We start from the raw sequence: 128424 nt of genomic DNA, 5'->3' as shown, positions 1-128424 counted from the left end.
AGAGAGAGAGAGAGAGAGAGAGAGAGAGAGAGAGAGAGAGAGAGAGAGAGAGAGAGAGAGAGAGAGAATGTAAGGGTTAATTGAAGTTAGAGAGAGAGAGAGAATGTAAGGGTTAATTGAAGTTAGAGAGAGAGAGAGACGCTATATTGTTTCCTGTTACATTACAGAGCAGATATTAAGTGAGTTTCGACTCTGCAACGTGGCTACCAGTCCATCTAATTCTGTGGCTCCATGCATAGCTGACTTAAATGCTGTATGCCGGAGACAATCAGTTGATTTTCTTAAATTAACTATAGAATTAACTAGTTGAAACAAGGTACAGTGGACGGTGGTTTCTAAAAAAAGTGCTGGAGTAACTCAGCAGGCCAGGGAGCTTCTCTGGAGAACATTGCAGGTGATAGTTTGGGTCAGAACCCCACTTCAGAATGATTGTGGGTAAGGGGGGGGGGGGGGAGCAACAAGCTAGGAGAGAGGAGGGGCAGGACAAAGCCAGGCAGGTAATAAGTAGATACAGGTGGGGGGGGGGGGGGGAGTTGATAGGCAGATTGTTGGACAAAGGTCAGAGATGAAAAGACAGATGTGAGGGAAAACAATTGAAGAATTGTGAAGCTAGAGGAAGGAATCTACATGGAGGGGAGGAAGACTGAAGAAATAGGTGTGAGTCCAGGTTTGGGGGAGGGGAGGAAGAATTTTGTAGTTAGCAAAAGTTGCAGAATTTGTTGTTCCTACCGCGGTGTTGTAAGTTGCCCCAGTTAAATATCAGGTGGTGTTCCTCCAGTTCATGTGTGGCTTCACTGGCAATGGAGGAGACTCAGGACAGAAAGGATATTATGGGAAGGGAAGAAGAGTTAAAGTGGCTAGCAACCGAGAGATCCAGTAGATTTGGCAGACTGGGTGCAAGTGTTCGGGGTAACGGTCGGCAAGTCTATGCTTGGTCTCGCCGATGTACAGGAGGGCATATTGGGAACGCCGGATGCAATCGATGAGATGCGATGAGGTGCATGTTAATCGGTGTCTTACCTGGAAACGCTGCTGAGTCCCTGCATGTAGGTAAGGGAGGAGGTTTCAGGACATGTGCTGCATCTCCTGCGGTTGCAGGGGACAGTACCTGGGAAGGGATGGTTTGGGTGAGGAGGGAACTAAGGAGATGCATAGGGAGTGGTCTGTGCAGAAGATGAAAAGGGGTGGGCATGGAAGATGTGACTGGTGGTGGAATCGTGTTAGGGGTGACTGAAATATCCTACGATGATGTGTTGGATGCAGAGACGAATGTGAGGACCAGGGAAACTCTATCCTTGTTCCGTCTAGGGGAGGGGGAAGAAAGCCGAACTATGCAGGGTGAGGAATCCATCGATGACAGCAGGGTGGAAACCACATTTACGAAAGAAACAGGACTTCTCAGATGTCCTAGAATGGAAAGCCTCGATTGCAGATTTGGTGGAAATGGAAAAATTCAGCATCTTTGCATGAGGCAGCATGGGAGGAAGTGTAGTCCAGATAACCGGGAGTCGGTAGGTTTGTGGTAGACAGTCGATATTCTGTTCCCTGTGATGGAGACAGAGAGATTAAGAAGGGTGAGACATGTCAGAGATAGACCCACTGAGTTACTCCAGCACTTTTTGTTTAAAAGTATTTGGGAGGACTGGCATGCTATACTACTTGCTATGTGTTTTGAAATTGTTTGAGGAAAATCTGATACAGCATTAAAAGCATGCTGCTCTTGGTGGTTTAGATGTAAACAGTTGCAATCTTCCAACGCTTAAAACAAGAAGGCACAAATTTATTTAAGACTTGTCAGCTGCCATTGGTATCTATACAGATATTTTTTTTGAGGTAGGACAGCAGCTTTTAAACTAGTAGCAGAACCACCTGATGAATTCTGGATAAAAGATCTTAATTCCATTTGAACATTTTGGCTGGTTTGAATAATTAATTTCTCACTGCACAAGTACAACTTAGTTTAATTTATTGTCACGTGAACCGAGGCACAGTGAATAGCTTTTCTTGAGCCACAAACATGAATGGTATTCTGAGGTAATTGGCAGAGTTTTATTTGTACAATCCGCTTCATTTAAGTCTGGGCAGAGCAACTAAAAATAGGTGTAAAGATGCTAGCCTGGGTCTTGCTGCTTAAAATGCAGGCGATTCCCCAGATGACACACCACAGGTTCAGAACTTCATGTGCAAATTTCAATGTAAAAGTCGATAACTTGCTGACAGGTTCCTCAGGCAAATATGTCCCTACGAGCATGAGCTTGCTGGAACTCCCCAGCATTTAAGTTGGGGAATCTATTTGCAGATTCTTCGCTGGTCAATATTGGCACTTAATCTGCAAGCCAGTTTGTTTAAATGGAAATCTTGCAGCTGCTGGAAAGAAAGGTAAGAGCAAGTTATGTTTTGTATTTGCAGTGTTAGTTCTAATGATGAGGCCTTTTCTGATTCTCTTTCATTAATTAGTTTTGAAAGTATATGAATACAAGTGTTAAGAACTTTGATTGATGGAAAAGTCGTGGCATGACTTTGTAAGTCAAAGGTTTTATTCAGCAGTGTTAAGGGAAGATATACATGCCCTAATTACATAATGTGGTGGGCCTAGAGCCTTATCCGAGAGCATGACCTTATCAATAAGGGTCAAAAGCCTATCATCCATCAGGTTTTCTTCACATATACAAGGTAAATGTGGGACTTCTGCTTAACTAGGTAGCAAGCCACAGGCATCACATTTTGTGCCATGGTCTGTTAAGTGGTGAATGGGACAAAATTGTTTAGTATTTCCAAAAGATCTTGGGGACCAGAATTTAAATCCAACTGAGACTGATGTGATGTAAATGTTCATCAGCAATTGGAAACATCTATTTTTTTCCTAGGATTGATTATGTCTTTGTTTTCCAACTGCAGTTGCGCCTAGTTCTAGAGCTCTCTCAGCTGGGATGTGATTTGGGTCAATTTTCTTTGGGATTTTTAGTTGATTGTAATCTTTTGGTCATGTAAAAGATATTTTTATTTTTTTGATCTATTTGAAGTTGTCCCAAGGATACGAACACTCAATTCATGTACAGCCCAACAGGGTGGATTTGCCAGCTGCTGTACGGCTACGGGCATCTTCTGTCCTGTGGGTTGCCAGGCCGCCACTATATCCGAACTGTTGAGCCTGTTTTAACTTGATGTTGCCCTTGCCTGGCCTATGCTTCTATTTAAATATATTGCCAGGCAGCCAAATTTCCAAGTTGCGGACTGTTCAGGTTTAACAGAACCCCTTTGTAACCTGGGGAGCACCTTTACTTTGCCTCCACTGGAACAAGGTGCCTTGCATATCCCATCTAACAACACGGAGAGTACAGTTTATGTTTAATGATTCCTTCCTAATTGCAGCTCTGGATGTTCTACATTGGCGGTGGTTGAATAGGGTGGTTCTCATCAGCCAAAGCTGATTATAAGATTGATGCACTATCTAAAATTTACCTCCAACTATGATAGATATAGGGAACTGCGTGAGCTTATTCCAAAAATATTTTATTTTGTGGATATTAGATTGAGATCTCTAACGTTAAAAGTTATACATACTCCCAGTGGGTAAACTGGTTGAGATGGTCAACATCTGGAGCAAATAGGTGACATGTCCAATGAGGATGGGTTTATTGCAGATGTTTGAAGGAAAATTGACTTTGCTACGTGTGGCCAAATTTCGATGGATGTGGGGAAAAAGGGATAGAAACAGAAAATGCAGGAATAGGCCATTCGGCCCTTTGAGCCAGCAACGCCATTCAACATGATCATGGCTGATCATCCAAAATCAGTATCCCATTCCTGCCTTCTCCTTATATTCCTTGATTCCCTTAGTCCTAAGAGCTAAATCTAACTCTCTCTTGAAAACATCCAGTGAATTGTCCCCCACTGCCTTCTGTGACAGAGAATTCCACAGATTCACAGATGATCTAATTAATATATTACCATGGAACCTATTTAATCACCCTTTGAACTAGTGGAATTTTTATAAAATTCTCTCCACAAATTGATAGAGAGCATTTCCTTTATATTTGCGAAAGAGGTAGCAGGACCAGTTGAGAAGCCATGTTATTAGCTGACATAGAGATATTAGAGATATTGATATTTTGTTGTAGATGGTTGAAGATGGTTTCTTTTGTTGTTGTTTTAGTTAATATAAAATGGATGCTTATTTTCAGTAGAAAGCAGTAAGATGGATGCTTGTGGTAGAAATGTTATCATTGGGAATGGAATGTGTTTGTCCCTTTAGGAGTGATAGGGAGTAGACAGAGAAGTATAGGGATCATTTGCTCCCTTGACGCTGTCCCCACTGCCCTTCTGAAGGATGTCATTGCAATAGCCGGTCCCAGCACCCTCTCTATCATCAACAGTTCTCTGGCCACTGGCACTGTTCCAACCTGTTTCAAGCACGCGGTGGTCCAGCCCCTCCTGAAAAAACCTAATCTAGACCCCACCCTGCCTAGCAACTACAGACCCATTTCCTGTCAAAAGTCCTTGAAAAGGTAATTCTAAATCAATTACTGCCTTACCTACACCAAAATGCCACCCTGGAAAGTTTCCAGTCAGGTTTCAGGGCCCACCACAGCACAGAGTCTGCCTTGTTGAAGGTACACAACAACCTGCTTCTCGCCATCGACACCGGCGACTGTGCAATCTTGCTCCTTCTCGACCTCAGCGCAGCGTTCGATACAGTGGACCACACCATCCTTATTGACCATCTCCGGTACGGGGTTGGCATTGATGGCACTGCCCTGAGCTGGTTCGTTTCCTACCTCAAAAATAGGAGTTTCTCCATCAACATAGGCAATTATTCCTGTTCCCCAGCTAACCTCTCCTGCGGGGTTCCACAAGGCTCCATCCTAGGCCCCATTCTCTTCTCTCTATAGATGCTCCCCCTCGGCCAAATCATTCAAAGGCACAGCATTTCTTTCCGCTGCTATGCGGATGACACACAGCTTTATCTCCCCCTGAAACTGAACAACCAGTCAAATTTAATCAGCCTCATGCACTGCCTTGCGGACAAAAAATGTTGGATGGCACAGAACTTCCTTCAACTAAACGAGAGCAAGTCTGAGGTCATCCTATTCGGGCCCCCCCCCCCCCCTGACTCCATCAAAACTATAACAGGCAGCCTTAGAGGCCTATCCTCCCTAGTCAAACCGCATGTCAAAAACCTTGGCGTGATATTTTACTCTGCATTAAAGTTTGACAAGCATGTCAACGCTGTGGTAAAAGCCAGCTTCTTCCAGCTTTGTACCATAGCTAAAATCAAACCATTCCTCCAATTTGACGACATTGAAAAAATCATTCACGTATTAATTTCCTCCCGCCTTGACTACTGCAACTCCCTATACACTGGGATCAGCCGATCATCCCTGTCCCGCCTGCAATTGCCCCCCCCCCCCCCCCCCCATATCAAAAATCTTCTAACCCACCACTCTATCTCCAAGTCCCTCGGGTCGGCCGATTTGGGGCTACTCACTATCCCGCGGTCTAGGCTTAAGCTCAGGGGTGACCGTGCTTTTGCGGTTGCAGCTTCTAGACCGTGGAACAGCATCCCTCTCCCCACCAGAACTGCCCCCTCCATCGACTCCTTTATGTCCAGGCTCAAAACCTATTTCTACTCCCTAGCGTTTGAGGCCCTCTGAGGGGGGGCTGTGAACTGTTTATGTATATGTTGTTATGCTTGTGTGCCATTGTATGTTCTTTTTTCTTAGTACCTGAACTGATGTACAGCACTTTGGTCAACGTGGGTTGTTTTTAAATGTGCTATACAAATAAAATTGACTTGACTTGACTTTGTTCTTAAATGACTCCCTTCGCCTAATAGTGTGAGCCTGTGTCCTAAACAGTAGAGCAAGATCGTGCAGCTGCAAGATTGCTCGTGTATAAGAGATATGTTTCTTCCTCAATAACAACTCCTTATATGGGTGCATGTGAAAGTAGGAAAAGTTTTGAATCCACTCTAGGTAGATTGATGCGTTTCCCCGAAAGCATGTGACTTATATTAATGGTTTGGTTTCTGAGCATGTGACCTGTATTAATGATTTTGGTTTCTCTGTAACCATGGGAATTGTATTAGAATTACAATTGGTCCTTGATTTATTTTTTCTGTCACATCCCTTTTTCCTTTCTGTATAAAAAGTAAACAATCGTGGAAAAGTTGTTCTTTCCCTCTCCCTAGTTGAGATCTTTTCAGACACTGGCATTGTATCTGGAGATCCTCAAGGGAAGAAACCCTCTGTGAAATAAATCTGATGTGCTCATCCAGTATTAAGTGTGTTGTTATCCTTGAAGGTAAAGAACTCGGATTATCACAGTGAAAGGATTTGGGAGGATATGCAGACATTATGCCATAACTTTACAAGGATGAATCAAACAACTACAAGCCCTGCGTTTAGTTTTAATATCATTGTATGTGTGATGGGAATTAAATCTCCTTTTTTAGACCTGACTGCAGAAGTAAAACAGATATTACTGAGGATCAAGGAAGTTACTCGAGTATTTCATCGGGATTTCATTACTCATTCAACAGGTGAGAAGCTGCGTGTCCTGTGCTATAACCAGAATGGTGAATGGTGTGAGGTGCGCTCAAAGAATGGCCAAGGATGGGTCCCCAGCAATTATATTACGCCTGTTAATAGTCTGGAAAAGCATTCCTGGTACCACGGTCCTGTCTCACGTAGTGCTGCTGAGTACCTGCTGAGTAGCCTTATCAATGGAAGCTTTCTTGTTCGAGAAAGCGAAAGCAGTCCAGGACAACTATCAATATCCCTCCGCTACGAGGGTCGAGTTTACCACTACAGAATCAACACTACGCATGATGCCAAGGTCAGTTGTAAATCTGTCCGCATGTCCTTTCTCTTTCCTTACTTTGTTTGCTTTCAGTTATACATTTGCCTGCCTTTTCCCCTATTACCAGAAATTGACATATGTTTAAACTTAAGTGGATATGAGGTCATAAACTATGGGGAATCAACCCTGATCCTGTTAGCATGTGCACTATTTTGGGGTCACTTAATACTCAAGAGTGGAAACATAATCATTGTTCTAAATGGAAGCAATTATTTTCATAAAGGTAGCAGATGAATCCATGACGTTAAGGTTCCTGGAGTTCAGTTAAGTATGGGATTTTGAAGTTCCCATTTCTCAATTATTTTGCTCTGTAAACATATAATTTCCATCCTTGCCACTGGGATTAAGCCATGCAGTCTGCTGTTTAACCCTTGGAGTTAATTTAAGGTTGGAGAGAGTGACTGGCTGACCAATACAAATGCACCACTGATTTTCCAGTGCCCTCGGTTTCGGAGCCTTGCTGGATTATCCATTTACCTGACCAACAGAGGTCACGTAATAATAATTCACAATAATATTATTGGTTATTGTCCCTGCTCGGCATTTTGATTTATCCAAAGAAGGGAGACGAAGGGATACATGAGGGCACAACTTCAAGTAAAAGTGCACAGCAAACCAAGCTCGGCTGCTGTTCAGGGACTGCATTGCTGCACTCTCTTTGCCCCTGAGCCGAGCCCACTCGCTTCATGTCAAATTTAGCAACTCGCAGCTGTGAGGCTCGTACACGCTACCAATCAGGTTTTTAAAACAAGCATGCAAAAAAGGATTCCTGTGGTCACAACGGATAGATCCTCTTCCTTGATCCTCAGCCTTGTGCCGCCATGACAGCGTCATTCCCTCAGCTCGAGCTTCCAACCATGCACTGGTCGAGCTACCACGCGCTGGGTCACAGGCACAGCTGCATAAGGGAACAATGCAAAAATTGGCTTGCGTGCTGTTCAGGTGTTCCAACAGGTAACGGTAGAGGTGGGTGTTGCGGGTAGGGTGCTGGAGGTGGATGTTGAAGGACTGCAAGGACAGAGGGAATGTGAGAGCACAACTCGACAAGTGAGTGGAAAAGTAAAGACAGGGGAACATGGGCACTCCTGTATACTGCAGCTACAAAGAATCGTTTCTATATCGTAATTTTCGTCCAGAGGGTGGTGAATCTCTGGAGTCCATTGCTGCAGAAGGCTGTGGAGGCCAAGTCAATGGATATTTTTACGGCAAAGATAGATAGAATCTTGATTAGTGCAGGTGTCTGGGATTATGGGGAGAAGAGAGGAGAATGGGGTTAAGAGGGGAAGATGGATCAGCCATGGATGGTGGAGTAGACGATGGGCCGAGTGGCCCAATTCTGCTCCTATCACTTATGAACTTATTAAAGGAGGTGCCTTACAATCTGTTCCTGGAAAATCGGTGGTATATCCGTACTTGTTTTTCTTTTGCCTTCTGAATTTGTTTAATTTTGAAATATTTAATCGAATTTTACATCATGGGGGGGAAAAAAGAGCATCCTGACATATATTTGTGGATATTCCACCATTTGTGGAATATCAGAATTGATGCACTGGATTACATAGAATTCTGAAGGAATTCATGATATACTTTCAGAGAATAGATACAATGACATGACCAGTTTTTATTTGTAGCAGCTGTAACATTTCAGTATTGTTGTAAAAGCAAATCATTCAATGTTCTGCCTTTGGGCGCTGAAAGTATTTTCTGTGCGTCAATTACTTTGTAAATCATGCCTATCCCAAAAGAGGATTAGGTGAAAGGTATGCAGTATTGTTCGAATGTTACAAAATGCAGGCACTCCCAAGTGACATGCGAACCGTTTCAAAAAGTGAAGTAACATGTTGCTGTTGGTAGTGAGTACAGCATTAAGTAATACATTCCTTCCCTGGCAGCTCTATTTGCTGTGAAGAACATCTCATTTATGCGACAGGCAGGTTGTTTGCAGCAAACAGGCAATGTAAAAAAGCAGACTGCTGCTTTGATGATTCAAAGTGACTTGTTTTTCACCATTTAGATTTCCATCTGTAGAGTTGTAGGAAAATAACTGCAGAAGCTGGTACAAATCGAAGGTATCACAAAATGCTGGAGTAACTCAGCAGGTCAGGCAGCGTCTCAGGAGAGAAGGAATGGGTGACGTTTCGGGTCGAGACCCTTCTTCAGACTGATGTCAGGGGGGCAGGACAAAGAAAGGATATAGGTGGAGACAGGAAGATAGAGGGAGAACTGGGAAGGGGGTGGGGAAGAGAGGGAGGGGGTGGTTTGGGTAGGAAGGGACAAGTGGACCAGGGAGTTACATCTCCCTACCGTTTCTGGATCTCACCATCTCCATCACAGGAGACAGACTAGTGACTGACATCTACTACAAACCCACTGACTCCCACAACTATCTGGAGTACACTTCTTCCCACCCTGTCTCCTGCAAAAAGTCTATCCCCTACTCCCAATTCCTCCGTCTACGCCGCATCTGCGCCCAGGATGAGGTATTTCACACTGGGGCATCAGAGATGTCCTCAATCTTCAGTAAACGGGGCTTCCCCTCTTCCATTATAGATGAGGCTCTCACTAGGGCCTCCTCTATATCCCGAAGCTCCGCTCTTGCTCCCCCTCCCCCCATTCATAACAAGGACAGAATCCCCCTCGTTCTCACCTTCCACCCCATCAGCCAGTGTATCCAACAAATCATCCTCCAACATTTCCGTCGCCTCCAACGGGACCCCACTACTGGCCATATCTTCCCATCCCCTCCCCTTTCTGCAATTCACAGAGACCTTTCCCTCCGTAACTCCCTGGTCCACTCATCCCTTCCTACCCAAACCACCCCATCCCCGGGCACTTTCCCCTGCAACTGCAGGAGATGCAACACCTATCCCTTTACCTCCCCCGTCAACTCCATCCAAGGACCCAACCAGTCTTTCCAGGTGAGACAGAGGTTCACCTGCACCTCCTCCAACCTCATCTATTGTATCCGCTGCTCTAGATGTCAACTTCTCTACATCAGCGAGACCAAACGCAGGCTCGGCGATCGTTTCACTCAACACCTTCGCTCAGTCTGCCTTAACCAACCTGATCTCCCGGGGGCTGAGCACTTCAACTCCCCCTCCCACTTCCAGTCTGACCTTTCTGTCATGGACCTCCTCCAGTGCCATAGTGAGGCCCACCGGAAATTGGAGGAACAGCACCTCGTATTTCGCTTGGGCAGCTTGCAGCCCAGCAGTATGAACATTGACTTCTCTAACTTTAGATAGTTCCTCCGTCCCTCTCTTCCCCTCCCCCTTCCCAAATCTCCCTCTATCATCCTGTCTCCACCTGTATCCTATCTTTGTCCCGCCCCCCTGTCATCAGTCTAATGAAGGATCTCGACCTGAAACGTCACCCATTCCTTCTCTCCTGAGATGCTGCCTGACCTGCTGTTACTCCAGCATTTTGTGATACCTTCCATCTGTAGAGTTGATAGTTTTATTTAGCGTGGCAAATAAGTTGAAAGAAGTGGTTATGATAAGCTGGCAGCATTAGTGAAGCTGTCGTCGTATACTTGGAGTCATTTTAATTAACATAGTCATGAGCTGCTTACGCAATCATTGGCACAAGAATGAGTCATGCACTTGGGGCTATTTTCAGAAAGTTCTAAGACTTTACGAACACAAGGTATCATTGTGTGCACTCGTCCCACCCAGAAACTGTTGCTAAATGGGCAGCCACTGCTGAAATTCTCATGACTATTGACATCATTTGGAGATTTTAGACTTTTAATCTCCATGAAGGCAACATCCACTGCCCTACCCTAATCGATCACCTTCATCACCTCCTCAAAAAACTTTGAAAATTAGTTAGACATGGCCTGCCATGTACGAAGCCATGATGGCTGCCCGTAATTAACCCATTACCTTCTAACCTGAGTGGGTGGCGCCAGCAATGGTTGCCTCACCAACAGTCTGTCTGTCCCTTCCTTTTTGTTGGTTAAATAATATGTGTTAAACGTATGTTCTTAGTATTGTTTAGTTAATTTTATGTGGGGGGTTGGGGGAAACCTTTTTTAAATCTCTTACCTCGACAGAGATGCGATTTTTCCCCCTTTTTTTTTCTCCCCCTGTATCGTATCTCTGTCTGCACTGCGGCCTAACATCGTGGAGTTGGCGGCCTTTGCCTGAGATCGACCGGGAGCTCCAACTGTGGGGCCAGCGGACTTTAGCATTGCGAAGCCTGCGGTCTCTGGTTAGAGACCGACTTCAGAGAACTCCAATCCGCAGGAGCTTCGACCGCCCCGACACGGGGGCTTCCACCTCCGGCTGCGGGAGCTTCAAAAGCCCCAACCGCGGGAGAATAAAGAGGAAGCAGATTGAACTTTTTTGCCTTCCGTCACAGTGAGGAATGTGGGGAATCCGCTGTGGTGGATGTTTATGTTAACTTTCACGTAGTTGTGTTCTTGTTGCTTTCACGTAGTTGTGTTCTTGAAACCTTTGAAGTAATTCCTATCCCAAAGTATCCTCTGCAATAGCTTCCCAACCGCTGACGTGCGGCTCACCGGCTTCTCTCTGGATACTCTCTATTACTTACATAAAGGAACAATATGAACTTATCTCCAGTCCAGCAGGACCTCACCTGTGGCTAGCGAAGACCATATGCCAATATTGAACTCTTTCACCTTTAACCTGCATATAGAATATTAAGAAGAATTTATTTTTCTGAAAGGTTGGGAAATTATTGTAAAGAATGACATCTGTTATTAGGAGGGGTGATTGACTGCCGTGCTTTGATTTATTTACTCCAGTAAGATCGACATTGTTTCACTTTGCCAGTTTGCTCTATACCTGGTCTGCATTATTCAGGGATTCACTGAGCTGCCCAGATAAGGAACAGATCGTAGTGAAGTCAGTCGTCACAATTTTGCAGAAAGGGCCGACTTTCAAATTGTATAATAGAATTAAATCATACAAATTGATATCTCTAACCTCCGTGCCATTTCATCCATATACGCAGTGTAGGTCTTCATACAGTGCCCTGAAATTTTGGGAAACTCACTGTATTTCAAAAATGCTGTATCTTGTTTAACAACTTAGATCTTTGCAGAAAAAGCAACCCCATACGTGACTGCTTTATTCTTTTCAGGTGTATGTAACAGCGGAGAGTCGTTTTAACACATTGGCGGAGCTTGTTCATCACCATTCCACTGTGGCCGATGGGCTGGTCACAACCCTGCACTATCCTGCTCCAAAATGCAACAAGCCCACTGTTTACGGAGTTTCTCCCATACATGATAAGTGGGAGATGGAACGCACTGACATCACCATGAAACATAAACTAGGTGGCGGGCAGTACGGAGAGGTGTACGTTGGAGTTTGGAAGAAGTATAGTCTTACCGTAGCAGTTAAAACACTGAAGGTATTTATGAGCTGTTCTTTTAAAGGGTCAAATAATAGTCTGCTGAGATCCCGATTCAATACTATTTTTTACAAGATGTTTCTGCCTATGCTTCAACTTAAATAAAAGAGAACACTTATTTAATCTTCCTTGCTTAGCAGTGTCATCTGCAGTGTAAAGATAATTAAAAATGTGCCTTTAAAAAAAAAATGTGCCTGCTTTCAGAATGTGTTCAACATAGTCTCAAACATTGCAGTGTCACTTTGCAAAGGCGAGAATACATCCAGAGGCCACTTGTGTTTTCAAGAGCAGAGCACCATTTATACCGACCGGTTTCAAGTGCCTTCCTGAGTTCACCGGGTCAGGTTAGCAAAATGGGCATCAATGTTTTCAGGAGACGCAAGGAACTGTAGATGCTGGAATCTTGAGCGAAAGGATAAGTGCTGGAGGAACAGCAGGTCAGACAGCATCTGACCTGGGTTGGGATCCTTCCTCAGACTGATTAATGTTTTAACTGGAATGTGTTCCTCTTGATCAAATGCAGCAAAATTCTATCTAATGTTAAATCCTCATTCCAAAGTCAGATGATCCATTTTAATTTAAATAGATAAATTATTGGCACCCCAGCACAACAGGGCTTAGTTTATTAAAGGTGTTTACCAAAGTTTCGGCAAAAAGATCGGCTGAGGCAACTAACCTCGTTGTCTGCTAGAAAGGATGTCCAATGGCCACTCACAGATGTAAGCAAAATATTGCTGACTTCATGATGTGAGACAAGAAAAATCAGAAAGATCGGCAAACAATTTTATCGATTTGGCCAGACTTTGATTCCAGCGGCCATAAACTGATTCTTAAGACTTTAGGCAGGATGGTTGATGTTAATCTTGTTTCAGGCTGGTAAGGTGTGAAAACGAGACATCATAAGGCACGATGATCAAGGGAAATCAAGGAAGATCAAGGAATAGATCATTGTTAGCTAGGGGAATGTGACAACGAAGCATACAAAGATAACATTAAATCTAGGGGACAGTCAGTCTGGTCGGAGAACTAGAGTGGGGGAGGATGGAGAGATAGGGAAAGCAAGGGTTACTTGAAGTTAGAGAAGTGGATATTCATGCTGCTGATTTGTAAACTGCCCAAGTGAAATATGAGGTGCTGTTCCTCCAATTGGCATTGGGCCTCACTCTGACAGTGGAGGAGGCCCAGGACAGAAAGGTCAGTATGGGAGGGGGAGTTATAGTGTTTAGCAACTGGGGAGAGCATGTAGGTTTAGGCTGGCTGATCGGTGGTGTTCAGCGAAACGATTGCCGAGCCTGTGCTTGGTCTCACCGATATATAGGAGTCCACACTTGGAACAGCGGAAAAGAGCAGCCACATGAGAGATCAGAGTAGATGGAAAAAGTAAGGCTTAAGGAATAAAGAGAAAGAGCCAGAACATTTTGAGAGTGATTTCCAGTACTTTGGGCATTGATAATTTGCCTTTGGCAGCGAGTAATGGCATAACCAAATGCAGGGATGAACAATAACCAATCAGAACAAAAACAGCATTGTTTTGGGTGACAGGTTTATGGAAAGGTGTGTTGCCCAGGAATGTGTAGAATGGTCAGGTCTAGAGGTAATATTGACATGGATGTGTATTACGGCAACAAACGAGCTTATCAAGGTTGGTTTAGGTGATGTTCGTAAGAAACAAATATAAATCTTGGAGGGGGCATGAATCTGAGCTCAAATTGAGCATCGAAGTTCAAACAGTTTCTTGGAACAGCGATGGAAATGGTGGTTAGGGAATTGAATTATGACCCAGGGTAGGATGATGGCATTGATTGATTAAATAGAGGAAACTTCTCTTCTTCCATGAAATCCTCATACTTGTTCTTTGTGGTAAGAATGGAGGTGAAAGGAGAATAGCTTAACACGATCACTGTCAGTAGAAAAGAGAAGCAGCGAGTCATCTTCTAGGATGATCTTGGAAGACAAAGCACTTTTAGCTGTTGAAAGCATAGGCCAGTAGTGCTTGATAAAGTCCAGCCAAATCTGACAAGTGCAAAACCAGTTCAAGTTCATATATATTCAGCTAGTGATCTTACAAGCTTTAATAAATAACACGCATGTGGATGCAGCCCAGTTCATCGCACAAACTAGCCGTAACATAATCAAAGACCACTCTCTTTTCCTGACCATTCATAACCTGACCAATCTCTTTTCTTCCCTCACCCATTGGGCAGAAGATACAAAGGCTTGAAAACACATATCATCAGATTCAAGCAAGATTATCAGGCTCCAATTGTATTCCCAATCGACCTCATTGCAACCCTTGAACATTTTATTATCTGCACCTTCTCTGCAGTTTTTCTTTTCTCTTTTTGCATTACCTGTTACACTGATATGGTGTGATTGCACTCGTGTATGGTATGATCTGCGTGGATAGCAAGCAAAACAATGTGTTTCATTGTATGAGAATAATGAACTAACATGAATATCAATGTATCTGCCTCACATTCTAGTTACTGCATGGTATATGGTAGACCAAGAGAACAACAAGAATGTAAATCGGTGCAACAAAATGATGTACAGCAGAAAAGATTGTGATAATATTTGTGGTATATTATTAATGTGTGTGTATTTCCAATTATGTTCAGTGTCTTATGCTAACAATACTTTCTTTTTTGTGGAAGGAGGACACGATGGAGGTGGAGGAATTTCTGAAAGAAGCTGCTGTAATGAAAGAAATTAAACACCCAAACTTAGTACAATTGTTGGGTAAGGGTTTTTTAAGTCTTTTCTCTTCCAGTGGGAAGCAGCCCTGTATTAATAACAGTGCATTTTGCCACTTTTTTTGAGCACTTATTAAGTTCTACCTGCTTTCCTTTTGCCAAATGAATAAAAAACATGAACTTGCAAATGATGAATAATTTCTCCAGTGATTATAATCAAGGGATTTCTTAACATGTATATTCTGCTCATGGTGCATCGTGGAAACATTTCAGGCTGTGGTTTAATTTCTGTAATTAGCAATGTGACTTAATTGAGTTGTTGATGTGGGGCAGAATATGAATGCTATAACTATTTTCTCCACAAGAATATTGATACCACTGAGTCAGAAGATTATGGATTTAAGTTCCATTCCTAAAACTAGAGACATAGATTTAGGAAAATGGATAAAATGTTTAGAGATGATCTGAGGATGAATTGTTCGTCCGGACACTGATTGTAATCTGGAATGCATGGCCTAAGTGTTGGAGTCAGGCTTTCTCACAATGTTTAACAAGTATCTTGTTCAACAAGTGCTAGATGGTCAGCACAGACATGGAGAGCTGAGCTGTTTCTGTGTTATATGAATCTGCAATTTTCTGATCTGAATGTTGAGCCTTGCTGGCATTTTGGCATGGAACTGATGGCATATTACCCTGTCAGAAATGCCTCCCTCTCAAACCTGCAATGTACAACTGGGATCTTGTATGGAGGTAAAAGATCCCATGATTCTACTTAAAACTGCCGGGAAAGGTTCCCGTTGATATTTTCTTTTGTTTTTTAAATCTCTCTGCATATTCATGCAAAATCTGTTCAATATCCTACTACTGTTTGTGCCCACTGTTGAAGTGCAAATCGGCTGTGGGATTCCCTATAATAATGTCTACAAATCAACTAGTTCTTTCGTTTCTGTGAGATACTTTGGGACAATCTAGATTATAAAAGGCATTACATAAATAGTTTGTCTTAATGAGTTTTGGCACTTAAATACAGGTGCTCCCCGGCTTACGATGCTTCGACTTGCGATATGTTGACTTTGCGATGGTGCAAACGGCAACGACCTGTGGCGAGCCGCAGCTCGCTTCCGGCCACGTGATCGCGTGTATTAAATGTATTTTGGCTGACAATATTTTCGGTTTCCGATAGGTTTCTCGGAACGGAACCCCATCGTAAGCTGAGGAGCATCTGTATGTGTACTGTAATATCAAAATATTTGGAGATTTTTGTATCAGTGGAAATTATGTGCCTTTCTGTATCTTTAGGTGTTTGTACTTTGGAACCCCCATTTTACATTGTTACTGAGTACATGCCTCATGGGAATTTACTGGACTATCTACGCGAGTGTAACCGGGAGGAGGTGAATGCTGTGGTGCTCTTGTACATGGCCACACAGATCTCCTCTGCCATGGAGTACCTGGAGAAAAAGAACTTCATTCACAGGTCAGGCGTTCTAAAGAATACAAAGCACACTTTCAGAATCATGGTCAGATAATTAACCGTGTTAGAGATGAAATCTATTAGTCACCTATATGGATATTTTGACAAATTGATTTTGTCTCTTCATTTCAGAGACCTTGCTGCTCGCAATTGCCTGGTTGGTGAAAATCATGTGGTAAAAGTTGCAGACTTTGGTCTGAGCAGATTAATGACTGGTGATACATACACTGCTCATGCTGGAGCTAAATTCCCAATTAAATGGACTGCACCGGAAAGCCTTGCCTACAACACCTTCTCAATAAAATCGGATGTATGGGGTATGTATTGCATTGTGTTTTATAAGCATTACATTGGAAGACAGAATTGCTTCATTGAGCAGATGAATTGGGCTGATCTTAACTTTATTCCTCACCTTTAAAACCGATTAAAATCCAAACCAATTATTATTTTGAATCATTGGAGATAAAAAGCAGTTTATTCTTAATATTCCATTTCAACAACCTCTGCCATATTCTATCCCTATTGGCAAAACTTATTATCACGGTTTATTTTTTTGATTACAAGATGTGATCCTGGTAGAAATAATTAAGAATAATATCCAATAAATGTGCTTTTTGCAAAGGTTCTCCCAGCAGTGGTTACATTTTAGGTATTTATGACAACAATATGAAAATAAAGACAACATTTGAGGTTTTAAAGTATTAATTGTATTCCATTAGTTATTTGGTTAAATTATTAGTTTAGCTTAATCTGTAGAATATGATGTGTAATGTCACAAGTGGTTAGTTGGGATTTAATATCCTGATCTGACTAAGTAAACATTGGTCCAGAATTTAGTTGGGAGTGCTGGAAATACAAGCAATTCTCAACTTTCGGGCTACCAAGGATTGGGTTCTAGATGTAAAGTGATTTATGTTTTGTTTTCCATTGAGTTAGCTTAAATTTTAATTTTTTTAAATTTGATTCTTTCATGAATTTGTAATACATTTTTTTTAATGCTTTTTTTGACTGTCAAGCACATGCAGAATTATTTAAAGACCTTGGCAGGCTTGATCGTTGGCTAAGCCTGAAATGGTCTTAGAGCAAACTGCTTTTATTTTGGCCCGCCCAACTGACAGCATGATGCTGCAAGAGGGCTTGCCACAGTGCAAGGTCTTTCCAGTTTTGGATCAAGTTGATCTTAAACACCAAGTCAACACCAGTAAATCTGAAAAAGTTTAGTTTGTACTTAACAACACATGGGATAGCAGCAAGTCAAGTCAAGTCACTTCTATTTGTATAGCACATTTAAAAACAATCCACGTTGACCAAAGTGCTGTACATCAGTTTAGGTACTAAGAAACGAACATACAATGGCACACAAACATAACAGCACATACATAAACAGTTCACAGTGCCCCCTCAGAGGGCCTCAAACGCTAGGGAGTAGAAATAGGTTTTGAGCCTGGACTTAAAGGAGTCGATGGAGGGGGCAGTTCTGATGGGGAGAGGGATGCTGTTCCACAGTCGAGGAGCTGCAACCGCAAAAGCGCGGTCACCCCTGAGCTTAAGCCTAGACCGCGGGATAGTGAGTAGCCCCAAATCGGCCGACCTGAGGGACCTGGAGATAGAGTGGTGGGTTAGAAGATTTTTGATATAGAGGGGGGGGGGGGGCAAGCAAGTACAGGCAATGTGATGCTGACAATATGCTTATCGAATTGATTTTGGAAGACACCAAATACCTCATGATACTGCATTAACAATGGATGCAGGTAATTGTTACATGTGTTGACTTAGAATAATTATTGAATTGTCCACCTTTCCATTTTTCACAGCATTTGGAGTGCTACTGTGGGAAATTGCTACGTATGGGATGTCTCCATACCCAGGAATTGATCTGTCGCAGGTCTATGACTTACTTGAGAAGGGATACAGAATGGAGCAACCCGAAGGCTGTCCCCCCAAAGTCTATGAATTGATGAGATCGTGTAAGTAACATGTTTTGACTATAGTTAAGGTAGATGTTTCGATTGTTTCTGTAAGCTATTGATAATGCAAATGTATTTTGAATAAGCAGGAATCACATTTTATTCCCGTACCACCATGACCCTTAGTGTATTCACATGAAATGTTACAAACCAATGATCCTTAATATTTGATGAAATCAAGTTACCAAGTTGTTATGAAAATGTAAATTCTATCGCAATATTGTGAGATAAGTATTCTGGTCATACCTCTGATATTCAGAGTTTAAATGAATGGTTATTGTGACATATTGAACACTGTCATCATAACCTTTCTCATAAGACACGTGCGGTTCCATTTAGATTAGACTTCTTAAAATTCTGTGGAGTAATTTCCTCAAAGGCAATCAATAGAAGATAAAAATGTGCTTATATGAATTTGGCAAACTCACCACCCTAACTTGGAACCATTTGTCATGAATTTAATTTAGAAATAGGCAGTGACATCTTGTATTTGACCTTCAAATTTGGTGGTTCGTGGTGTCATAAGAGTGCCACTGCTACTCGAAAAGCAAGAACTAATTTCTAATGTGTGCTGAAGGTGCATATTAAGTTAAATGTGACTGCTTTAATTTGTTAGGTTGGCAGTGGAATCCCATGGAAAGGCCATTGTTTGCCGAGATCCATCAAGCATTTGAGACCATGTTCCACGACTCCAGCATTTCAGAAGGTAAGATATTGCATCTTGCTAATGTTTTCAGCAGAACACTAATACAAATATCCTCATTAGCCTTCCTGGAACAAATAAACTTAATGTCAACTAATATCAAACTTTAAGCAGGACAGGAGTTACCGGTGTAAATAGCAGGCCATCATCCCCTTGCACTCAGTGGCTCCATGTAGATAGTTGTTGATGCACTTGTATAATCAGCAGCAAAAATTACTTTCAAGTAAATCTGAGATTTATAGCAAAATAAGAACAGATAGTTGAGATATCTGCACAGGTCGAATATGAAGAGTTATATAGGCTTATCAGCCATAAAGACTAATACCAGAAATTCAAATGTTCGTGCTTCTTTTCCTCTTGGCAGAAGTTGCAGAAGAACTTGGAAAAACTGCCTCTTCAACTGGAATCGCGCAGCACTTTCAGTTACCCCTGCTCCCAACGAAAACTCGAACACTCAAGAAAAATGCAGAAAATAAGGAAAACATGGACATGGATCATCCGACTATAGCTCATACTGTTATGCCAGGTACTTGGTGCATTTTAAATACCCCTCTTTGCATGCGCTCCTAAATGCAGTACTTTAATAATAAGCAATCTGAAGAAGGGTCTTGACCTGAAATGTCACCCAAACCTTCTATCCAGAGTTGCTACTTTCCCGCTGAGTTACTCCAACATTTTGTGTCTATCTTCCCTGATAGATCCTTTTGTGGAGAAGTTAGGTGAACATGTCGCAAACTTGGTAGCCTCTATTTTTGATTGCATATTCCGCATGCTTTTATTTAAACAATGAGCTTCTTTAGTTCAAATGACAATCCCCTCATTCCTCTCCAAAATTATATATTTTTTACACGTCTAGCTCCTGGCTCAAAATTATCAAGTGCAATTAGACACAAGATAACTTGTAATGTGGATCAAATCAGTGCTTGGTAGTCTATTTAATGATTGATTTTTTGATGCAGTAGCAAATCAATAAATCTGGATGGGCTTAACTTTCTTTTTAACGCAAGAGTTTTTTGGACAGAATGTAAGTCAGACATAACCAGCAGATTCTGTGTTCACAACCAGAGAAACCTTGTGCTAAATCACTTTCTCTGCTACGGTTTTATTAGCGTTGGAAACAAGTTGAAGATGTCATGTTGAAGAAAATTGTACAATTTTGTCAAGTGAGTGGTTGTGCTGGGAAAATTTAGAAACTAGAAACTGAACATAACATTTGCAACATGCAGAAAAAGAAAAAAATAAAGAGAGGAAAATGAGAACATGGTGGAGGCTGGAGACAGGAAAACATTAAGAGTACAGTTTAAATACCCTTTCAATGTTTGGATTACATCTACTATCTTTTGCTTTTCCCAATAGGGATGGGTACAAGTACAGCCCCATGTAGCATCTCGCCAGCATTGCCTCGTAAACAAAGAGACAAATCTCCTGGTGGTCTCCTGGATGATAGCAAAGAGAACCTGTTTACTCGAGATAGAAAAGCTGGCTTCTTTAGTTCCTTCATGAAGAAGAAGACTGTTCCTATGCCACCTAAGCGTAGCAGTTCCTTCCGCGAAATGGAGAACCATCCACACAAAAAATATGAGATAACGGGTAACTTTGCTTCTTTCTCATCTTTTCAGCACTCTGATGGGCTTGCTTTTGTTCATTCACACGCAGAAGGGAACCTCACACAGGCTAGGTGTTGTGGACGAGGTTCTGTGCAAAGAAATGGTGGTGTAACTAGTGGAGGGTGGGCAGGATTTGCTGGATTTTTCACGCCTCGCTTAATAAAAAGGACTCTTGGCTTAAAACCAGGGAAGCCTACGAGTAATGATGATTCAAGCTTGGACACCACAAAACCTTTTCCCCGGTCAAATTCTACTTCTTCCATGTCTTCAGGACTTCAAGAACTGGATCGTCTAGCCTTGACTCTACCTAGAAATTGTCACCGCAACAGAATTCAAGTCGAGCATCCAGTGCCCTACATTGCCAAAGAGGAAGGACCGGGGCGATTGACAGATCCACTGCATAGAAAAGCAGACGATGGACTTGCTTCTTTGAGAGACAAGTCAAAAACAAAACTTTTGGCAAGGTGTGCCGCAACACCATCCCTCAGGGCCCAGACTGGGAATGGAGATGGTGATCTTTCTCAAAACCTCAATGCAGGCTCGGTTGGGCGTGGAGAAACTAATAGTAATCATTCTGGCCCATTAGGAATGAAAGAGGATATGGAGAAGATAGGTTGGTCCTCACCAGTGAAGGCTTCTGCCACACTTCCAGCAACCCACAACCATAAAGTACCTGTTTTGATCTCACCAACGTTGAAGCATGCTCCTGCTGAAGTTCAGTTGATTGGAACAGATTCATTAGGAAACAAATTCAAACTTCTGTCAGAGCATCAGGTTACATCTGAAAGAGAGAGGCCAAAGCTTGTGAAACCAAAATGTGCACCACCCCCACCCCCACCTTCCCTAAAACTATTGCAACCTCCTCCTAGCACTAATTTCAACAGCACAGAAACACCGGAGGACCTGGAGAGTATTTCAGCAGCACAACAAGAGGTTGAGATAAATGGTGAAGGTGGCAAACGACCAACAATAGCAGTGTTTGTAAAGATTTCTAGGCCATCTGTACCACCTCCTCAAGTGCCTCCAGGTTCATCCATTCCCACCGCAACAACTTCTAAACTTGCAAACGGTACCTCTGTAACCTCGGGTGCTAGAATCTCCTTGAGGAAAACCAAGCTTCCACCTGAGAAAGTGCCAACAGAAAAAATCAGTAAAGAGGCATTATTGGAGTGTGCGGAGCTTCTCTCCAACGTTATTGACAGTGGTTCAGAGTCCACTTCCAACAGCCATTTGGTTGAAGCAGGACATCGGTTGCTCGATCATTGCTCTGGTTACGTGGACTGCATTACTCAGATGAGAAACAAGTTTGCTTTCCGTGAAGCTGTAAGCAAATTAGAACATGGCTTGCATGAACTCCAGGTGTCCTCCACAGCTTCGACCGGTCCTCCTGCAAACTCTGTGCTCTGTAACTTACTGACATGTGTTCGAGAGCTAAGTGAAATTGTGCAGAGGTAGCTGAGAAGGCGTTGCTGTTTGTGAGAGGTTTACTGACTTGTTTATTATCTGAAGTACCTCAGCAAATGTTCAGCTCTTTAATGTTTACAAATTCATCTCTCTCTGTCAGTTGAGTCCTGGTTGGAGCTGTCTATGCATAATCAGACTTTTGGAGGGGATGGCAAACACCATCTCCAACAAGTGCTGGGTGGAAAACTACTCCTGGTATTACATTTGTGGAAAAAGTCCCAAAACAACTTTTGTTTGGGCCAGGTAAGTTATTTTTGTCCTCCTGGGCAGTCCTCAGGGATTCTTCCACTTTAAAGAGGAAGGCACCCTTAAAGTCTAAGATATGTGATCACACTTGCATTGAATCACAACATCTAATCATGAGATTTAATTTGAGAATTTCTATTAATACACCACAGTAAAAAAATGTACTTAAGCCAGTTTGTTTGACAGACATGGATAAACCATTGTTCTTCTGCAACTTGACTTTACTGGTTATTCCCTTCACAATAAGAATCAAACTTCACTCATCCACCTATCATTCATCTGTTGCATGCTGAAGGTGCACCAAACTTTAGAAACATAAATTCCCTATACAGTAAAATATATTTTGCTGCAATTCACATATCCACTAAATGAGCAAACATGCAGCCATTATTGATCTTTGTTGAAAATCTATTGAAAGGACTTTAAATTAAAAACATGACTTCCCCCTCATATCTGGTAACTGTGTTACTGAGAACAGTTTTTTTCTGGAAGACACTGCTCAGAACATCATCTATACTAAAAACAAAACTCAATTTATCTAAATTTAATTTGGGTTACTAATTTCTTTTGGGTGCTACTTCCAAAGTCCCTCAGAACTGTCTTGGAGCTTAAGACTTGCCTCTATTGTTGCCTGTCAAAACAAATTTTGTGTTTATATTTTTGGTGAATGGAGAAAAATGTTATTTGGCAGAGTCTGCTACAACTTGAGAATGACAATGTGAATTGTATTACTTTTGAATTGTTAAGTGAATCTACTGTGCTTGCTGTGGACATGGATAAATAGGAGTTATACTACAATTAATGTATATAACAAAAAACTTTTACCCATAGCTCCACTCCTTCTACCTTGGTGCTGGAATATCCTGAAGGTCCCATAGGAAATATTGGTTCTGTTTTCTCTCTGTTCGCGGCAATGGATTGCACAAGAAAACACATATATTGGAAACACTTCTAACCCATGTATCTTGTTGAGATGCTCTAATTGTTCTCAAATAAATTTATTCAGTGACATGAAGTTCACGTGTATAGCAGTTGTAATAGTAACTGCTGAAAGAAAAAATAATTTTAATCCATAAATTAAAAATGGTAGGTCTGGGAAAATAACTGGATTCTCGTTCAATTTTTGAGAAGAATTTCATGCAGATATTTTGGAAGTATTTATTTACTTTTTAATATAAGCACAATGAAAGGCCAATAAATCGATACTAGGTATCATGTGTCTTTCTTGCCCGTGTTGAGTTACTGCTTCTGAAGATATAATTGTCCCGTTGAGGCTTTTCAATTATTCTCATGTCACTGGGGAGTCAGTCCTTCCTCATGCATTTCACCCATATGCCATGTGATTTGGTCCAAAACAAGACTATTTCTGCTAAGGCTTTTATTTTTTAAAGGAGAAAATTTGAAGAAAATGTTGATCTTAAGCAATGTCTGGTCTGAGGAATAGTTGCTGCAAAATGTGCATTTTGAAGCCGACCATAAGCATTAGCACTCGTTTCACTTTCCCTCACAGCAGCTATCATTTCTCATGGGACTATGATTTTTTTTTTCTCTGAAAACAGAATAACTGGTGTGTTCAGTGAAATGCAAAATCCTAATTTTTCTCTTTTGAATGTTGTGACCATCTGATGGTATTGGCAGTATTATTGTGGGCTGCCATTTCAGGCTATTTGCTGCTGATTATTTGCAGAAATATTCTGTTGGTACGTTTATACCAAAGGCCACTTGGTGTAGTAATTTGTTTTCTGTACAATTTAGGCTGGGTCAAACTCATTTCTGATTTCATAGGAAGGTCTAAAATTAAAATTTATATTTATAGTAATGATTATTTGATGTACATTAACAACCAACCCAGTAGTATGGGAGGCCATTTCAATCACATGATTTTGAATGGTATGGTGAAGTCACACGGTCTTGCAACAAGACATTTGGACGTTTTGGTCTTCAGATGTCCATTTATAAACTTTCTGCAAAGTTTATAATTAACTGACTTGTCACAAGATTAATCTACTAACCTGGAGGAGAGGTCTCCACTGATGCTCTTTTTCTTACATGCCCATTTAATTTCATTCTAAATTCCCATAGAAAGTCATGCAAAAATATTTAGCATTTGCATTGTTCCATTACTCAATGAGCATTCACATTCTTCAAATCAAGTGAATACCAGAGTAAATCAGGTTCTGGCATTAGCCACAAGAACATTAATCTTTCTTTGCCTAGATTGCAGAAGTGGCATTTGAATGATAATTCAAGCTGGTTGCTTTTCTTCTTAAGGGAATAAAGTGTCACGACCCTTGGCTGAGGCTTGAATAAATACTGGACTTCAAGGCACAGCAGTGAGCCTGGATTCCAGGAAGAGTATTCCTTGCATGAGAATAATGCACTCAGTATACACATGAGGCAGCAAATCAGCTATTTTCCACAACATTGATACTCCAGATTGAGGTTAGTAAGAAGATGGTACTTTCAGACCTGAACAGCAAAGGCTTGGGAAACAGTTATTATTTCAGGTCGATGATCTGACAGTTTTCAACCCAAAATGAGAACTATTTCTTCCTGCCGCTGCTGCCTGATCTGCTGAGTATTTCAAGCATTTTCTGCTTTGATTTCAGGTTTCCATCAAATACATTTTTTTTTTGCATTCAAACCTAAATGTTGCTGAACTTTTGGGGTTTTTTCATGTCCCTAACTGAAATCACATTATGTTTAAAGTTATTTCCAGTGTAGGCACCTCCTTAGAAAAATCAACATCGGGCAGGGAGAAATCCTTCGGCATTTTGAATGATTTTTCCAGAGCAGTTTCTGGAATGCTTTGTTTGGTTAGCAACAGTTTGTGCAATTTAGAATCCAAAATCTCATTCCTACAGTGACCTAAACAAAAATTGACCTCATTGCATTACAACATTCGATCGCAGAGATACCATGGCATTGCCGATTAGAAATTCACATTATTAAAAATAAAATTACAACCTGATTCTGCAATGCACATAGCCAGTGCTGTTATAATTTAAAAAACATTCTGATAGTAGATTAATTTCACACCACATTTCTAAATTGCTGTGAAATGCAAGTATTTTATGGTGAAGAAATGAGAATTGACTTTAGCAATGTTGGTTTTTACTGTTCACAAGCAAATTTTATTCCTTGTATAATACAAATGAAAAGCAGTCATTTTAAATGTATGTGTGCAAAATTTGTGGCTTTTTAATTGCAGAACAAAGGCACAAAGGTATAATTTACCCGGTCAACTATAGTTGAAAATGTGCTGAAAAACATAATCTTCTATTCTCATATGGGATTAAAACTACGAGTTTAGGTGTGGATGGGTTGGAAAACTGCCGAGATTTGAAAGTGAAGAGCAGCATTGCAGAAGTGACTGTGACTATGAATGTTGGGAGTTACTACTGAAAATTTTCTGTTTATTGTTAAGCGGTGTCACTGAATGACTTTAGCATTGCAGTTACTGTATCTTTGTACACCCTGTCCATGATTTACTTTGATGCAAATGTAATCTTCCGTGTTCAAGGAATGGGTTAATCTTTAAATCTGAACTGCGGACGTCACTGTGAGTGAACCCAAGAGCTTGTTTTTCGTGGATTGACAAAATACCTCTTTGTGTGTATGTTTTGTGGGGAAGAATGATGAAATGGGAGGGTTGGGGTGGAAAAATGTTTTGTCACATACAAATATGTACGATTTTGCTTGGAAGCAGAAATGAATTTATCCCAGCCTTGTAAACACTAAAATGTGTAAATATGTGAATTAACAGGGGTTTAAGGGATGACAGAGTTACCCCTTTATGAACACACTAAATGACATAAGCAGTATTTCGGGTTTTTTTGTACTATAAATATGTTTGAGTTTGTAATTAAATTATCACAGAATTATGGTTCAACTGAGTCCTGGCTTGCTGCAAGTACTTGATGTGTCCACATGGACAAAATCTATCAGTAACACATTCTGTTACACATTTAAAAGAAGGAAAAAAAACATATAATTTTTTTAATTTCAGTTCATTCTTTTCCAAATAGTGGAGAATTTTGATGGGTACCTGTTTCACTTCATTGTTTCATTGATGATAAGATTTTAAAAATGCACCGAAAAAGTCAGATATTTTAAATGTATGTGGAGTTTCAAGTGCTAACAATTAATTTATTTTCATTATGGCTGCAATGATCCGATCCCCTCCCACATGTGAAAGCACTTTATTCTAATATATTATCTCTGCAGTGCAGCTGTCTGAATTGTATTTTTCCCTGGAGAAAACAAATTATTGTTATTTTAATTTTATGCTTTTTAAAAATCTGATTCACTTTTAAAATACATTGTTTAAATCTACAAAATCTGCTGAAACTGCATCTTGTTTAAGAATGTCAGTGAAATTGGTTACAAGAATCATGTCACTACTGTTGAATCCGACAATGAAATATCGTAACTTTCCCCTTTCTCAGAGTACAAGTTATTTGGATACACATATTGAATATCCACTGGCTTTGTCTTGAAACATCTCATAATGTTTCATGCACACAGAATACCGAGTGCTGCATTTAATATCAAAATGTATCTCCGAGGAGACTTTGCAAATATTCAAAGTTTTCAAAATATCAGTTGAAACATTTAAGCATATTAAAGGAAGAGGAGCTTCTGCAACACTGCTGTAGGATTGACTATAATTTGCATTACAGTTACATTAATGTACAGACACTTGACCAGGCAACCGGCTACAATAGTATAAACTTTAAATCACTGGAGTTTTCTTCAACACTAGACGACCCATGGTCCCGTTGTTACTTCAGGTTCTTTAGCAACTTGTCAGTTTCTTTGTTGAACTAAATTAAGGCACATGTTGCAATCAAAAGCGCTGGAACAATTGGTTGGGCAGAAAGCAGCCAAAACAGTACACCAATTTGAATGAAACACGACCCGTGGACCTGTTGGGTTCCCGTTGTGACAGCCCCGGTGCCGGGGGTGGGAGAGGAAAGGGGAGAGGGAGGCACTGGTCCTGTCGGCGACCATCTTCTTTGACCTTTTCTCTGCCGCCACACTGCACCAAGGTAGAAAATTCAACGCGGGGCACGCCATGATGGGTGCTGGTCCTCCCGGTGCTGCTGCACAGGCGCGCCACCGGGCTCGGCAACCCTCCCCCAACTGCGCACGTGCGGATACAGGGCCCGGCAACACGCCAACAACTGCGAAGGCGCGGCCGCCGGGCCCATTCACAGTGTAAAGTTTATTAAAGTTCATAAAGTGAATTGCTTTTAAAATATAACTAAACTTGATACTGCACACCGCAGGCGAATGGTGAATAAGGTGCCACTAAAATTGTTGCGCTATCGTGTACCATTTTGGCTGTATTTCGGAAACATACATATATATATATATTCCCCCCACTCCTCCCTCCTCCCCACCCTGCCCTCCTCCCCAGTCCCACCCTCCCCCCCACACTTACTCTCCCCTATCCCCACCACCCCATTTCCCCTACTCTCTCCTCCCCCCACCCTCACCCCCCTCCTACCCCCATCCTCCCCTTCACCCACTTGCCCCCCACTCCCCTCCGTGGAGCCGTTGGCAGCGAAAGCCACTTACCGAGCCTGCAGGGAGGAGGAGGGAGCGCCGGACTACTGGAGACGGGCAGCGCGGTGGCGGCTGTGGCCTAGCCGAGCTGGGATTACTCGCGGTGGTTGTGGGGGAGAGGGGAGAGAGAAGCGAGGGGAGCCCCTGATTGCGGGCGGGCGGCTCCGCTAATGACGTCCATCTTGTTCGTGCGTGCCCTATGGTGACGTCAGACGCACAGCACTGAAAAAAAGTGTTTAGAAATGAGTTTTAAACTTTCAAATGTCTGTAACTTAAAAAATATACGACCAATTTAAATAAAGCTTGTTATAAACAGTCGCCAGGACAGTGGTGATTAAGGTGGCGCTAAAAGTGTGGCGCTATGGTTTACTGTTTTGGCTGCAGGTCCACATTTTCAGACACATATCTACGTACAAATATATATATATACGACAAGAGGATCGGGAAGGCGGCTACAACTCTCGCTCGCCTCACAACTGAGTGTGGACCAATCCAAAGCTGACAGTGAAGACAAAGATAGCAGTCTACAACGCCTGTGTCAACAGCACACTGCTGCACGGCAGTGAGACAGGGACTACATATGCCAGACTGGAGAGAAGACTCAACACCTTCCACCTTAGAAGCATCTGCCGTATCCTAGGTATATCCTGGCAAGACAGAGTGCCCAACGCCGAGATTCTGTCTCGCGCTGGCCTTCCCAGTATGTACACTCTACTCAGGCAGCGCAGGCTGCAGTGGCTGGGCCATGTCCACCACATGGAGGATGGCCGTATTCCAAAAGACATCCTCTATGGAGAGCTAACATCTGGGAGGAGAACCATCGGCCACCCCCAGCTACATTACAAGGATGTCTGCAAGAGAGATTTTAAGGCGCCCGACCGATGTGGAGTCCTGGGAGAGCCTTGCAGCTGACCGTACGAGGTGGAGAGATACCCTGAACCAACATCTCAAAACGGGGGAAGAGAAACTGATGAACACAGTGGCAGACAAGCGGGCACGCAGAAAGGAGCGCAGCAACTTCAATAGACTAGAGACCACACACAAATGTGACCTTTGCGACAGAGACTGTCACTCCCGCATTGGTCTCTTCAGCCACAAGCGACACTGCTCTAGCCGAGGTGTGGAGCAAGCAGCCAACTAGGATGCATCACCCATGGTCAGCCATGACCGAGGGGGCCTCAGAAGATATACAAGATCTGAGTTTGTTTGTTTGATCGATTGATCGATCGATCGATCGACCGACAGACCGACAGACAGAGACAGACAGAGACAGACAGACAGAGACAGACAGAGACAGACACACAGACAGATAGATAGATAGATAGATAGATATTAAATTCTGAATAATAGATTTGGGATAAAGTTGGATCACATTTGTGATGGCATAGCTGAATTGAAGCAAGTAAAGTTACCAGGCATCCGAATTCTGATCTCAACTACGTCTGATGCTATTTACTGTTCATTGCTGTTAAACTTTTAGTAGGTTGCTGTGTTGATTATGTGTCTCATTGTCATAAATCCATAATGAGCACCTGTCTGTAATACAAAAGAATGCTGATCCAAATTCATCCTACCAACCAAACATCCTACCAAAAAACTGATCCTATAAATAATTCCCGTCCTCGTATGCATAGCAATGCTTCCTCCCCTTCTGTATGCTTCTGAGATTTGGGCTATCTATTGTAAGCATCTTAAGACATAGAAAACATCATTGCCATTTCTGCAGAAGTCTCCAAATCCACCAGGGTAAGTAAATTAATAACAGCCGCATCAGCTAGATCAGCATTGAAGTGCTCATTACACTCAATCAGCTCTGCTTGGCAGGTCATGTTCACAAACCCTACACATGACTCGTGAAATGTGCTATTCCGAGCTTCGTGACAGAACGTAATAATTGGGGGGGGGGGGGGGGGTTCGGAGAAAAAATTCAAGGATGTGACAAACCCCTGGGATACGTGGAGAAACAACATTCCCAGTAACTCTTAGAAATCCTTTGCTGTAACCAGTCAAAGTGGAGGAAGAATATTGTAATGATACTGGGAAGATCAAAGTAGTGTATTGAGAGTGTTTGGATGCCCAGTGTAAACTGCTGGACAAGTGCACCACCAAAAATAAATTAGCACTCAAGAATGTATGACTGGTGTACTTATCTGAATCTGTTCATTTTGATGAAGAACCGAGCTCATTTGCAACTGAAAATCATTGCCATGTACCAAATCATTGATGATGTTTCAGGCATTTACTAATTTCCTGAAACCAAATGTGAGATCCCCACCTAATTTTATTCAACCAATAGCTAAATCTCTATTCGAGAGACTGGGAGATGGGTTGAAGGGGATTGATGGGAGGAAGTCTTTCTGGAAACATTTTGTGGCAAGAGATGGGAATGTCTTTACCAAAAAATTGACAACTCATTTTACATTGGTTTGTAATTTTTTAAAAAACAAGTTTATTTACACTGGTCACCAATCCATTGATGTTATTGCCAGAAGATACAATACCAAAATATTTAGTGGCCAAATACATTTGTAGGATGTGCCCAACATTTTTACATTTGTACATCGTACATTTGTAAAGAATTTCATTGTATCTCAGAACATGTGATTATAAAGGAACCATTAAACCCATCATTTACGAGACATAATTTGCTGAGAATCTAGACACCGGTAAAGTAGGAAGTAGGATTTGTAGGATTTATCCCAAATATTTTGTATATTTTTATGTTCTGTGTAATTAAATATTTTACCGGTGTCTAGATTCTCAGCAAACGATGTCTCGTAAATGATGGGTTTAATGGTTCCTTTATTATCACATGTTCTGAGATACAATGAAATTCTTTATTTTATGTATGCCGTTCAAGTAAAATATTACTCTACATAATCACAATCTCAGATTTAGTACAAAGTGTGTAGAAATAGCCCGACGGGAGCCATATCTAGATATAGCCCGCTATATACAAGTGTTGCCAGCTTTGGCGCCATTTTCAACGTCCAGGCTGCAGCTGGCCATCAAGGCCCGTTGCAGTTGTTGCCTCCATCCAAATCGTCCAGCGAATCATCCAATGTATTGTCATCCCTCTCCTCGCCCCATTCAGCCTTTTTGCCCAGGGGGCGCCTTCCACAGCCAACTTTGAGAGCTTGGAAGGTAAGACCCTGGTTTCTCTTACCGGCTCTGTGAGCCAGCAACAGCCATCACCCACACCCTCCTCTCCTGCCTTCAGGGGTGAGCAAGGGCTGGGCTCGGCCGCTTCCCTCTTCAGGCTTCCCTATTTAAGGCAGGCTTACCGGTTCCTGCCACAAGGCCTGGCTATCACTAAATGATAGTATCTGATTATGACAAAATGTAGTCGTTTTATTATTAGAACGTGGCAATTTTTATGTAACAATTGTTTGAAGTTCTAGCCATCCAAAGATTATTCTTTTCCTTTACAACCACTGCAAAGCAGTTTACACTTGGTCATTTATGGTAGCCCCAGCGGGATGTTGGAAGTATTTGTGCCCACAACTTGCTTTTTAAGATGATTGTGAATCGAATTAAACTTTAAGGATTGTAAATAGTTAATCCATACATATAGGTTTATGAATCCCAATAATTTTGAGGGTGGGGAGAGGAAGGGAGGTGGGATGTGACACAGGAAAGGTTTCCAAATATTTTGCCCATTTTTAAGTTCCTTTCATTTGCAAACACGTGTGATTGTAAAAAAAAAAAGGCCGATCTGAAAACCTAAGCGAACAAAAGAAAAACTTTCAACACCAGCATCAGATAGAATCACATGAATTAGAATGATTGTTCCTATAAAAATTGAATGTGTTATTTTAAAATTTTAATCTACCTGAGATTCAATTCAATTTAAAATGGAAAGTGTTTAGTCTTGTATAGAGAGGGGTAATCTTCAATGACTCTGTGGCTAAAATCTCCAACTACAGCAACCAGCAATTTCCCAATGCGGTCTGCGGCGAGGAATATGAAGAGCACGCAGGTAAGAGTTTGTTGGGCTCTACCTCTGTCGATTGTACTTCATTGACACATCTTCACCTTATTCACAAAATGCTGGAGTAACTCAGCAGGTCAGGCAGCATCTCAGGAGAGAAGGAATGGGTGACGTTTCGGGTCTCGACCCGAAACGTCACCCATTCCTTCTCTCCTGAGATGCTGCCTGACCTGCTGAGTTACTCCAGCATTTTGTGAATAAATCGATTTGTACCAGCATCTGCAGTTATTTTCTTATACATCTTCACCTTCTTCCACTTGTGTTGTACACTGACACCCCTCAGAGAGCAGACACAAAATGCTGGAGTAACTCAGCGGGTCAGGCAGCATCTCAGGAGAGAAGGAATGGGTGACGTTTTGGGTCTCGAGATGCTGCCGAGATGCTGCCTGACCCGCTGAGTTACTCCAGCATTTTGTGTCTGCTCTCTGAGGGGTGTCAGTGTACAACACAAGTGGAAGAAGGTGAAGATGTATAAGAAAATAACTGCAGCTTCTCTCCCGAGATGCTGCCTGACCCGCCTAGTTACTCCAGCACATTGTGTCTACCTTCGATTTTAACCAGCATCTGCAGTTTTTTCCCCACAGAGTGCAGTTTTGTTAGAGCAGTCGGTCCTCCAGTCTAAGCATTTTGTACATTAAAAAGAATGCCCACTCAGGACGCATGCTGCTTTGCCAAGAACCTTGCGTGAATTCTTGCCCTCTTCACTGCCGTCCCAGGAGCTCACAGAAATACCTGTCCTCATTTAATCGTCCCATACATTCGGGGTGGAGAGGATGCCTGTGTTTGGGCATAAGGATTCTTGGCACTATAATGTGGGGTTTAGGGCTATAACCTGCCCAGCACAGTGAGCTCAGGCCGTTGCTGGGGATTGGCATCGCCTACTGTTGGACGTGATGGAATTTCTCTCCTAATTTAACTGCATAGTTGTCACCAGCCCGGAGATTTGTCTGTGGTGACCAGCTCTCAGGCAGCCTCCCTGCATGAAGCAGTGCAGTGATTCCTTGCTGGTCTATGTCTCTCTCTCTGCCCCTCTGCCTCTGCAAGCCCATTATTAGTCTATCCAGCTTCTCTACACAAGTCTGGGGACTACGCTTCGCTTATCAAGTGTGATCTTCTCTGATTCGGACCATGTATTATTACAAATGAAATGAATAGATTGTTCTGATAAATACAGGTATGGAAATACAGGTATGGTGTGACCAATGGCAGGTACTGCAAAGAAGATCAGACCTGATACACAAAGTGTAGTTCCCAAACTTATGTAGAGAGGATAAGTTGACTAAAAATAGGCTTGTACCAACATTCTTTACTATTAGCATTACTATCATAAAATTAGCATACAGAACAAACTATTAAAGCAATAAATAAAACTAAATCAATTATGAAATATGGATTAGACCTTCGCATCTCTACAATGGTAATCAGCAGCTGCAGATCCTGTTTGAGGTCGAAACTGGAAAACAATTGTTTTCCCTTCTCCCTCAATCCCAGTGCAAGTCTAAAGTCCGCATTGAGTCGAGCTGCAGTTTGAAACAACAGATATTGCATTATTTTAACCTGTTTTTGATTATGTCGTGAGAAATCCTGAACTCCATTGAAACAAGGAAATGTGGGCTGTTTTGCCTAGTGTGCTGAGTGCTGGCGACCTCTGGTGGCGTTTCAGCTGTAGATTGCTATCTTTACATGAATCTAAAGTTGGCAGTTTAGATTTTTTTTAGAGATACAGCGCAGAAACAGGCCCTTCGGCCCACCGGGTCCGTGCCGCCCAGCAATCCCCGCACACTAACATTATCCTACACCCACTAGGGACAATTTTTACATTTGCCCAGCCAATTAACCTACATACCTGTACGTCTTTGGATGTGCCGTGTGATGGATCTGGTGGCCACTGAGTGCCCTTACCTACCTCCGGCCACCTTTTCTCTCTCCTTTTTATAATTAAAAGGAACAAAACAAGGAGAAGCCATGTTACCTAAATGCGGGTCCTTCTGGGGAAAAAAAGGAATGTGTGTACCATATTGCAAAGTCTTTGATACTTCATAGTCAATGAATTATTTTAAAAATTCTGTTGCTGTTTTAGTCAATCTGCAAACATTGATCTGTCACAAGCAACAATGAGGTGTTTTACCAAGTCTACTTAATAATAATTGCAGAATTATTGCTTGCCAGGGCACTGAGGTTTAAAGCAACTTTCTATATTTAATTTAAATATTGAAGTCATCATGCCCGGTTCATTGATTAACCACTCACGAGTTAGAAGCCCAGGGACTCAAAAATTGCTAGAAACCATCAGGATATAATCCAGGTTAACACAACACCACTATCCCCACTTACAGAAATACAATATTCTGTTAAACAGAACCTTCATCAGCCCTCTGTTAGGGGCAGGAATGTATTATTTGTGTAAGAGCAGGGGCATTCTTCAGGAAAAAATAGCCTGAACTGATCTATATTTATAATCTGTGTTTAGCAAGGGTTTCTAGGACTACGCAAAGCACTAATTCCATTCTACCCTGGGCTAATCTCAAGGTACCTTATAGCAATCTCACCCATTACTGACGGTCTCCATCTTCTGCCCACTAAATAGGAGATGCTTGCCTGTGACGTCGTTATCTTTCCTATGGGATATGTTGCTAAACACAGTCAGTTAAAAGTACAGATTTGTTCAGGGTAATTTTCCATGTTTTAGTATCCAGCATAGAATGTCAGCCTCTTCACCTACCTGGCTGAATGACAGACAACAGACAAGGTTAATGGTCAAAATCTGGTCTCTTTTTGGAATGCTGCTTCTAACAAATTCAGGATTGGATATTTGTTTGCACACCTTCACATTTCCTTATCTATCCATCTTTCTCCCCCCTGACGAACAGCCTGCGGAAAGGTATCGACCTGAACCGTCAGTCAACCTTTCCTTCTCTCCAGAGATGCAGCCTATCCCGGTGAGTTACTCCAGCATTACATGTCTATCTTTAGTTTTCTTTTTTTTTTAAATATCAACTTGTGTCTTTCTGCTTTCACTTGCTGGCTTTGAATCACTGTCAGTGATTGGAATGCAAGTTCACCTTTGTGTACCAGCCAGTAAAACCATCAAGGTCTTCCAGCTGCAGCCACTGTTTGTTGTCTGGATATGGTGCCAGCACCTGACCCAGATGCAGTATAACCTTCAGCAAGGAGAGCTCCTCACGCTACAGGCAACAAGATTTAGATATAACTCGATAATGTTCAGACATTATGTTCATCAAATATACAGAGCCAGTATTTTAAAAGTACTGCGTTTTACCATGTATTGTGTGAGTATGGAGTAACACAGAGGTCATTATCCTGAGCTGCATTATAACCAGATCTCGCATGGTGAAGAACCCAGCTCAAAGCAGATGAGTTGATTTTTCTGCCCATGAAGCCATTGGTTTAATAGCTTCATGCCACAACATAATAGCCATTGGAATGTTACATAAGGCTATGATCATGGATTCCTGAATGTTAGGCCAGGAGGTGGAGTCAGTGATAGATCTCGCTTTGATAAGAAGAATGTCACAACAAAAACTAGGTTAAAAAAAGTGAGATCAGTCTTAAATTTCCTACATGGAGTTAAACAAAGAACTTGTGGATGTGCGAACATTATATCCAACTGTTGTGTTCAATAAATCACTGGCTTCAGACAACAGAGTTTGACTCACTATACTACACTACACCAACATAAAATCTCCTGCCATTAACAACAAACGAGGTATTACTGTTAGTTAGAAAGCAGCATTATGTACAGAAGAATCATAGTTCAGCACAGACAATGTGTATCAAAGGGCCTGGTGCTTTAATGTTTTCTCTTGTGACCTGGACAGAGGCAGCCCTTGTCAGTCCAGCTGCTGGTGTTTAGGTAAATAGGAATGGTTCAAAATAGCAGTGTCTGTGGGTGCTGGTGAGCAGGCTGGGGTCTTACCTCCGGCTTCCTCGAGGAGGCTTTGGGTATTCCAAGGTTGGCCATGCAAGGTGCTCTAGGCCACGGAGCTGAGCTGTAGCTATGTGAGGTGAGGGTTGATGCGTTTGTGGGTTGATGTGTCTGAATGGTGGTGCCAGCGGAGTGGGCCGCTGGTACACCTGCAGCAGCCTGGGGCTCGCTTAGATCGGGCACTGCTGTAAGGGGCTGAGTGCAAAGACATCGACATTGTCTGGCCAGCCCAACCCTTGCAACTTCAACCCAGTGCTGCCATCAGGTCAGGACAATGGGCCAAGTTACAAGTCTATATATTAATAACTCTGGACTTTAATCAAACAAACTGGCACCAGAAATGTGGTGACTCTTGTGTACTGCCTCGGTCTAATCTATTCCTACACACTTCTACTTGTACGATTATGCCCATACAGTAAGATTTTTACTGTATTGTATGCAAAACGGAATTTCATGGCACCTCAGTACAAGTGATAATAAAGTTTCATAAAACTTTTCATAAAGGTTTCATAAAACGAACCATTATCAGGTCACACACACACTCTAGTGAAAAAATCCTGATGCAACTTACATTTTTTGAACAGAATATTTTGTTGGATACACTGGGAGCTGGTTAATGGAGACCAGAACATCATAGAGAAATTAATACGTGTTGTTTCACTTTTAACTTGAAATCAATAGACTCTGTGTGAAAGGATTGTGAGCTCACCTCCTGCATCTGTGGAAAATACCTTACAGTTTTGTGATTAGTTTTGGAAGCTGGACATGTGAGTTCAGCACATGGAAGCGGACGGGCAGCTGTGAGAGACAATGCGATCGCAGTGGGTCCAGGTCGTGGTGTTGATGGAGGGGCCCACGAGAGGGCCCCACTAGAGGCCCGACAACAGCCGGGTGAGCAAGGAGAGCGAGCGTTGAAAGGAACCAACAGCATAGTGACGGGCCAGGGCAACCCCTACGTCATCAATATCGTCACACTCCCCCAGTACTACCTGGACACTGGCCTTTAACCCGTTCAGTGCCACCCCTGAGTATACTCGGCTCATGGCCAATAGCAAATCAACTTGGCAGTGAACAGGTTCAAGTAAGAAAATTAGAAATTGCGTATCTCCTGAGGGCAAGATCCGACTTTTCAGAGACTTGGGAGTTGCTAGATGACGCCAGAACGTGGCAACTCTTTGCGTGTGTCCCAGATGAAGATTTTCTTGCTTTAATTTCACTCTTTTACTTGTGCATGACTGAATTCATGCATAATGTTATTTGGCACACAGAACAAGCTTCACACTGTATTTCAGTGCACATGACAATAATAATGCAAACTAAACATAGTTGATGCTAAGAAGTAGGTGTGGAAGGACAAAGAGTTTAAAATTTTATCAGAATGTCTACAGCATTCAATTGAGATCAGGACAAAACAGGAGCAATTTGACAATGTCTGATCGTCGGTTTCATTACAGTTGATCCCAAAGCAGATATGCAGGAACTGGACTGTAACGATACCACCTTGAAGGTACACCTTCAGCTTAGCTTCTTTTCCCCACTGATTACAGTTGTTTTCAATTAAGAGGTTTAATTAAGACCCTTTTCTCCTGAGAGGATGATAATCGTCCAAGGTTTTCTCTCCTGATTTTCCTTATTGGGAAAACACTACATTAGTTCTGATTTATCTCCACTGTTGAACAGTTAATTGGCAGACCTGTTGTGGGTAATATCTCAGCTCTCAGACTGAATGGGGCTTGGGAAACACACCCTAGTCCTGATCAATTATGGGAAGGCACAAGTCAGCAAAGGACGAGCAATACATTGAGTAATTTGCACAGCCTGCCAGCACAATGGGTACTTTTATTGATTAAATATTTATTTTCATTATCTGATTTTTTTTTTTTTTTTCCACGTTTTAAACTGATTTTGGAACTGCAATACTTAGACTGGAGAGTACGTTCTTTGAGTCTGGCATAACCATCATCGTTCCACATCTAAACTATTGATCTTTGTGGTTCAAATATGACCATGCACCAGAATGACCTTGACCTTTGGACGTGTTTCATTTCAATGGTGCCCGATGGACATATTGAGAGTCATTTACAGAAGTAAATCATATGTCAATTATTGAAGACTATTCAAACATAAGGAAATGTAATCACAGATCAAAAATCCCCCTCTCCAAGTAGGACAACGCTAAACCGCACCACCGTCTCCCGCAGATGGATGGATGCCAGTGAGAGAGATTCAAGTACAAGCAAAGTTATGAAACCGTTTATGCAACGGTTAAGTAGGCAAATGTCCTCTTCCTTTGCAGAACTTCTGTTTAAAACCAAACTGGACTTGTGCTTCCCTAAAGGAGTGTAGCCATCGGGTAACCATATTTTCTTGACTATCTATAAGCATTCCTGTCTTTAGAAACATCTTGCCTTCCCCACTTGTTTTGCTTTGGCTATAAACTGTGACAAACTGCTCTACAAATTGTGGTAGGGTGGGGTAATATTGGAGTCTTTGTGGTTAGTCATTTTCCATATGAGATGGCAGTATTTCAGTTAAGCAACAGTGAACCGATTCTTAATTGAGAGTTATTCACATGTAGTTGTCTGTTGCCACAGTAGTCTTGGGTAGATTCTATCAGAGAGTATTTTTCCAGTGATGTATTTTAGTGACATCTCGCACCAGGGTCTGTTCGGTGATTATTTTTTGTGCTGGGGCAAATGCAAGGCAGTCAAGAAATATATTAATGTGACCTAAATAATTAATGGAGAGGCAAAGAATGGAAGGCTACTTCAAATGTCCTATTTTTAAAAAAAACATGATATCCCCATTCAAATGCCTTTAATGCAATAAATCCCTACTGATGCTTTAATCTCACAAAATTTGACAATCTGCCACTCAGGGAATTATGAGGCCAGATAACCAAATGCTTGGTGAAAGCTTGGTGCTAGGCACCCTAACTGAAGAGAGAGGTGACAAGGCACAAGAATTTATGTGTGGAATGCCAGAGCTTGGTAGCTGGCGGCTTGGCTCGGAGATGGGGGAGACTTGGGGTGTGAAGGGGCCAGAAACAGAGGAGCACCTACTGTAGTTTGTGAGGATTGTTGGGCTGTGGACAGGGACAAACATGGGGAGGGCAATATTTTTCTCACTGGCCTTGCCAGTGACATTCAAATATGAAGAATGATTTATTTTTGGTTATATTTTAGATTGACATTTTGAACACGCAGTTCTGTTTTTTGCCTTCAGGCTTAAAGCAACTTTAATAATAACTCCATAAATTGCAGGATTTGGGAATGAGATGAATATTGGAAATGCCATGCAATCCAGCTGTAAGAGGGCTGATGATCCATGAGCACTACATTATTGCTGGGAGCAAAGAAATAGAGGCTGAACTTTTCCTGAAATAATGAGATTTTCAGCTATTCTTTATTCCTTGGTAAGATTCAAGTTAGTTTGGCAAACTATCAAAAGACAGCGCATGAAGACACCCAGCCTGCAGTGAGTCCCCAGTGCCAGGGATCACTGCAGAGAAAACAATCCCCATCCATGTCGACAGCTTTTCAATTTTTAATACCTCTTTAATGGATCCTATCCCTAAATTCTCTTTTTTTTTTGGAGCCACTTGTTGCTTTTCTCCATCATTTCTCCTTAGTATGACGTTAATGTAACTCTGTGTTGATGAACATGGTGATGTGTTTTAGGTATCTTTGGTATTTTTTTGATAACAAAGGTGGTTGAACTCCACCCAATTTCAAAGAATAGTGACAAGAAACAAAGGGTTATGGTGATGGTAAAGACCAGGTGAGGCTTGAGTTTGAAAGTGATGTGAAATGTTGTGGAAGTGGAAGGGGGAACTATTGAAAATAGTTTCTTGCACAACCCAGCTAAATTTTAACCATTCAATTTCCATGTAGTTTAGTTCACGTTAGGAGCATTATGGATTCAATGTGCTTTAGGAGTAGGGACCAGAGATTTCAATCATCGTGATTTTGGACTGGGTCGGTAGAACAATCAAATGATTCATGGTGATGGAGGTAGAGCTAGAGTCATTACTATGCATCTATGGGGGGAGCCCATCCTCAAGGGGAAATACATAGAAGACTAGGAGCAACGCATAGATCCAAGGGGAATGCGATCCACTGTGGAAGATGCATGAAAGCTATGGCACAGTAATGGTTAAAGGTGGAAGGTTAACGCTTTCTAAATGCTGCAGACAGGTTGAAAAGGGAACGGATCAGTTGGAGTTTGTAATGTGAAAGGAATTTTATCAAAGTCTCAATATTATTACAATCTGAGGTTTTTTTTAGTTGTCCATCATTTAACTAAATTTGACCTTGAATTAAAAGACATTTGATATGCGGTACCGCACTGGAAATATTCAATAATATCCAATGATATTGCATTTATTACTTCTGACAAAACATTTTACATTTCAATCTCACTTTACATGCATGTGATGGCCACTGTCAGATATATAGGGTTGTAAAGCAGCTGGCCTAGTGCACAGAAACGCATATAATGAGAAAGGTCCATAAATTATATAATCCTTCTGCCTGATATTTTCATTCTCTACAAATTTCCAGGTTTGCTTCTCAATGGAATTGCAACATGCAGTAACGGTGAAAAATGGAAAGTATGGACTGTACTGTTTACAGTGGTCAGAGGTGCAGACGTGTTTCATCAGGAACAGGGAAGGCAGGCTTCTTGAATTCTTGAAGGATGTTTCTTCTGTTGCTTGAGTCAGATTTGTCTCTTTGAGCTAGAGGGCAGCAGCTACTGTTCAGTGAGGGATGGTCTCTTCTAGAGGGAGTGTCACGGTCTCTAGGAAAACATGTTCTTTAAATGTTATGTTTCAGGGTAAAAAGAAATTGACCCGCTGGGAGACAGATTTACAGCCTTGGGCTGAGAATAGGTTTTCCTCCTTTGGAAAGTACAGCATTCCCTTAGCCACTTCATCCAGGATGTCTATATTGTATTTGATTCCTCTGGAATGTAGAACGTCCCGCACACATAACTTCACATGTTTGTACTCCAGAGGTAGGAAAGGAATGAAGAAGTCAATGAGGTTCTCAGCCACAAGTCCACTCTGTGCAAAGCCACCTAGAAACAGGCAAGAGTAATGACTGCTTCCATTTCATCATTAACAAACTTTTAATTTTTGAATGCTAAAGTTACTGAGGTCCTAGTTACAGTATTTTAGAAATATTGATCTTTATAGTAATGTTCCAACATAATATCAATGACTGCACTTCTGACGTTGACCTCACCTGATATTGAGAATACGAATAAAAGTCACCACATTAGCTTTGTTTGGACATGTTGCTTTGAACACAATTAATTGGTAGCCTTACTGCTGATGAGTATTTACAGCCTGTATTTGTTTCTTCCATCAGGTTAATGTTAGTGGCCTCAAATAAACCATCTCTTTTATTCGCCAATACACCCTTCCAACCCTCCTCTAGATTCCCTACTTTCTTGTCCTGTTGAAGGTTCTATCACACACGATTCCTTTGATTGTTTCATGCAGCCCAGCATGGTCACTGCAGCCCATCCACAGAGCTTCTTAATTATCCCAATCTTCTCTTTTTTTTTTATCCCACTTCTTCCCACATGGGGTCTTTGCCTTCATTGGTAGGGCATGGAATATAAGAGCAGGGGCACTGATATACAACTTAAATGTTAAGGAAGGAACTGCAGGTGCTGGTTTACACCAGAGATAGACACAAAGTGCTGGAGTAATTCAGCGGGACAGGTAGCATCTCTGGAGAGAAGGAATGGGTGATGTTTCGGGTCGAGACCCTTTAGCCAAGGCCCTATGAAATTATGTGTAGTTCTGTTCCACAGGAAGGGTGTGATTGCACTAGAGTGGATGTTTATCAGGTTGGTGCCTGAATGGAACTTCTCAGCTACGAGAGGAGACTGGATAGGCTTGGTTTGTTTTCCCTGGAGCTGTAAAGAGTTGGGGAAATCTGATCGAAGTGTACAAAACTACAAGGACCATCGGATAGTGTAGGCAGATATTCTCACAGCATTTAAGTGATATTTAGCCAGGTTTCTGAAACACCAAAGCATTGAAAGGTATGGGTCATGTGCGAGAAAATGTGATTGATATAAACTGGTACTTGATGGTCAACATACAGTGGGCCACCGTAGCTATCATTGAATTTACCTTTTGATGTTGTAACTTCCCTTCGGATCCGATGTTCCAAGTGTTCCATGGTGATCTCCTCTCGGTCTCGTCCTGCTTGCCAATTTTCAAGCACCGCCCTGTTTATGGAACTTCCTCCAAGATTGCTAGAGAGTGCAGGAATGTTTGAAAGAAATTAGTATCTGATAACACTAAACAAAAAGCAGGTATTAGGATTTCACCTACATTTAACATACATTAATTCAGTAACAAGTTACTAAGCCCAATATGATTATGGCATTGAATCCATGAGTTTATAGAAGTTACTTAGCTTCTCATTTTAATATTTTACAGCTGGCTTTAAATTTAATAGTCGAAAACTGGGAAAAAGGCAAAATACCAAACAACTTAAAAAGAGCAAGGTCAGCACTCTTCAAGTTCAGTTTTATAGCTGACATCCCTCTTATTGTTCACAAATCCATTGATCCTGAAAATGTAATGTTCTATGATTGAGAGAAGCGTAAAGATTCACAATCCTGTGAGGAAAGAAGTTTCTGCACCTCTGAGGCAACTATTTATGTCGAAACCTGGAACTCACTTTTACCATGACACTCGTCTTCAAAGACCCTGACAACGATTTATGGTAGTAATTTTTGCAGGAATTTTCAGATTAGCAAGAACGATGCATCACTTCACACTGCTCAGAGCCTAAACTGCGTCAACAAGATGGAAACTTGGTTAAACGGCCAAATGTTTTCACTTGCGTCTGACAACTATATTGATTTGGACTCTGCAGATTTACATCTAAAAGCCAATAACTCACCACTTCACTTTATGAATTGTAAATGTTACTGTAAATTGCAGTGCTGTAATTGTGCACTCCTTGGATCGAAAATTAACTCAGACCTTGTGTCTGAGACAAAACTCAGTCACCTGGCAATCTGCCCTGAGGACCGCTGTATAGTTGTTGCACAATACGATGTGTATTTTTTCTTAACCTCCAAGGAATATTCGAGGAATAAGTACAAAATGCAACAGTAATTAAGAACGTAGATATTGATCAACCTTCCCCTAATAATTGTTGGGAAACTCAAGCTTTGATAGCGTGGTCAACAGTAGGTGATTTCACACTGTGAATACTTTCTCAGGAACTCTATTTGAAGCAGACAGTCGGGCTTGGCCCTGGATTCTGATGTGGGTATCTGCGAGACTGCCGCCTTCCATGCTCCCTGCCTCCCGTTCCTTATCATGGCTTCTTGGACTAGCGCACACAAGCTGCGTCCTGGCCCTTTGAGTTTTTCTAAGATTGTCTCCATTAGTAAGTGGAGTGAATTCATTCCAGGGGTTAATTGACTGACAATTAATGACAGAAGAGTGTAGAAGTAACAGGATGACAGCATTTGTACCTTTTCCCAGGCTTATGATGGATGACTGGAAGAAACTCTGAAGAAACTTGTTGTCAGTATTCACAAATGCGCTGTTCTCTATCATGTGTATACAGATGGCATCCAGTACTGTTAGTACTGCAATGTTACTCTGCCCCATTGTAATCAGTGTGAGGTCTGACCATTTCGGCACCATTTTTACTTATCCATCTAACTGTTCTTGGTTCAGCTTTAACTTGACAGATGCCTTACTTTTTGGCTTCTATCTTTAGCTTGTGTCTCAAGAGGGATCTGTTTTCCCATTGTGCTGAACCTCGATGCTTTACTAATCCTTAATCTTAGCTTTGCATCCCCAATCAGCTGATACACAATAATAATGTCTTCAGCCCTACTTTTGTTCACATTTCCTTGATTAGTTTTTCTAAATATTTCCCAACTCCTCCATGTTACCTGCTTGTATCCCAATCATCATCTTTAGTGTGTTTATTTACCATTTCCACCATAGTTCTGGTGTTTGAATTTATGGCTGTCCCTACAATCTTCCTCAACATTGTGCCCTGGTTCAAGGACTGAAATGATCCAAGTCAACTGCAGTCTGCACTTGCACATTCCTCCAAGGTTTTCTTTGGTTACAGCTGGATATTCATCCCATGTCACTTGTCTATATTCCTAAATCTGCTTATCTTTGTTAGCAGGTTCTTGGAATTTATTGCTTTGACTGCATTTTTAGACATAAACTCTATCTCTCTGTCCAATGCTTGTTCCCCCCCTTGACTTTCTATCCCATCACACACTGATTTGAGTTAGTTGAATCAATGTTGTGCTTCAGTCAAATACCTCACTCACTCACTCACTTTCCGAACTCCCTCAGCTGCTGCTGCTGGAACTTTCTTTAATTAATTGGAAGGAGTAAAATACTTGGCCGAGACCAAAAATAAAATTAAATGTGCATCTAGCCGAGTGCCTACAAAGAGAATCTTGTCTGAACCCAAGTTATCTGTGGAACGTTGCAATATTATTGATCCGAGTAGTTCCACATGTACAGTTTTTTAAAATAAGGTTGTGACATTGAAACTTCACTATTTGATCTTTGTGCAACATTTACCAATAGCGAGTTTGATTTGAGTTCGCAACTTACAGTTGTCAGGAATATTGATTTTGTGCATTTCTGAGTTCATTTGGTTTGATTTTGTTTACAGTAAAAGTATAAAACGAAGAATTGGCTGGATTCACAGCATATTACTGCAGATGTCCTTGTCATTCAGTTCTGGCACCCACCGATCCATGGTAAACATCTAAATCCCAGACCTACTTCTATGAGCTTTGGAGCTACCTGGAATTACCATGGATTTAACTCAACTACACCCGAACATAGACTACATCAACGTTAACTGCAGTTCAGTAGAGACCATATACCACGTAACATATCTGGGAAAAATAGCTCAAATATAATAAAAATAATCTTTAGCAGAAGGAGGATTATTGTCACTCTGGTGTCGAAACAATAGCCTCCTCTTGAATGTCAAAAAAACTAAGGAGCTGATTGTGGACTTTAGAAGGGCTCAACATCCAAGGACGTACACGCCACTGGAAATAAATGGGTCTACTGTGGATAGGGTGAGCAGCTTTAAATAACTGGGAGTCCACATCAAAGAGGATCTGACATGGACAACACACATTGCTGCACTGGTGGGTAAGGCAGGGCAGCCTTTACCACCTCAGAAAGCTGAGGAAATTCAGAGTGTCTCTGAGGATCCTTCAATGCTTCTACTCTGGGGCTGTAGAGAGCTTCCTGTCCGGCAACATCACGGTCTGGTTTGGGAACAGCTCTGCCCAGGACAGGAAGGCCCTGCAGAGAGTAGTGCGTTCGGCAGAACGCACCATGGGAACTACACTCGCCCCCCTGCAGGACCTAAACACCAGGATGTGCAGATCCAGAGCAAGCAAGATTATGGGGCCCCTACCACCCCAGTAACGGACTGTTCCAGCTGCTAGTCAGGCAAACGCCTCCGCTGTCATGCTGTGAAAACAGAGAGGATGAGACGGAGTTTCTTCCCACAGGCCATCAGGACTGTTAACCATTATAACTCCAAGGACTAAAAAAAATTTCTGTATTAATTTTAATTTTTATGCTGTAATTGTAATTTTTTTTTGCACAATCCGCAGGCGTTGCCACTTTCATTTTACTGCACATCTTGTATGTGTATGTGACAAATAAACTTGACTTGACTTGACTTGATTATTCTTGAAGCAGTACTTTGCTCACTTATTTCCAGATACACATACTTGGAAGCTCATGAGTAAGCAGATCCCTTATGCATGCAAATACACTCAAGGAAAGCAACTGAATATGACACAGTTAGACCTAGAATCCAGGAAAGATCTCTCTTGGACATTGATATTACAGCAAGGAAGCATTGAGTTTGACAGTCATACTGTTGCTGCCAATTAAACTTACAATCATCTCAAGTTATTTTGCACAACCTTTGCTCCAGTAGCTGGGACTAACAGTCCTGCCTATTTTGTAGCCCGCAGAATGAAACAGCTCCATGACTATTTAAATTGAGATTACCTTAAGAAAATAAACATTGACTTTCTGAAGTCCACTCCATTCACATGATCATGGTGGTCAATGTAAGGCTTGATGGCGTCGATAAGGCCGTTGTGCAGCTTCTCTGCCTCGTCGAAAATAAACAAGGATTGTTGGCATTGTTGTACAGCTGACAGAATGAACTGTTGAAGCTGCGTCTGGGAGAAAGAATAATAATAACCCTGAGGATTCTGCCTTTATAGCAATGTGCGATCGAGCCTTCCTTCTTTGCAATGCCGTTTACTCTCTCCGACGCAGGGAGGATTTCAGGTGATCCAGTTATAATGCCGAGAAGCCTCGCGTTACAGAAAATTAATGATGTCAATGGGGATAAGAAGTTGGGACTCGGGGAGTTTGGCACTCGCAATTACAAAGTTATTTTTCCCGCAAGGTTTACAAATACAAAGGTCTTTTTAACGACTACAAACTCATTTTTACTGCAAATTAAAAATACAAAAGGCTGGATGTCACATTGTATAATGGAGTGTCTGTGCACAAGTGTAAATAGATTGACCTATTTCTCCCCTTCCCCTCCACCTGCATTCTTTCCTCTAGCTTCACAATTCGCAAATCTTCAATCCTTTGACCACATGTTTTCTGTGTTTTTATCTCTGGCCTTTGTCTACCAACTGCCTATCAACCCCCCCCCCCTCTATATCAAGCTATGACCTGCCAGGCTTGGACCTGCCCAAAGATACTAGAGGAGCAAGATAGACAATCTCGACCCTAAAACCGTAGTATGTCACGACGCCATTTTAGTAGGCAGAAACTTGCAGAAACATTTAAAAAGAAAAAGAACAAAGAACTGTGAATTGATAGATGAGATATATTCTGCATGTTTATGGTACCAACACACATACTGTTCTCCCAAAACACTGATTACACTGCGAGAGGCATAGCGAACGGCGGGTTTTACTTACGAAAATGGCGAACTACACTTGGCTCCTTTACGTACTACACTTCAGTATACGCGATTTCAACAGAGTGGTTCATCGTGCTCCTCTAATATCTTTGGATCTGCCCCTCGTCTCTCCTCCCTCCCCAAACCCTTCTCCTACGATCAGTCTGAAGATGGGTCCTGACACGAAACATCACGTATTGATCTTTTCCAGAGAGGCTGCCTGACCAGCTGAATACTTCAGCGTCGTCTTTTTTCCAATAGATTGCTTGTCGGTTTCGATGGGCAGCAGCTGTGATACTCCAAACCTGTGTTCTTCGGGGACAAAGGCATCTGATTACTGCGGGGAAGTGATTCATCAATCCCGTTACATCCAAGTAACATTATGGGAAACCTCATTGTAGTAGGATGCACTCAGCCTGCTGAAGGCACGAAGGCCTGCATTAGGACATCATAATGCTTTCATTTCCCCCCAATCCTGTTTCTGAGGGGAACACATCCATGTGTAGGAACTACAGCTGCTGGTTTAAACTGAAAATAGACACAAAATGCTGCAGTAACTTAGCGGGACAGGCAGCATCTCTGGAGAAGGAATGGGTGACATTTTGGGTCAAGACCCTTCTTCAGACTAGAGACTGGGGAAAGGGAAATGAGATATATAGACATAGAGAGATATAGAACAAATGAATGAAAGATATGCAAAAAAAGTAACAATCATATAGGAAATAGGCCATTGTTAGCTGTTTGCTAGGTGAGAACGAGAAGCTGGTGCAACTTGGGTGGGGGAGGGATGGAGAGAGAGGGAATGCAGGGGTTACTTGAAGTTAGAGAAATCAAAATCATACCACTGGATTGTAAGTTGCCCAAGCGAAATATCTATTCCAGGCAGCTAGGGTGAGATTGAGCAAATAAAGCACAGAATGTGTCCGAGTGAGACACAAAATGCTGGAGTAATTCAGCGGGTCAGGCAGCATCTCTGGAGAGAAGGAATGGGTCGAGACCGTTCTTCAGACTGACCTGGATGTCTAGTCAATCCCCTCAGCGTGACTTACCTTGTAAACATCTACCAGGCTGGCGTGTGGAAAGTGGAAGGGAGCAATATAGAGATGCACACACTCGCTTCTTAGACCATCTTGGTACAGGTTGTCTGCTATCATTTTTACCACAAAATTCTTGCCTGTACCAGACCAGCCATTAAAGGAAAGTGCCAATGCTTTCTCCGGGTTTTTGTTTGCTAGGAAACCTTTCACTGCTTTCACCACAACTGCCTTGGCCAAATGCTGTCCATGTAATTTTATGTGCAGATCGTAGCTAAGACCTAATTAGAAAAGACAAAACCAAATCTTAAAACCTTTCAATATTTGCTTCAGAGTTGCACCATTGTTTAACAAAACATATTCTTCAAAGCAAGTGTGAGAGGAGACAGAATAACCTTATTAAATCCCACCATTTGCACCTTTTTGCCTTCTCCACTTATCACGTCCAGGCATGGTCATCATCTCCACCTTTATTTCCTCCTCTCTCCCCCCCCCCCCCCCCCCCCTGTTCAGTCCTGCTCTACCTGGGTGCACCTACCACTTTCAAGCTCTTGCCCATTCTCACTGCTTTCTACTCCTTTAGTCTGAAAAAGGGTCCTGACCCAAAACATTGTCTATCATTTCCCTGCACAGATACTGGCTGACCTACTGAAGTTTGCCAGCATTTTGTTTTTTGCTCTAGAAGCAAGGAATGGTTTGTTAAGCCTCTTGGCTGTTAAAGTTCTTGAGTGGAATTTCAGTTATGTTTAACATAGTATCGATATACCATAAGACATATGGTTGGCATAACACGGGGGTGGCGCAGCGGTAGAATTGCTGCCCTATAGCGCCAGAGACCTGGGTTCGATCCTGACTACAGGTGCTGTCTGTACGGAGTTTGTATGTTCTCCCTGAGACTGCATGGGTTTTCTCCAGGTGCTCCCGTTTCCTCCCACACTCCAAAGACGTAGAGGTTTGTAGGTTAATCTGGCTTTGGTAAAAGTTGTAAATCGTTCCTAGTGCTCGTGTGTGGGGATCGCTGGTCAGAGCTCAGTGGGCTGAAGGGCCTGTTTCTGTCATGTATCTCTAAAAACATTGGAGCAGAATTAGGCCATTCGGCCCATTGAAACTACTATGCCATTCAATCATGACTGATCTATTTTTCCCCCTCAACCCCATTCTCTTACCTTCTCCCTGTAACCTTACTAATCAAGAACATATCAATCTCCGCTTTAAAAAAACTGGATCTTCGCCTGCACAGTCATCTGTTGAAATGAATTCCACAGATTCACCACCCACTGACGAAAGAAATTCTTCCTCATCTCCATTTTAAAGATATGTCTTTTTATTCTGAGGCTATGCCTCTGGTCCTAAACTCTCCCATTAATGGAAACATTCCGTCCACGCCCACGCTATCTAGGCCTTTCATTATTCAGTAGGTTTCAATGAGATCCCCCCTCATCCTTCTAAATCCCTGCGAGTACAGGTCCAGAGCCATCAAACACTCCTCATACGTTAACCCAATCATCCCCAGGGTCATATATCTCTTACCACTCTTCACCAAATACCTTTTCTGGCATAAGAGAATGGGTCAGTGTGAAACCACCACCAGTCAAACCCCATGATCAGGCAGCATTTCAATGGCAGTTCAGACCAGTGGGTCAGTAAGTAAGAGATGCTCAGTTGTGTCCTGGATGTATTGCAGCGTCACAGCTGAGTATCTGCCGTGTACATTCTCAGTTCCAGTCCAGCCCAGTTGACCTTGGCTGCAAAACCACTGGAGCTCTCAGTGCAGACGATCAGTGTGAAACCCTGCCCCAGCTTGATCCCATCCCTCACGTCTTCTCAAAATAGGGTACTTGCATTAAATCTGATACTAACAGAACAGATTCAAAACACATACACTTTAAAGTTGCGAGAATCTTTACCGGTCAGGTTTATTGAGTGATAAAACTATAAATGAATCCCCATCTACCAACCTGTAATGTTGTTGTTGAGCCGACAATCTCCTGCCTCACAGCATTCGTGCACACTGCAGTACCAACTCATTATCTCCTTATAACTATCCTGGATCAAGAAGGACCAGGCCTCCAAGGTGTTTGCTAAAATAAAGGAGAAGGTTTTATACCAGACCAATAATGAGTTTTTAAAAAATAAAATCTTTAAACATCTTTTAAACCTTTTGGTGCAATAAAGCTGTTCCGTATACTAAAATAACAGTGTCTCATGCACGAAGCAGCATTATCTGATGTTGCAGAGAGGCAACTAGAAAATATTCCTGTGTCGTGCCAACATTGTGTTGCAGGAGGGATTGTGGTCTGCTTGCATGATGCAGTGTTGAGCTTCTACACTGTTACCAATGCACTCTGGTGCTCTGCTACATTCACAGGCCTGAACTCTCCTTGCATTGGTGTATTTGTATATGGAAACTTGCCGACTTCAAACTGCAATGAAAAAACAATGCTGAAAAATCAGAGAAGGGTGGAGAGAATAACAGGAATGACAAATTGGTGTGCCACAGAGCCCAGGTGGTACAAATGTTGTTGGTGCCATCTCAGAGGGCGGTGAATACTTGTTAGACATGCATAATTGATCTGATTGCAAGTCAGTGATGCATTAGATACTTAGGAGGTGGTCTCCACAAAGGAGAAATCAAATACAGATTGGGTAACTGCTTTGCTCTAATCAGTCTGCTAGGTTATTACTTTCATTCTGCATCCAATTCCCACTCTGACCCTGTCTTTAGCCTCTTTCTATTTCAACATAATTTTGATGAACAGCAGAAACGAGGAACTGCCGATGCTAGTTTATACAAAAGGATGCAAAGTGCTGGACTACTTCAGCCGGTCAGGCAGCATCTCTGGAGAGCGAGAAGCATTGGATTGAGTGCAGATACCTCAAATTCAGGTTGGGTCAGTACTTGGAACCAGAGCTGGAAGTTACAAGGCACGATAGTGTTGCAGGCATCACACGTGGCTGTGGCAGCGAGTCCATGTCACAACATGGTCGCAGAGCAGGAGAAATCAGAGGGGGAGCAGTGAGAGAGGGTCTCACGGAACTTCTGTTGGAGAGAGGTGGAGAACTTCTTCAAAGTAAGCATAACTTGAGATTTCACAGTGGACCTGTCAAAATGTAGAAGAGTCCCAACCCGAAATGTCACCTATCCATGTTCTCCAGAGATTTGGGTGAGACAATTGCACTGCGGTAGAGTTGCTGCCTTGTAGCGCCAGAGACCCGGGTTCGATGCCGACTACAGTTGCTGTTTGTACAGAGTTTCCTGCACAGAGTTCTCCATGTGACTGCATGGGGTTTCTCCGGTGCTCCGGTTTCCTCCCACATTCCAAAGACGTGTGGGTTTGAAGGTTAATTGGCTTCTGTAAAATTGTAAATTGTCCCTAATATGTGTGTAGTCTGGTTTAGTTAAGTGTTTGGGTGGCCGGTGCGGACTCAGTGGGCCAAAGGGCCTGTTTCCATGCTGTATCTCTAAAGTCTAAAGATACTGTCTGACCCATTGAGTTACTCCAGCCAGCACTTTGTGTCTTTTTGAAAGATATCACCTCACCTTCCAACTCGGCATTTTGTAGCCCTCAGGACTCAATATTGAATTTGACTACTTCAGATAACCAACCTTTCCCGTTGCTGTCAAGTTCTTGTATTTTGTTTCTTTCTCCACAAATTAAGCCCGACCTGCTGAGTATTTCCAGTATTTACAGCATTTATCAAAGAGAATTTTTGATGTTTAACTACGGTGGATGAGAAGAACTGCAGTTTTGGTGCCACATTTACAAGCTGAGGTGAGGCAGCAACAAGAGATTTTCATATCTATCACGGGAAATGTAGCAAAGCCCTCTGATGGAGCTGGTCGGAATAAATCGTGACAGGGTCCCTTGCAAACCTCTCCAGACTCTCTTTGCAAATTCACACTCTGCGAAGAGGTGGGCAACCGTCTCCTCTCCATAGCAGCCGTCCCGAGGGCAGCGTGCGCTGGTAGTGAGGTTCTGACGATACAGGAAGGATCTGACTGGGAGGGCTCCCCTCACCGCCAGCCAAACCAGGTCTTGGTGCTTGTTGGTGAGTGCTGGCGATGAGGCATTTTGCCAGACAAGCTGGGCAGTCTGCTCTGGGAACCACGCCACAGGATCCATAGAGTTATTTCCCTGCAGTGCCTGCAGGACGTTCCATGTTGACCACTGCCCCGATGGACTGTGATTTACGAACTGTTCCCAGGGACGCATTCAGAGACTGACATCGAGTGCTGCTGGAAGTGCTCGGTGAAAGACGCTCTTTGGTCTGCCCGAGCTTTATTGACCTCGCAGCGGAGCGAGATGTCCGTCGGGGGAATGTTGCCGACCGGCCCGCTGCAGACTGCAGGAGTACGTGCTGAGGGATGCACTGAAGCTTGGTGCAGCCAACGCCAAGGCTCTGTGGGGGAGGGCCGCAGTCTCGGGTCCTTCCGCTGCTGGACATGGGGGGGCAGGGGGTGGTGGAGACGCCCCTCGAACAAGGGAAGGGATATCACCCCAGGGGGCTACACAAGTGGCAAGGGTGGGGGGTAAAATTGTGTAAAAAGTATTGAATGTATATATAGCCTCCGAGAATGTCGGAAGGTGTTTTGTAAGGATCGTTTTGTATATATTTATTTTTCTAATAAAGTATATTTTGAAATTAAAAAAGGAAATGTAGCAAAGCTCAGTGCCAGAGGATTCGTCTCATGGACTTTAGAGTGCAGAATGCCCCTTTGTGGAATCTGTGCCGAGGAAAGTGAGAGGAATTCAATGCAAGCTTTAGCACCTTAACTGGCACAATGAGCATTTTGTGCATTTTTAATTCACAACGTACAGGCCAAACATATTACAAGGTGCCAAATTGTTTGAATCTTGCATTTCCATGTAAAATATCAACTGACCGACTGACCACTATCTTGGTATTTATTCGCAAAATGCTGGAGTAACTCAGCAGGTCAGGCAGCATCTCGGGAGAGAAGCAATGGGTGACGTTTCGGGTCGAGACCCTTCTTCAGACTGATGTCAGGGGGGCGGGACAAAGGAAGGATATAGATGGAGACAGGAAGACAGTGGGAGATCTGGGAAGGAGGAGGGGAAGAGATGGACAGAGGAACTAGCTAAAGTTGGAGAAGTCGATGTTAGGCATGACCACTATCTTGGAATCCTTTGATGTGACTTCCTTCAAGATTAGTGTTGTCTTTCAACATTCCCAGCTCGATCTCGCCCCGAAACATCGCCCATTCCTTCTCCATCTCATTTTGTGGCTATCTTCAGTGCATAACCAGCATCTGCAGTTCCTTCCCACCCAAATTTAAATTACCAGGAATTCTTACACATCTATAATTTGCTCCTAAATACACACTCTCTCACATAATCTACCCAAATCAGTTTGTAACCGATTTCCGCTATTTTCCAAAACATCCTTTGTAGTTTACTCACCATTATTTGAGAAGTCTGTCAACTGTTTGATCTTGCAGTCAGAGTTCCAGATTTGACCAGGAATAAAATGAAAAATCTCTGAGAATGTTCCCAGCTGCTGCTGGATCATGTTTCCCTTCACCTTTTGCACCCACGAGCAGAACAACAGAAACCACTGGAAATTCATTGAGGAGGCAGCAGGAGCTGAATGAGCAGCAGAGGTGGGGGGTGGGATTAGGGAAAGGAAGAGTAGCGGAAAACTTTCACTGCCTAAGTATTTAATTCTAGGTTAATATTTAGCTTTACTTCACATTATTGTCCACGTGGACTGCCACAATCAGGCTGGTGACCTTCACAAGCCAGGCAGTCTCCCAACTTATTGAAGCAATAAACTAGTGTTTGAGGGAAAAGAGACTTCAGTCTGGGGCAAAATACAAATTTCGATTAATTCTGTGTGCAGCGGTATCTGGGTGGGGAGGAATTATTGATTTTCGGGTTGAGATCCTGCATTAAGACTGCTTGCGGACTTGGTAGATAGCCTGTATTAAGAGGGGGAATGGCGATACAGGAGGGGATGTGGACTGAGGAGGTGTGAAGGGGGTGGAATTCTCACTGCCTCACCTTTTGTATTTTGGAGTCTGTTCAAGCATTTTTTTTTTAATCAAAATTTCCATTATTCACTTACTCTTGCAACTTACTGGTGCAAATTTCACTTACTTTTGAGCAGGATCATTAAACAGCTATCAGAAGTGGACTTATATCTGTTTTCGCTTCCAGAATGCCACATTTACCAATGAAATTAGCAGAGAGCTGTTTACATGAAATCAGACAATTTCTGTGACAGTAAACAGTGTCACAGGAGGATGTCAGTTAACTGTTCTAATTCATGAACTCTGTACAAGACACAAAGTGTGACTAAGAATGTGGGCTTGTAACTGATGGCATGAGGGTGGAGAACAGCAGAGAAGACAGCGAGTCTAACATCATGGAAGAGATGATGTACAATCTGCAGCTTAAATGGAGAACTATTCCCATTGATGTGAACATTGCACAGAATGGGATGCATCACACTGGATGGTACATTTTGGACAGTAGTTAGGCCAGAGGAACACTGCTGCTAAGTATTCCAATGGAACAGAGCTTCAAGGAATACATATTACATCAGGGATTTTGCAGCTAAACACGTAGGGAGATATTAGTGCCTGCTAAAGCTAAATTCAAAAAGCATGTTTGCCTTTGTTGCCGATAAGGCTCCATTCTGCAATTCAGACACAGATGGGCAGTTGGTTCATCCAAGCTGCTCCAGTCAGAAACCCCTCAAGATTCACCTCATCCAGGCAGCCTGCTGTCTATTCAGCAACTCTTAAGGTTTTCATCTCCCTGCTCGATCCACAACTACAACTTGTGTTGCTCGCTTTTTGAAAGCAAATCCTTAAGGGCCTGTCCCACTTAGGCGATTTTAAGGTGACTGCCAGCGACTAGGCTGTCGCCAACAGTTCGCCGGGGTGTCGCGGGCATGATCGTGAGGAGTCTTCCAAAAATCGTAGTGGATCTCGGCGCATCGCTGAGAAATCATCCGGAGTGAAATTTCTCAGTGACAGCTGGCTTGTCGCCAGGTATCGTTGCTTATTGCGGGCGCTGTCGCATGCTGTCCCCAGGTTTGATAGGTTCTCTTAGATGCATTTAGAAGCACATAATATTAAAATAAGTAACGTCATTTCAAAATACCATAAAATGCTTGTGTTTAACCAATTTATTTACCGTCAGGACATTTGACAGGTAGATTGGAGGCGACAGTTTGGCGGTCAGGTAAGCGTGGGAATTTTCGCGATGTTTATGGCCACCAACCATTACATTTAAAGTGGGCTCCAAACCCAGATATACAACCCAGAAACCAGATATGCATCTCCCGTACATTTTCAAAGAATGCCCACACACTTTTCACAAAAATCCACTTAATCACTTAAATTTATTTTTATTTTAATACAGCTATTAGTAAACTGGAAGTAAATCCAGTTTATTCCTTGTTACAGTGAAGATTGGTTTTCAAGTAACCCGGGCAAGATGTTTTATTTCAAAACTCTCAAGTACTTACCGACTTGTCAGTGATTTCAGCGAAAATTAGGACGCCGGAGAAGCATTGACAGTGTGGGAATTTTTGCGATGTTTCCGAAGATGGTGTAATCTCGACCTGGCTCGGCATTGTCGTGGTCATTGTCGTCGGGTAAAAGAAAATTTCAGCGATCTGCTACGACTTCGGCAGTCGCCAAAAAAAATCGCCTAAGTGGGACAGGCCCTTGAGACTCAACCATAATATTTGATTAATTTGGATTTCTACATTCTGTCGAACAAAAGATTTTAATTTCCCAGATATGTAGGAAAGAACTGCAGATGCTGGTTTAAATCGAAGGGTCTCGCTTGACCCAAAACGTCACCCGTTCCTTCTCTCCAGAGATGCTGCCTGTCCCGCTGAGTTACTCCAGCATTTTGTGCCTACCTTTAATTTCTCAGATGTTCTCAATATTAGTGATTATCTCATTTACCTCCAAGGCCATCTTTCAGACACTTTCTCCAAAGCTGAAAAACCTACCTCTGATTACTTCCTGCACAATCATGAATCTTATGCTTTGATCAATTGACCTGGATGCCAAGGGACAATCAGCGCATTGACAATATGAGCGTAACTTCTTACAACCTGAATTTTGCTGCTTTGTTCAACATGGGTCAACATCCTTTTAACTTTTGTGTTGCATATCAATTGGACATTATGAGCATCATTCACCAAGGCTCCCATTTCCATCAACTTCATTCTCAGCTTTTTATTTGTTCACTGAACATGAGCATTGCATGCAAGGCTTCAATGCTAAAGAATTAGTATATAAGGATCCTCCAAAATGGTACGTCGCCAAGTTGGTGGACCTGGAGTCACATATAGGGAAGACCAGCTAAGGACTGATCCTCCACATGGTCCTGGCTGATTTATCCCTCAAGCATTATCACATTGGGCTATGTGGGATGTCCGTTGCTCAAGGATTCTAACAAATGAGATGCATTTTAACAAAAATCCAGTAAGTTCATGGTCATTCCAGATTTACTTGAATTTAAATTCCCCAGCTGCCGTGCCACGTATCGATGGTCTAGATAATAGACAGTAACACCTACCATGCCACTCCACTCCATTGATGAAGCATATCATATCATATATATACAGCCGGAAACAGGCCTTTTCGGCCCTCCAAGTCCGTGCCGCCCAGCGATCCCCGTACATTAACACTATCCTACACCCACTAGGGACAATTTTTACATTTACCCAGCCAATTAACCTACATACCTGTACGTCTTTGGAGTGTGGGAGGAAACCGAAGATCTCGGAGAAAACCCACGCAGGTCACGGGGAGAACGTACAAACTCCTTAGAGTACAGCACGCGTAGTCAGGATCGAACCTGAGTCTCCGGCGCTGCATTCGCTGTAAAGCAGCAACTCTACCGCTGCGCTACCGTGCCTACCGTGCATACTAAACATCTGCCATGGGCCACTTTTCGTTCCAATATAAAGCATTTCACATTTGTCCTTAGTGAATTTCATCCTTCATTGCCCTTCCCATTTGTAAATGTTGAATTCATGGCAAAAATAATGAGCTTGCAACTTTAGTTTAGTTTAGATATACAGTGTGGAAACAGGCCCTTTCGCCCACCAAGTCCGTGCCGACCTAGCAATCACTCTGTATACTGGTTCTATCCTACACACCAGGGGCAATTTACAGAAGCCAATTAACTTTTAAAACTTGCACATCTTTGGAGTTTGTGAGGAAACCGCATCACCCGGGGAAAACCCATGCGGTCGGTCACTGGGAGAGCGTACAAACTCTGTACACACAGCATCTGTATCAGATGGGTCTCTGGTGCTGTAAGACAGCAACTCTACCACTGCACTGCCCTTATGATTCTACTGCTTGAAGGCCGGATACTCAATGGGACCCAACTACAGATGCTGGGTTCAGGTCAGAGCAGGCCATCTGTGTATTCTGATGAATCATTCAGATTTGAGTCAGGTAGATCCGTGATGTGCTAGTCCAGTTCTATCATTTATGCAGGTCAGTATGATTCGCTTTGTTTTATCGTAGGCATGTTGCTGTGAGATTATTATATTTGCAGCCATGGTGGTGTTGGATTGGGCATGGAAACAGTTATAAGTACTCAGGGTTGGATTGGTGAATAAGGCCTCAGTTCCATTTGCATTTTAGTTTTACATCAGAGCAAATCTCAATGACAGTCCTTCTTAGTTTGTATCAGATCCACATGCAACTGATTTGCACTCCGTTTCTGAAAAACAGTGACAAATGCAAATTAGAAAGTGATGGCCTCAGTGTAAATTCCAAGGCCAACAAACTCCGTTAATTAATATTTGCTTTCTAAAGATCAAATTTTTGTCATTCATTTGCATGATTTACCATAAAACCCTCCCAGCTACACGATTAAGAAATAGTCTTTTGATTGCAACTTTGTCAAAGGCCTTTGTAAATATGGGAAGATGGGCATATCACATAATAGAACTCATGATAAACAGGTCATTGGGGGATTACTTACTCAAAGTCAAGGTGGTGGCTTCGGCGAGGTTTTCTCTTCCCAGACCCACTTTAACTGCTGTTTGTGAACTATTGTGAAAATCTTCAATTTTATTCTTGCTATTTGACGTCATTATTTTTACACACAACTGAAGTATGGCTGAACTGCCTGCTTTTGCCATTAGACTTGGCAAAATACCTGATACTATTAGAGGAATTGACAATGGGCAGGACTGCCAGGAAAACTTTCCTGCTCTTCTTTAAAGCAGTGTGATGGAACCTTTCCCATCCATTTCAAAGAGCAAATTAGACTTCAGCTTAACGCCTCTTTCTCAGAAGAGTTGTACTATATGTGCAATACCAAGGAAACTGTCTAAAGATGAAAGGCAACCCTTTCAGGAGTAAGGAAGGCCCACATCTGGTTAGCTACGATCTGTTAGTGTACAGTGAAAATCTCTTATCATATCAAGAGAAATCTCCTCCACACATCCCCCCCATCCCATCCACAAACCTGGTGATCTCCAAAACCCTCCTCAAAGTAACCAATACATCTCCATGCCTACCTTTCCTCTCCACATCGCCTCCAAGAATCCAATCTCAATGTCCCTATTTCTGCACGATGTCTTTCACCAGCTTGGTATCTAAAGGCATGCTGTTAACATCCAGGACGCTGAAGGAAAATGCTTTGAACATGTTAGTTTCCTGCACTTTAGAGGGTTTTTTGATGATACCAGTTCATGCAAATGTGCGTGAGACATAAGAAAATGCATTAAATGTACATGTTTTGTATGCAGAGATAGTGATTATGATTTTTTTTAACTAGTTTTCAATGCCAAGTGAGTATTGGTCAATTTCAAATAACATTTTGAAATTTGTCCGTTTGACTTAATTCAAATATTAGGGCATCCTTTCTATTGTGAATATTTAGATCAACATATCAGAGACTTTATTAATATTTACATTAGTTTATTAAACCTTTACAATCAGAACTAATCACAGTAATCAAATGCAGAAATATGTACAGTGATTATATCTACAAAATTAACCAGATCCTTTTACATCACAGTTTACATTTTACAGATGTCCATTTTATTTACAGGGTTTTCGTGTGGTGTGTAACCCATCTGTTATTGAAAGACATGGACTCCAGCAATCTGCTGTGCAAATTCTACAGTCTGATTAACACAGAATGCCACAACCACAAGGAAAGAACAGGTCCCAAAGTCAAATTTAATTTCAATTCAAATTAAAATCTCTTAGAAAAGAAAATACATATCTATTTTTTTTTTTTAGTACTGCACGAAATTTCCCTTTCCTCTCTTAAAAAAATAAGTTTTACATTTCGAATGCCTTGTTCGCATAGTTTTAATTTTGACATGAATCTGATATTTCCCGTGTGATTGTAAACCACAGTGATGTGAGAAGCCAAAGCCAACACCACCAAATGGACTTCAAAATCAATGAGCTAATGAACACAGATTTTCAACACGGTATCAGCCAATGTGTTGGAGGTGAACAGACCATATGACACAAAATAAGTCTATTGAACAGCAGGTTCTCACTAAACAGAGAATAAGGAACAAACTTAAGTGATGTCTCCCTGTAAAACCAAGATACTTTCTCCAGGAAACATGCTCCAAATGAATGACTGTTTGACATATTTATTAAATCACTCAGTTAAAACAGTGTGGTCGGCAACCTTAAGTGACAGTGGAGTTGTCGGATAACCTTCACTTTGCCGAGCTATAGTGTTATTATCAATTGCAGCCTTAAATCACTAAAATACCTGCCATTGTAAATCCAAATACAAAATAAAATATTGGAAATCCTCATCAGCATTAGTTGAGAAACAGTTGATATTGCAAAAAGCTATGCTCGACTTGAAATATTAGTGGCTTTTTTTCTCTCTCTAAAGGTGTCGACTGACCTGCCAAGGGGCTTTTGGTATTTTTCAGCTTTTTATAAAGCCAGTAATTAGCTTTTAATTATTTAAGTTCTTTGGTTTGAAAGTTCAATTGAGCTCATATATGCCATATAAAGGCCTGCAAAACAATCCGACACCCTTTGAAACTCTTTTGCTTGAGAATGGATGTCAACATTGAGCTGCTTTGTAAATGTTCAGTCAATATGATAAATCAAATGAAATAATATCATAGCCGTTGCACGCTGCCCATGATGCACAAAACACAGCAACACATCGGCATATTGCTTCACCATAAAGTTAAAATGTTGCAATGCAAAGGCAGTAAAATTGCTTACTTATCTTCCCCTTCCCATTAAAACAAAATACATTTTAGTTCCTAATTTTTTCAGTTAATGATTCAGCAATTTAATTATTGCAATTGCACTTTGAGTTATTCAGTCTGGACCGTACAGAAATAGTTAACTTTTAAAAAAAATCACCTTCTAATAATTGCAATATTTGGGTCAGCAAAGAAACAGCTCCGACATTCAGCAGCAAATACGCAAAAGCTCTCTACATCTGCAGGATACCTGCTCCAAATTATAGTGGAATTATGACATTTAATAGATTTCAAAATTTGTCAACATCAATCATAATAATGAACAGTAATATACAGCATTCTTAGACACTGAAATTATACACAAATGATGGTTTATGGAGACCATCATCTGATACTGAAAAATAGTAACATATAGATTTTCATCTCAGTGAAACAAGAAGCCAGCTTTCAGAATGATCCTTTGCAGTCTTACCTTTTGAGAACTGCAGGAGCATTTCTTCACCCTGACAAAAGTACACGTTTTAAGTGATCAAGTATCTGAACAGTAATGAAAATGTCTCTGATAGTGTACGAATTAGGCTTATTAATGATTCATAAAGATGTGCATATTTTGCCATGTGCTAAGATGACTCAGTTCATAAATGATGCACATTGCCTATCCCCAAAAAATCTTAATGTACTCTGCATGACAAAGCCACAACATTAAACATCAGAAAACAATGTTTGCCATGTAGATTACATTCAATATTTTGAACGAAACTCCAAATACTGCTAACTCTTAAAAATGTCAAACATTTTTTGAGTTTGGAAAAAATGAGTAGCAGTTCAAAAGTGAACTCTAACATTTTGGGATTTTTTACAAAATGTATTTGCTTTGCTCCAAAGTTTAACTATTTGCAGAGGATTATAATGGTTGGAGAGTACACTGAAGTACAAGGATATACCAGTGTACTCTGTATCAATAAAACTAATTTGTTAGAGGTAAAAATAGATCCATGAAACAACCGTGCACTTTAAAAAAAAAAAAAAAAAAATTTCTCTCTTCACACGTTGGTGGGGATACACACTGCAAGTGCTGTCCAGTTACTAACCCTTTATCAAATAACTATATCCTACTGGCATCCAGCCAGAGCCAGGTAGTCAAATGACCACTGAACATCCGCGTGCCTTTGGTCAAACAGTCAATCCAGATAGCTGATGGATCAATGCAGACATTCTCCTCAAGTAATACTAACCTGATGGACTTCCACATGGAGCAAGCACCCTGGCTGATGCTTCTGTTCCCTGGACTAATGACAATGAAATCAACTGTACTATTGCAACTGAACTCAACTGATCCGGCAACTGGAATCTAGATTACACTACTCAGTAGCACACAAGACTGAACATTTATTAACCAAACTATGTTAACCAAAAACATAGTAAGAGAACAAGTAACACCAACTTCTATTTATATAGTGATTTTAACACAAACTTATTTATATAGCGACTTTAAAACAGTAAAACATCGCAAGGCACTTAATGGGAGCACAAATCGAACAATGACACATGTTCAGCAATTTATTGTTTCTAGATTTGGGATAGTGTTACATCACTATGAAGGGCATTTAAAGTGGTGCAGATGAACTACCTAATCCACAGGTAGACACAAAATGTTGGAGTAACTCAGCAGGTCAGGTCAGTCTGAAGAAGGGTCTCGACCCAAAACTTTGCCCATTCCTTCTCTCCCGAGATGCTGCCCGTCCCAGTTACTCCAGCATTTTGTCTCTACCTTCGATTTAAACCAGCATCTGCAGGTTTTTTTCCTACCTAATCCACAGCACCGCTATTAGAATGGTAGGGCTATATGATAAATAATACTTAAGGAGTTCAATCAAATCAGATTGGAAAACAGTTTAAAATTCTATGGATCTACAAATAATGCTTCAAGGAGGAAACATTCAACAGGTAAAATTACAGAGGAAAGTCTCTGACATAAATATTCCTGCAGATTGCACACTAATCCATAATGTTGTGACCATCTGAAAAGGTTCACAAACATTAGGCAATTGTTGTTGTACACTAGTATTGGGCTTCCCCAAACTACCGGTCTAAAATAATCTTCATGCCTTACACAATTTAAATTTTTAAAAAAATAAAACATAAAAATACTGTTATAACTTTCATCCAAAATGATCTTAGAAATGATTCCTGTTTACAGTATTAATATAGAGCTGCTGCTAACCAGAACCTTTTTACAAGATTAACCCTGTCATCTGATATCAACGCTGTAACTGGACAGATTCAGCAACAGTTATTCAGTTAACAGCTACAGGGCAGAAATATCTAATAAATGGACCAGAATAGAGAGATCTGACATGCACAAAAGGGTAAAAATCAGTGCCTCTGCAGTGGTCATTTGCTTAAATGCTGCATAGGTCGGCTGTTATCCCCGCAACACATTTAATGGAAGATAGCAAACTTGTAATGGTTTAGGAGTGGGATGGAGGGATGTGGTCAGCAGGACAGAACAAAATAAAAATTATGCATGTCATTAATTTTTTTTGAACCACAAGTTCCAGTGTCTGACAACACTGGATCCCATTTGAGATAGTGCTGAAAACACTTCATAATAAATTTCATCGCTGCAAGCAGTTTTGTCAAGAATGATTTTGTCTGATGAAAAGCAAAAAATAGCTAAAATCATATTTCAGTAATTATAGATATATTTAAAATAAATTAAGCAGTTGTGTGTTTTAATCTGGCGATTGGCAGTCAGCTTTTTGTGGTTTTAAAACCTGCAGTAATACAATAAGATTAGTCTGCAACAGTGAAAGAGTGTGCGTGTGAATGGATAAGGATAGAAAGGTGGAAAATAATGCGATGCAAGTTCTCTCAACCCTGGCACATTTCTCTCAGCCCAAGGTATGCTGTATCAGGAAAACCATTTATCGGAGTGGCATTTTCAGATGAAACAGGTTGAAGAGATGGTCATTAAATTGTGGGCCCTTTTCCCCATTTGAAGGTTGATACAAATCAAAGAGACAGATCGGCACATTCTTCCAATTGTTCAGGAAATGTCTCTCTGCGCAATTACACCCAGTTCACCTGGGGGAAAGGAGGAAAATCGCATCGTACAAATGTATGACCGCGGTCATAGCTCATCCTTCTCCATCATTTCAAAGGCGTCTATCTCTTCCTTCCAGTCTGATAACAAGGAGTCTATTGTTCGAGCCTCTGTCTCTTGACTAATATTTGGACTGGACTCCTGCTCCGTCTCTACCTCATTATCAATCTCTTCTTTTTCCTGATCTGAAGACTGAGCACAAGATTCCTGTTCATCTTCAAAGGGCCCTTGACAACCTGTCCTTTGCATGTCCTTGTCTTTGCCATCAACAGCATCCGAGGATGTGCCAGTAGGAGTTTTCCTTCGGTTCTGATCAGAACCACTCAAAATATCCAAAATTTCGTTTCGTAGTTGCATCTTTGCATCAGACATGATTGACTGATCACTGTTATCATTCACTGATTCGTCAGCTTCCCCACTGCTTGGGATTTTATTGTTTGGTGCTGCTTCTCCCTGACATTCAAAAGTGGCCGAGCTTGGCTCCCTGGACTGCAAGACTGAATTTTGTTCAGATTCTTCCATTCCCGGATCTAAAAACCAAGTGTTAGAATATTAAAGATAACGCTGCATGGATAAATAATTAGATTTGTTATTATAGGTTCCCTCTGATCATGTGTTAAATTGTATTTCATTGTTGTACAGAGCTCTGCTTACACAACCAATCATTACTATTCTAAACAATAGAGCAACCCGAATTTTTAAATGAATCAGATACAGAATGATAATAACATTGTTTTTATGAGATATTACAAATTACCAATGGCTTGTTCATAAACTGTATTTCATCTCAAATCAACAGGTGACTTTTAACAACTTTATCTTTATCTGATTTTTACTGTTTGGATGACAAACTTGAAGTGGCTTAGCGGGGCATGAAATGGATAAGAGTCTTTCTCAAGAGAATACAGGTGAAAAAATCCAACTTCCAGATAATAACCTTTATTATTCTGATAGAAGCAGAGTAACTTCTATTTATTCTCAAGAAACTCCAGTGAGTTTTGTCGTGGTCCTTGTTCTAGTGCATCAGTGGTGGAGGGAATGAATATTTAGGATGCTTGACTGGATGCCAATCCAGTGCAGTGACTGTTTCTTTATGTAAATGAAGGAATTGTTTCAAAGCAACGCCCAAAAAACAACCAGGAAGGAAATATTATTTCCAGATATTCCTGTGGCTTCAGTTTGTAGTTAATCGCAATTATAGTCAACACTTATTTCCTCCTGAGTCATCATAGCCAAGCTATCCATTTCATGCCCGGCTAAGCTGCAACCATTTTGATGTCATTCCAGAGTCAAATGGACAATAGGCACCTCACGGTAGGTCGTCTGCTAAGAGACGCCTGCGTCTTTGCACTGCCGAATTTCTTAACTCGCCTACTTTAGCTCATCTTTCCTCAAAACTTCTCCTTCAATGTGTTTCCACGCAGACCTACAACACCATATTCATTGCCATTCCTCGATCAGAATATCTCCAGTTGTGTCACTTTCCCATGTTGTCAATCATATTTCAGCCAATCCCATCTTGCCTCCTCAGAACTCCATTCATTTCAACCTCTAACACCTGAACAAAAACTATCCCCCAACTATATATACACACACCATACCATTTTGCCACAAATAATGCCAGCATCAATGCATCCACAACCCCAGAAAATCCTTCATTCTGTCCTCCAAGATTACATCAGAAGCCCATGGATTTCTTTTTCAACATGATTGATACCATCTGTCCCTGCCACTTCCCTTCTTTCCTTTAGTTCCCCTCACACTACTGGCTGTTTCATTTTTCCACAGATACTACCTGCTGAGTATTTCCAGCATTTGCAGTGTTTTTTCTAGATTTACAGTATTTGTAGTTTTACTGCTCTTCAATTAATGTTAAAGGCTCCCCACCATAGCCCAAACCCACATATTTCTCTTGTATTCCTTCCCCCCACCCAAACTATCTACCCCACTTCTGCCGTTACCAGACTGTGTGTGGTAAATTACCAAACCAAACTACTGCAGCCTTGACCCTAGTCCCAACTGTTCACCAGTTCTGGCTCCCAAATTTGCTGATTATTGTTGATGGTTCTCCAAGGATACTGCCTCCCTACCCTTCAAACCAGCCTTCTTGTTAAAATCCTACCCTCAATTTCTCACTAGTTGAAAAATGCAGATCTCTAACCTTTTCCTATTAAAACTGCTTGAATTTGGCATCACTTTCAAACCTCCATCCTCCTACTTTGAGATTTCGTCCTCTTGGTTTTCTTGTCTGATACTATACCTGTACATCTAGCTGCAGACAGTGAATCTCTTGCAATGCCTTCTCTTCCCCCTCCTAAATTGATGCTGCTAGAATCATCAAGGGCCAAACCTTATCATTTTCATTTAAATCAACAGCATGAATTTGAATGCCGGAATTAATTATTCATGCTCCCGACCTCCCATTTACAACTGCACTGCTAAGGACAAAAACGGAACAAGGTTCAAATATGTCCTGCTTAAGATGAGGATGGAAAGCTGGATGGTTAGTGACCCGATAGCTGTTATTACATACATTCGGGCATTTGCTTTCTAAATGATTTCTGTAGACATCCAAAGACATGGTCTGGTGTGATGTTGAACTCAAGTCATGGTGAACTTGAAAATAAACTACGTACTAATGTAATTCATAATTGTTTTACCTTTAATAATTGTGGCTGTTATTTTTGTCCATGTGCGGCAAAAAAAAAAGCAACACAGACTGGTTACAAAATGAATCATTCCATACTTGATCTAATTATACATGTGCACGTCTAATCACACACACCCTATGAATGAAATTCAGGATGCCGAGTTACATCTAACCTATGAACATAAATGGCATTAGCTCACACTTTCCATCAGCAAAGTAAGGAAAGACATTACCAACAGTGCTGTCCAGCAGCACTTACTTACCAGTACCCCACTCAGTTTGGATTCTGCCAAAGCAATTGGCTGCAGATCTATTACAACCTTGGTCCAAATATGGACAAAGGAATTGAGGCCAGAGATGGGTTAAGATTAACAGTCCATCATATCAAGGCAGGAATTGGCTGAATGTGCTATCAAAGGCCCAGAGGAAAGCTGAAGTCAATGGTAACCAGGAGATAAACTTTCAGTTGTCTGCAGTTGAACCTAGCGTAAATGAAGATAGCTGGGATTATCAAAGGCCAATCATGACAGCTCCAGGACATCAATGTAGGATTTCCTCAGGACAATGTCTGAATGCCCAACCATCTTTGATTGCTTTATTCTCTCAGGTGCTCAGCTGATGACTGTACATTGTTCAGTTCAATTCCCAACTTTCAGACGATGATGCAGTCTATGCCCTCAAGTGACAATGCCAGGGCAATATCAAGCCTTCAGTTGTTCAGTGTGAGTAACAATTAACTTATTGCATTCCCTTGAGATTCAGGCGATGACCATCTCCAAAAACAAAAGGTCTAACCACCTATTCTTTTCATTTCAGTTGGCCAAAGCCAACTTTCCACAATCAACAACTTTGAAAGTTGTCAATCAGCAGTGGCTTCATTGTGCTGACCATATCAATGCTGTGAGTATGACGACAGATCAAAGGGTAGAACTTAACAACAAATGATTTATTTCCCGACTTCCCAAAGCCTTTCCACTATTTGCAAGATAAAGGTCAGATGTGTGAGGGAATATTTGCCGATTGGTTGTATGAGTGCAACTGCAACAAAACTTCAGATGCCTGATACTAACCAGGATAACAGGATAAACCAGGTTGTTTGACCAAATTTGAGCTTTTTCCCCTCTGCACCATGGCTACAACACCTATCATCTATACGATGCAGTGCAGTACGCCTGCAACCCCTTTGACAGCAACTTGCAAAATTACTGCCTCTCTCACTTGGAAGCTCCATGTCTCACCGTGCCATCTTGGAAATAAATGGGCACTCCTTCATCATCGACACTATGTCACAAACTGCAGTGGTTCACTAAGGTGGCCTGCACCACTTCTTAATGACAAATTGGAACGGCCAACCTATGCTTGGCTTACAAAAAATAGACATCTATATACTAAAACTTTTGTTTGTTTGTTCATTTGTTCCTGAACTACAGCCAAAACGGTACACGATAGCGTGACAATTTTAGGCCCGCCTTACTCACCATAGTCCCTTTGGTGCTAATGGAAGAAGTTTCATTGAAATCGGTGTTATATTTTTAAAGTTATTCACACTTTAAAGTTTAAATCTATCTCCTAGGGAGGGAGGGGGATGGAGGGTGGAGGATAATGGGGGTTGAGGGGGATGGAGTGGGGGGAGGGGAAGGGGGGTGGGGAAGGAGGAGGGAGGGGGAGGGGGGGGAGAGGGTGCTGCACCAATGCAGGAGAAGTTTGGGCCCAACGGGTCCACTTGGTCTAGTATACCATAAATATCACTTACCTGACTAAACACAAAGATAATCTGCACATTCGCACTTATATTTAACTGTTCATATATTCCACACATATTCATCTTGCTTTTTCAGATTTCTAAAAATAAGCCTTTCAGATTCTCCATTGCTTTGTCAGTGTAATAAGTTTAATGCCAAAAAGTGTGTGCATGTCCCAAAATAGTATTATGTCTGAAGTACTCGGCATCCTGGCATTGAGCTTTATATATTTTTTAAGGAAAAAATGCATAAACATCTTACACTATTTCAATATAATTTACAGCAAATAGAGGCTCATAACATTATGGGATATACTTTTTTTAATCAAGAAACACAATCCAGAGCAGTGTTTCTCATTGACTAGCATCACAAAATGGAGGGGATCCCTATGATATCTACCCAAGACCTCTAGAATCAAAGTAAAATACTATAACGTTTAAGGGATTTCACTGTCAAGCACTGCTCAAGTTGCGAGTTTTATATAACAAGGAAAATCCAGCATGGCTGAAATGAGAAAGTTAAAATCACAAAACAAACTATTAATGATTAATGATCCTCATAATCATTCGGATAACGGGTCAAAAATAATTGTATTAAACACTACAAAAAACGACATTTGTTACAGATGTCTTATGCACCTAAATTGGACAAGGATACCCAGTGTAAGAAAGCAGGTGCGCCATTTTTTAATATGAAAGGAAAATTAGATGTGATCAGTAAAAAAAGAGGAAAGAAACACACACAATTTTGTTTCAGAGATATGACATATGGATAACTAAAATATATTAATTTTCAAGTATCCCTTGCATGGTTTAGCATTGAATGTTTGGAGGATTGAGTTACTAGTACAGTAATAATTGCAATCCTGACATTTGTTGTTTTACTACAGTAGTCAGGATGTTTAATTCAGTTCTAGTGTAATGTGAAGGACAATGTTGGAACGCTGCCCAGGGAATATATAACACACAACAGTATTTTAGATTTCTAAGCAGTGAGACAGGTTTATAAAGCATGCAAGTTAGAAACTAAGTTGATATCTACATTTTTTTTTTAAATAACACTGTAAATTACTTTGGTTTTAGAATGACTTACTGTTGGTTTAAATTTACCTCTATCCTTCGCTTTATCCGAGAGCAGCACTTCCACTCCCTGGTATTCCTGCATAGCATCAAGAATGATATTCCCTTCCTTGTTGAAGAGGAAAAGCATTGAGATTGTAACATCATCAGTGTTCTTTCCATCACCAGCCATTTGGAAGAGTGGCGCTGTGTCACTGCTGCTTCCTTCATTGTCATCTGTCCAACAGTAAACTCAGTTAAAACAACAGGAACATGTTTCCAGTCCAGCAGAATCTTCAGTGCCAACTAGATTGGATTCTTCTGATTAAAAGATCTAACAGACAAGGCCAATAGGGTAGGTTGGTCCGTCTCAAGTTGTGGTGATGACTGAACCACAACCCCAATGCAACATTGTGATAGTGATCATGAAGAGATTATTTTCCGTTTCAGGTACTTGTGATGAGCATTCAGCATATTTAGGTCATGGTCAAATGAATCTACTCTGTCCCAACATTGCCTCAAGTCCATGTTTCATGAAGAAACACATTTGGCTTTTCCATGTTTTTTCCCCCCCAAAATAAGATGGTGAAAATTTGCCAGGTACAGGGATTTTTGTGTTATGGGCTTGGGCTGACATGAAACAGAATCCACGTGATTTCCATTCAATTTGGTCTATCTTGCAGATAAGCTTCAGGAAGAAGCTCAGCAAGAAACAGATACAAATATGACAGACACTTCATGCCGTGCACCTCAAACTAATCCATTTCAGCATTTTTGACAAGTGCGGTAAAAATCAATACTTATAAGACATCTAATTAGTATGCACTGATAATTCATTTGAAATTCCTGTCCTAAAAGTTTTGTGAATGCACATTAATAAAAATGATAATTAACGTACTTTGATAAAAATCACATACAGGAATACTAATAATCACAATGATTTGAATTGAAACACTAAATTGACTTAATTTAATATGCAGCAATACACAGATTAAACTAAGAACCAAATACAACCATTACTGCCCAGAGTGCAGCCTTATGTCTGTTCCCATTAATAACACAGTACTTCTTAATTTTCGTGAACTACATTTCTTTGACATTAGTAATTAAACACAGGAATGGAAATATTAACAAGGTTACGGATATTGTGAATCAGCTCGAGACAGGTTTGAGAGGAGAATGGAGCCAATGATAATGGTATAGGTTCTTCTCAGATTACTACACTGTTCCGTTCCTGTGAACGGTTCATAACATGGACAGTTTGCAAGTCAGCGATGCCGCCATGAACAAAGTTCCCATGTGGCAGAAGATGCCTGCAGATCCACAGTAGCTGGCAGATTCATCCCACTGGGCATTTCTCCTGAATGCTCGTTTGTATACATGGGCTACACACAAGTGGGAAGAAATTGTAATTCAGTTACAAATGGATGTCGAGGTAGCCTGATAGCACAGAGGTTATGGAAGAGTCAAGAGAAATCAGCTGTGTCTCCAGGCCATCATCAAGAGACAGCAAGTAATAAGGAAAAGACAGCCACAAGAAAGGATGTCGCAGGGCACACACAGCAAACAAGCAACACAACTCCAACCAATTTAGACAATTTAGACAAAAACTGGATGATTTTGTTTAATGCTGTAATGGAATCAAGGAACATTACGACAAACATTCCATCCCTCTCACACATAAAATTTAACATGTGATGATCAGAGCATAGAACTAAAATAGGGTACTGGGTCTACATGTATAAAACCAGCATTAAAATATAATTTGTATACTAGATAATATTGTGCCACTGTAATAACATTTATGGAGTAACATTTATGGAGTAAGGTTTGTAGGTTAATTGACTGGGTAAAATGTAAAAATTGTCCCTGGTGTGTGCAGGATAGTGTTAATGTGCGGGGATCACTGGGCGGCGCAGACTGGGTGGGCTGAAAGGGCCTGTTTCCGCGCTGTAGAATCTAAATCTAAATCTAAAATTAATCAGTAACAGTAACAGGATGCAAACCCCAAAATAATTTCTATTTCTATCCGAAGTTAATGACTAATGATAGATTCTATTCATTTGTCCCTTTCAGCCCGTCGGTCGATTGCTTTTACTACATTAATTGCCAGAAGATCTATTTTATTTAAATGGAAAGACTCTAATCCTCCCACCACACTCCATTGGTATTCTGAAACGATATCATATTTAAATTTAGAAAAAATTAAGAGTGATATTGTTGAACGCTCGGTTAAATTTGATAGGACTTGGGGAAGCTTTATTCAATATTTTCACACAATATAAGTTGTCCCCTCTCCAGCCGTTATAATAATTTTTAACCTTTAATTGGTGGAACAGATTTAACGACAAACAGGGGTCTAAACTGTTGACATTGTTTTTGCAGCCCAGATTCTGTTTTTTTTTTTGTTTTTTTTTTGTTTGTTTGCTTATGTTAGTTTAGGGGGGGTAACATTTTTTTTTCTTTTTTCTTTTTATCTTTTTTTTAATATATATAAGTTCTCTTTTAACCTTTTTATCTATAATTACATAGAGACTGGGAGGTCTATACCCTATATGTATTTTGAAACTGGATTTATATTTAGGTTACATTTGTTTTTAATGTAATCCTGATCCCTATGTATCAATATCACTGTTATGCTTATCATTTTTTGAAATTTAATAAAAAAGATTTGAAAAGAAAGAAAAGACAGTGGGATATTCTTATTTTTATATCAGGTATGTAAATTAATAAGTGAAAAAGAAGTGTACATCTCACCAATAACAATGCCTCCTATCGCCCCAGCCTTCTGTGCATTCCGTGCCTTCTCAGCAAACATACAATGACCTCGTTGCATCAGGGCAATTTTCCCCTTTATCGACTCATGATTTGTTACTTCCGAACAGCCATTGTAGGGCTCACATTTTGCAACAAAACCTCGTACCTATAAAGAATTTTGAAATGAAAATAGGAGTGCAATTAATATATTTTTTTACACACACACATCAGTCATGGCTAGCCGGCACCATCACTTTGAGGTACACATCAAGGAACGACTACAACCAGATTGTTCTGCAATTATATGATCTTTCCTATTCAAGTATGATACTAATTTGATTTCCACACAATCCTTTGCAGAGATCTTCATCATTCTTAGCCTGTGAGCTATGTACATGTCTTGCAGCACTGCAGCAAGGTAAATAAACCGAGAGTCTTGTAATTAGTTCTGAGTAATCAGAGTTCCCATTCATTGAACAGCACATTTGTTAATTGAAAGAACCCCCGTCAAACTTGCAACCTTAACTTTTCTGTATAAGCTTTAAAGGTTTCAAAACATCTAATGCTCTCCACAGTAAAAATCTATGCACATGCCATCAAACAACATAGTAAGAGTGATTAAAAAAACAACCAAATCCCACATACAACCTGCAACACTGTCATCATTATAACAGCATTTAGTTCTGAGCATTAATTTTAAATAGGAAATTTGGTGCTGATGAGAGCATGTACTTTGGAACCCAGTATCCTTGGAACTGCGATTGTACCAGGTTCTGGATTTCCACAGATTTTGGTCCATTTCAAAATTAAAGTTCAAAATAATTGTTTTCAGTACTTATAAATTCTTCTTTCTGTTGTCTTATTCCAAAGACACTTTGCACTGGGTCAAGTCAACCCAAGCATTGGAGATGGACAAGTACTAATGAAGTGCCAAAAGCTAGACAACATTGTGATGAGCCAGACTTCCAGGAATGTCTGATTTTAAGACAAAGTCCAGTTTTTCTACCGATAGCACCATTATGAATTTTTAAAGTTTTGTGTTTGTCCGTGCTTTAATTTATTACCAATAATGAATGGCAGGCTACAAACCCCATTTGAATTTTATGGGCCTGAAGTTTTGTAAAGAGCCATATCTCTTGCAGAACTGAAGGAATAAACCTAATTTAAAATTCCTGACATTGTTGGTATCAGAAAATGAAGGTTTAATCAATGCAATGAAACACGAGGAGGTTAAATTGGACAAATCATGAAATGGGTACTGCTTGTGTGATGAGAATTTAAATTAATGCACTATTGTGCTGACCATGATGTTGAGTAGTTGCATGCATGTCTCAGAAGGGGGCAATATCATAAGACAGCGCATCCCCAGCTTCCCGACCAATTCCCACAATCGTACAAGTTCTTGCATACGCTCATTAACTTAGCACCTTGAGGTCTCGGGCATTTGGAGCTACAGTGAATCAACCTACAGATGATAAGTAGGAGGGATTACATTTTCTGTGATTTGGCAGATCTGTCAGAAAGCACGCATGCAAAAGGGAGTTCACATCAACTTTGTGTAGAACTCTTGGAATATCTTTGTGCAGCTAGTAGTCGTTCCCTCACAGCAACAATCCTGCCCTCCAGTACTACGTGGAGTTGTACTTTTTCCATGAATGTGATGGGTTCTTCTAGTTGTAATGGCTTCCTCCCATATCCCAATGACATGCAGTCTGGAAGGTTAATTGGCTAATGTAAATTGCCACAAGTGGTAGAACCGACGGGGGGGGGGGGTTCATGGAGTCATGGAGGGAATAAATTAGGGTCAATATATCTCGGTACCTGATGGTCCATACAGTCGGAAGGACCCATTTCATTACTGCTCGACTCTATCACTCTTTATTATAACAACTTTATGCATGTATTTAAGCAACGTTGTTAAATATGTTTATATCCAAACTATTAAATAATACTGAAGAGACTAAATATTTCTTGAATTTTTGAGTTTATATAGTCAAACGATATTGTCATATACTATACCTGTTCAAACAAAACCTGACAAAATATCAGTATTCAAACACTGGTTAAATTCAGTAAACCCATACCCCACTGGTGACTTTGGAAAGCTCTGTTCCAAACTGTGCTGGTCCAGCTGTGAGTACCACTCGACCAAGGAATGGAGGGGAGATGATTTGGACAGCTCGAGGTGGCAGCTGCTCCTTCTGCTGCTGACTGGACAATTCAATCATCTCCTGCATGAAACGCAGACCGTCCTCTGCATCGTGTGCACTTGCTGCCTGAGGGAGCGCAAAACACGTGATTTGTTCGTTACTGGATTCAGGCAGTCATTAGTCATTTTTGTTTTGACTTCCATCTTTGGTAAATGCTGTGTTTCAGTACTTAATCAAAAACAAATGTTTCTCTATGGATTCAGGAGCTCCCTGCAAACTTTAACTCTTCTATTCAGTTTTTTTGATACAGAGTATAATTACGAAGCATTGTTCGAATGTAGGTCACAAAATGAATAGTGACTACCACCGAAATCCCACAGAATCCCATTTACAACTCTTCTTCCATGTTTCAGCAAACATTTTGCTTTTAGTAATCCATTGAAAAAAATGTACTGAGCTGTTTTTATTTCTGATTTATTCAGCCATTAAATAAAACGATATCTGTCTATATTTAGTAGACATATTACCATTATTTACAATACCTCATTCAGAATCTCATTTGTACTTTTATGCTAATATTTCCATTTTATAAACAATAATTTTTCTTTAAACGTTTAATTTCAAATCATTCCCCATTGGGTTAGTACTTTTACTGTCATATATCCATCATGCCCATTCTGGGCTAAGGGATCCTAAACTCAACATGGCAGTGAGAACAGGATGGCATCGTCGGACAGCATCTTGTGGAGACCGCTTTGTCCAGCCTGGGGCAAGCGACCAGTAACAAAAACATAGCAGCAGCTTCACCTGGTTTGCATGTTGAACCAACTGGACTCTGCCATCCTTGAGATGAATTAGGCTGACTCCCATTTTCTTTAGCAAATCGAGGTGTTCAGGATTGTTGGCCATAAAGTCTCTGGCCCTCAGATGTGACCTGATCCCAGGACCATCACCACCTACCTCCCTGTAACAAAAAGATCACAGACTCATTTTGTGTGCACGTTGTGTGTGCATGGTAGAAATAAATTGAAGAACTGTATCTTTTTTTAAACTGAGGAAACTACTTTCGACATGTATTTTTAGAAACTTACCATCTTCAATTTCAATTAGATTTTAAGCACCATTTTTAACCCAGTTAAACCAAAACAAATGTTTGTAGCCTAAAGATATTAAAACGTACCTATTAAATCTTCACACCGAAACACAGGTCCACAGAATAACAATACGTAAATCAAATTTTATCATATTAAAATGTTTCTGTGGTTCGAAAAGCATATTCGCACAAACAAGAAATATTGCTCATTAAATGACCCCTCACAGAAATGCAAATATCTTTAGTGACATGCAAGCATTTCTTTCAGTAAAATAGAATGACGTTTTTAATGTTAAAAATGAATCCAATGGAAAAGGCCAAACTTTGACCAAATCTCACATACACAATGTCCGACTTTGGTAATGGAGGTAGTTCTTACTGTCTCATGTTGGCCTTTGGGCAAGTTTTGTCCACCACATTTTTAAAAAGTTCACGAATGCTGTTGGCATAAGAAGGATCATTTGGGAATAGAACTTGTGTATTAGGGCACGACCAATCAAAGTTGCTGTCATCCAAATCTGTGTAAGTTGCTGTCTGGAAGACAAAAAAAAGTCATGTTAGGCATCTGCTTATGTAGAAAATACTAGAAAAGCGCAACAAATCAGGCAGCATCTGCTGATAGGAAAAGTTGTATAATTTTCTCTTTTTATTTCAGATTTACAGCATCAGCAGTTTCTTTGATTTTCAGCTGCTTGTTTAGTTATATTTCTTGGACAAAGATCCTGTCTACAAAAGTCATTGTACGCTATAGATGCAAGAAATAACACAAAAAGCTAATTAACTAAATGTAACCAACCCATGTAATTATTTGATTAAAATATTAAGTTTTAAATGTCTAAGCAATCAAGTCCATAAGTTACAGAATTTCCTTTTAAAAGAATGCTCAGAAAATAATGAAAGTTCAGGCCAATCAGCAACTTGGGGGTCGGGGGGAAAGGGGTGTAAAAATAAGCCTTTTGAGTTTTATTCTTCTCAAAAAGCATGGAACTCAGCACAAAAAACGTGTTTGCCTCATTTATAAAAATCGTTATAAAAATTAGTGGATTTCCTTTTAAGCAATTTTTTATATTAGTTTAGCTGCTCATAGATCACATACAATTGAAGAGATAATAATATAACATTGTTGTTTGAGCATAAAGGAGTTAAAATAGTGAATGTGTTGAGATCAACCTATGTTAAGCTATCATTTGATTGAAAGTCAAAAGTTCGAATGAATGTATGCTAAATGTAAATTCAAAAACCGATATTTAATTGATTTGCCCACCTGCAACGTATTCCAAACACAGTTGCAAATATCCAGCAAATATTTTCACCTACCTCATTTTTTTGTTTCTTGGTGAAATTTGTAGAGAGCCAAAGTGGTAACAAATGGGCCTCAGTGGTAAAGATATAATCCTCAATATCAAAGAGAATATCGTCTTTCTCCGCGAAGAGAAGGAACAGATATTTGAACATTTCAGCCAAGAAAAAGGAATCCATTCTGTAGATGAAAAATAGGAGGAAATATTAAAAATACACTCTGACCTCAATTCAAGTTTAATGAAAGTGATGCTTTTTTCTCCAGCTCGGTTTGGGGTGTTGTCACTTTAAAACACAAATCATCTCACAATCTTTTAAAGTCAGATGGATATCTGGTCATTGACAATTCTGCGCTAACAAGTTCAAAGCCACGGAGATACAATTTTGGAAATTCTTCAAAGGTATGGGGATACAATTTTGAAAATTCACAATCAAGCAAGTTCATAATTAATTTATGCCTCCCATTTATATTTAATGGGCTAGGTATTCAAAACCTAGAATACATTAAAGTATAATAGATACTAGTTGGAGAAACACAGGTTATGAAAATTTAATTAAAGCAAACAGAAGGTTTGAAATAACTGATCTAATATTCCTACTTGAAAAGACAAAAAATTATGTTTAGGGTGAAAACGATTTAATTAGTTCTCAAGAGTCACACTTGTTATTTTCCAATTGCATGATGAAAATAAATTGGTATTGCTATATTTTTCTCACACGAACCGAAATACAGAGGAAAAAAACTGTTCACGTGCTGTACTATACACAAGTACAATTAACTCATACCATTGGGTAATGCAAAGGGGAAAAAACAGGGAACAGTGCAGAATATGAGGTTACTGCTTTGTAGCATTTTTAAAAGTTTAGTTTGGAGATACTGTGCGGAAACAGGCCCTTCAGTCCACACCGACTAGCGATCCCCGCACATTAATGCTACCTGCACACACTAGGGACAATTTTACATTTATATCAAGCGAATTAACCTACAAACCAGTACATCTTAGGAATGTGGGAGGAAACTGAAGATCTCGGAGCAAATCCACAAAGGTCACGGGTAGAACTCAAAAAACTCTGTACAGACAGCACCCGTAGTCAGGATCAAACCCGGGTCTCTGGCGCTGTAAGACAGTAGCTCTACTGCTACACCACCATTCTATAGCTTTATAGTAGTAGAGAAAATGTGAATAAAAGTAGAGACGGGAACTACCCCCTTAGTTTATGAGAGGTCTGTTCTATAGTCTGATAAAGTGGTGAAGAAGCTGCACCTAAATCTGGTAGCATGTGCCGTGTGGCTTTTGCATCTTCTGCCTGATTGTTGGCAGGAGATATGTACCAAGATTGATCATTTATACAATAGTATCAAGATTGATTACTTATTTAATAGATCCTTTATAAGTTTATTTACCTCTCATAATACATTGACATTTTGAAAATGGAACAATATGGAAACCAAGATAATTTGATACCTCAAACTGACAATGTGACTTGATGCTCATTTACCCAGTTATTTCACCAAAATGTATCTAAATTTCAAGACAAGAGAGACAGAGGACATAAAGCAACTAAGAATTAAGCCTACACAAATATGTTGATAGACCCCTTCATGATTGTAGGTTGCAGTCTGGAACTTGACTCATAAACCAGAGAAAAGAAAACTTTCCAAAAAGTGCCATTCTGTAATACAATACTTCTTTCGTAACACCTGCGCGTTATTGAAATCACAACACTTCTACACCAAAGTTCACACAAGATGTGAAGAAATTACTATAAAATTAAGAGATTGATGTATTGTTTATCTTTGAGCTGTCCTCTTAAGTAGAAGTGAAAAATTCAATGAATACCCAATTTCAATGTTAAAAATTTTCATCTTCTAAAAGATTTTTAACTAACTTTCCTTACCCTCTATAGACAATGGTTATCAGTAAAAGAGTAAACCAGAGAGACTGAGAAAATCAAGGGGCAGAACTTTATCAAAAATAAAGGATATCGTCTACCCAACATGGAATATAACTGTACTTATCACATTGGACAAAACTGTATAAGCACCAATTTAGCCTGGAGAGGTTAAATAGGAAGGACTCATTTCCCATAGTACTGGCTGTAAAGATTTAAGAAAAGGATCAAAAGACATTGAATAAAATTGCTTTCTCGCAAAATGGTGGTCTCTGGAAACCACTGCTTCAAAGGGTGAAGATGAAAACTTGATATTTATGGAGTACCTTTCTGAGCATCTAATATGACATAACCTACAAAGTTAAAAAAACAAAAGCTGGGAATTAGGATTGGTCTGAATAACTTCTATTTCCAGTTCAAATAGGGATGGGATGAATAAATTTCAATATTTATATTCCATAACAACACATAGGCTTGGAGATAACTTTATGACATGATTTGGTTATTTTTTGGTTATCAGTACCAAAATGATAATAAACTTAACACTGATTACCATGATGTGTCTATCCCCAGGGAGCCACAATGGGATTCAGGCATTATAAAGCACACATCCGTCTTTATGGAAGAACAGAAACCAAATAGGAAAAAGTCAGGGACTAACCTGTCCTCATGGCTGCCTGTACGGACATCTTTCATTGCTGCAAAGCCACATGGTACACGGGCATATTTATTCAGGTTCTCAATGATAGTCTTTCCCACCTCCAAGTAATATTTATCTCCTGTAGCCTATTTGTAGCAACAATTGTCATTAGCATTTAAACAACATCAATAGTAAAGCTTTCACATCAGCTACAGATTCAGAGTTGTGCCAGAATTCTTACATTTTACAGATAACTCTTTATTATTGAACTAGACAAAGTGGACCCGTTGGGCCCAAACCTCTCCTGCATTGGTGCAGCACCCTGTCCTCTCCCCCCCCCCCATCTCTCCTCAACCCCCCCTCCCCTCTCCCTTCTCCCCCCTCCATCCTCCTTCCTCCCCTCCCCCTCCTTTTAAACTTTAAAATGTGAATAACTTTAAAAATATAACACCGATTTCAATAAAACTACTTGCATTATCACTAAAGTGACAATGGTGAGTAAACTGGGCCTAAAATTGTCGCGCTATCGTGTACCGTTTTGGCTGAAGTTCAGTCACAAACAAGATAACAAACGAGAGTTTTAGTATATAGATATTATAAGATTCCATTAAAAAGCAGAAATTTACCTTGTATAGGAAGTAGGTACTTTCAGCAAATTCAGGTCGGAGAGGATGTTGAGCCCAGTGAACCCTAAAATCAGTGGTAAAAGCCTAGAAAATATGATCAAAGATTGAAACTAAGAAAATAAATACAGAACAATGTAAAGATTACACAGTAGAAACAGTGATGGGGTCTATTATAAAGGATTTTATAACAGGGTGCTTAGAAAAGAAGAGGATTGGGTTGTATCACCTAGTGAGACCACACCTGGAGTATTGTGTGCAGTTTTGGTGTCCAGATTTGAGGAAGGACATTCTTGCTATTGAGGGAGTGCAGCGTAGGTTCACGAAGTTAATTCCCGGGATGGCGGGACTGTCATATGTTGAAAGAATGGAGCGACTGGGCTTGTATACACTGGAATTTAGAAGGATGAGAGGAGATCTTATTGAAACATAGAAGATTATTAAGGGATTGGACATGCTAGAGGCAGGAAACATGTTCCCGATGTTGGGGGAATCCAGAACCAGGGGCCACAGTTTAAGAATAAGGGGTAGGCCATTTAGAATGGAGATGAGGAAGAACTTTTTCACCCAGAGAGTTGTGAATCTGTGGAATTCTCTGCCTCAGAAGGCAGTGGAGGCCAATTCTCTGGATGCTTTCAAGAGAAGTTCAATTGAGAGAGTTAGATAGAGCTCTTAAAGATAGCGGAGTCAAGGGATATGGGGAGAAGGCAGGAACGGGGTACTGATTGTGGATGATCAGCCATGATCAGTGAATGGCGGTGCTGGCGCAAAGGGCCGAATGGCCTACTCCTGCACCTATTGTCTAATTTAGAAAAGGGAAATCATCATGTTTGACGGGTCTGAATTAAAGAGCAAACCAGTTGATGTTGTATCTTTGCACTTTCAGAAGCCTTTCCATAGGGTATCACGTTAAATGATATTGAACTAAATTTAAGATCAGGGTATTGTGGTAATGTAATAGCGTGGATTGAGAAGGGTGGAAAATAATGGGAATAGTTGCGTCATTTTCAGAGTTAAGAATCGGAGATTAGTGGGGTGCCACTAGGTTTGGTGCTGGCCCCTCAACTGTTAACAATTTGTATCAAGAATCTGTATGCGGACCTACTTTGCATAAAATGTTTACTGTTGATACAAAACTGGGTGGTACCATGGTCTATGAGGAGCATGAATACATTCTTCAGGGAAGAATGTTAAGTGAATGGATAAAGAGTTGGCAGTTGGAACATAATGTGGAAAATGCAGGATCATCCTTTTTGGTGGAAAAGAATAAAAACAGAATATTTGTAAATAAGAAGAGATTGAAAGGTATTAGCATTCAGAGGGATGAAGGTGTTCTTGTACATCAGTCAAGGTGAGAGGCCTTTATTGCAAGAGAACAAAATTATAGAGTATTGAGTCAGCCAAAAGCTGAATGCTGTCAGGCACTGACAATAATATAAAGAGCAAATGTCATGAAAAAGAGAACCAGGATGACTTGATAAAGTGAGCTCTGATTTTCAAATTTAGAGACAGTAGGAGAATTGAAGATATTTGTCCGTGAAGAAGGTTGCAATGATCGGGATTTAAGGAGAAGAATATAAAGGCTATGCTCGTTCAGTGATTCACAGGCATGGGCTAATAATTCTAGTACAAATCTTACTACAGCAAATTGAGAGTTTATACTTAGAAAGCAAAACAAAAGTGATTTATTCTTACAAAAGAAATATTCTTTACAAAAGAAAGCTTACTATTCCACGTTGCCACTGCAGTTATTTACAAAGTATGAGTGCAGCAGCAGTTCTGCACACAACCCACTACCAACACCAGAAATCAATGGATGAACAAGTACTGCTCCACTCAGCAATGCCCACTTCCCACAAATGAATTTTAAATCATTGCTGATCAACCATGCTGTTAATACACTACAGAAAGCCAAAATACGTGAGGTGATAGAAATTAGAGTGCAGAAATGAGAACCAACAACTGTAAAAACATTTGCTTCTTGAGGGGAAAATGGCCTTTTCCAGAATATCCCGAAGCACCTGATTCTGAATAGATTCCTTTGAAGTGTACTCGTTATGTGATGAGACGTGGGTGCAATCTTTCATGCTGTACAATCTAATAAATAGTGAGGCAGATGTCCAGTTAGCTTATAGAAAATATTGGTTAAAGAAGAAATCTCAGTTAGGACAAAATTAAAAAATAGCATTGTATGATTTATATTTAAATTATATCAATTTTAAAATGTAATTTATTTACAAATATATAATGGCCATTCAATCAGCCACATCTATGAAGGAGCTGACCAAATCACTGCCACAACCCTTCAATTTATAATCGGCAAGATGCAGGAGACAGACCATGGAGTCCCAAGGCATAAATCTGGCAAAATAAACTCTTTGGAGGAGGAATGGGACAAACAACTTAAAGACTCCTATCATCTGGCGGAAAAGATTTGCAAATCAAAAATGAAAAATAAGTCACACATCAAAGGTGAAGCAGAAGAGCCCTCCTGGTTTAATCTATTAATTAGCAACATCGATGCAACTGGTGTCCTAATAATGACTAAAATTATGTCAAACAAATTAAAGTGCTTGAAAATCCCACTACCTCTGGTAGAAAGTTATGCTTTTTTGTCACTTGATACAACATCTCATGAGTTTCTATAGCTGGGCGGATATCTCCTTTCAAAACCTAAAAAAAAAGAAATCATATGGTACCTTATAAAAGCAGACTGTGGAGAATAGAACAATAATTCATAATACAGGAACATATTTAAATATGTCAAATAGAAACAGAATATACTACACCCAATCCAAAAATATGATATAAAGAGGAAATAGGATAATGCTTTGATTGTAAACCAAGATATAACTATTTGTTGCCTTCATCTGTGTAGGCCCTGAATTTTCAGTTTGATTCATGTTTCTATGGGGTTTTTTTGCGCATTAAATAAAAGTGAATTCATGATTACATCATTTTAAAATTTGTTAATGCACAAAAACAATATTTTACCATGGCTTCATGAGACTCAGGTAATTATTATCAATTGTGAATATTTAATAACAGCTGGTCAACTAAAATGCAAGTTGTGTTGCAAAAAATTAGGTTTCACCTTCTTCACAAGTAACTGCCTGGTGAAGCAGGAATAACAAACAGACACTTGCAAAGGCTGAATATATATATAATAACACTTTCATTATATCAATATAATTCTGTTACTATGCACCTCTGAGGATACAGGATACACTGGATATAATTTTACCTGAGGAAAATAATCACAAATAAACTAAATATCACCAATTTAGGATTGCCAATACAAGTTCCATTTCAATATCAATTTTACCATTTTGTCTCAGAGGTAAAATGGTGGCACTAAAAATGGCATAACTTGTGCTGATTATCAATGTCACTTCAATCAATGATTATAATGCATACTACAAATGCATGCCCAGCTTTGCATCACTTTTGCATTTGGTAATACCTTATACAAAGTGCAGCGTTTGGATTGCCTGAGCTTCACATTTAAATGTAACTGAAGATGCTTTCAGAACGCAAGCTTCAAAATAACATCAAGATACCTGCAAAGCTAACAAGAAACTAATGAAAATATGATGACTTTCTCAAAATTAAGATTGATCAAATAAATCTTAGTTGACCACAGGATATAATGCTCCTTTCAATCTCTGCGCATATGACTATGGTTGCATTAACTTGCTTCACATCCTTAAAGGCAGCACATTACTTGACCAACAGCTCCAACTAAAATCAATTTCTTCTGAACAACAGTCCTTTTCTCTAATCCATATTTAATACCAGTAAACACTGAAGTCAGATTTCCCTCTTCGATACAGCCTTATATTCTTCTACTTGATCTTTATTAGAAAATTAACCAGGTATGAATAATGACCAGCTGACCTGCTTTCAGCTCTGCCTATGCTTTTAATGGTCTCTTCCCAAGAGGAAAGCAGCTCAGGCCTAGAGTTGCTGCCTTACAGCGCCCAGGTTCGATCAGGACTACAGGCGCTGTCTGTACAGAGTTTGTACGTTCTCCCTTGACCGCGTGGGTTTTCTCCGGATGCTCCTTTTTTCTCCCACACTCGAAAGATGTACAGTTTTGCAGAGTTGTAAAATTCTTTGGTGATTCTTTGGTTTTGGTAAGTTGTAAAGTTGTAAAATTATCCCTATTGTCTGTAGGTTAGTGTACAGGGTGATCGCTGGTTGGCGCGGACTCGATGGGCCAAAGGGCCTGTTTCCGCACTATCTTTAAAGTCTAAAGCTGGTCATCACTCATCAATTCATAACACCCAAAAGAGAGACCATTTGTACTGAACACTACACAGGATTGCACTAGTCAATCATCCCCACCAAGTTGTGGAAACACTACCAGTTGAGGCAGCACATAAGAGATAAAAATGAACATGTCAGGTCTGACAAAGGGTCTTCCATCCTGACACATTCACACTTTTCCTTTTCCATAGATGCTACTGGTCTTGCTGAGAGTTACCAGCATTATCAGATAAAAACATTGCAGTTTATGTTTTGATTTTCGTTGCTACCAATTGGTCATGCAGCTGATTTTTATTAAAGGCCACACTGAAGAACTGATTTTACCTGAGGATTTATATGTGGTTATCTTCCTGAGTGGAGAGGCCCAGGTGTTCAGCAGGTTTTCTCTCCTCAATATATATACAGGCATTAATCAATGTAACTATTGTGGATAATGCCATTTATTTAATTATGCAAGTTGGAAAATATATGAGGCTCAAAGACAACACAAAAAAGGAAAACTATTTACCTGCAGGCCTGGGAAGAATGCCAACAAGGCATCCATCCATGTTCGTGCATTGAGCAGCGGCTTATGTATGTGGACATCCAGCAGCAGAGGGGGTTGGCTTATGTACTTCATGATGGCTGCATAATGCTGAAAAGTTCAAGAACAGATGGCAGCGTGGCCATTTATGCAGAATATTTTAGTTGAATGTGTTTATGTTAACCTAATAAACTTTTTCAACTAAAATATTTTAGCTTTTCATTCCTTTCTAACGTAGTAAACTGAAACATTTAAGAAATATGAAATAACCATAATGTGTACATTTTTTTACAGTTCTGCAGAACAAATGTCAGTTTGAATCTATGTTTGTGCGCATGAATTTTGTAAACATGAGTATATCATTCAAGTAATGTTTGCTTAAAATTTATTTTTATTGTACATTACTAAAAAAGCAATGTCAAAAGATTAGAGCTAGTAACATTCAAATGTATTACAGATGGGAATTAAATGTGACAAACTACAGACACTCCCTGACTTACGAATGAGGTGACTTATGTAAAGTTGCACATATGTAAACAATTCACTATAGGTGGTCCTGATTGCTGAATGACCTGTGTTATTGCAAAGGGCTTCCCATCCACTTCATAGAAATAAAAGCACCGCCTAGGCTCGCTGTTCTTCCTGCGATACTGGGAAGGCGAGCAAGAACGAGAGATACGGTGGAGAGCAACCTGGCTGAGTCGCCAACAACTTCCACAAGGTGCACCAGCATGCCCTTCTTCACCAGCTGCCGCACCATCTGGTTGGCGCGGCTATTGCTGCAGCTCACGCTGTTGCCCCCCAGCCAACAGCGCTTTCTTCAGGCGCCGCCACTGACAGGACGGTCTCGTTCACTGCGGGGCTCCCTCCCCTCTCTCCCGTTGCCACTGCTTTGTCCGTTCCCCCTTCCACCACCGCCTACTGCTCCTCCCAGTGATTGGAAGATGTCAGTGACTCCAGCAGGGGCCTAAAGACAGCGCTGTCCGCAGGGGCTACAACATGAGCCGCAACAACAGCCGCATCAACAAGTTGATGAAAAAGGACTCACTGGTGCAATCAGCGGCATCGGCCCTGGAGTAACAGCGGACTGAATCAGTCTGAGGGAAGGTCCCGACTCGAAACATTACATATCCATATTCTCCAGAGACAATGACTGACCTGCTGAGTTACACCAGCACTTTGTGTTGTTTTGTGTATTAACCAGCATCTGCAGTTCATTGTTTTTATCTAGTTTTAAGGTGATGCGGGCTTGCGTAAAATAGACACAAAATGCTGGAGTAACTCAGCGGGTCAGGCAGCATCTCGGGAGAGAAGGAATGGGTGACGTTTCGGGTGTGTAATATGGGTGCGTAAAATCTGACTTACATAAAGTTTTACAGAACGTAACCCTTATGCAAGTCGAGAAGTGTCTATACAAAAATAGAAAGAAACAAAGCTTACAGTGTTGAATCTCTGCAAATATCCATCATCACCAAGCAGAATGTACGCTTTGAAGAGGTACTCATAATAAGAATCAATCCCAGCTCCAACTCCACTGTCTGCAAGAAAAGAAATCAGCATATAAAAGAGAACATTGCCACAATAAAATAATGTTAACCTGAAAGAAGCACGTCATTATTCCAGCAAAATATGTTAAGTTAGCATTGTCTTAATATTAAGGAGAATGAACGGAATTTTTCACAATAACTCAGATAATACTTACTTAGTAAAATTGATAATGAGATAAGAAGGTACGGGTGTGAGAGAAAAAGTGGGCAATAACAACATTGGGAATAGGGTCATAAAACTTCAATTGAAATCATCTTTAGTTGGTAAAATGATAACCTCTCAAAAGAAGGGGAAGATAGAATCGCCTGTCAGAAATTACTGGCTGCTGTGAAATTTCAGCAAACTCGAATGAATAGTACTTGTTACTATTTAAGGTTGAATTAATTATTCATTAAATCATTAATTAGAATCCCATAAAAATCAGTATTACGCCACATCAATTTCACCAGATGATTTTTGCTGAAAATTATTTATTAAGAATGACTTGAATTGTTTTCTCTGGTGCAAACTGATGGGTGACCTGATAGATGCATATAAAATTATGAAAGGCATACACAAGGTAGGCGATCAGAGTTTCTCCCCCCAGGGTGGAAACATAGTAGAGAGCACGAGTTTAAGAGGAAAGGAGGATAGTTTAAAGGAGAAGTGCGATACAAAGTTTGTTTTTACACAAAGTGATGGGTGCCTGGAACACACTGCCAGCGGAAGCAGTAAAGGCAGATATAATATCAACGTTTGAAAGGCATTTAGACAGATGCATGAGGGGTAGGGAAGAGAGGGATAGGAACCATGTGTAGGCAGAGAGGATTAGTTTAATTTGGCATCATTGCTGGCGCACACCTGGTGGGCTGAAAGTGCTTGTTGCTGTGCTGTACTAAGTGCCATACTATGTTCCATTAATGAATGCTTTTCCCCCGTCCCTGCAAACAAATAGAAACTCGTAGAAATGCTATTTTTAAAATACAAATACTAATGTCTTTAAAAAAAAGCAGTCTATTATGTTACTGCTTCTCAGTTTAGGTCAGGAAGGTCGCACCTTGTACCTGATTGGATAAAGGACAGAAGGAGGGCCGGTGGGCAGACCGCCTGTGGGTGGCAGTGCAGTGCCTCGACAGGGGAGTGGGCCGCTGGAGGCACCGCAACAGCCTGCGGCTTGGCTGGACCGGGCGCCGATCCAAGAGGCTGAGCACATGGACCGGGTGCGGCTTGCCGCAGTGGAGGACACCACAACTACGCTTGGGCAGGCCGGGACTTTGAACTTGAAATGGCGCCAAACCTTGCAGTCCCGGCATGATATGTAACATGAATTTCACTATGCAATGTTTAATTGCATATGTGACATAAATAAATATCCATTGATGTGTGAGGAAACCAGAGCGCCCGGAGAAAACCCAAGGGAGGGAGAATGTATAAACTCCGTACAGACAGCACCCATAGTCAGGATCTGGCAAAAGACTCGGTGCATCAATTCGATCTATTCCTCTCATGATTTTATATACCTCTTTAAGATCTCCCCTCATCCTCTTGCGCTCCATGGAAAAGCGACCCAGCCTACTCAACCTCTCCCTATAGCTCACACCCTCTAGTTCTGGCAACATCCTCGTAAATCTTTTCTGAACCCTTTCGAGCTTGACAATTTCTTTCCTATAACAGGGTGCCCAGAACTGAACACAATATTCTAAATGCAGTCTCACCAACGTCTTATACAACTGCAACATGACCTCCCAACTTCTATACTCAATACTCTGACTGATGTAGGCCAAAGTGCCAAAAGCCTTTTTGACCACCTTATCTACCTGCGACTCGACCTTCAAGGAACCATGCATCTGTACTCCTAGATCCCTCTGCTCTACACTACCATTTACTGTGTGGGTCCTGCCCTTGTTCGACGTCCCAAAATGTAACACCTCACACTTCTCTGTATTAAATTCCATCAACCATTCCTCCGCCCAGCTGGTCAATTGATCCAGATCCTGCTGCAATCGTCCACAACCATCTTCACTATCTGCAAAACCACTAACTTTTGTGTCATCAGCAAACTTGCTAATCTTGCCCTGTATGTTCTCATCTGTCCTTTTGTCTCCCACCTTTTGTCTTTTTATCTCTGGCCTTTGTCCAACTATCCTCCTTACCTGCATCAACCTATTACCTACCAGGCTTTGTCCTGCCCTTCCTCTCTTCCAGCTTTCTTCCCCCCACCCCCTCATCCCGGGGTCCTTGAGGCCATACTTAATCAAATACTGTCTTGACATCAAGGACAGTCACACTCCCCTTATGTCTGGAATTCAACTTATGGTCCATGTTAGGATCTAGGCTATAATGAGGTCTGAAATAAAGCACAAACTGGTCTTTGCTGAGCAAGTGACACCTTCTACCACATTGCTGATGATTGATAGTAGACTGGGTGGTAATTTGTTTCAGTTTGGATTTGTCCTGTGTTTGGTGAACAGAATGCGCTGGACAATCTTCAACATTGTATAGAGATGGATTGTTGTACTGTACTGGAACAGCTTGGCAAGAGTCACAGCTTCATTTGGAATGTAAGCTTTTAGTACTCCAGACGAAATGTTGCTTTTGCAGTATTCTGTGCAGTCAGCCATTTGCAGATATCATGTGAAAGGAATCAAGTTGCCTGAAGACTAACCTCTGCGGTGGTGGAGATATCGGGAGGGAATTGTAGAGCATTTGATTTGATCAGAGAGAAGTGGTGAAGGAAATCGAGAGTAGTGGGGAAGGAATTAACCTCACCTCTGCGGACCCAGTCTCCTGTATGGATGTTGATGGTTGTTCCCACCAGATTGCTGTTGCGCTGTCTTTTCTCCCACAAAAAGTCTAAGGCCTTGCGAGCATGTTGCTGTACAAAAGTAAAACATTCCAATACATAAACAGCCATAGTCTGTCACAAAAGGTTAGATATAGTAGCTCCGGGATATCCAAGCTCAAAGTACAGTAAGTCTTAAAGAAACACACATCTACAGATTGCAGATAAATTACATAACACTTCTTGAATAATTACAGAATCCTTTTGTTGAAACAGCCAAGAACCAGACATGATATGCATAGATTATTGTCTTACATAAAAGCCATAATAAATATTTCTGTTTCATGGACTCATTACATAAAGCACTACTGTGAAATAGCTTACAAAATATATTTATTATATTTATCTGCCTACCATTCTTTTCACAAAAACGTTAGTGGACGTGGCCAGTATAATTAAAGATTGCCCACAAATTTTACACATTGATTTACTGGACTCTACAATAATACAGGATATGGGTGATGATTTTATAAGAAACCCTGCGCTGGATAGCCACTAGTTTAGGTTTATTATCATCACATGTACCGAGGTACAGCAAAATATTTATTTTTCATGTAATCTGATCAGATAATACTATACATAAATATAATCAAGTCAAACTCAAGTATAATAAGTAGAGCAATGGGGAAGATATGGAGGACAGATATGGTTCTCAGCCCTTTAATGCATCATTTCCAGAGACAAAGTCCAATGTCCCCATTGGGGGAGAGGTGAAATTAGACACTACCCAAGCGTATTAGAAAGATCATTCAGAAGCTTGATAACAGAGCTGAAGAAACTGTTCCTGAGTCTGGTGGGACAAGTTTTCAAGTCTCTGTATCTTCTGCTGGATCAGAGCAGGGAAAAGGAGGAATGACCGGGGAGGGACAAGTCTTTGATTTTATTGGCTGCTTTTCTGAGGCAAATTGAACGGTAGATGCAGTCAGTGGTGGCAAGTCTGATCTGTGTGATGACTGGGCTACATCTACTACTCGTTGCAATGCCTGGCCTACATGGGTGGAGCTGTTCCCAAACCAAGCTGTGATGCAAGCCGACAGCATGCTTTCTGTGGTGCATTTGTAGAAGTTTGTAAGAGTCATTGGAGACATGCCTAATATTCTCTGACTCCCAAGGAAGTGAAGGTGCAGTTGTCCCTTCTTGGCTGTCACATCAATGTGGTTGATCGATTACAGATTGTGGGTAATAGTAAGGTCCAGGAACTTAAAGCTCTCAACCACTTCATCACCATTGATGCTGATTAGGGTGGATACTCCACCCTGAGGTCGATAGCTAACTCCTTCATCTTGTTGACATTGAGGGAGAGGTTATTGTCTTGACACCATGTTACTAAATTCTCCATCACCTTCCTGTACGTCATTTGTTCGTGATCCGGCCCACCACAGTGGTGTACTCTGAAGATGGAATTAGATTTGAATTTAACTGGACAATCATGAGTGTATAGGGAGTACAGCAGGGGACTGAGATTGCATCCTTTCAGGGCACAGGTGTTGAGAATTACTGTGGTGGAGGTGTCACATACTGATTGTGCTCCCTGGGTCAGAAAGGGGAGGATCTAGTGCCAGGGAGGGGTGCAGATTCATCAGTTCAGGAGTTTGGAGATTAGTTTAGTTGGGATTATGGTGTTCGAGAAGGAACTATAGTCGACAAATAGAAATCTGATGTAAGAGTCCTTGTTGTCCTGGTGTTCCAGAAATGGGTTTAAGGCCAGGGAGATGGTGTCTGCTGTAGACCTGCTGCAACAGTAAGCAAACTGCAGTGGATCAAGGCTGGCTGGGAGACTGGAGATAATGTGCACCATCACCAGTCTCTTGAAGCACTTCTTGATGGTGTATGTTAGCACCACTGGATGGTAGTCATTAAGGCACACTACCTTACTGTTCTTTGGCACCAGGATGATAATACGCTTTGTGAAGCAGTTGGAGACCTCAGAATGGAGCAGTGAGAAGTTCAAGATGTCTGTGAATACCTCTGCCGGCTGATCGGCACAGGTCCTAAGAACATGGACATGGACTCCATCCAGCCGGTTGCTTTCTGCGGGTTCACTCTCAAGAAGGCTGAACTTTAACTCCCGTTCCCATTCTCATACTGACCTCTGACCTGGACCTCCTCCATTTTCAGAGTGAGGCCAAACGTAAAATGGAGGAACAGCACTTTATTTTTCTCTTGGGCAGCTTACAACCCAGCAGTATGAATATTAATTTCTCTAACTTCAGGTAACCTTTGCACCCCTTCTTTATCCATCCCTCCCCCACCTTGGTCATCGTACTAGTTTTACTCAACTCTGTTGAGTTCCACTGTCTGTATAACTCGTTATCTCCTATCCCACAGCCAACAATAAACCATTGTGGGTTCCACATTTCCTGATTAAAATTGCTTTCTGCATATCTTCCATTTATTCGTCTTAAGTACCATCTATATCTCTTGTTCCCCTTTCCCCTGACTCTCAGTCTGATGAAGGGGCTCGACGTCACTGGAATTTAGAAGAATGAGAGGCGATCTTATAAAAACATACAAGATTATTAAAGGATTGGGACAGGCTAGATGCAGGAAAAATGTTCCTGATGTTGGGGGAGTCCAGAACCAGGAGTCACAGTTTAAGAATAAGGGGTAGGCCATTTAGGACTGAGATAAGGAAAAACTTCTTCACCCAGAGAGTTGTGAATCTGTGGAATTCTCTGCCACAGAAGGCAGTGGAGGCCAATTCACTGGATGTTTTCAAGAGAGTGTTAGATTTAGCTCTTCAGGCTAAAGGAATCAAGGGATATGGGGAAAAAGCATGAACGGGGTACTGATTTTAGATGATCAGCCATGATCATATTCAATGGTTCGAAGGGTCAAATGGCCTATTCCTGCACCTATTTTTCTATGTTTGTAAAACATTCCTTTTCTCCAGAGATGCAGCCTGACCCACTGAGTTACTCCAGCTTTTTGTGTCCGTCTCTGGTTTAAATCAGCATCTGCAGTTCCTCCTTACACAAGGCAGATCTTACGTCTGCCGCAGTAACCGTAGGTACAGATCAGGGGACTGAGCCTCAAGGTGCCCCTGTCATCCTCGAGTAGGAAGTGTTATTGCCAATTTGTACTGATAGAGGCTGCTGTTGAGGAAGTAGAGCATGCAATTTTTTAGGGATTTTGAAGATCAGTGTAGATGATGGTGTTCAGCGCTAAGATGAACAACAGCCTGCAAATGTGTTCTCAATGTCCAAGTAGTCCAATGCAGAGTGGAGAGCCAGCAGGATCGTAATGGCAGTTGATCTTTTTTGGTGGTAGGTAAATTGCAGCAGGTCCCACGGTCCATTAAGGGTATTGACCTCCTCCACAGATTGAAGGGGTTGACTGGAAGTGCTGCCTCACAAAAAGGCAACTAATATCATCAAATATCCACACCACACTGATCACGATTTCATCTTGCTGCTACCATCAGGAAGAAGTTGCCTGGGAACTATGGTTTCAAGAGCAGTTTTTTTCCCCATCAACCATCAGGGTCTTGAACCACAACTACCTCGGCAATGATTGAATATAAATTTTGTGTAGGATGAAACATCAAATGCTGGTTTTTACCGAAGATAGACACAAAGTGCTAGAGTAATTTAGCGGGTCAGGCAGCATCTCTGGAGAAAATGGATGGGTGACTTTTTGGTCCGGAACCCTTCTTTAGACTTTTTCTCCAGAGGTGCTACCTGAACGGTTGAATTACTCCAGCACTTTGTGTCTATCTTCGGTGTAAACCAGCATCTGTAGTTCATTTCTACACACTCTCGACTCTTGAGTGTGTATAGATCATCCTGCTATAAACATTAGTGGTAGCAGATTGAACTAAGAGTATAAAGGGAAAATAAATCAACATCATTTCAATTTTCAAATAAAAGACTTTTTGTTAAATGTAGAGAACATCGATAATCTTTGATTCAATTATTTCTCTACCTCCAGGTTTGTGGAATCTGCTGATACTTCTTTCAGTGCTGACAAAGGCATCACAGGGCGAGTGACTTTCTCTGAATCTTACAGTTTGTTGGACAACAATAAAATAGACAATAGGTGCAGGAGGAGGCCATTCGGCCCTTCGAGCCAGCACCGCCATTCAATGTGATCACGGCTGATCATTCTCAATCAGTACCCCATTCCTGCCTTCTCCCCATACCCCCTGACTCCGCTATCCTTAAGAGCTCTATCTAGCTCTCTCTTGAATGCATTCAGAGAATTGGCCTCCACTGCCTTCTGTGGCAGAGAATTCCACAGAGGGAATGGGACAGAGCACATTTGCACAATTAGGTGCTTCCAAATCTAAATGGTACACGGATTCTGACCCATCCTAATTGCTCTTTCCAACTATCACGTACCTCAAAAACAGGGTCTCCAGTAAGTCTGCTCAGAGCTGCGAACTCCAGGATGAGGGTTCCTGCACAGGCCGTACAGGTGTCTGTTTCTGTGCCTGTTCTGGCTTCCGGCCGCCTTAATCCATATTTCAGGTTTACCTTTAGTTTAAAAATACATTTTATATTAATCATAATGAAGTGAAGAAAGTGGTACAAAGAATATTAAAATGCTTATATTTCTTACACCCTTAATCTATCATTTGTTACGAACACATCAAAAGAGTTCATGTTTAAATTCAGTATTAACGAATTTGTTGCTGTTAGAGTGCATCGAAAAAATGGTCCCTTAGGGTGGGGGGGTAGAAAAGCAGAGTATCAGGAAACCCATACATGGACAATATGCACAATCCATACCACTGGAGGTCAGGATTGAACCCAAGAAGTAGGGGCAGCAGGTCTACCAGCTGGGTCATTGCACTGCCATTTTTGATATTGTACAGTATCCTTAATGCTCGTGATTTCCTCTGTAATAACTCTTTAGCCAAAAGAGAAACAATAATTTTGTATGCAGAGATGATGATTTATGCTTGATTTATTTCCATACCTCTTGGATGGCTTTGCAACAGTGTAACTGTGATAATCAAGTACCACAATGGACAACTTGTGGCATTGAAGTTTTACACAAAGTGGATATTTCCAATTGCACCCTGCATTTGCCAAATGTTAAATTCGCCCAGTGCTGTGATGTAGGATGCAGTATCTCACTTGACTTTTACCTGACCAAAACCCCACTATTACGCTGTGGTCAACTGCAGTTTTATTTTCCTGACAGCTGCCCAAATAGAAATTCATGTGGTATACCATCAAACAATATAATTCTTAGTCCTGAATCATCATTCTCAGAAACTGCATGCAAACCCTCTGTTCCTCCACCCACTAAAGTGACTTGACTATGGTATATCACAACCTTATCACTTCCTTTAACTGGATCCTTCAGTGGTGCGGTCACGTCTATCATAATGATGCATTTCTACATCGTTCACAGCTGAAGGTTAGCAGTTCGTCATCTCAGTCAATATCATGTAACACTTTGCAGTGGCAACTCCTGATATAATTTGGGATGAAGATACACATTTTCCTGCCAACCAATTCCAACTGCCCAATAATATAATGGTACTTCAGACAAAAAAAAAACCCCTTCCCCTGTATCTCTTCTGCACTTTTGTCACCTGTCTCATCCATTTCTTAGCTCCATCGTCTTTGCATCTCACCTTTGTCGTTCTCACTCCATGATCCCACTGTCCAGATATGTACTTCTCTTTGTACTCTTATCCCTCACCACTGATCCAATTATTCCTCATCCTTTAGTCCCACTTAATCTGTAGAAATGTCGTAGCATTGTCTAATGTTGATAGCTAACTGAATTAAATCAAGTGGAGAGTTTTACTCACTCTGGGGTAAGGAAGCCCACTGGTAGTATTGAATGCAGGCAGCAACCTGTACCCAAGATCCTTTGCCATGAAGAGAAGGTCATCGTTGTACCACTGCATCTGCTCACGTTTTTCTTTCACTAAGGTGGCCATGGCATGGCCTCCCAGCAAACCTCTAAGAAATGAATAATCAATGGCATATCAGCGACTTGAGGCGTTCTTTTATATCATATTTTAACATTTTTCAGCTATAGCTTTTTATATATCTATTTATCTCATTTTACTCACCCCAGCACCCTAATATTAGTCTCAAAGACTGAGACAACAATATCATTATCCAAGTGTACATCATTTATAACCTTTTTCACAGCGACTTCAAATTCTTCTATTTGATTCAGCAGCTGGAAACACAAAATCATACGATTTAGTGACTCTTCCTGCTTTGTTGTTCTTCAATACATATATTGAACTAAAATCTAAGCAGCTTTCACTTACTGCAAGAGTATCCAGAGTGTCAATTAAGGTCAAAGAAAACCTGAAAGCAAATAATAAATAGTTAACGTGAGGGTAAAGCAAACAGTTTTTGATGCATGCCAGTGAAAGTTTATATGATGACTTCAATATCAATTTAGTAAAGTTTTTGATGTTTTTAGTCGACTAACAGATTTCTAAAGATGGGAAAATCACCCATAGAAAAATAGCCAGTCAGTACAACTGTTCATATAAGACTAACTGAAAACCTGGATATTATTTTGGATTTTCCACAGAAACAGAGTGGAATTGTGGAATGTAATTCTCAATTCTCCAGTGAATTGGATTTTATTTACCAGGGAACAATTCAATCTTTGGAAATCCCATTGGTATCTGATTAGTCAAGCTTGCAGTACTTGAATTATCCTTAAAAAAAAGGTGACACAAAATGCTGGAGTAACTCAGCGGGTCAGGCAGCATCTTTGGAGAGTAGGAATGGGTGACGTTTTGGGTCGAGTCCCTTCTTCAGTCTGAAGAAGGATCTTGACCCGAAACGTCACCCATTCCTTATCTCCAGAGATGCTGCCTGACCCGCTGAGTTACTCCAGCATTTTGTGTCTACCTTCGATTTAAACCAGTATCTACAGTTTTCTTTCCTACACTTAAAAAAAGTTTTCTTTCCTACACTTAAAAAAAAGAGTTGGCACCTCATCCACCCCTTTAATGCCGCATGTCAGGCTTATTTCAAAGTTTATGCAGCCAGACGTGTAAATGAGCGAGACGCTGTCTGCCTGAAACAGAGGCAAGTTTGATGGTTACGTGGACTCAGTTGTAGCATTATCGCCTCAAACGTTGCAAGATCTTTTACATTTCAGTGGCCACCCTTTAAATGAATAGTTATTATCGGGCAAACATTCAAAGTTTAACGCCTTCAAGTTGAATAGGAGCTAAATCTTCCAACTCTGGCTTTTCCCCAAATAATAAAAATTATAGCATCCAAACCTCTACTGTACTATTTTAAGTTAACCGAAATTGTATTGTAACCTGCATTTCACACTTTCTTCAGCATGTCTAAGAACAAATGCTGAGACTAACAGAGAGATTTAGTCAAAAGGGGCACTAACTTGCCAAGTGCATCATCCACGTCACCACGACTAGGTTCCAAGCCACGCACACGGCCACGACATGTCAGCGGCATTAGTTCATCAGCTGGGTAAGCGTGTTTCTGCACAAAGCCAAAAAATAAGTAAATCCTTCTCTCTATAGACATTTTAAAAATAGAATATATTAGTTGGATAAATTTTCTGAAGAGAGCAATATTCTAAACATTAGAGAATAATGCAATTCAAAAGCAGTTCAAGTTACATGATAACAGTCATACTATTATGGATTACATTTCATAAAAAACAATTGTATAAATGAATCCTATTTGGTGAGATCACATCAGAATTACCGTGTACAACCTTGTTCTCTTTACTTTGGGAATATAGAACATTAAACAATGTCTAATGTCTACAATGTCTAAGCCAAACATGACGCAAAGACCAACTCTTTTCTGCCTGCACGTAATCCGTATCTCTCCATTCCCTCCATATCCATGTGCCTATCCAAAAATCTCTTAAATGTCACCATCTGTCTCACCCATCACCACTGATAGCACATACTAGGCTCTCTCCACCTTGTGTGTAAAAAAACTTGCCCCACACAAGTTTAATCTTTGCCCCTCTCACTTTAAAGCTATGCCCTGCAGTATTTGATTTTTCCATCTTGAGAAAAAAGGTTCTGACTGTCAACCCTAACTATGCCTCTCATAATTTTATATATTTCTATCAGGTCTACCCTGAACCTCTGGTGTCCAAGAGGAAACAATCCAAGTCTGTCCAACCTCCCCCTATAGCTAATACCCCCAAACACAGGCATCATTCTGGTAAACCTCCTTTGCACCCTTTCCAAAGTGCCCACCAGATTGGAAGGAGGGATGAAGTCAAGAAAATATCTGAGACACTGAAGATGAACAGAAAAGTGTATAAAACATTTCTATAGAAGAGCAAGAACAAAGTGGAACCATGGGTCAGAACAGTTTCAAGACAGTTGGAAACAAACTGCTGGGGGAACTCAGCAGGTCAGGCAGCATTCATGGATAGAATTGGAAAACAACAGTTCGGATTACGTCCCTCTTCAGACTCAAAATTTTGTTTTTTGTTCAAGAGTCTAGAATCTGCTGTCTTCTGTGTGTTTCAGGATAGTCAGAGTTGCAGGAGAAAGAGGTTGAGAGTTTGCGTGTGATAACACATTGGTGAAAATGGATCTCAACGTGTAGCAAGAGCACTGGTTCAGAAAACAACAAATATTTCAGCAACACAACAGTGGGTGGTCCCAATTCAGGAAGGGAGGGATTTTCATTTAGAATTAATGTGGAATATATCAGAGCTGGAGACAACTGTTCTTGTAAAAGATGCAGCAATAGAGACTACTTTTGCCAAATACCTGATACAAATTGAGAAAGAAAACGGAGTTAACCAATGGAAAATAGACGAACAGAAATCCTTCTCCCGGACTTCCAACACAATGTTGTTGAAACATTGTCTCTTCCCCTCGGCTTGCACTCTGCAGGGGGTATGGGGAGAAGGCAGGAACGGGGTACTGATTGAGAATGATCAGCCATGATCACATTGAATGGCGGTGCTGGCTCGAAGGGCCTCCTCCTGCACCTATTGTCTATTACTTTCTCCCAACACCCTAATCCAGACACTCGTCTCTCCTTCACTTTCTAACTGTATCTTCCTGTTCAATCATAGGAGATGCAACCTTATACTTTCTCTATATCGCACCATCTAGGGTTCCAAATGCTCTCCAGGGGAAATAGATTTACTTGTAATTCTTTAAATGTAGCATACAGCATTAATTTCTCACGACAAAGGAAACCAAACATTTATTGGGTGACCATTTTGAGAACACGTCCATTGATGTGATCCAGATGAAAAGACCCATCTGGCTTAAATTCTCAATTCTTCTCTCTCGTTCCTCTCCTAAACTGTTCCGTGGAGCACAATGAAAGTGTGAAGAACAACGAGTCTAATTCTTGAATTAAGCCTTTAACAATTCCAGATTGCTGCTATTTGTTTTTATAAAATCTGCAATTCCCTGAAGATGTTTCCTCTCCTTTTGTAAATATTGGCATTATGTTAGCTATTTACCAACTGCTCTGAGAGGTATCACAAAATGCTGGAGTAATTCAGCAGGTCAGGCAGCATCTAGGAGAGAAGGAATGGGTGACGTTTCGGGTCAAGACCCTTCTTCAGACTGATGTCAGGGGGGCGGGACAAAGATAGGATATAGGTGGAGACAGGTGGACCACCAACACCAAACGCAGGCTCGGCGATCGTTTCGTTCAACACGTTCGCTCAGTCCGCCTTAACCAACCTAATCTTCCGGTGGCTGAGCACTTCAACTCCCCCTCCCACTCCCAGTCTGACCTTTCTGTCATGGGCCTCCTCTGGTGCCATAATGAGGCCCACCGGAAATTGGAGGAACAGCACTTCATATTTCGCTTGGGCAGCTTACAGCCCAGCGGTATGAACATTGACTTCTCCAACTTTAGATAGTTCCTCTGTCCCTCTCTTCCCCTCCCCCTTCCCAGTTCTCCCACTGTCTTCCTGTCTCCACCTATATCCTTTCTTTGAACCGCCCCCCTGACATCAGTCTGAAGAAGGGTCTCGACCCGAAACGTCACCCATTCCTTCTCTCCTAGATGCTGCCTGGCCTGCTGAGTTACTCTAACATTTTGTGACACCTTCGATTTGTACCAGCATCTGCAGTTATTTTCCTACACAACTGCTCTGAGAGTATATTTTAATAAAAACTTATTAAAAGTATGCATGGTCTGTTTATCTTTTAACTTGCATGGATGTACTGTCTCCACAGAATAGTTTACCGTGCTTGATTTGACTGTTTTAATGTTTTTTTTAAAAGGCAAATACATAATTAATTTTGCGTCAAAGAGATATAATTTCTTTCCACTATATGGAAGTATGTCTATTTCAGTTCTCACTTTGGGAGACAACTTACTTGCATTTAAAAGTTATTGTTATGCTGTCTATTCACATGTTGTATCAAGTTTAGCACATATCTGTCCTCCTCCTTATCATTCTGACCAATTGCAATTGATATATGCTTTTCTTCCCCTTTTAATTACTTGTCTGCAAACAGATAAGCTTTTGTATTTGCACTGTAGCCTTCTGAATCAGCATTATACAGGGGAACCGATGTAAGTACAAGTATTTGTTCTGGGTCAAGGTTTAAATCCTTTGGATTAGTGCAATATTTACCCATCCAGATGAAATAAAGCACACATAAAACAAACACCAGCCTGCATCTACTGTAATTTTCAGTTGGTAGCACAGAACATATACGTGCTGGGGAACAGACCCAACAAAGAGAGCTAATAGAAAGTAAACAGACTTAGTAACAATACCCATGCTGAATATCAAACATCAATCCATTACTTGTGTATGAAGGAACTACAGATGCTGGTTTAAACCAAAGATAGACACAAAAGCTGGAATAACTCAGCGGGACAGGGAGCATCTCTGGAGAGATGGAATGGGTAACGTTTCGGGTCGAGACCCTTCTTCAAACTGAAGGGTCTCGACCTGAAACGTCACCCATTCCTACTCTCCAGAGATGCTGCCTGTCCCGCTGAATTACTCCATCTTTTTGTGTCTCTCAATCCATTACTTATTCTAATTGACAATAAATTACGTAAAATGTTCTGTTTTGCAGTTTATGAAGCTGCCAAGCCTGTGACAGCATATATAGCCAGTGTTTTGGTTTTGTAGCGATTGCATTTTTAAAAAGGTTTTAACTTAAAATAAAGTAAAAATCTTAAATATGATTGGTCGTTTTAAATTGTTGTTAAATGAATAAATATTAATGTGTACAATAGCCAATGATTTAATTGAGAGGCTAGTGGAAACTCATGACTATTTCCTCATTAAAAAAATAGATACGCAAATTAAATATGAAACCTGTACGTTTACCCTTCATAAAGTTACAAGATATGCATATAGCAATGAGGAATACCTAAAATTTATGATAAAATGTTAATGGTAATATTGTACTTTAAAAGACACTGAAAAGGTAAGGGCAAAACATCTATTAAAGCTAATCAACTTTTCGAAAAAAATAATGATTTGGTCTAAATAATGTCCTTCAATCCAGAACTATGATGCCTTTTAATAAAAGTCTAACATTCTTAGTGCAGAACCATGATCTGTTTGTCCAGTTCTTTATATCCTGCTTCACCAGGAACAGGAAATTATTAATAGTAAAATGCAAAACCCGGATGTTGAAGATTGGATTAGATAATCGGTTATTTGCGCAGCAAAGCAGTAAAATTAACGAGGGTGGTTCCAGTTTTGATTATCAAGGAGAGTAGACTATTCATGAAAATAATCATCGCCGAAACACATTTAAATAAAGTGACTCATCTGGGAGCTGGAGAACAAAGTAGCAAATGTTGGTCTGGGACACAACTGCTACCTAGAATACTCTTAACACCGTCAATGAGCCGGTAAAATCGACTCTATGGTAGAACTGAAAGACTTACCACCACCCCACTGTGGCACCTTAGCTTTCTGCCCCTCATCTCCTTCCTTCACACCAATTATCTGCTTGAAAAATACCCAGGAGGACATTCAACCCATTGTGAACGTGTTGGCTCATGGAAAGAGCTATCCAATTAGTATCAGTCCCTTGCATTTTCTCTGACAGGTTTTCAAATTTCCCCATCAATTATTTATCCAACACCTGTTTGAATCCAGCTTCAGCAAGATTCCACCACTAGAAACATCTTCTCTTCCCCTACAGAATTTCCACGGGACCATTTTCTTTACAATTTCCTGATCCACTCTTCTGTCCCCTCAAGAACCACTCCCTTCCCCCAGCACTCTCCCATCCAACCACAGGAAATGTAGCACGTGTTCTTTTACCGCTTCCCTCCCCACCATCCAGTCATCCATAAATTCTTCCAAGTCAGGCAATGATTGACTTGTAATTTTTCCAAGCTAGTGTTCTGCCTTGGTGTACACAATGTGGTCTCCTCCACACCGGGGAAATCAGATGCAGATTAGAAGACTATTCTTCCAGAGGAGAATCTGAGCTCTCCATTAGCTGTAATCTGAATTCACCATTCCTCTCCCACTCTGACCCAGCTTTTTGTGGCATTCCGCACTATTATAACAATGTCCAATGTAAACTTCGAAACAAGATTTCATCTTCCACCTGGAAACATTTTAGCTTTCCTGACTCAATATGAAGGTCAACAACTTTAGGTAACTTTCTTTCTTTCTCTGTATCAGAACTGGCCATTCCTTTGTAAGACATCCACCTGAAGAAAGGTCCCAACTTGAAACATCATCCATCCATTCTTTCTACAGATGCTGTTTGACTCGCCGAGTTCCTCAAGCACTTTATTTTTTATTTATTCGTAAAATGGGCTAAGATTTTCTCTTTCCATCAGCACATGCTAACTAGCTGGGCCACAGCATGTATTTAACACCTTTTTTGTACAGCAGCATCGGCTGTTCCCTGTTTCTAACAACTTTTCATGTTCCTTTGTTTGTATTCTTATTGAACCAAATGTCTGGTTAGGTCTTGGCTTTGTACATAAACCAGCAGTATATTGACTAGAAACTAACAATATGTTTAAGCAGCATTCTCACAATAATACGTTAACAAGTTATAGAATAAACTTAGAATCAGAGTCACTTCTGGTCAGTCATACAGCATGGAAACATGCTCTTAGGCCTAACTCACCCATGCTGATCAAGATGCTTATCTAATCACATTTACCCGTTGGATTGCAAGCTGCCATTGTGGAGTACGAGGTGCTATTCCTCATATTCTGAGAAGGAACAGAAGCCCATGTTCCATTTGGGTGGCTTACAACCCAACGGTATGAGCTTTGAATTCTTCAATTTTAGCTGACCCCCGCCCCCTTATCTCTCACCACCTTTCTTCCCTGTGCCCCCCTCCTGATGCGCACCAATTTCTTTCACTATCCTACCCCTACTTTTCCCCATCCCTTTCCACCTCCATTCCTCCCTCTGGCTTCACATTTCACTCCTCTTGTCTCCTCATCTCACACCCCTTAGTATCCTTTTCATTTCTAGCTTTGGATCTACCAATTAAACCTTCCCTCACCTGTATCCACCTATTATTTGCCAGGCTCTATCCCACCCCAACCTCTTTTCCAGTTTTCTTCCCGCTACTACAATCAGTCTGAAGAAGGGTCTTGACCTGAAAGGACGTCTATCCATGTACTTGAGCTGCTGCCTGACTTGTGGAATACAAATGACGGTAATGTGACAATTGTGTGAAAAACATAAAACCGTAAATAGCACATAGAAGCAGCAAAGCTATGCATAATTGCTTGTCAGGAAATTAATGTGAAACCCTGGAATAACTAGGATAGGAAAGGAACAAGAGAATTAGAGCTGATTGGTCAAACAATCAAGTACAGAAAAACCTCCACTGCAAGAGCCAAAGTTAACTGCAATGCATTTCTGGCAGACCCAAATAGAACTTGTTGCGACAACTATAGAAATAAAAGACGGTACACTTGGGGGTCCAGAGGTCTCACTCAGTACAAGAACTTGCTTTTGCTTTGTACTTATTTGTTTATAATTATAATCAACTCAGAAACCAACTATCTATGAACAGACTGGAAAAATTAAGTCTTCAAGGTAGGGGCAGGCAGAGGAGGGGAACGGTACAGTGAGTGGACTGAGGACAGCTCTCATGCCCTCAGAGGTGCTGTGGGTGTCCAGAGGTCAGCTGTGGGAGGTCCCCTGGGGCATAGAGTCAGAGCGGTGGCCGTAGGAGGCGAGGCACGGTACATTCGCAGGTCGACATGTCCGGGTCAATGTGCTGCTGGAGTGATCCGCTGGAGAACCTGCAGGAGATGGGGGATGGATTGCATTGGGCGCCACTGAAGAAACCACTGAGGCCGAGTGCACAGATTGCACGTGGACTGCAGTGGCACAGAGCAGTGGTGGAAGATATGGACAACATTAACCAAGCAGACCACTTCAACTCCACCACCAGGACAACAGGCCTTTATGGCCGAGGTAAGACTCTACATTTTTAAGAACTTTGAAACTTGAAGGATAAAAGATAGTACCAGAAATGTGGCGACTCTTGTGAACTGTCTCAGTGTAATCTATTGCAGTCTTGCACTTAAGATTGTCCTTGGGTATGGTATGATTTTAACTGAATTGCACGCAAAAAATGAATTTCGCTGTACATGTGACAATAGAGTACCATTAAACCATCAAATTCCTAGAATCCAAAGAATTTTGGACAAGGACACCTATTAAAGCCTTCATCTCTTCAGCTCCCTCTTTTAGCTTACCAGCTGCAGGGTACTAGGTACCCCACAGAGTACTACAGGGTCCAGTCATTAGACTATTTGTTGTGCTATATCTGCCATTTCCTCTACAATTACATGATGTACTTCCTGAGGCATCATCATTTGAATGAGATGTTCAACTATGATCCCATTTGACTTCTCAGCTGGATGCAATAGATTCTATGATAATTTTTCCAAGGAAAATACTGAGACCCAGTGTCCTGGCCCATGTATCTCCCTCAATTAAGGGCATTAAAATACATCACCCTGTCATTATCCTTTTACTGTTTTAAGGAACTACCATGAATAAATTGTCTGCCACGTTTCCTACGCTAAGACAGTGCACCACTTCAAATAGACTTAGAAAGGGATTGGACATAGTCAGCATGGGTTTATAAAAGGGAAATCATGCTTAAAAAATCTACAGTAAGGTTTTTTTGAGGCTGTATGTCACAAGATAAATAAGGGACAACAAGTTGATGTGGTGTTTTTGGACTTTCAAACGACATTTGATAAGGTCCCATGAAAGAAGTTAGCCTGCAAAATTAAACCATACGAGTTTGCTCGAGTTAGTGGTGTGGGGACAGTAGCATTCTAGCTTGGAATGAAAACCTCGACAAACAGGAAACAGGGATTAGGAATAAATGGGTCTTATTCTGGAAGGCAAGATGTGATCAGTGAGTTGTCACGAGAATCAGAGCTTGAGACATAGTTATTCACAATGTACAACGATGTTTTGGATCAGGGAAAACTAAATGGTTGCAGCCATCATAAAGCTCTCCAAATTTGCAGACAACACAAAGTTCAGATAGGGGCAGGAGCAGGGAATGTGAACCAAGAGAATCCAGTGTTATTTAGACAGCTTGGAGGAATGAACAGATATATGGCAGATGAGGTTTAACGTACATGAATTTGACATTACATACTTCAGTTCTTAAAATTAAAAAAACATTACCCAAATGCATTAGTCATAGGAGCAGAAGTAAGCCATTTGGCCCATCAAGTCTACCCTGCCATTCAATCACAGCTGATCTATCTTTCCCTCTCAACCCCATACTCCTGCCTTCCCCCAATAACCTTTGACACCCTTACTACTCAAATATCTGTCAATCTCCACCTTAAAAATGCCCAATGACTTGGCCTCCACAGCCGTCTGTGACAATGAATTCCACAGATTCACCACCCTCTGATGAAAGAAATTCCTTCTCATCTCCTTTCTAAAAGTACATCCTTTTATTTTGAGGCCATGACCTCTGGTTCTGGACTCTCCCACTAGTGGAAAGATCCTTTCCACATCCGCTCTATCCAGGGCTTTCACTGTTCGGTAAGTTTCAATGTGATCCTCCCTCATCCTTCTAAATTCCAGCAAGTATAGACCCCGGGCCATCAAACGCTCATCATATGTTAACCCAATCATCTCTGGGATCATTCTCGTAAACCTCCTCTAGACCCTCTCCAACACCAGCACATCCTTCTTCAGATATGGGGCTCAAAACTGCTCACAATACTCCAAATGCAGTCTGACCAGTGCAGAATCCCTGTTTTTATATTCCAGTTCTCTCAAAATCAATGTCAACATTGCATTTGTCTTCATTACTGCCAAATCAACTTGCAAATTAATAGACAATAGGTGCAGGAGTAGGCCATTCAGCCCTTCGAGCCAGCACCGCCATTCAATGCGATCATGGCTGATCACTCTCAATCAGTACCCCGTTCCTGCCTTCTCCCCATACCCCCTCTTTTGGAAATCCTGCCCCAGTTCCTTGCACCTTTGATTTCTGAATCCTCTCCCCATTTATAAAATATTCTACGCCTTTATTCCCACTACAAAAAATGCATAACTCTTTGCTAAGCTGTATTCCATTTGCCACTTCTTTGCCCACTCTTTCAACCTGCCCAAGTCCTTCTATAGAGTCCTTGTTGTTTTCACTACCTGCTTATCCACCTATCTTCATATCATCTGCAAACTTGGTCACAAAGCCTTCAATTTGTTTGACTTTGGATCTGTTACTAATTCTACAACCACATCTGTTAATCTTTTATAAAGTTGATGAACCAGTTCAACATGTTGCCCTATGGGTCCTATCCAGTGCACAAGATAAAAATAGCTCCTACTCCATCACAAAATAACTGCATCGTTACTGGAGGGCCCAACAAATTATCCATCTGTTTACAAATTTTAAAAAAGTTTTAGATCCCAAATTACTTGCCACTGCAATAAGACTGCAAAGACAATGCTGTACCAGTAACTGCAGAATATGTGCATGTTCCTTGCCATCAATTTGAAAATTGCTAAGAGTGCAGGTAGGGAGGACCTATGCTCTCAAAATGGCCAGATCTCTGTTGAAGATTTTAAGTATCTTAGATACTCAGACTCTCCAACCCCAGTACCCTGAAACCTTTGACTTGAAGTCATGCTTTGGATTGATGTCAACATTACAGTATAACTTCAACATTGAGTGCAACAATTTCATGTACCATATACAATAAATTAAAATCCAATCCCAACAAATGAATATCAATAAATAAGCATTGGTGTAGCTTACCATGTAATTTTGATATGCATGATCAAACATCTCCAATACTTGATCCCTGCAAGTGAAAGAGAAATGGATCAAACTTATGCATGTCCAGAAGAGGGCACATGTAACTCCAAGGGCATACAACAACACCACATCACGTCATGCCAATTTTAATTATAAAAGTTCTTAAACCAATCCAATGAACAGCAATTATTTATTTCTACCAGACAAAAGCGGTCTTGTGTCCCAGCACTAGTGGTGACATACTGCCGATCATGGAAATAAACAGCAAATGTTTCTGATGCCTCGATGGTGAAATATTACACATATTACAATCTGTAAAGAAACTATCGGTCATTTTGGAAAATGGATCGATTCAGTAGCAACAGTCAAGATGCTATGAAGCATTTATTTTAAAAACAGTAACATTTGCAAACAACTCTTGAACCATTCTTTTTTAGGGGAAAGAATTGAAACTTTCTTTTGTTTATCATTAATCTTGATACAAACAATCCAGACAACACCCATGGGACAATTTGTCCACCACAACATTAATTTGTTTTTAAATTTCAAAATATACTTTATTCGAGAAATAAATATATACAAGACATGTTCCTTCCAAAACTCCATCCGACATTCTCGGAGGCTATACATATATTCAATACACTAATTACACAAAATCACCCCCCACCCTTGCCACTCATGTGGCCCACTGGCATGGAAACCCTTCCCTTATTTTGTGGGGCGTCTCCACCACAGCCTGTCACCCCCATGTCCAGCAGCGGAAGGACCCTAGACTGTGGTCCTCCCCCACAGAGCCTTGGCGTTGGCTGCACCGAGCTTCAGTGCGTCCCTCAGCGCATCCTCCTGCAGTCTGCAGCGGGCCAGTCGGCAACATTCGCCAACGGATATCTCGCTCTGCTGGGAGGTCAACAAAGCTCGGCCAGACCAAAGAGCGTCTTTCACCGAGTTGATGACCTTCCAGCAGCACTCGATGTCAGTCTCTGAATGCGTTCCTGGGAACAGTCCGTAAATCACAGTCCTCTTAAAATTAAAATAAATGTTGCCGACCTTAATTCTTAGGAGTTTCAATTACTTATCTCGATTTATATGCCATTTTAAAACATTTTGCAACCAGTAAACAGCTTGTTACTCATAGTATGTGCAATTAAAAAATGCCTTCTGCAATCACATTTCAATTGTAATAAATTTATTGCATTTAAATATACTTTCCAATAAGATGCATTCTGATTAATAGGAACCATAATAAATTTTATAGCATTGTATTAAAAAAAAAAAAATGTTGAAGCGTTCACCTCAAATGTCAGAATAAAATATACATCTTTAGCTAACTGAGCAATTAGAAATGCCTCTTACCTTGGCCAGAGCATTAAAAGATTGAACTACATTCATAAAATATTTCAGGTACACAGTCATCTCTCCATAAATTTGGGTCATCCAAAAACTTGCTGCCAGCCTCTAATGTGCACCAAATCCCATTTCCCCATCGCTCATGCTTCCTCCCCTAAAACAGCTCCAACTTAAGGTAGGATTTTAAAATGTTCTTCCTTGGTTCCAAAATCTCTACAGTCTCGCTTCTTCCTACCCCTATAAACTCTCCCTTCTCTGCATCCTTCCTAGACAATGACTTTCCTCCAAGGTTGGCCTAGTTTTAAATCACTGCAACACTGACAGCCATGTCCAAACTGCCAAGCCCCAAGCTTTGGATTTTCCTCTTTGTGCAAGTTGCTCCTTAAAACCTCCATATATTTTTAGCCACCTTCCCTACTATCATATGTGATCCTGTGTCAAATGTTATTTAACAACATTGCCAGGGTGCATGGTAAAACCTTTTACTGCATGACATGAGAAATAGCCTATATTTTCCAGGTGTTTATTATGGATCTTCATTGTCAAAAGGGAAGTATAATATAGTGGGAGCAAGTTGGTGGTGGGAGTGTGGGACCGGGTGCCAAGAGAAGGAAACCTTTAACTTTGTGATTGTTAAGTCTAAGACACATTTACTAGTGGGCTTCAGTTTAAAATGGTCAATGTATTTGTGTTCAGTCTCCAAACATAGCACACAGAAGTCTCATCTGTGTACTGTGGCACAAAATCTGAATCTGGAGTGTCCATCGATCTCGATCAAAGGTAATATAGGTTGAAGAACTTCTCATTCACATTATAAAACAGCTTTGAAAACCAGCTTTGCTCCAGAAGGAGAGTTATGCAGCGAGGCAGTGAGAACGATTGAGAAAACCGTTGGGGCAATGACACCAGCCGCCTCTCAGAAAGACAGACACCAGAGAGGTCGTTCACCAGCACCTTCAGTGCACCACATTCGTTGGGGGTCTACAGAAAACACATTCTGGTAAATCAAATCTCAAACTTGGTAGAAAACTCATGAATTACCAGTTAACAGTGATCCCGACTTTCCTGTATGCCCGAGACAAGCCTACAGCAGGCATCTCAAAGATAGATACAAAATGTTAGAGTAACTCAGGCAACATTTCTGGATAGAAGGAAAGGGTACTAAAAAGTACTGAAAAGGTACTATCAGTACAGAACCAGTAAAAATTCTCCAATTTAACCGACAGGACAAAAACGTCAATGTCAGTAACCTCCCCAAGCTGACACCTCCATAACATTCAGTCAATTGCAATGGACTGATCACATTGTTCTCAAGTCTGACACCAGATTCCTGAATCAATGGAAATATTTAGAGAAGAGAAAAAATATTATCAAGGATAGGAAAAGGATTGACTGCAAGTTGGTGGTGCATTTGTGCTACCAGCATTTCACCTGGGTGCATTGCAGGCCTCGAGAATGGTCAAGAGAATAAATGCGTTGAGAAAAATAGGAAATCAGCGAATCAACTTTTTTTTTGCCTCATGTGACAATGTAATTACTCAATAAGTTGCATTTCAAATGATTCTCGAAGCGTGCAATCACACCTGAAGTAAACACGTCAGCAATAATTTAATGTTTGCTTAAAAATAGATATGATCTGAAACCTGGTAAGAACAAGCATCTCATTACTAAGTAAATACAGAGAATGAGTCATATATTTTTCAATGATTTGTATTTTGCTGAAGAAATAACAACTGTTTTTTAATCAGATCATGGATATTTTTTAAGTTGAATTTCAGTTCTGCATACATGTTTAAATATTAAGAAGTGGTTTTGTTGAATCAATGACTACTCAATTATTCATGTACGTACTCATCACTTTCATGCCTTTAACTACACATACTTTAACTACACATCATCTGCACCCAGCCTCAAACTCAAACTGGCACCAAAGCTACTGTTCAACTACAGAAAAAGCACTTAATGTTAGAGAAATGTTGCCAATGATATTCAAAAATGTTCCGAGGCAAAAGTTCAGAAAATCAATTATTCCATTGTCCTACAAAATATGAGATGAATTTGCTGCAAAGATTTCAATCAAAAGTATAAAATATGTCAGTCCCACAATTTGCATTATAGTTCTTTACGTCATTCAGTAAAAGAAAAAAAAGATTGCAGACACTGAAAAGCGGTCGAAGAGTTGCACAAGGCAATTTCTGATATGAGGAAATGGGCAACAATTTTATAAGATGTAAAAAGCCTTTTAATTCATATCCTTTTTAGTTTAACTCATCTCTTTCACATTTTTTGTCTTAAGAAGGTTTCCATTAAACCATTGACAAAAGGCTTAGGACAGCTATTTCCCCCTCACCCATCTCCCCAAAATACCACATCAAGCAAACCCACACAATATTCAATCTGTTTCACCTTTTAAACTGGAGATCCACAATCATCTGTCCTGCTTGGTGGTGAACCCACCAAAAAAAAACTTTTATTTCAAGTACTTTTTGATCATCTTTAATCAGGTTTCCCCCCTAAATCCCACTCTTAACCAGTGCTAACTGGCTATAAGCCAAAATTCAATTTAGAAAACCAACCATCAAAAGAACTTAGGACACAGAAGTAGGTGCAGGTTACTCAGTCTCTATATATCCATCGAATATAGTCCCACCGAACTCATTTCCACCTACCTTGAATCCATCCTGCCCCCCCCTGGTCAAATCCCTCCCCACCTACGTCCAAGACACCTCACATGCTCTCCGTCTCCTCAATAACTTCCGGTTTCCAGGCCCCACTCCCTCATCTTTACCATGGATGTCCAGTCACTCTACACTTCCATCCCCCACAAGGATGGTCTTGAAGCCCTCCGTTTCTTCCTCGACCGTAGAACCAGCCAATCCCCATCTACTAACACTCTCCTCCGCCTAGCAGAGCTGGTTCTTACCCTTAACAACTTCTCCTTTGACTCCTCCCACTTCCTCCAAACCAGAGGTGTAGCTATGGGCACTCACATGGGCCCTAGCTATGCCTGCCTCTTTGTCGGGTATGTCGAACAATCCCTGTTCCAGACGTACACTGGCCCCATCCCCGAACACTACCTCCGCTACATCGACGACTGCATTGGTGCTACCTCTTGTACCCATGCAGAACTCACTGACTTCATACACTTCACTACCAATTTTCATCCTGCTCTTAAATATACTTGAACTATTTCCGACATCTCCTTACCGTTTCTGGATCTCACCATCTCCATCACAGGAGACAGACTAGTTAGTGACTGACATCTACTACAAACCCACTGACTCCCACAACTATCTGGACTACACTTCTTCCCACCCTGTCTCCTGCAAAAAGTCTATCCCCTACTCCCAATTCCTCCGACTACGCCGCATCTGCACACGGGTTGAGGTGTTTCACACTAGGGCATCAGAGATGTCCTCATTCTTCAGGAAACGGGGCTTCCCCTCTTCCATTGTAGATGAGGCTCTCACTAGGGCCTCCTCTATATCCTGAAGCTCCGCTCTTGCTCCCCCCATTCGTAACAAGGACAGAATCCCCCTTGTCCTCACCTTCCATCCCATCAGCCAGAGTATCCAACAAATCATCCTCCAACATTTCCGTCACTTCCAACGGGACCCCACAACTGGCCACATCTTCCCATCCCCTCCCCTTTCTGCGTTCCGCAGAGACCGTCCCCTCCGCAACTCCCTGGTCCACTCGTCCCTTCCTACCCAAACCACCCCCTCCCCGGGCACTTTCCCCTGCAACTGTGGGAGATGCAACACCTGTTCCTTTACCTCCCCCCTCAACTCCATCCAAGCACCCAAACAGTCTTTCCAGGTGAGACAGAGGTTCACCTGCACCTCCTCCAACCTCATCTATTGTATCCGCTGCTCTAGATGTCAACTTCTCTACATCGGCGAGGCCAAACGCAGGCTCGGCGATCGTTTCGCTCAACACCTTCGCTCAGTCTGCCTTAACCAACCTGATCTCCCAGTGGCTGAGCACTTCAACCCCCCTTCCCACTCCCAGTCTGACCTTTCTGTCATGGGCCTCCTCCAGTGCCATAGTAAGGCCCACCGGAAATTGGAGGAACAGCACCTCATATTTCGCTTGGGCAGCTTGCAGCCCAGCAGTATGAACATTGACTTCTCCTACTTTAGATAGTTCCTCTGTCTCTCTCTTCCCCTCTCCCTTCCCAGTTCTCCCTCTATCTTCCTGTCTCCATCTATATCCTTTCTTTGTCCCGCCCCCCTGACATCAGTCTGAAGAAGGGTCTCGACCCGAAACATTCCTTCTCTCCTGAGATGCTGCCTGACCTGCTGAGTTACCTCAGCATTTTGTGATACCTTCTATATATCCATCCATATTTACACTAATATTAGTGTAGTATTTTGAACAACAAGCTGTTTCCCAGGATTTTCCAGAACCAGTAAAAAAAATGTTTTCATCTTGTCTTCCTAGGTTTCTGAAATTTAAAAGGAATCAAGATTTTGTCTATGTAAGGCAATGCAGTGACACTGCTAGCTGAGCCGTTGCTTCAGAGTTCCAGCAACCCAGATTCAATCCTGATCTCTTGACAACTTCCACATAGATAGCAACATTCTCCCATGATTGCTTGGATTACTCCAGGTTTTCCTGTTTCCTTCCTTATCCAAAGAAGTAGTGGTTGGTAGTTTAGTTATTCATTGTACATTGCTCCTAGAGTGTAGGTGAGTAATAGAATTTGGGGTGGAGTTGATAGGAATGTGGAAAGTATAAAATGGGATTCATGTAAATGGATGCTTGATTGTCAGCATAAACCTAGTGACCCAAAAGACATGTTTCTATGCTTTACGAGTCTGGCATATGGATAGGATGGGTTTAGATGGCTATGGGCCAAATGGAACTGGGCTAATATGCCTAGGAAAAAAACTGTAGATGCTGGTTAAAATCAAAGGTAGACACAAAATGCTGGAGTGCTCAGCGGGTCAAGCAGCATCTCTGGAGAGAAGGAATGGGTGACGTTTTGGGTCGAGACCCTTCTTCAGACTCAGAAAAGATCACAAAATTAAATGGATGCAAGAGACATCATGGGGCAAAAACAAAATTGGTGTGAGGTTTTATAAGTTGTAAACATTTAGAAATCTTTATCTCAAAGGTTGAGTATTTTCAAGATAGATGGAAAGATCCTTTCAGTACTGATCAATTCTACTGATTTGTGATTTCAGCACAGAGTAGAAAAGAAGGGAAACAGGAACAGTAAATTCTGGATTTTGTGTTTAACTGCCCATAACCTACACCTGAAATTGTTGTCCAATTTAGATTGTAATGGTGGTGAAAGATGACCATCAGTGGAGAGACTGGTGATGGCATACATTAACTCCAGCCTCCCAGTCACCTTTGGTCCACTGTGGTTTGCTTACCATCACAACAGATCCACAGTAAACGCTATCACTCTGGCCTTAAACACATCACTGGAACACCTAGACAACAAGGACCCCAATGCAAGCCTCCTATTTATCGACTATATTTCCACCTTGAACACCATAATCCCATTCAAACTCATCTCCAAATTCCTGGACCTAGGAATCAGGACCCCTCTTTGCCACTGGATCCTCAACTTTCTGACCCACAGACCACTATCAGTGAAGATGGGTAACAACACATTCTCCACAATAATTCTCAACACCAATGCCCTGCAAAGATGTATTCTCAGTCCCCTATTACACTGTACTCTCTGTGCCCCTATACTCCACGACTGTGCGGTCAAATTCAGCTCTAACTCCATCTACAAGTTTGCAGATGACAGTGTCACTGTGGTGGGCCTGATCACAAACAATGAAAAGACGGAATACAGGAAGGAGAAAGAGAACTTAGTACCAGGGTTTCAGGACAACAACCTCACGCTCAACGTCAGCAAGACGAAGGAGCTAGTTATTGACTTCAAGAAGCATGGTGGGGAACATGCTCCAATCAGCATCAATGGTGTTGAAACAGTGGCACAGCGGTAGAGCTGCTGCCTTACAGTGCCTTACACTTCAAAGACGTACAAGTTTGTAGGTTAATTGGCTTGGTAAATGTAAAAATTGTCCCTAGTGTGTGATAGTGTGAGTGTGCGGGGATCACTGGTCGGCACGGACCCGGTGGGCTGAAGGGCCTGTTTCCATGCTGTATCTCTATACTAAGTTAAACTAATCTAAAGTAGAAATGGTTGAGAGCTTCAAGTTCCTGGGCATTAATATTACCAACAATGGTAACTATGAAGTTGAGGCGCTACAATGCTGAGAACTATATTCTGCACTATCTTCCCCTTTGTTCCACCTATTATACTGAGTTTGGCTCGATTGTATTCATGCATCTAATTGGATTGCATGCAAAACAAAGCTTTTCACTGGAGCTCAGTACACATGACAATAATGAACCTAAATACCTAAACCAGTTTCACTATTGCACCTGTACAATTCAACTCAATGCTGGGGGGTTAATTTTGGTGTATCACAATTCAAAATTAATTAATTACACGTAAAGAGCTTTGGGGTACAATGAGGATGTGAGAATGAGGAAGTAAGAATCAGGATTGGTGAGGGCAGGGCAGTGAACTTTGGCTATATGGATTGACGAGGCATGGATGTTGCCTATGCAGACTTTAGCAATGCTAATGAAAAGGAAGGCGAGTATAGGTTCGATCCAGGGAGAGCTAGATAATTGGATATATAACTGACTTCAGAGTAGGAAGCAGAGGAAGGCTGTTTTATGGACTGGAGATCTGTAACTAGCAGAGTGCCACAGGGATCGTTGCTGGGTTCTTTGTTGTTGCCTCTTATATCAACAATTTGGATGACTAACCAAGGCATGGTTAGTATGTTTTGTGGGTGATAGTAAAATAGGGGCATCATAGACAGTGAAGAAGGTTATCAACAATTACAGCAGGATCTTGGTCAGCTTGGGAAGTGGGCATAGGAATGGCAAATGTTGTTCAGCTCAGGCAAGTGAGATGTGTTGTATTTTGGGAAATTAAACTTTCACAGTGACTGTCAAGGCCTGGGGGGGTGTTGTAGAATGGAGTCAAGTACATTGTACTCTGAAAATGGTGTCACAGGTCGACAGGGGGAAGAAGACATCTGACATGCCACCATTCATCAGTTAGGGCATTGAGAATAGAAATTGGAATGCAATGTTTCAGTTAACGAGACATTGTTGAGACCACACCTGGAATATTGCATACAGTTTTGGTTCCACTACCAAAAGAAAGACATAATTAACCTAGAAAGAACACAAAAAGATTTATGAGAATGGTGCCACAATTTAGGGGCCCGAGTTACAGGGAGAGGCCAGAACTTTATTTCTTGGAGCAGAAGAGACCGAAGGGTGTCCTTTTCGAGGTGTACAAAATCACGAGGGCCACAGAGAAGGTGAAAGCACAGTCGTTTTCCAAGGGCTTGGGAATCAAGAACTAGAGGTCGTAGGTTTAAGGTGAGATGGAAAACATCAACAAAAGGGATCCAAGGGAAAATCTCTTCACATGGAAAATCTCTTCACATGTAGAAATAATAATAATAATAATAATATATTCCTTTACTCGTCCCACACTGGGGAAATTTAGTGGCTGGGGCAGGTAGATTAATAACATTTAAAAGACATTTGGACAGGTACATGGATAGGAAAGGTTCGGAGGGACATGGGTCAAGCCCAGGCAAATGGAACTAGCTTAATCGGGCATTTTGGTCAGCGTGGACCAATGGGGCAGAAGGGCCTGTATCCACACTGTATCACAAGGAGAATAAACACACCAATTATGAACAGAACCAGGCCACATGCCCCTTTCAGCTTGCTCTGTCATTTAATAATATCATGGCTGATTAGACTGTATCCCACTACATTGCTTATCTGGGATTGGATGGAATCCATTTACAATTTGTACAAATAATTTGATAGAAGGGTGTTAAAGACATTGTTAAATATGCTGACACAAAGATAAAGCTAGTAAGTAAATTCTGAGGACGTGAGGTGGCTACAAAGAGAAATAGCAGTAAACTAAGTGGGAGCATACAGACAATACAAAGTAAAGGGGATTACATTCCTAAAAAATAGCCTCTATTGCAATTTTCTGTAACGTGAAGTTGCACCAACCGTGCATGCATCAAGAAACACGAGCTGAAAAAATGAATTGATATGTTTGTCACTTTTACATAAATTTTGCCAATTTTATTCTCACATTACTGAGTTGCGATTTGTGCATTCTGTAAGAGTTTTACCTGAATAGCCGTAACATGGGGATTGTTCTCAATGAGGGGAAAACAATACTTTGGCAGGAAATGGATCAAAAAAGCATCTTACTTAAATGATGATAGATTGCGGATCTCCTACGTGCAGATGAATTTTGGTATCCTACTGCATGATTCAGGACTGGTATTTAGGCACAGCCAGTAATTAGGAGAGCTATCAGAATGTTATTGTTTACTGCAAGGGGGACTGAATACAGAAGCAGGAAGATTATATGATAATATGATAAGTTTTAATCTACAAATTGAGAGGGAGAAGGGAAAATCAGAAGTGTCAGTATTACAGTATAGCAAAGGGGATTACAGAGGCATGAGGCCGGATTTGACTGGAAGGAGACCCTAGCAGGTGGAACAGCAATGGTAGGTATTCCTGGGAATAATGCAGACGTTGCAGGATCAATTCATCCCAAAGAGGAGGAAAGATTCTAAGGGGAGTGAGAGGCACCCGTGGCTGACAAGGGAAGTCAAGGACAGCATTAAAATAAAAGAGAATAATAATATAGCAAAGAAGAGCGGGAAGTCAGAGGATTGGGACTCTTTTAAACAGCAACAGAAGATAACTAAAAAGGCAATACGGGGAGAAAAGATGAGGTACGAAGGTAAGCTGGCCAATAATATAAAGGACATATAATATAAAGGTAAAAGCTTCTTTAGGTATGTGAAGAGGAAAAAAATAGTTAAGGCAAATGTGGGTCCCTTGAAGACCGAAGCAGGGGAATTTATTACGGGGAACAAGGAAATGGCAGACGAGTTGAACCGGTACTTTGGATCTGTCTTCACTAAGGAAGATACAAACAATCTCCCAGATGTTCTCGTGGCCAGAGATCCTAGGGTGATGGAGGAACTGAAGGAAATTCACATTAGGCAGGAAATGGTGTTGGGTAGACTGATGGGACTGAAGGCTGATAAATCCCCAGGGCCTGATGGTCTGCATCCCAGGGTACTTGAGGAGGTGGCTCTAGAAATCATGGACGCATTGGTGGTCATTTTCCAATGTTCTATAGATTCAGGATCAGTTCCTGTGGATTGGAGGGTAGCTAATGTTATCCTACTTTTTAAGAAAGGAGGGAGAGAGAAAACAGGAAATTATAGACCAGTTAGTCTGACATCAGTGGTGGGGAAGATGCTGGCGTCACTTATAAAAGACGAAATTGCGGAGCCTTTGGATAGCAGTAACGGGATCGTTCCGAGTCCGCATGGATTTATGAAGGGGAAATCATGCTTGACTAATCTTCTGGAATTTTTTGAGGATGTAACTAGGAAAATGGACAGGGGAGAGCCGGTGGATGTAGTGTACCTTGACGTTCAGAAAGCCTTCGACAAGATCCCACATAGGAGATTAGTGTGCAAAATTAGAGCACATGGTATTGGGGGTAGGGTACTGACATGGATAGAAAATTGGTTGGCAGACAGAAAGCAAAGAGTGGGGATAAATGGGTCCCTTTCAGAATGGCAGGCAGTGACTAGTGGGGTACCGCAAGGCTCGGTGCTGGGACCGCAGCTATTTACAATATACATTAATGACTTGGATGAAGGGATTAAAAGTAACATTAACAAATTTGCAGATGACACAAAGCTGGGGACAGTGTGAACTGTGAGGAAGATGCTATGAGGTTGCAGGGTGACTTGGACAGGCTGTGTGAGTGGGCGGATGCATAGCAGATGCAGTTTAATGTGGATAAGTGTGAGGTTATCCACTTTGGTGGTAAGAATAGGAAGGCAGATTATTAACTGAATGGTGTCAAATTAGGAAAAGGGGACGTACAACGAGATCTGGGTGTCCTAATGCATCAGTCACTGAAAGGAAGCATGCAGGTACAGCAGGCAGTGAAGAAAGCCAATGGAATGTTGGCCTTCATAACAAGAGGAGTTGAGTATAGGAGCAAAGAGGTCTTTCTGCAGTTGTACAGGGCCCTAGTGAGACCGCACCTGGAGTACTGTGCAGTTTTGGTCTCCAAATTTGAGGAAGGATATTCTTGCTATTGAGGGCGTGCAGCGTAGGTTTACTAGGTTAATTCCCGGAATGGCAGGACTGTCGTATGTTGAAAGACTGGAGCGACTAGGCTTATATACACTGGAATTTAGAAGGATGAGAGGGGATCTTATTGAAACATGTAAGATTATTAAGGGGTTGGACACGTTAGAGGCAGGAAACATGTTCCCAATGTTGGGGGAGTCCAGAACCAGGGGCCACAGTTTAAGAATAAGGGGTAGGCCATTTAGAACAGAGATGAGGAAAAACTTTTTCAGTCAGAGAGTTGTAAATCTGTGGAATTCTCTGCCTCAGAAGGCAGTGGAGGCCAGTTCCCTGAATGCTTTCAAGAGAGAGCTAGATAGAGCTCTTAAGGATAGGGGGTATGGGGAGAAGGCAGGAACGGGGTACTGATTGAGAATGATCAGCCGTGATCACATTGAATGGTGGTGCTGGCTCGAAGGGCCGAATGGTCTACTGCACCTATTGTCTATTGTCTGTTATGCTTCAGTTGTTTGGGACTTCATCCTATTTAAGGAAGGATATTAATGTATTTAGAGATAATTGAGCAAATAGATGTCTGGAATAGGCAGGTCATTTTATGAACAAAGGTTGGGCAGAATAGGCCTGTGTCTGCTGGAAGAGTCGGTGATTACATGATTTAAATATAAAAAATCCAAAAGGACCTTGACAGGATGGATATGGAGATATTTTTATATAATATATAGAAAATATATAAAAAGAGAATCTACAATTTACTGTTTGAAAATAAGGGGGTCACCCAGTTGAGAAAGAGCCCCCTTAAAGTGTCAAAGCAATTTGCTTCCTTGACAGGTGGAGCAAGCAAAGTCTTTGAATATTTTGCAGGCAGAGTTAGATTTTTGATAAGCAGAGGGGTGAAAGGGAGTAGTTGGGAAACAAAAGCAGAGGTTTCAATATTGTGCCCTATCTCAATGTATGGTGGGGCATCAGATTGTATGGAGCCTGCTCCTGTTCTTCGTTTGTATGCATGCTCATGACAATATGTTATATTTTGCAATGAGAATAAGCTGGAAATCCCTTTTTGGTCAATTCACTGATTTAAGGAGAATACACAAGAGATGGTTGCCCTATGGAGCAGCAGAAGTTACTGACAAGGAGTTCTTTGAATTTCACTTTTAACTGCACCACGCCAACGATCAAGAAGTCACGGTCAATTTCACAGCACTGGGACATTTAATAAATTCAGGATTAAGTTTTTGCCATCACCAAGACTCCTATCTCTTTGCTGTTAATAGAATATTACTGTGCACAAACTGACTGCTGTATTTCTCCACAAATTCACAAGCCATGAAGTGCTCTGAAGCAGAGAATAAATGAGGGCTGAACATTCATACTCTGCTTGCTGGATAATTTTATTCTGATTGTCCACAGCCTTCTACGAGGACTCCGTTACATACCTGGTAAACAGCCATGTATTTTTTTTTTAATGATTGGATTTGCATTTGATTTGTAGAAAGCAGCTGGTGGGTCATCACTGGGGACCATTCACAGCAAGAGCAATCAGGTTTCTAGATCCCCAACATTCATTTCTTTAATACAATCATGCTGTTTTCAGGGGTTATTTTGACCACTCTTGATACAATTTCATGCACCATTTCTAAATTTAGCTAAAATCAAGAGTAAAAGACAAAACAAAACTAAATCACATCTGTTGCACCAAGACTAAACATTTATGGCGGCTGTTATTAATTCGTGGTTGACAGTTCCTTTCCACTTTGTGCTTCACCTCTCTTGGAGTTTGATTTGCCATAATAACTCCAATGATGAGGTGAGAAAATCTAGACAAAAATTGTAGTCTCCCAAATGACTATACCATGTCTTTAAAATATATGTAATCGGTTAAACTTATGTGCCATTTACACAATTTATTTATTTATTCGTGACATCACACAGCTGTTTGCCAATAGCGAGCAAATTTTAGTGCCACGTCGTTGGCCTCTGCAAGATCCTTTACAGTGCATGTGTCATGCAGCACGTCACAGCTCAGGAGATGTTCCATAGTCTGGAGGCCCCATCCACACTCGCAGTCTGCTGCATCTTCAGTGTATCCCCACTTCAGCATGTTCGATTTGCTCCTCCCTCTGCCTGTCCGCAGTCTGTTGAGACTGCGCCAGGTTATCCACGGTTGGTCGGAACCTGGTGGGAGTTTCTCAGAGGGATCGATTGCCATGCGAGTGTCTTCCGGAGATTTCTCTAGTCTCTCGTCCCAGAGTTTGGGCCTTCTGGACGATGCACTGCAGCCCAGGGGATGGACAGAAGAGAGGAATCTTCTGCGTAATTTCAAATGCTGAGGTAGTAAAGGGTGGTCATGTAGGGGGTGTCTTTCATCCTCTGATTGGCTGAGGCATTCTTTTTGACTGGCTACAGCTCTTCTGATTCCAGGAGGTGCAATGCCAGAGAGTAGGTAGATGTTGTCAGTCTTGGTAGGTTTCATGCATCCACTGATACAGCGACAGCTTGTGTTTACATAGAAACATAGAAAATAGGTGCAGGGGGAGGCCATTCGGCCCTTTAAGCCAGCACCACCATTCATTATGATCATGGCTGATCATCCACAATCAGTAACCTGTGCCCAACACAGGATCAATCTTCCTTGCATGAGCTGAGCGCTCCCATACTGCACAGGCATAGTCGGCAGTGGAGAAGCAGAGAGCCAGAGCTGTTGTTCGAATGGTTTTAGAATTTTCTCCTCATTTTGAGGTACTCAGCTTGCTAAGAAGAGCATTTCTGGAACTGACTTTTCCTCTAAGCTTGGTGATATGTGCTTTGTAGGTCAGAGATCGATCAAGAGTCACACCGAGATACACTGGACTGTCACTGTGCTCCAATCTGACTCCATTCCATATGATCTTCAACATTCAATTTGCATACTTGTTCTTCAAGTGGAAGGCGCAGACTTGGGTTTTAGATGGATTGGCTCTCAGGTGATTCTCTTTGTAGTATGAGGACAAGTTTACTAAAGCCTCACAGAGTAGCTTCTGCATCAAGGAAGTCAGCACTTTGGGTTGTAATACACCGGTCATTTGCATAAATGAAACTCCTGGCGTTGGGATGGATAGGCTGGTCGTTAACATAGATATTGAACAAGGTGGGTGCCAGGACACTTCCTTGAGGGAGGCCGTTATCTGCCTGCGCCAGCGACATTTCTTTCCTGGCAGCTCGACAAAGAAGCGTGTTTTCGTCCAGAGTCTTCACCAGGTTGGTTAGATGCAAATTGTGTGTCAAATTAAGTACTTTGTGTAACAGTCGGTGATGGTTTACTGTATCACAAGCGGCTGAAAGGTCTACAAAAACAGCACCTGTGATAGCACCTTCCTGGAAGCCATCCTCTATGTGTTGGGTGAGATTGAGAAGCTGACCTGTGCAGGACTTCCCAGGCCGGAACCCTGCCTGCTTCTTTAGTAGGGATGGCTTTATCACCTGGCTGAGGCAAGTCCAGATGAGTCGCTCAAACAGCTTGTAGGTGTGGCAAAGAAGTGATATTGGCCTGTAGCTCTTTGTTGCTGAAGGATCTTTGCCTGGCTTCAGCAATGCTATGACACGTGCACGACGCCAGATCTTTGGGATGTGACATCTCTCCATGCAAGTGTTAAACATAGCCAGCAACCACTGTTTTGCAGTTGGTCCAAGGTGCTTGATCAGTTCAGTCGTGATGTTATCCAGACCTGCAACTTTACCTATTTTGGCTGTGCAGATAGCAGCATCGAGTTCTTTCATTTTAAAAGGCTGACACAGTTGTGGGTTATCAGAGTGACCTTCATAGCACTGCTGGGGTTTCTGCTTTGTCACTGGTGAGTTAGTTTTGTCATTGAGTAGGAGTTGGTGTGCTACTTGATTAGCAGTAGGCCGGTCAGTATGGAGTGACTTGGTCTTCTTTGGGTCCCTGTTAATCCGATTGAGAGTGGCCCAAGCCTTCTTGATGCTGTGTGTCATATCCACGGATTCAATCAGATCCTGCCACAACTTGCGCCGATCAGATGCGATAGCTGCAGTAAAAGGCTTCCCCGGTGGCTATAGTATCAGCAGAAAAGGGGTCGGCTTCATACTTCTCCTTGTATAAGGCATATTTGGGGAAAGGCCAGGTACATATTCCGTGCGGCAGCCTCAAGGGATATGTCTTTTCGACAAATTCCATACTCTTAGCACGATGGGGGCCATAGCAGGAGCGTTCTCGTCGCGGTCCCTGTCAGATTCTACAAGTATCAGCAAATCCTACTACCACACCGCACACTGTATTTACACAATTAAATACATAGTAAAACATTATGACCATAAGTCTTTTCAGAAAATGCTGATTTCTCCATGAAAATGAGCACATTAAAAAGGGATTGTCTGGAAAATTAGATTGCTCAAGATGGGATACATGCTCCTCCAATGGGATGGAAAACTATGACTCATAAGTTTGTGCTGTAAAATAAATAACTTAAATCAAATCATTTCATGTAAAAATTAATGTGCTTCACTTTAAAAGAAACCCAAACAGTTTAGTGCAGAAGTGCATAGTACTTTTAACTGATTGCAGAGGGTCTTGTTTGGAACACGTACTTTGCTTCTGATGCCCATGAGGATGAACATTTAACAGGCAAGTGTTACAGAGAATAGGATGGATGTGCTTTTTTGCACCACAAATCAATTTCCACTGCCCCAATGCAACAAATTGCTTTCAACACCTGCATCAACATCTAAATCAAATAGTGTTGTAGGCAAAATGCATACTACAAAATACCCATTATAACTTTTAACGTGGAAAATTTTCAATACTATATGAATTCCCTCAATATAAATACAATGTGTACTGAGACGTTTTACGAGGACTAGAGGGTGTGAGCTATAGGGAGAGATTGAGTAGGCTGGGTCTCAATTCCTTGGAGCGCAGGAGGACAAGGAATGATCTTATAGAGGTGTATAAAATCATGAGAGAAACAAATCAGGTAGATGCACAGAGTCTCTTGCTGAGAGTAGGTGAATCGAGGACCAGAGGACATAGGTGTACAGTGAAGGGGAAAAGATTCAATAGGAATCTGAGGGATAACATTTTCACACAAAGTGGGGTGGGTGCATGGAACAATAGACAATAGGTGCAGGAGGAGGCCAATCGGCCCTTAGAGCCAGCACCGCCATTCAATGTGATCATGGCTGATCATTCTCAATCAGTACCCCGTTCCTGCCTTCTCCCCATACCCCCTGACTCCACTATCCTTAAGAGCTCTATCTAGTTCTCTCTTGAATGCATTCAGAGAATTGGCCTCCATTGCCTTCTGAGGCAGAGAATTCCAGATTCACAACTCTCTGACTGAAAAAGGTTTTTCCTCATCTCAGTTCTAAATGGCCTACCCCTTATTCTTAAAATGTGGCCCCTTGTTCTGGACTCCACCAACATTGGGAACATGTTTCCTGCCTCTAACGTGTCCAACCCCTTAATAATCTTATACGTTTCGATAAGATCTCCTCTCATCCTTCTAAATTCCAGTGTATACAAGCCTAGTCGCTCCAGTCTTTCAAATACGACAGTCCCGCCATTCCGGGAATTAACCTAGTAAACCTATGCTGCACGCCCCCAATAGCAAGAATATCCTTCCTCAAATTTGGAGACCAAAACTGCACAGTACTCCAGGTGAGGTCTCACTAGGGCCCTGTACAACTGCAGAAGGACCTCTTTGCTCCTATACTCAACTCCTCTTGTTATGAAGGCCAACATTCCATTGGCTTTCTTCACTGCCTGCTGTACCTGCATGCTTCCTTTCAGTGACTGATGCACTAGGACACCCAGATCTCGTTGTACGTCCCCTTTTCCTAACTTGACACCATTCAGATAATACTCTGCCTTCCTATTCTTACCACCAAAGTGGATAACCTCACATTTATCCACATTAAACTGCATCTGCCATGCATCCTCCCACTCACACAACCTGTCCAACTCACTCTGCAACCTCATAGCATCTTCCTCACAGCTTCCCAGCTTTGTATCATCTGCAAATTTGCTAATGGTACTTTTAATCCCTTCATCCAAGTCATTAATGTATATTGTAAATAGCTGCGGTCCCAGCACCGAGCCTTGTGGTACCCCACTAGTTACTGCCTGCCATTCTGAAAGGGACCCATTTATCCCCACTCTTTGCTTTCTGCTGTCAACCAATTTTCTATCCATGTCAGTACCCTACCTCCAATACCAACAAACTGCCAGAGGAGGTAGTTGAGGCAGGAATTATCCCAACATTTAAGAAAAAGTTAGATAGGTACATGAATAGGACAGGTTTGGAGGGTAATGGACCAGGTAGGACTATTGTAGCTGGTAATTGTAGCTGGTAATTATGTGGGCAAGTTGGGTCGAAGGGCCTGTTTCCACACTGTATCACTCTATGACTCTCTATAACTCTATTTCATGTTTGCAGCTTCCCTTTAATCATTTAATTTTTTCAGTTTTGCTGGGAAGTATATCATTGTCAATTACTGATTCGAAACAAACTGAAACAAACTGAAGAACTTAGACATTTATGTACACATCCTTTAACATCCTTTAACAATAATGCCATATAGTACTTAAAATAGTTCATTACTTTTTTTTGCAAATAACTTTGTTTCGCTGAAGAGCATTACACAAGAAAATGAAATTTATTTATCAAACCTTGTATTCACAAGAATGTGGAACTGGCAATTCACTGGTAATGAAGTTATTTTTAAATGAATTACATAGCCAATTTAAATGAATATGCATATGTCAACTAATTAAACCAGCAAATTTGACATCAAATCAAAAAACAAAACTGCACAACAATCTAATAAAGCTTTGATCGAATTCAGACTATAATTCAAAACTTGCCAATTGAAGGGCAGACGCAAAATACTAAACTTCCTAGGAATTCCCAGATAAGATTGGGTATGACATATTGGGGCAGGGCAATTATCGGAGCAGCTCACCTGACAAAATAAAATGTAAGCAAAATTATGAAAAACAAACCAGTTACTGTTGATGTTCCACAAAAAATACCACTGTTACTCTTTACTGTCTTCACTAAAGCCATTTATATGCATTTGTTAGAATGATATGCAAGTTTTCTGATGAAAAGCTGCAAGAATTATCAGCTGTTGTAAGCACATCTCAATGTCTTAAGGAGCCAGTGTTTGATAATTTATTTTTAAACTTGAAAAATTCAGCTAGAGTACAAAAATGCTGGTCAACACCAAAGAAAAGGGAATATTACATAAAATAAATTTAAGCCATTGGAGAGTGAAAAAGATCCGGGTATTAGCATGAATCACGCAAATGGCTGGTGACTACTGCCACATTGCCATTGTTAAAACTAGCAGTTTTGTTGTTCAATTGAAAGGGCAATTCCTTACAGATCAAAGTGCATTATGCCGTTCCTGTATATGATCTTAGTTAGGTCTCAGTTAGGATACTATGTATGTCCAGCTTTCATCTCCCACAATGGGGAATTATGCATCTTTCAAGTTTGTGCAGTGGAAGACCTTTTTTAAAAACTTTAACTTTGCTGATAGGCTGAAGGAACTGGTTCTTTAGAGAAAGAAAATTGAGACCAATGTGATTGAAGGCCATAAAATAATTTAATATTTGGATTCTTGTTAAGGGAGACAGAATATCCATGTATGCAACTTACGCTACATTGTTTTTGTTGTCTCTTTCATGAGATTACAAACACAAAACACCAGAGCTATTTGAGAGATGGTCAATATTTGATCCTTAGTCTGAGGACAATACCCCTTCAACAAAACTGATTTTACTGAAAAAAACAATTATCTGAAATATTGCAAGATAATGTTATATTCAACAGTGATTAATTTTGAAATGAGATATTCACTTTTCAAAGATTTTGGAATTTACTATTACATTAAAATTGTTACAAATGATAAAACATAAATTCTGAAGGGAGTCTTTTCAGTATGACAATTGAGTCTACGACGCCCCTTTTGATGTTTAAGTAATATTTCTTGTCAAATAAAGCAAACAATCTAATTATGAAATCTAAAGAAATACAATTTTTCCATTTGCATGTAACACCAATTCACATTTTATTTTTAAATCTACTCAACGTGCTAGTTTGCCCAAAGTTAGAAACGTCAAAGTATTATGGAATTCAGAAAATCTCTTAAAATGCAAAATTAGGTGATCCAAATTGATTTATTCACAAAATGCTGGAGTAACTCAGCAGGTCAGGCAGCATCTCGGGAGAGAAGGAATGGGTGACGTTTCGGGTCGAGACCCTTCTTCAGATCTAATAATAAAAGATTGAATGTGCAGCAGAGTGCTTCCGCAGATTCCTTAGTAAGCTTACCTTGCAGTATGTTTTTTAAAGTTATCAAAAGGAAAAAAAATCCAATTTGTTTTTAAAACTTTGGACAGATCATATCTTTCATCTTTGCAGATTAGGAACTAAATAATCAATGACTTAGTTTATCTAATTGCAATATGTGCTTTGAAAACAGAAAATATTGGGAAAATACATCAGATCAGACAGTATAAGAAAATAACTGCAGATGCTGGTACAAATCGATTTATTCACAAAATGCTGGAGTAACTCAGCAGGTCAGGCAGCAAAAGACATCAGATCAGACAGCATCTGTAGTAACAGTCAAAGTTTCCGGTGTGCAGACCCTTCATGAGAATTAAAATAAATAATGTCCTGTGCAGTTTGCTGAGATTTGACATACATTTCCTTTCTTACTGCACAATCCAGTAACCTGTTGCAATGACTCTGTTTCCAAATTCATTACAGTTCAATATTTCACTTACTGTCTTACAGCAGTTATTGAAAACCAATGTCATCATCAAGGAATTAGAACACTATATAAAGTTCTGTTGCTGTACAAATTAATTTGCCAGCTGCCGACAGATTTTATAAGACAGGTTTATTATTAGTTATAAACCATGATATAATCTATTCTGACAGATGCACCTCAATGCACACATTTTAAAAGTCGATCAGGCAGCAGACTTCACCATAATCAAAATGTTTTTTCTCTCTCTCTCCCCATCCCACCCCCACCCCCACCACCCCTTAAAGCCCAGAGCTACAAATGAACCCTTTCCTGGAAGCATATGTTTCTATATGTAGCATAGGATAGGGGGGGGGGGCGAAATGATCATCGTCACTCACCTGAGTTGGCGTTTCTCTTCCTTCCCCATCGCTGCCACCATCCGCAGCCCCAGGCAGGACACGGCCAGCAGCAGCAGCCATCTGGGCAGAGCAGAGGATGAGCACCTCTCTCTGCCACTTTCCACACCACTCATCAGGCCGGCACTCATCCACTCGCACGCACACTGAGAGCAGAAACACGGCAGAAGTGTCCCATTCACCCTCTCCCAACACTGTAATGTCACCAGCGGCCAATCCCGCACCTCTTCCTGGCAGCCGCCATCTTTTGGTGACGGTGGAAAACTGACGTTGACAACCGCTGGTCCCGCCCACACATTCATGGGCGACGCCGCCCATTGGCTGTAACCGTGGCGTGGACGTCACGTCCGCGACCACTCTGTATGGCGGACCCGCCTGTCAATCACATGTCGGTCCCGCCCCCTGCGACGGTGCTGCGTCATTTCCGGGCAGGTGGCTGATTGTCTCCATTGGCAACCATTCCTCTTCTCCACAGATGCTGCCCGACCCGCTGGGCATTACTACTCCAGCATCAGATGCTGCCCGACCCGCTGGGCATTACCACTCCAGCATTTTATGTCTGTCTTCGGTATCAATCGGGGTCTGCAGTTCCTTCCTACACATCCTACCTGGGTCTCTACTCCTTGGAGCGCCAGAGGATGAAGGGTGATCTTTTAGAGGTGTATAAAATCATGAGAAGAATAGATCGGATAGAATAAAAAGGCTTTTGGCACATTGGCCTTCATCAGCCAGAGTATTGAGTGTAGAAGTTGGGAGGTCATGTTGCAGTTGTATAAGACATTGGTGAGGTCATATTTAGAGTAATAGGAATCTGAAGGGTAACTTGTTCACACGAAGGGTGGTGAGTGTATGGTAGTTGAGACTGAGATTATCCCAATGTTTAAGAAACAGTCAGCAGGTACATGGATAGGACAGGTTTGGAGGGATATATGGACCAAGCGCAGGCTGGTGGGACTAGTGCAGCTGGGATATGTTGGCCGGTGTGGGCAAGTTGGGCCGAAGGGTCTGTTTCCATGCTGTATCGGCCCATGACTATACCCGGTATCTTCATTGACAGGAGAGCTGGCAATCATGGTACCAGCAGCTGTCTGGCAAACGAATGGCTGCTGTCCGCAGTGAGAAGTCACCACCTGGCCCAGGTTTCACATGTGTTCCGAGAATACTAAATTAGTACTAAAAGGGAGCTATATTAAACAAAAATGTAATATATGAAAAGACGTGTTAGTAACTGCTGCTCTGCAACCCCATGCAAATTCAGCAGTGAATCGACCCAGGCTTGGGTGTGGAGAGCAAAACACAAAGTGCTGGAGGAGCTCTGGGCGAGGCAGCGTCAAGCTTTCAAGCTTTTATATCTTCTTTTTGATGGGAAAGGGACGAAGGAATTAAGAAAGGTGTAAATGGTCTTTGATTATGTTGGCTGCTTTCTGAAGGCCGCGTGAAGTATAAATGGAGTTGATGGTAGGGGGAGGATGGTTTGTGTGGTGGACTGGGCTACATACACAATTCTCTGCAGTTTCGTGTGGAATTGGGCAGGGCTGTTGCCAAAATGAGCTGTGAGGCATCCTGACATGATTCCATGGTGCAAGTTGGTAAGATTTGTCAGAGATTTGCCGAACTTCCACAGAAGACAAAGGAAGTAGAGGAAGTAGTTTGCTTTCATGGCCATAGTTTCAAAGACAGATACAAGATTCTGATTCAAGACAGATTGTTGGTGAGATGTACCCCAAGGAACTTGTTCTCGACCGTCTCCACTTCGGCACCATTGATGCTGACTGGGGTGTATACACCACTTCCTTTCTGGAAGTCATTAGCTACCTTCATCTTGCTGACATTTAGGGAGTGGTTGTTGTCTTGACCCCATGTTGTTAAACTCTCGATCTCCTTCCTATACTCCATCTCATCATCGTTTGAGATCCCACCCACCATGGTGATGTCATCTGCAAACTTGTAAATACAATTGGAGTAATATTTGGCTGTATTGTCATGAGTGCATAGGGAGTATAGTCAAGGGCTGAGAACACATCCTTGCAAGGCACCAATGTTAAGAATTATCATGGAGGATGTTTTGCTGCCTATCCTCATTGATTCGGGTCTATGGGTCAGGATGTCGAGAATCCAGTTACAGATGGTTTTCTGAATCCTAGGTCCAACAGTTTGGAGATGAGTTTGGTTAGGATAATGGTGTTGATGATCAATAAATAGAAGTTTGACGT

The 128424-nt window shown here is 41.2% G+C and overlaps 3 protein-coding genes across 6 annotated transcripts in view; 1 reads left to right on the top strand and 2 right to left on the bottom strand.

The window, feature by feature from the left end:
• LOC144597981 (tyrosine-protein kinase ABL2-like) overlaps positions 1–24836 on the top strand; it is a 97940-nt gene extending 73104 nt beyond the window's left edge. The window contains exons 3-12 of the mRNA XM_078407847.1: positions 6304–6837; positions 11968–12240; positions 14895–14979; positions 16233–16410; positions 16540–16724; positions 18222–18374; positions 18991–19080; positions 19442–19603; positions 20434–20667; positions 20956–24836. Of these exons, the coding sequence (XP_078263973.1) occupies positions 6304–6837; positions 11968–12240; positions 14895–14979; positions 16233–16410; positions 16540–16724; positions 18222–18374; positions 18991–19080; positions 19442–19603; positions 20434–20667; positions 20956–22139 (3078 nt within the window). The 3' untranslated portion in view covers positions 22140–24836. The remainder of the gene's footprint in view (positions 1–6303; positions 6838–11967; positions 12241–14894; positions 14980–16232; positions 16411–16539; positions 16725–18221; positions 18375–18990; positions 19081–19441; positions 19604–20433; positions 20668–20955) is intronic.
• Positions 24837–40284: 15448 nt separating this feature from the next.
• On the bottom strand, positions 40285–53551 carry tor3a (torsin family 3, member A). The gene is made up of 6 exons (XM_078408029.1): positions 53342–53551; positions 49877–49999; positions 47934–48199; positions 45966–46141; positions 42051–42175; positions 40285–40981 (listed from the first exon to the last, which is right to left on the bottom strand). Exons 1-6 carry the CDS (start codon positions 53505–53507, stop codon positions 40734–40736), a joined length of 1104 nt encoding a protein of 367 aa, XP_078264155.1. The 5' UTR covers positions 53508–53551; the 3' UTR covers positions 40285–40733.
• A 7596-nt stretch (positions 53552–61147) lies between these two features.
• On the bottom strand, positions 61148–126455 carry edem3 (ER degradation enhancer, mannosidase alpha-like 3). 4 transcript variants are annotated; one of them, XM_078407621.1, is made up of 21 exons: positions 126194–126455; positions 105474–105519; positions 95642–95742; positions 94542–94581; positions 94335–94447; positions 94068–94221; positions 92641–92775; positions 88228–88333; positions 85372–85469; positions 83917–84042; positions 81729–81812; positions 79143–79226; positions 78538–78662; positions 76002–76164; positions 75064–75218; positions 74399–74555; positions 73526–73717; positions 71442–71607; positions 68736–68921; positions 65895–65909; positions 61148–63764 (listed from the first exon to the last, which is right to left on the bottom strand). In XM_078407621.1, exons 1-21 carry the CDS (start codon positions 126340–126342, stop codon positions 63262–63264), a joined length of 2898 nt encoding a protein of 965 aa, XP_078263747.1. In that variant the 5' UTR covers positions 126343–126455; the 3' UTR covers positions 61148–63261. The 4 variants fall into 4 exon arrangements, with proteins under 4 accessions (XP_078263747.1, XP_078263748.1, XP_078263749.1 ...); XM_078407622.1 differs by lacking the exon at positions 65895–65909; XM_078407623.1 differs by lacking the exon at positions 81729–81812.
• Between the last annotated feature and the right edge of the window lie 1969 nt (positions 126456–128424).

The sequence above is a fragment of the Rhinoraja longicauda genome, chromosome 11, assembly GCF_053455715.1.
Source record: "Rhinoraja longicauda isolate Sanriku21f chromosome 11, sRhiLon1.1, whole genome shotgun sequence".
Lineage (NCBI taxonomy): Eukaryota > Metazoa > Chordata > Chondrichthyes > Rajiformes > Arhynchobatidae > Rhinoraja > Rhinoraja longicauda.
The sequence above is the reverse complement of the archived record's forward strand: the minus strand, read 5'-3'. Positions and strand labels throughout refer to the sequence as shown.

Excerpts from the sequence above, each read along its gene's own strand:
- tor3a (XM_078408029.1), bottom strand. The coding sequence starts at position 53,507 with ATGAATTTCCAGTGGTTTCTGTTGTTCTGCTCGTGGGTGCAAAAGGTG. Across the intron at positions 50,000-53,341 it reads GACAGACTTCTCAAATAATG|CAAACACCTTGGAGGCCTGG; the intron begins GTGAGTAAACTA and ends CCTTTATTTTAG. Across the intron at positions 48,200-49,876 it reads GCTCAACAACAACATTACAG|GTCTTAGCTACGATCTGCAC; the intron begins GTTGGTAGATGG and ends TTTTCTAATTAG.
- edem3 (XM_078407621.1), bottom strand. The coding sequence starts at position 126,342 with ATGAGTGCCGGCCTGATGAGTGGTGTGGAAAGTGGCAGAGAGAGGTGC. Across the intron at positions 94,448-94,541 it reads ACACTCTGGATACTCTTGCA|CTGCTGAATCAAATAGAAGA; the intron begins GTAAGTGAAAGC and ends TTGTGTTTCCAG. Across the intron at positions 76,165-78,537 it reads ACAGGCAGCCATGAGGACAG|AATGGATTCCTTTTTCTTGG; the intron begins GTTAGTCCCTGA and ends TTTCATCTACAG.